Here is a 144,179-nt window from a genome sequence, read left to right as displayed (position 1 = left end):
TTAGAATTTGCGCAGCTTTGAATGAAACTGAACATTGTACAGCCATCAATGAACATGTTTAATCTTATGAAGAAGGGCAGATAATTTTTGCAGCTTTTGAAGATTGTTGGGCCGAGGACATGACCTTGAGAAACTCTTGCAGCAATGTCCTGTTGACATCCGACAACCGGAGTTATCGTGTTTTAGGTGAGGCATGACTCAAACTAATGGATGTTGTTTTCATTTAGTTCCCATTTCTGCAATTTTCTTAGTGATTCTTGATGTCATGCTCAGTCAAATATTGCCTTGACGTCAAGGGCAATTACTTTCACTTCACTTCTTGAGTTTAGCTCTTTTGTCCATATTTGACTGAAATGAGGTCAGCTGCTGAGTTGCCCTGGAGGAACTCAAATTGAGCATCAGTCAGCAAGCTATTCTGAATAAGTGCCACATGATAACAGTGTTAAGGGCATGTTCCATCAGTTTGCTGATGATCAAAGTGTGAATAATGGAGCAATAATTCACCATATAGGATTTGTCCCACTTGTTTATGAGAAGACGTACTTGAGTAATTGTTAAGTAGTTGCTAGCATTGTAATAACATACCGGAAAAGCTTGGCTAGGAGCATGACTAGTCGTGAAACACAAGTTATCATGACTGCAGCTGTGATAGTATTGAACTCCATTGCTCAAGCTGTGTTCAATGCACTCAGCTGTATCATGGTATCATGAGCAGTAATTCAAAATGGCCTAAGCTGACATCTTTGTGTAAGGTCAGGTATGTGAAATATTTTAATGCCATTTACTTCAGAGTTTATTTTAACATAGTGTCACATGTGTTTGTGTCTGAGTGGTGCATTGGTTAAATTGTAAGCCTGTAGCTGTAATGATTTCTTGAAAATAAACAGTATGAGAGAGAGGGTTCGTCGTGTGCAATAGGGTTCTGCTTTCATTGGAAAAGATTTACAAGTGAAAAAATAAACACTTGTGCATTAAGTTTACAATTGAGGCATTTAAGAGGGCAATGGATGAGTATTTAGATTTAAAAAATACAAAATTAGGGGAAAAATAGGCAATTTGCACTAGATAATGGTGGGCAGCACAGTGGCACAGCAGTTAGCACTGCTGCCACAATGCGCCAAGGCCCCAGGTTGGATTCCAGTCTTGGGTGACTATCTGCATGAAGTTTGCACATTCTCCCTGTGCCTACATGGGCTCTTGCTGGGTGCTCTGGTTTCCTTCCACTAAGTGTAAATGTACCAAGAGGACTGTATGTTAGTCGCTGCTGACAATGATGTCATGGACAGTTGCTTCCGTGACAGTAGCTTAGGCAAAATTAAATAGGTTCTCCCCATTCTGAAGAAGGGTCACTGAACCTGAAACATTAATCTTGCTTACTTCCACAGATGCTGCCATACTTGCTGTGTTTTTCCAGCAATTTCTGTTTTATTTCTGATTTCCAGCATCTGCAATTCTTTGCGGGTGTTTTTTAGGTTCTGCCCTCATGTCATATTTTCTCATTGTTTTAAAGACACTCTTCACTTAAGCCACTGTTGTGAGCTTATGTGGTACAACAGTGCATCAAGCATTCATCACTGCTGCAGTCTGCATATTGATTTAGACCTATAAATGCAGGAAAAGAAGAAAAAGTCTGGGTTTTTTTCAGGCTAAGATTGTGGTCAATTATTCTGCTGATAAGAATGTTAATATGTTACCATGGAAACAATGTAGGCATTTTAATCTGTCTAAGAGGCTATGGTAATAAGAGAGCAAAGGGCAAACATTATCTTTGGAGTCCATGAATTATTTTTGACGCGCACTTTCAAATGAAATTATGATATTTGTTTTCTCATAAAATAAGCATTAACAAAGGATTGAAGAGGAGTTTCTCATAAGTCACAAAAGCTCTGATAGTGGTTCAAAATGAGAGTTAACCATTGGAATACAAAATATTCTATTCAGTTCAGATTTAGAAAAAAGTGTTCAATATTAACCTATTACTGCATTTGTAACATTTTAAATTAATACTAAAAGAAAATGTATTTGTTTGCATAGCTCAGTAGCTGATTAATGATATTCTTTAAAAAAAAACTCAATGTTACAACATGAGCAATGCCATGGAAGATTTGAAAACAAATCTCCTTTAATGTTCCTTCTGGTCATTTGGATGTTATGCTGCTTTAAGCAAGTTTTGCTATATCTCACAATATTATGTATGAGCCAGTCAAATGTGTTAAAAGTAATGCCATGTACTCAACAAAGAGCCAGTTTCATTGAAGCCAACAAATAGTAGTTTGCATCAATACATTGTTTTTTAAAATTATACCTATTTAAGTATCCTCATTATCAAAACCTTTACAGAAGTTTTCATTCTTTGATGCTACTTTTGATGCACATAATCTTTCCTTTCAGATTTAACACCCCCACAATGAACTATCAGTATCTATTTAAATTGTAGATCTAGAGTTTGGCTACACAGTGCCTTTGTTATTGCAAATAATTCATTCATCCACTTTTGGTATTGCACAGGATTTATGGCTGAATTTTTATGGTGCAAATCTGGAATTCTCACCCCCCAGACCTAGCCCCTGCCAATTTTCATGGAACAGGCTGTGTTCTAATTTGCACATACCCTCCAAGGAGGCAAATGCAAATGTAAACATACAGCTGTCTTTGTCAGATCTGATTTTCATTCAAGGAATGTCCAAAGCATGTCCAGTGTGCTTTTATATGTGAGGAGAGAATGTCTAAACTCAACTTGAGAGAGAGAGACTAAAAGAGAAAATGCTGGAAAATCTCAGCAGGTCTGGCAGCATCTGTAAGGAGAGAAAAGAGCTGACGCTTCAAAGGGTCAGTTAGACTCGAAACGTCAGCTCTTTTCTCTCCTTACAGATGCTGCCAGACCTGCTGAGATTTTCCAGCATTTTCTCTTTTGGTTTCAGATTCCAGCATCCGTAGTAATTTGCTTTTATTGAGAGAGAGAGATACAGTCTCATTTCAGAAATAGTCCCAGGGCATCTTTGAAAGTTGCAAGGTGTCCTTTTGGAGAGATAAGGTGCACCCTTGAGATTAAAGGTGCCCTTTGGGATCGTTAAAAGTAGACATGAATGCACATAGAAAGTAGATGAACTGATTTGAGCTAACAAAGAGAGCTCTAAAAATGATACAAAGGGAGCCGCCAAAAAGAGATCTTGAGACATTTATATCTCCTTCTCCTTTAACTATTTGAGTGAAAACTGCCCACAGTTTTGAAAAGTATCAGTGCTTGTTATTTCACTTTGTCTGTTGACGAATCGTAAGGTTTTGCTTATGGATGATTGATATTTGGAAAGAGTTCAAAGAGTTCAAGACGTTCTGGGTACGGAGCAGGCAGGGTTAAAGGCTGGTTAAGTGTTTGAGTGCTTTGTGGAATCGATGAATAAAGGAATAAAACCAAACTGAATAATTTAGTCCTCACTCCTCCAACCCCTTCACACCCACCCACCCTCATCCCCCCAACACTGATTGTACATATAGAAGTAGGAAAGTAAATTGTCAAGTGGGCATGAGAAGTCTGCAAAGGGATATTGAAAGGTTAAGTAAGTGAGCCATGACTTGGCAAATTAAGTACAATACGGAAAATTGTGAACTACTCCTCTTTAGTAAGAAATGCACAACATTAACATCATACCTAAGTAGAAAGAGGCTGCAGAACTTACAGAGGGAACTGGGTGTCCTGATACAGTAATTTCAGAAAATTAATATACAGATACAGCAAGAGATTAGAAAGGTAAATGGCAGGCTTGCAATTATTGCAAGGTGAATGGAATATAAAATTCAAAAGGTTATGCCACAATAATAGAGTTTTGGCTTACATATTTAAGAAAATATTAGATTGTGTAAGAAACAGTTCAGGGAAAGTATAGTCAACTGATCCCTCTTTATGAGAAATCATTGATATTTTCCAAAGCATCCTATTTAGAGATGTTATTGTACGCTTCTGGAGCAGGTGAAACTACAACCTGGGCCTCCCAACTCAGAGATAGTGACATTACTATTGCACCACAAGAGCCTCTAAGCCTCTAAACAACCTCAGCTGTTGATTCAAAAAGTTCTGAGTAAGGAAATTGTTTCCAAAAAAAAAGACAAAAGATTAAAATCAAGTTAGCACTTGATAATGTCAGAGGTCAAAAAGTTTGCAAAGCAGAGACTTTTAAATTCTAACCAGGCTCGTGGTGAGACTCATGCACTAGAAGTTGAATTTATGCACAAAAATGGGCTTTTTTTTTTCTGTGAGGAAAGGTGTATGTTCACACATTGCAATTTTTGCACTGACACAAGGGTTATGGAGATGGCCTATTGTATCTCCATGAAAATACACTGGCCAATCAGAATCAACCTGCCTGTTTGAATTTAATCAATGAACTGAGACAGGTAGCAGTCTCTTCTTCATCTCCACAACAACCATTATTCAACCCTCCTCTCATGCTGTAAATTGTTGTTCTTTTTTTAAATTTGACTTTCTGGTGCTTCAGTCCTGATAATTGCAAAATGGAAGTATTGACATCATGTTCCTTTTCAGCAATGTTTAAGCAACCTAGCAATGAAAATTAAAACAACAAAATTGAAATTTATTGTTAGGTATTATTTAAACTCCGATAAAGTCATTACACTAGCTTACAAATATGTAAAGAATTACAGATGTTGGAACAGGGCAGCACGGTGGCTCAGTGGTTGGCACTGCTGCCTCACAGTGCTAGGGACCTAGGTTCAATTCCAGCTTCAGGCCCGTTCTCCCCGTGCCTTCATCAGTTTCCTCCCACAATCCAAAGACATGCAGGTTAGATGAATTGGCCATGCTAAATTGCCAAAAGCATTATGTGCATTAGTCAAGGGTAAACATGGGGAATGGATCTGGGTGGATTACTCTTTGGAGGGTCGGTGTGGACTTGTTGAGCCGGAGGGTCTGGTTCCATACTGTAGGGAATCTAATCTAATGTAAAATGCTGGAACTACTCGACAGTATCAAAAGCATATGTAGAGATAGGAAATACAGTTAACGTTTCAAGTCATGTTCTTTCATCAGGACTGAGATAAGTTAGAAATCTAATTGGTTTAATGTAGCTCAAATGGACAGGGTGGCTAAAAAAAAATGCCAGTGATAGTGTAGAAGTTGGGATACACTAAATGACAATAGAATTACTGGGACAGAGACAAAGGGTACTGATAGAACAAGTAAAGTAGCAAAAAATAGGTCCTGCTGAAGTCTAAACAACAGAATAATGAACAGTCTGAAAAGAGAGGAAAAAAGATTAAGACTGGACAGAAATAAAATTAGAAGGCAGAGATTATGGTCTGACATTATTAAATTCAATGGTGAGTCAAGAAAGCTGCAAAATGCCAGTCAAAGGATGAGATGCTGTTCCTCAAGTATGTGTTGAGCTTGACTGGATCAGCGCAGTGAATTGAGGACAGAGGTGGTTGTTAAAATTACAGCTGAACAGAAGTTCGGAGTCATGCTTGTGAACTGAATGGAAGTGTTCTGCAAAGCAGCTACACATCAGCATTTGGTTTCCCTGTATGGAGAAGACTACACTGTATAGAGTGGACATTTTTTATTTGAAAGAGTAAGTAAATTGCTGCTTGACTTGGAAGGAGTGATCAGACCTTTGATGGAGAAAAGAGGAGATGTACAAGGGCAGGTGCATGCATAGGTGCCTTGGAAATTAAGACGATGGGTTTGCTGAGGGTGCTGATGGAGTGGGTCACAGTGCGAATGCTAAAAGAGGAGGCGTAGATCTGTTTGGTATACATTTCGCATGTGGAGGAAATGACATCTGAGGCCTCAAACAATGCTTCCAGTTTTAATCTTGTTTTTCTTGCTTTGCTGGATGTCAGGTTGCAGGATGTAGTCTGTCTTTGTTCCAGTGTTTCTGATGAATTGTAATGTATGTCTACACGATTGCTCCAGCAAACCTGTCTCTTCCTATAAATGCAGCCTGTGAGATAACAAAAGATGTTCACTGTGTTTCCCTGGTCCTAGCAAATAACTGAGATGCTCCTATTCAGTCTTTTCATTTACCTCTGAAAGGAAAAACAGAACTCGATTCCAAAGTACAAATTATTCCAGTTAGTGAGTTGCTCCAAAACAAAATGGGTGACTGAAGTCCTGTGTTGCAAACTGTTTTCATTTTCCCCTTTTGATTCTGAAATTTTCAGGTTGACCCTTTAAACACCTTTATGTTTGAGGTGTAGATTGAACACCAACCGCCGCCTCCTTGTCCCAACTCCCACACAAAAAGAGACCTTCTCCTCCAAAATATACAAAATAACCCAATTAAATTCTCCAGATGACATTAAAGCACAGTGAAAAGGAGGAAATACTGCATCAGCTTGTAACTGGTTCCATTTCATCAATAATATCAATGTACCATTTACGTACCCACGGAAACATGCATGATTTGAATTTTTGATGGAGATAAAACACTGTTGTTTACTCCAAACCATATTTTTATTCTTTTGTGATTGATTGTCTTCAATTAAGGGATAAATAGGTACGTAAATCACTTTCGTATTCCAAATTATGACAGCGATTGTGCATTTTCATTCAGCCTGCAAGTGATATTCAGAAATCAATACAGACAAATACAAGAAATAATATAATAATTATATAAACATTACTAGAGAATGAGAAGAGGTATTAATTTTTGCCTGACATTACTAAAACATAATGTTTTATAATTAGAACTATTTCTGGGTTCTTGGCTCATGAGTTGCAGATTATCTGAATTGCAAAATTATTAGATAAAAACTGAAAAAACTGCAGATACTGCAAATCAGAAACAAAAACAGAAATTTCTGAAAAAGCTCAGCAGGTCTGGCAGCACCTGTGGAGAGATATCAGAGTTAACAATTCCAATCGAGTGACCCTTCCTCACAACTGTTCTGAAGAAGTGACACTTTACAGATTGGTTGAACAATGGTTGTTGTGGAGATGAAGCAGGAACTGCTATCTGTCTCAGTTCATTGTTTGGGGTATTGTCATAGGAATACAATAAGTTATCGCCATCGCCTTTGTGTCATAAAAAGTACAAAAAAAGTTTGTGAATAAATTCAGCTGCTAGTGCATGACTATCACCGCAAATCTTGTTAGAATTTCAAAGTCTTCATTTTGCAAACTTTCTGACCTCATACAGTATGAAGTGCTAACTCAATATTAATCTTGCATCTTTATTTGGAAGCAATTTTCTTACTCAGACCTTTTAGAATTAACTGCTGAGGTTTTCCTCCCAGGTTCATTTTAGAAAAAAAAATGTCCCTTATTACTAAATTGTGCCAGTCAGATTAGATTACAAGGAAATTAGATTAGATTACTTACAATGTGGAAACAGGCCCTTCGGCCCAACAAGTCCACACCTACCTGCCAAAGCGTAATCCACCCAGACCCATTCCCCTACATTTACCCCTTACCTAACACTATGGGCAATTTAGCATGGCCAATTTATCTAACCTGCACATTTTTTGGATTGTGGGAGGAAACCGGAGCACCCGGAGGAAACCCACGCAGACACGGGGAGAATGTGCAAACTCCACACAGTCAGTTGCCTGAGGTGGGAACTGAAGTCAGGTCTCTGGCGCTGTGAGGCAACAGTTCTAACCACTGTGCCACCGTGCTGCCCGTCAGCTTAGATGCTCTTAAGTTACAATGGTAATGTCCTTACCTCTGAGCTGGGAGGCCCAGGTTCAAATCTCACCTGCTCCAGAAGCATGTAATGCCATTTCTGAACAGGTTGGTTAGGAAAATATCAAGGATAAGAGTCCATTAATTTTAGAGGTGGGTGAACAATTGGTAGATGTGTCAAGGCATTTCAAGCTTGTGCCTTGCTCAATGATCCCTCCAAGAATGTGACACCAATCACACACAGTGAAACATTAGGCTGGATTTTCTGAGGCGGGCGCAATCTCACACAGATTACCACTTGGCTCCTTCTTTTTTATGCCATGAAACAGCTCCACATTTCTAAGAGGAGATTCCAATCTAGGCTGCTTCAGAAAGTGGAGTCCTACTTCCAATATGATAGGTTCCACGTAGTGCAGAACTGTTTGGGCAAGTTAAACCATGTCCCTTTTTTTACCGCAGTCAGTTACTGTTCTCTGAAATTTAAGGATTCAGAGTCATGGATGACCACTTGGACAGCTGCTATCAAATTGTTGGTATGTAAGTTAAATATAAGCTAAGGATGTTTGGAGGGTAGCTGCCAAATGGATGTGGGGGGATAGGGTGCCAGGTAAGAGAAGGCGTAATGGGGCAGTGGTCAGGGAGAAAGGTGCAAAGGGAGCTAGATAAGTGGCGTTTTTTGGATAATTTAGATGGGATGAACTATTGAGTTCAGGAGGCTATTGCAGAGAATGGGCATTGGCTCATGAGGGTTGGGGGGGGGGGGCAGTTGGGGCAGAAGGTGGGGGACCGTCTATGTCCACAGCATGAAAAGTGGTGTGGGTTGAATGGTAGGGGAGGAGGCTTAGATCCAAAGGAGAGGTCCCATGGTGCTTTAGTAGGGGAAGAGTCTCCAGACCCAGAATGAGAAGGAGAATTCTCATCCGTATTTGGAATCTGTAGGGATACTGGGGGAGGTGGAGTTAAGATTGTGTGAAGGGAATTGTGGATCAATTGAATACTTACTTAGGCATTGGACTAGATATTTAATGAGGTAAAAACAATGACTGCAGATGCTGGAAACCAGAGTTTAGATTAGAGTGGTGCAGGAAAAGCACAGCAGTTCAGGCAGCATCTGAGGAGCAGCAAAATCGATGTTTCGGGCAACAGCCCTTCATCAGGATTATAGGCAGAGAGCCTGAAGGGTGGAGAGATAAGTGAGGGGGGGGCGAAAGTAGCAGAGAGTACAATAGGTGAGTGGGGGAGGGGATGAAGGTAATAGGTTGGGGGCGGGGGGAGGGTGGAGTGGATAGGTGGAAAAGAAGGTAGGCAGGTAAGACAAGTCATGGGGACAGTGCTGAGCTGGAAGTTTGGAACTGGGGTGAGGTGGGGGAAGGGGAAATGAGGAAACTGTTGAAGTCCACATTGATGCCCTGGGGTTGAAGTGTTCCAAGGCGGAAGATGAGGCGTTCTTCTCCCAGGCGTCTGGTGGTGAGGGAACGGTGGTGAAGGAGGCCTAGGACCTCCATGTCCTCGGCAGAGTGGGAGGGGCAGTTGAAATGTTGGGCCACAAGGCGGTGTGGTTGATTGGTGCGGGTATCCCGGAGATGTTCCCTAAAGCTCTTTGCTAGGAAGCGTCCAGTCTCCCCAATGTAGAGGAGACTGCATCAGGAGCAATGGATACAATAAATGATATTGGTGGATGTGCAGGTAAAACTTTGATGTATGTGGAAGGCTCCTTTAGGGCCTTGGATGGAGGTGAGGGAGGAGGTGTGGGCACAGGTTTTGCAATTCCTGTGGTGGTAGGGGAAGGTGCCAGGATGGGAGGGTGGGTTGTAGGGGGGCGAGGACCTGACCAGGTAGTCACTGAGGGAATGGTCTTTGCGGAAGTCGGAAAGGGGTGGGGAGGGAAATATATCCCTGGTGGTGGGGTCTGTTTGGAGGTGGCAGAAATGTCGGTAGATAATTTGGTTTATGCGAAGGTTGGTAGGGTGGAAGATGAGCACCAGGGCGTTCTGTCCTTGTTACGGTTGGAGGGGTGGGGTCTGAGGGCGGAGGTGCGGGATGTGGACGAGATGCATTGAAGGGCATCTTTACCCATGTGGGAAGGGAAATTGCATCAATGTGGACTTCAACAGTTTCCTCATTTCTCCTTTCCCCACCTCACCCCAGTTCCTAACTTCCAGCTCAGCACTGTCCCCATGACTTGTCCTACGTGCCTATCTTCTTTTCCACCTATCCACTCCACCCTCCCCCCACCCCCGACCTATCACCTTCATCCCGTCCCCCACTTACTAGTACTCTATGCTACTTTCTCCCCACCCCCACTGTCCTCTCACTTATCTCTCCACCCTTCAGGCTCTCTGCCTGTATTCCTGATGAAGAACTTTTGCCGGAAATGTCAATTTTACTGCTCCTCAAATGCTGCCTGAACTGCTGTGCTTTTCCAGCACCACTCTAATTTAAACTCTAGATATTTAATGATCCAACTTTTCCCAACTATTTCCTTAAGTGCAGTGAAACCCTCTATGTCCTCTGATTTAATTGGAGACTTTTGGATGATTCCATTTGTCAGGGAATTACCCAGCGGAATCTTCAACTTGCTAGGAATTCCTTCAGAATCTTCTATGATAAGGATTCCGCAGGATCCCTGTATGCAACTTCCACGTTTGCTGGAGGGGATGGGTAGTACAGTGGCTCAGTGGTTATCACTGCCTCCTCACAGTGCCAGGGACCTGGGTTTGATTCTAGCCTTGGGTAGAGTCTGTGTAGAGTTTGCACATTCACCCCCTATCTCCGTTGTTTCCTCCAGGTTCTCCAGTTTCCTCCCACAGGAAGAAAATGAATGAATCTAAAGATTGATTCCTTGACTGAAAGTATGAATTGAATGCAAAGACTGTTTCACTGAACAAATGCCAAGATTGATTCATTTAATGAATGAATTAATGTGCTGAGTGCCACCAAGTTTGCATAACATTCTTCTATCAAAGCGGGTTCCTTGGAGATGGAAACAATGGTTCATTCTGAAACAATGTAGTCATTAGCACCTGGCAACCCAGTTTCAAAGGGAAGTTGATTGTCCAAAGCATTGCGACAAGAATGCTCCCACTCCAACTCTGAAGTTTGTAAGTTGCAGACTCCGTTTGGGTGTAAACCTGCCTTTTGCATTTCGAGTTTTTAATCCATGCCCATGAAAAATAATCTATATTCTTGAAGATCATGGGTCACCTGACCACGCTAGCACACAACTAATCAGGAAGGCTAATGGAATGTTGGTCCTCATTTCAAGGGGGTATAACAGTAAAGCAGAGAGTGTAGTGCTGGAAAAGCACAGCAGGTCAGGCAGCAGCTGAGGAGCAAGAGAATCGACATTTCGGGCATAAGCACTTCAGAAGGAAATGCAGGAGAATCAACATTTTGGGCATATGTCCTTCATTCTTGATGAAGGGCTTATGTCCGAACTGTTGATTCTCCTGCTCCTCGGATGCTGCCTGACCTGTTGTTCTTTTCCAGCACCACAGTGTCAACTCTGAGCACCAGCATCTGCAGTCCCCACTTTCTCATGAACAGTAAGGCAGTCTCACTGCAACTATACAAAGTGCTGGTGAGACCACATTTGGAATATTGTGAGCAGTTTTGGTCCCTTATTTAAGAAAATATATAATTTCATTGGAGACAGTTCAGAGAAGGTATGGACAGTTTATCTTATGAGCAAATTTAGAGTATTGCGTACATTCCTGGTCACCATATTATAGGAAGGATGTGGAAGCTTTGGAAAGGGTTCAGAGAAGATTTACTAGGAAGTTGCCTGGTATGGAGGGAAGGTCTTATGAGGAAAGGCTGAGGGAACTGAGACTGTTTTTGTTAGAGAGAAGAAGGTTCAGAGCGACTTAATTGAGACATACAAGATAATCAGAGATTGGACAGTGAGATCTTTTTCCTTAGTTGGCGATGGCTAGCATGAGGGGACATAGCTTCAAATGATAGATATAGGATAGATGTCAGAGGTAGTTTCTTTACTCAGAGAGTAGTAGGGGCATGGAACAATAGTAGACTCACCAACTATAAGGGCATTTAAATGGTCACTGGATAAGCATATGGACAAGAATGGAATAGTGTAGGTTAAGTGGGCTTCAGATTGGTTCCACAGGTTGGCACAACATCAAGGGTCAAACGGCCTGTACTGCACTATAATGTTCTATGTTCTAAAAATTAAACAATTTGGGACTCTATTACTGGAGTTTAGAAGAATGAGAGGTGATTCTGAAGGGACTTGACTGCAGATCCTCTTCCAGTAAACTGCAAATATCTGGGACCATCTGACATGATACCCTGGGCCTTCTGGGGCACTGATATTCCAATTTGTTCAGGAAGGGCCTCTTCTCCTGGTACACCCTACATCACTGATATTGTTTCTTGTGAGCTGCACCTCTCTGCTCCGTGAAGCAGTAAGGCTGTAAGGGAAGACTGATCCTGCTGACATTATTGATGGGTCTCCAGCTTAAGCTCTTCAGTTGCTCCTACTGTTGCTGTTGCAATTGCTGCTTCTGATCAGTGGTCCGCATCAGAGGTTCGGGCTAATACAATCTAAACAGCCACTGTACTGATCTGATAGAACACAGCTGCAAAGTTGAAATAGAATCCAAATATCCATTGCAATGAAAGTCACTTGCAAAGTAATGAAAGCCTCATTACAGAACAAGTAACTGTGAGCAAAAAATCTTTCACATAATTAGCAAAGAAAGTAACTGTGAAATTTCAGTGCTTACAGAAATACTTCCTTGTTGATTTTGCAGTCTTTTCTATAGCCAACATGTTTTCAACCTGCATCCACTGGGGAGTTCCAGGAATGCTGCAATCGTACATCCATACACCCACTGTTAAATCTAAAAAGTTCTAATAAAGTTGGTTTTAATGAGCTATTGAAATATTAAGTTTGACACCCTGCCTCTTCATAAGGAGTTGCTCACACTGACATTGCAGTTAACATTGGAAGTCAAAGGACTGAAGCTGCTTTCCTAATATATTATCAACTTCAGTGCTTTTAATTTCTGAACTGGGGCCAAAATGTGCGAGTCTGGCAAATATAGAGTTCCTTCCGCACAAACTTCAAATGTCAGAGAAATGTAAGGTTTTTTTGTCAACAAAAGATTCATGGCATATCTAATGTCAAGATGCTGATAGCCATGATTATTACTGACTTATTGTGCAGCTAAAATCATTGTATTTTATCACAATAAATAAGTTGTACAGAGATTTGAATAGGCACTGCCTTTCTTTACCATTTGTTTCACCATTTAGGAATAATTTCCCCAAGTGACGTGATGATTTAAATCCAGGGAATGGTTAACACAGCTTTCAGCATGAGTCATCGCCGACCCTGAGATACAGGACCTTTTAGTGCACAGCATCTGATATAGAATTCAGGCTGTGTAATGCTTATAATTTTCATTTACAGCAATGCTGATTGTGACCTGTCAAGTCAGTGCTAAAGTGAAATAAATCACCCACATATGTGTCAATAACACTGAAAGTTGTCCACGGAACAAAGTGTCAGCCTGATTATGTTAATTGCCTCACCAAATCTTATCAGTGGCAAACACTGCACGATGCCAGTGGGGAATGCATAAAGAAAGCTGAATTTGTCAATAGAGTTATCCATGCTGACATTAATATTTTTGATTAATCTTTTCATTATTGCCAGTGCCATGAATACATAGAGTTAAATGCTGCATTGACAACCTCACAGCACTATGACCTGTGTTCGGTTTCTGCCACAGGCAACTGTCTGTGTGGAGTTTGCACATTCTCCCCATGTCTGTGTGTTTTTCCTCTGGGTGCTCCGATTTCCTCCCACAGTCAAGTAATGTGCAGATTACGTGAATTGGTCATGCTAAATTGCCCATAGTGTTAGGTGCATTAGTCAGGGGTAAATATAAGGTAGGGTAATGCAATTGGGTAGGTTACTCTTTGAAGGGTCGGTGTGGATTTGTTGGGCTAAATGGCCTGTTTCCATACTGTCGGGAATTTAATCTAATCAAACTGCATATGTTACATATGCAGCATCATCCACTTACCCAATTTATTGTCTGCAGGGAGAGATAGAATTTTTTTAAAAAGACATAAATATATTGGCATAAAGCATTTGATGAATGGCCCAATTAATCCAATTAAAATGAATCAGCTATTTCTCATCATTTGCGTAACTCTGTCAAAAAACAAAAGTAAGATATTACGTTTTATCTTACATGTAAAAGTTATCCTTGTTGTATCTTTTGAAAATTATTTGTTCATAGAATTTCTGTATGTTTAATCATTTTGTTTAGCAGCTCTTACAAGATTTGTTAGGTGGAGCCAGCTTTAGGTAGGACAGTGGTGGGCTCACCTACAGGTTACAAAGCTCACTGCAACCCAAAGTTAAAAATCACACAACACTTGATGAAGGAGTGGTGCTCCGAAAGCTAGTGCTTCCAATCAAACCTGCTAGACTATAACCAGGTGTTGTGTGATTTTTAACTTTGTACACCCCAGTCCAACACCGGCATCTCCAAATCAGGGTAACCCAGGTCAGCTCTGACTATATTTCAGAAAATGGGATGCTGTCGGTGCTCATGTTTCTTTAAGGGATGAGACCTCAACAGTGCCCCACTGTGAGATGAATGGAGCCTTGGGTAGCCAGGGCCCACCTGACCGGCTCTGGCAATGGGAAGGGGGGACCGGGGACAAGTGATTGGTCAGGATTCTAACCACCATTGCAATGGGAGATACCAGTTATTGGGTCTGTATGTAGATTAAAGGATGCCTGATTATCAGTTCAGAACACCACCCCAAAACAATAAATCAGCAAGGATGCTGCCAGAGATCAGTGGGTGGTCTTCCTAAAAGGAGATCTCACTTACAATGCAGGAAGAAGCCTTATTCTTTGGAGACATTGCTATTAGTCCATTATCTTATTTAGATGTGTCTTAATCTCCTACATTTCCTTCCTGGAAGACACCTGCTCTGTTAAAGTAAATATTTGCTTCCTTATCTAATCCTAAATTCCAGATCAAGCAATTGCTTATTAATTGCAGAGGTAATCTCCTTCATTTTTGCAGGATTCTGACTGCTTGTACCAGGTGGTTTATGCTTCTTAACTGTGTTCTGGATCTGCACCTATGGATTTTTCTCTGATAGAACCATGTGCATCTTATCACCTTCAAGTAGTTTATTATGTTAAGCTTCATCAATTGATCACTGTGGTGGCTTGATTGATTATCTAAACTTTTTTCAGACACTTTAGTCATGCTCCTGAAAGATTGATGCTCACTCTATACTATCTCTGTCACTGCCATTGACTGTTCTATTGTCTGAATTTATTCAGTGAAAGATTCCTGAATGAACTCAAGTGGATTGTATTGCTCATTTTTGTTCCCAGCATTCACATCTTCTCGCAATGTCTTATGTTCTTATGGGCCTTATGATCGATGATGTTAAACAGCTGCTCTGAATTTCATGTCAGGATCACCAGGTTTCTCTGGTAATAAGAGGAAAATTAGGAACTGCATAGAAATGAAACAAAATCAGTTATTAATGAGATACAAATGTATGGAAATAAGATATTTGCTGGCTCAACGGTTAGCATTGCTGCCTCGTAGCGCCAGGGACCTGGGTTCGATTCCAGCCTTGGGTAATTGTCTGTGTGGAGTTTGCACATTCTCCCTGTGTCTGCGTGAGTTTCTTCCCACAATCCAAAGATATGCAGATTAGTGAATTAAGCAAAAGTGAGGACTGCAGATGCTGGAAACCGGAGTTTAGATTGGAGTAGTGCTGGAAAAGCACAGCAGATCAGGCAGCATCCGAGGAGCAGGAAAATCAACGTTTCGGGTAAATGCTCTTCATCAGGAATAGAGGTAGGGAGCCTCCAGGGTGGAGATATATAAAAAAAAGGTTAGGTGAATTGGCCATGCTAAATTGTCCATAGTGTTCAGGGATGCATAGGTTAGGTGCATTAGTCTGGGATAAATGTTGGGGAATGGGTCTGGGTAGGATACTCTTTGGAGGTTCAGTGTAAACTTGTTGGGTCAAATGGCCTGTTTCTACAGTGTTGGGATTCTAAACAAAAGATTCAGAACTTACTGTTTTAAAATCATTAGATTAATATCAGAATTCTAAGTTTTTTCATTCATGATGTATTTCCCAACATTCTCATAATTGACAACACTGCTTAAGGCAGAAAAAGATTTCACCTTATGTCTCAAACTGTTCACCTTTTGTTATTTTAAGTTTATAGTTCAGCAAAACTGAGGACTAGTGGGCATCTGTTTAAGGTTAGAGGGGAAAGAATAAAAGGGGACCTGAGGGGCAACATACTGACACAGAAGATGGTATGCATATGCCCGTCTCTTTGTCGGCTACGTAGAACAGTCCATCTTCCATAGTTACACGGGCACCACTCCCCACTTCTTCCTCCGTTACATTGATGACTGCACTGGCGCCACCTCATGTTCCCGCGACGAGGTTGAGCAATTCATCAACTTCACAAACACATTCCACCCAACCTTAAATTCACCTAGACCATCTCTGACACCTCTCTCCCCTTCCTGGACCTCTCCATCTCCATTAATGATGACCAACTTGACACTGACATTTTTTACAAACCCACTGACTCACACAGCTACCTGGATTACACCTCTTCCCATCCTACCTCTTGCAAAAATGCCATCCCGTATTCCCAATTCCTCTGCCTCTGCTGTATCTGCTCCCAGGAGGACCCGTTCCACCACAGAACACACCAGATGGTGTCCTTCTTTAGAGACCACAATTTCTCTTCCGTCGTGGTTAAAGATGCCCTCCAACGCATCTCGTCCACATCCCGCACCTCCGCCCTCAGACCCCACCCCTCCAACCGTAACAAGGACAGAACGCCCCTGGTGCTCATCTTCCACCCTGCCAACCTTCGCATAAATCAAATCATCCTCCGACATTTCCGCCACCTCCAAACGGACCCCACCACCAGGGATATATTTACCTCCCCACCCCTCTCTGCTTTCAGCAAAGACCTTTCCCTCCGTGACTACCTGGTCAGGTCCACGCCCCCCCTATAACTCACCCTCCTGTCCTGCCACCCTCCCCTGCCACCACAGAAATTGCAAAACCTGTGCCCACACCTCCTCCCTCACCTCTATCCAAGGCCCTAAAGGAGTCTATCACATCCATCAAAGTTTCACCTGCACATCCACCAATATCATTTATTGTATCCGTTGCTCCCGCTTTGGTCTCCTCTACATTGGGGAGACTGGACACCTCCTAGCAGAGCACTTTAGGGAACATCTCCGGGACACCTGCACCATTCAACCCCACCATCCTGTGGCCCAACATTTCAACTCCCCCTCCCACTCTGCCAAGGACATGGAGGTCCTGGGCATCGTCCATCGCCGCTCCCTCACCACCCGATGCCTGGAGGAAGAATGCCTCATCTTCCGCCTCAAACACTTAAATCCCAGGAAACCCCAGTTTCCTCATTTCCCCTTCCCCCCTGCACCCCAGCTCCAGCCTTCAAGCTCAGCACCACCCTCATGACCTGTCCTGCCTGCCTACCTTCCTTTCCACCTCTGCATTCCTCCCTCCTCTCTGACCTGTCACCTTCATCCCAATCCCCATTCACCCATTGTACTCTTTGCTACCTTCCCCACCCTCCTCTCTTACCTATCACCTCCATCCCCACCCCCATTCACCTATTGTACTCCAAGCTACTTTCTTCCCAACCCCACCCGCCTCTCATTTATCGCTTCACTCTGCAGGCACCCTGCCTCTATTCCTGATGAAGGGCTTTTGCACGAACCATTGATTTTCCTTCTCCTCAGATGCTGCCTGAACTGCTGTGCTTTTCCAGCACCACTCTAATCTTGACTCTGGTTTCCAGCATCTGCAGTCCTTATCTATATGGAATGAGCTGCCAGCAGAAATGATTGAGGCAGGTACATTAACAACATTTAAAAGGCATTTGGACAAATATGTGGATAGGAAAGGATTAGAAGCATATGTACCATGTGCAGGAAAATGGGATTAGTGTAGATGGACATTTTGGTCGGCATGGACCAGTTTGTGCTAAAGGGCCTGCCTCCGTGCTGTAGGTCTCCAATGCAGCAACTGTTTTCATATCTTTTTGATAACCTTCTCCTGTGGCTTTTAAGTGGCAAGTTTGGATCTGTCAATGTAGTATTGCACACAATAGAAGCGGAAATGGGGGAAGGAAATGTATTACTGCATACTTTTTAAGCGTTTCCTTTTACTGTGAGATAAACCATAACAACAGTTGTACAAAACAGGCAGATTAAGATTCAAACAGTTAGTTGAATCTTTACTGGCAACTATTCTAGTGTGAAATCAATGTCATACTAAAGATGCTGAAATCTGAAAAATCACAAAAACAATTAAAATACATACACATACTTACTTGCATGGCTTATAACATCCTGAAATATAGCATTATGATATTGTTAAATATTCACTGTACAGTCTCTAGAATAAGCCAGAAACTTGTAAAATCTTGTTATCTAGTAATGCCCTTTTTATATCCATGTTCATGGCTGTGAAGCGTACTACAAGTGTCTAAGTACAATTATGACAAATTAAGAATGAAATACTCAAAATTACAAATGACGTTTGAGATCAAATTGGTATTTTATTATGTTGCTGTGAAACAGGATTGAGAACTCAGCACATGTTTGTGAGGATTTTAATAGGAATGTAGGAATAGGATATGATTTGTGAAACTAAACAAAAGGGATTATTTAGGAAATAATTAATATGCTGAAAATTCCTGAAGAAGGGCTCATGCCCGAAACGTCGATTCTCCTGTTCCTTGGATGCTGCCTGACCTGCTGTGCTTTTCCAGCAACACATTTTCAGCTCTGATCTCCAGCATCTGCAGTCCTCACTTTCTCCTAGAAATAATTAATATGTCAGTTTCATCCCATTTATGAAAGGTTTTGGTTTATATTCAACGTCAGACCTAATTCATGAATTAACATTAAAATTAGGTATTCCTATGAATCATTATTACTGTATGTTCTTCATTCACATAATGCTAATATTCTTTAGTCTACCAAGTTTTTGTACATAGCAACTATTTCTTGATGGCTTATCTAATTTATGGGATCATTAACCTACCATCTAGTCAGCAGAATCTGAACAATATCATATAAGAGCCAGCAGGGGATTTCAGTTATTTAGTTTTCCACTCAGACTGCTGAAGCTTTGCATTGTTCAACACAAAACAACTTTCTTTTAAAGATTTCACCATAAAATCATAAATTAACTCAACTCAAACAATGTAAACAGGTTTTTATTTCATTTAAAATATGACATCAGTGTTGGAAACTTTTAAAAGTGGGTGTTGTGAACAGCACTGAAAAGAAATCAAGAAAACTTGGAAAGGTTGTTGGTATATGAAGGTGTCTAGAAGCAATCTTTATTTTGATTACTCAATGTCATCTCATCTAGCAGTTGACATTTTGCTGACTGCAAGTTAGCTTCTTTTTCTAAAGGTTACATGTGGCCCTGTCAGACCCATATAATACTCGTCAACGTGAAAATGATGCAGTTAAAATCAACACACAGCAGCCAATAACTGATAGGTGTCTTATCTCAACTCAAATCTGCTGTACATTCAATAATCGTCTATTTACAAAATGTAATTTACACTGACAAAGTGGCTTAATCTTGTAACAATGAAATTTAAAAATCAATCATTTTCAACTTAAAACCTGCACAGTTTAAATTGTGCCTTTTAAAACCATAATAAGACGATTTTATACCTATCTTTAATTGTGCTTGATTAATTTAATAGAATCATTTGAGGGCAGTAACATGCCGCATAGATAAAAGGGAATCTATAGATGTGGTATACTTTAATTTCCAAAAGGCATTTGATAAATACCATATACAAGTTCCTACACAAATTAAGAGCTCATGATGTAGGAGATAACATTTTTGAATGGTTAAAGATTTGGTTGGCCAATAGGAATCAGAGATGATGGATGAGGAAGGTAATGTTTATGTTTCAAGCTGTAATTAGTGGAGTGCCTTGGGGATCAGTGCTGGGATCTCAATTATTTACAGTCTGTACAAATGACTTGGATGAGGAGACCAAATGATTGGGAGAGAAATTTGCAAATGACACAGAAGTTACAAAGATGAAGAAAGGAATCTACATATAGATAATAGACAATTGACAATAGGTGCAGGAGTAGGCCATTCTGCCCTTCGAGCCTGCACCACCATTCAATATGATCATGGCTGATCATTCTTAATCAGTATCCTGCCTTACCTGTCTTGATTCCACTGTAGATATAGAAACAGGTTAATAATGAATAAAAACTTGAAAGATAATTTATAATGTTCAGGCTGCCCATGACAATACAGCAAAAATTGCCAACCAAAGCTCCAACAAGCTTTGTCTTGTGTTTAACAGGAATTAGAGTGTGAAAGACTTGTGTTCTCAGCACTTAGACAACAGCTGTCCGTTTAAATAAAAATGGATATGCTTTGCTAGTGTAAAGATAAGAACATCTCGTACCAAGTAGATGTTCCTCTTACGTTTTTTTGAATCAATTGGTTATAGTACTACAAGGAGGTTTTAACTAAGATTTTTCAAGATAATCATAGGTATAGTTTCCTAATACATTATAGATTTAATACACACACATATATAAGAAAAGATTAAACATCACATTAGAAAGGTTTAAAAGCTAATACAAGTAGAAGAGAGGGATCTTCTTATCTATTATCAAGGACAGTGGCTAAGAGAGTTGAAATTGTTGGAAATCTCAAAGAAGACTCTGTTACAGTCTTATGCAGAATAGCAGACACAAACGTGACAGCTAAGAGATAAAAGGTCATTTATGACCATCGAGAGTTTGGTTTCCCACATCCCAAAAGGGCCCATTCAGATCACAGCAACAAGTGATTACTAATAGAATGATGTACTGGAAACCCCATCATAGTCGAACAATCCAACACTAATTAGCCAATAGTATTCAGGGAAGGGAGTATGTGCCATCATGTTAATGTTACAAGAAAAATGTATAAAATACAATGTCCTCATATTTAAAATTAGACAGTCATTGACTTTTCTTCCAATCTGAGCTGAAGATTAAGGGGGTAATTGGACCTTCACGTCGAGGCTAGGTTTGGAGTAGTCTTTGGCCTCTCCCTGGATCGTACTGGTGGATGCATGAGTAAATTGGTTTGAATACTGCTGTCTCCTGAAAATTTATTTCCTCAGTGAACTCACTCCGATATACAATATGTGAGCATTTCCACTTTGGCAGGAAGAATAGGAAAGTGCCATATCATAGAAATGGAAAGGGAACTTGGTATAGGAAGATAAAACAAAGAACTGCAGATTCTGGAAGTCTGAAATAAAAACAGAAATTGCTGGAGAAACTCAGCAGGTCTGGCAGCATTTGTGGAGAGAAAGCAGAGTTAACATTTCAGGTCTAGTGATCCTTCTTCAGAACTGATAGCAAACCAGAACTGGTCATAGAATCTGTTCAAGAAGACCTGAGTATCTATTAACAACATAAGAACTAGGAGCAGGAATAGTCAATTCAGCTCCTTGAGTCTACTCTGCCATTTAATTAGCTGCATGGCTAATGTCAACTCAGCCTCATCTCCACTTTCCTAACCACTCCACATAACCCTTTAACTCATTACTCATTTAAACCTGTCTTACTCCTTCCTTAAATGTATTTAGTGTCCCAGTGACCACTTCAATCTAAGGTAATGAATTCCATAGATTTACAACTCTTTGAGAGAAGTAATGCTTCCTCATTTGTTTTAAATCTCCTACACCTCAGCCTATAGCTATATCCTCTCATTCTAGGTTGTCCCACAATGGAAAATAGAGCAGGTCAGGTAGCATCCGAGGAGCAGGAAAATCGACGTTTCAGGCAAAAGCCCTTCATCAGGAATGACTCATTCCTGACGAAAGGCTTTTGCCTGAAACATCGATTTTCCTGCTCCTCAGATGCTGCCTGACCTGTTGTGCTTTTCCAGCACCGTACTCCTGACTCTAATCTCCAACATCTGCAATACTTACTTGCACCACAATGGAAAATATCCACTTTCTGTCTACTTTGTCAAACATTAGCATCTTAAATACCTCAGTTAGACTTCTCGTCATCCCTCTCAAACCTTTGCATGGATCACAATGTTGTAATGCAACTACAGCATGTGATTAAGAAAAAAGATTGAATCTTGATATTTATTGCATGAGGATCAGGTATAAAAGTACAGAAGCTTTGTCACAGTTTTGTTGTTTAATCTGCACATGGAATACTTGGTAAAGTTCTGGGGCCTTTATTTTAAGAAAGAATATACTTGTAATAGAAGCTATGAAGAGAAGGTTCACTTGACTGTTTCCAGGGATATTTCATGAGAAAAGGCTGATCACATTAGGCCGATGTCCACTGGTATTTCGCAGAATGAGAGTTGATTGTTTTGAAACATATAAAATCCTGAGGGGACCTGGCAAGTGGGTACAAAAGGATCTTTCCCCTAATGGATGGTCACAGAACCAGGAGACAAAGTTTAAAATAAGTCATATCCCAATAAAGGTGGAGATGAGTAGACTAGTTTTTTTTTACTCTCAGAATGTCATTAGTCTGGAATGTTCTTTCCCAGTGAAAATTGGAGGTAGGTTCAGTAAAGATCTTAAGGTCAAGTTAGAGAGCTTCTTCATGAACAAGGGAGCCACAGATTACAGAAGGTAGGTGGATAAGTAAAGTTGAGACCACAATCATACCTAATATGATCTTACAAATTACAAAGCAGGCTAGAGGGCTCACAAGACTGACCTGTAATTTAAAGTCATGTGTTTGCATGTATATTTTCATGTTGCTTAATACTCAGCATCACATATGCCAACCACTTTGTTAGTGTAAGAATCAGAGCATATGAGTTAGGAAGCAAAAGCTTAGCAGTAGGCCACAAACAAATTAGGGGTTCTCTGTTCTATTCTATCACCATTACCTGTTGTTCAACTATCCCATTCAGTACCATTCAGTAACTCTAAGCACTGTAATATGTTTAAACCATTCATTCAGGTAAACTCATGACAGCCATTGAATGAAACATAACCTAAATCTCTGAATGATTCCAGCAATATAGAGAAATAAACTTTCTTAATTCCCTCTTTAAAACAAAATTAGAGACATATTATTTGGAAACCTACTTATGCTTTTGCTTCTAGAAACTAGCAACATAAGTCATTTCTTTTGTTTCTTTCTATTATGCAAATGGTTTGGAGCAGTTGCTGTTATTCGATCAAGTGGAATAATAAAGTAAATCACTGTAAGGTTCAAACAATTTCATCTACAAAAATATGCAAAATAAATCCAGTTTCTAAAATATGTATTAATCATTTCTAAGTTCTTGTGTACAGCATAAGTTATCCAGCTGCTTAAAGCATATCCCTGAGAAAAGCTGTCAACTCTTCTCGGGATGTATAACTTCCTTCAGCCGAGAATTGAGCATTTTTCTTAAGTTTTCACCTTCCCTCTCAAAATTACATCCCATGTATTTATCTACTAAATACTGGAACTAGTAACCGACATAAGTATTTGACGAACTGGATCAAAATCAGTTTCAGTTGATGGCTAGTAGTTGGAACCATGTTTCTATGTTATATGATGGAATAATATCTTCTAGCAATCTTAAACAAAACCCGAAGGATGTGTAATTTGAAAAAATGTAATCAGTTCAATTTACAAAAGGTTTACAAAAAAGGGAACAATGTAATTTCAGTCCAAGAGGATCCTTAAATTTGAAACAAGATGTGATGTTATTGGAGATTCATGGCCTTAAATTCTAGCATGAGTTGTGGACACGTGGGGATTTAGAGAGAGAGAAGCTAACTTGATCCATTTGGCATATCGACTGTCCAGCATCATTTAAAGCTGTGTTCCTGTAAAGAGTACTTACCCCAAGGTCAAAGAACGTGTAACTTGCTAGGTACAAGCCTGTGTTTTGCTATCAGATTTCTGAAATACGATATTTCTAGATTGGGTGGAAGTTGATTGGGAAGGTGAAGTAAATGGTCAGAAGATGCAAATAGCTGCATTGAGACCTCTCACCAGCTGACACGCCCATCCAGCTCTCTGAAGAAGGAGAACTTAACTTCTGAAGTTTAACTCACTGTCAACCATTTCCCTTTCCCTCGATTGTGTTCAACTGCCCTTCTCAGTAACTTCTTCCCATCATATCGAGGACTCAAAAAGTCCCGTTTTCATTATGATCAATCAAGTACATATCCAAACCATTCTCCAAATTGTCTTCAAATGCTATTGACAAGATAATGCATGGAAGAATTGGTCTCAAGCCTGAACATAAACTTACAGGTGGCACTGAGCTCGGCTACTTGAAATTCTTCAGCCTGCATAAAGGTAATTTGTAGCAGGAGTAGAAAGTTTAAAGATAGCTATATGAGTAACGTTTCTAACTTTGTATGATTTATATTCATTAAACATAATATAGACTTAGATAACAAAGGCATATTTGAAGATATATTTCAAAAACATTTTATATTTTTTAAAAGTTAGATTTTCACACATCTGAGAGAAATCCTAAAGGCAACAGTGGAGACTCATTTGTAGTGGTGATCCCTCAGATTCAAGGGCCATATCTGTCAGGCTGGATGCGTTTTCTAGATGAGGAGCCCAATTTTGGATTCATGTTTTGCACAAAAATGGGGGCACATTTTTTGTCTAAAACATGGGATTTGCAGCCCCAGATTGACTTCTTTCTCCTTCCCATTTCTTTTCCTCCCAGTCAGTTGTGTCAATGCCTCTGTCCTCTACCTGGAAAGTTGCATGAAAAGGCCATGACTTCCTGACTGCAGAACCAATGGGAAAGAACAGAAACAAACATTCTTTAAAAAAACTGGAAACACATTAATGTGGAAAAGCCCAATAAATAGCCAAAGAATGCAGTTTTACAAATCAACAGGTATAACAAGAAGACAATCTGGGTATTCTTAAAGTTGCAAACTAGCCAGTAATACAATTTAAAACTTTATTGGAATCTTATTGAAACAAGAAGTCAACAAGATTGACAAATGTAGAAAATACTACAACACTGTTATGAAACAAGCTCTGGCAAATTCCATTTCAACACAGCATTGGATGACTAAAAGAATACAACTCAAGGAACAGAAAGTTACAAGCAACACTGTAATAAAATGGATTTAAATTACGTTTATAATAATATGATTTATCAGCTGTTATGAAGATGTGGGTGTACCTTTAAGAGAGTGAAGGACTTGGCAAGTACACCTAGTGATGGAGAATTTACAAAGTAACATTTGATTACGAACAAACAGCGCTCACTGAGTTGCTATGAGACATAAACATAAATTTGACTTTGGCCAATTAGTTTAAATTATACACCAAAAACTATCGAACTCCAATCCAAGTTGAATTGAGTATATTGACAATTCTAAAAGCCAATGACACAATCCAATGCTTTGGGGATATAAGACTAGGAAAATTGAACAGCTGAGAGAAGTACTGACAAGCCCAGTATGTTAACAGGCAGCCTAAAAATACCTCTCTTAAAAGTACCTGTTCGATCAGTAACCTGTAACTCAGAAATTCCTCAGAAAAAGAAAAGACACAGGAAGATCCGAATGAAAGCTGCCTGGTTTTGAGATAAGAAGGGTGGTTTTGTAAATCTTGATTGGGAGTCCTATCAGACTCGTATTACAGAAGGGAAGGTAACAGATATGTGAGTGTAAGTAATAGTAAATAGGTGTTAGTTAATTATTCTCTGTTATACTTTAAGAAATAAAGTTGTTAATTTTTACTTTAAATAGTTCTTGGCCACTCCAATGTTTACAGGTTACTGCATGGGATAAATATTTGCCATGTTGCTGGTTTTAAATTAAGCAGGAGGGTTTACATCGTGTCGTAACACAGAAATTGGTGATTCTCACAATTCTCAATGGACATTCTACTGAATTTAATCTTATTAAAGTATATTCTGTAACAGGATGAGGGCATCGCTGGCTAGGTAGCATTCATTACCCATCCCTAATTGCCCAGAGGGCAGTTCAGAGTCAACCACACTGCTGTGGGTCTGGAGTCCCATGTAGGCCAGACCATGTAGGAGGGCAGTTTCCTTCAGTAAAGGCGGTTAGTGAACCAAATGGGTTTTTAATGACAATTGGCAAAGATTTTATAATAGGCATTAGATTCTTAATTCCAGATATTTATTGAATTCAAATTCCACCATCTATCATGGTGGAATTCAAACCTAGGTCCTGGAACATTACCTGGTTCTCTGGATTAACAGTCCAGCAATACTACCACCAGGCCATCACCTCCAGGCGATTACAGGTGGCAAAGTCACTATCTTAACAGACCAGTTACCAGCTGAAGAAGCAGAAATTATAGCCCACAAATGTGAGACCACACTGTGTAACTGTTGGAAGCATAGGAATGGTATAAGTTTCATGACAATGCAATGCACATAAGTTGAAAATGTGCATGATATTTACATCCAACCATCTTTACTTTCAAAACTTTATACTTACCATGACTTCAACTTCTTTAGTAGAGTAGATGGAGTTTTACTACTTTAATAAAAGCAAAATACTCTAGATGCCGTAATTCTAAAAGAAACACATAAAAGGTTGGAGAAATACAGGAGGCCTGGCAGCATCTGTGGAAAGAGAAACAGAATTAACATTTCAAAAATTCTCAGGTTTTGAAGTTAAACTGCAATGAAGCACAGTTGAGTGAACATATCACTTAATATGCTTAGTGTATGACTATCAATTGACTTTCTTGATAACCTGAAATAACTCCACAAAGGCCGGTATCCCATCACCCAATCACCTTTATTTATATTTGCATAGTACTTGACACTGGTCCACCTCCTCAGAGCCAGCTCTCAGAGTGAGAAGAACGTCTGACACTCCTGTTTATATCTGCCAGCCAGGGATCCCTGACTGGACCAGATTAACAGCCCCAGTCAAGGAACTCATTCTACAAGACACACCTACCCTATTGCATTACAATCACAAAGATATGAGAATGGACACTCAAAGAAATGGAAACAGGTTAAGAACAAAGAATCCCAGGATATTCAAAAAGCTAAGTGGGGAAGGGGAAAATACATCTTGTTAAACTGTGAAAAGATAGCTCCCATGAGTAGTATGTTTGCAAAGTGATTAATGTATTTACTCTAATTCAATTAATGCAGTCAATGATGTCAATGTATAGCCTGTGTAAGGAAAATTAATGCAAGCAAGTTTAGATTCTCTACAGTGTGAAAACAGGCCCTTTGGCCCAACAAGTCCACATCGCCCCTCCAAAGAGAAACCCATTCCGCTACCCTATATTCACCCCTGACTAATGCACCTAAAACTATGGGCAATTTAGCACAGCCAATTCACTGGCCTGTACATCTTTGGATTGTGGGAGGAAACCGGTGCACCCAGAGGAAACCCACGCAGACACTGAGAGAATGTACAAATTCCACACAAACGGGCAGGAATCAAACCCAGGACCCGTGAGTTAGCAGTGCTAACCACTGAGCTACTGTACCACCCTAAATGTGTAGAGAAAGAAATTTAAAAGAACTTTTAGAGTATACAAGAGTCAAGATTTTGTTCATTGACTCACACATTAATTAGACTGAAAAGAGTTAATGATAAATTGAAAGAAATATGATCAGATACTGCTTGGAAGGAATCTGGCCAGGACCTTGAAAAATACTAAACAACTAAACTTGAAAAAAAGAACTGCAGATACTGGAAATCACAAACAAAAACAGAAATAGCTGGGAAAACTCAGCAGGTCTGGGCAGCATCTGTGGAAAGAAAGAAGAGTTAACACTTTGAGTCCAGTGACCCATCTTCAAAACATTTCTGAAGACATTAACTCTGCTTTCTCTCCACAGATGCTGCCAGACTTGCTGAGTTTTCTCAACAATTTCTGTTTTTGTTTCTTGAAAATAGTAGCTCTTGAGTACAATCTTTCAGCAGCAAATAATCTAGAGTTTTAAATGACAGCAACATCCTGGAGTTTGGTGAGTTGGACAATAAGAAATTTCACAAGTGTTATCTTCTTGAAAGTTTCATCTGTGGCTATTTCAAGCATTTGAATGTGGTGGAGGCTTCCTGGTCAGATGGAAGGAGTGCACTTGAAAGGCTGAATGACCTTTTTCTTGATTACAGATAATGATAGCTTGCTTCTGATGGTTGGATCAATTTGTCCTTTTCCAGCTTAGAGGAACAGGTTATAACTGTTCTGTCTCCTTGCCTTTGGTTCTCTGTTTCTTTCAACCTGCTGTCAATCAGAATAAGTAAGATGCACTGAATGGATGAGTTTCAGATCCAAACCATAGAATTAGCAATTTCTGCAACATTTGGTTGCAATAAAGTCATTTCCACACATGGATCCAAGTTTGATTATAATAAAAGAAAATCAAATCCTATTTGCAGGAAGCAGCTAGTTAGTTAAATCCTGCTTTGTTACCAATTAAACTGCTGCAATCAGCCTAAGCCATCACAACAAAACATTAAAAACTATCTACAAATATTTCACTCTGAACTGTGGGGTCGTATTGAGGTTGTCAGGGAAGCTGTACAGTTCAAATGATTTCAGATGCAAGTAGACCTGATGAGAATACATAAACAGTGTGCAGTTATTACTATTTTCAGTTGTGCCCAGATCTGCCAGACTTTAATATTAATAAGAATCTTTTGTGATGGAATCATCAATGTATAATTCAAGAAAAATATAAATTGACAATACAGTATTGATCATTGGAATATTTTCATTTTTATGAATTATGGTTTTATGGTGTTTTGAATGTAAGATAAGTTTTCAACTGCTTTACACTCTGGATATTGTATTTTTATTTCTGACAGTTCTCAACTTAATGGTAAAAAAATTGTCTGGAGACTTTTTAAATTAAAAAAAATTTTGCTTACATAATAGCCTTTGAAAATACATAGGGCCACATTTTTTTTAATCAGTTCTTTTCATGCTTAATAAGAGACCAAAATGTTTCTCTGTGTCTTTGTATTCAGACAGAAGCTGAAAATTTGGCTGGAAAGATAAAAATTGCGTTTACAATTGTGAAAAAAAACACGTCCTCCCCGAGACAATCTGCTGGTGAATGTCAATGACTCATTCTGCCCAAATGCCTATGCCACTCATTTCACATAAAGCCACTATTCTACATTGTAGCTTGGGACAATTAGAAATCAAAGGAGACATCTTAACAAAGAAGTACACTTTTAGAAGCATGTGTTCCTGATTTCATTACTCATTTACCGGTGTGCAGAAACAATGTTCTTTAGTCCATCACAGACAGCGGGTATCTTTTCAATATACATTGAATCACAAAAAGTTTGCTAGTCGTGCCAGGGAGCTCATAAGTCTGCAAGGCACACATTGACTACATTTGTTTTATTACTCTGAAAAATGCCTGATATGCCTCAATTACTTTTTTCTCTTACAAGAGCTGTATCATAGAGTGGGGAACACATGAAGAAGAAAAAACAAGCTAAGCTTTCTTAGTTACAGTCAATTGAGTTTTGGAAAAAAATTGAAATCATATTATTCACTTCAAATGTTGCCATAATCTTACTGCATATCATAACAGGAACAACTCATTTGACTGTCTTTCCTAATTTATTTAGCCACTTAAGATTCTTATATATTGGACAATAAAATCCAAAAGAACTGTGGAAGGTGTAAATCAGAAGCCAAAACAGAAATTGCTGGAAAAGCTCAGCAGGTCTGATGGTATCTGTGGAGAGAAATCAAAATTAGCATTTTAGGTCAAGTGACCTTTCCTCAGAACTGTCCTCGGGTCACTCAACCTGAAATGTTAACTCTGATTTCTCTCCACAGATGCTGCCCAGACTTGCTGAGCTTTTCCAGCAATTTCTATAGTTCACCTTGACAATAGGATTCATCCAAGGATCGGGTTAAGTGGTTCAATCCAGTTCAAATTGGACTTTAATCTTCAATATGTGCTGAGTTAGTTGACCTCAGCCAGCAGGTTAGTATGTGAACAATTGATGTAGCACCCTTGGGTTAAAAAACAAAAAACGGAAATAGATTTGTGGAGCTATTTTGATCAAGATTAAAGAAAACTAGTTGATGTGCACATTGGGAAATACTGACTGACTACAACATCTGATCTTCAGATACTTTTCAGAAGGGCACATGGATTCGTAATTACTCCATGCTGTTAGAAGTAGTTGGTGCCCATTGAAATCATAGAATACATTTACTGAAGCATTGAACTCAGCATGTAGCCTCACCTGACAAAACAGCGAGGATCAGAATGCTTAACATTGAGGTCATTCTCAACTCTCAGCTCTTTTGATTTTCCAATGTTTAAAACTGAGAGCACCAACTTTGGTGCACTCACCTCCATATTTACTTCTCCTATTCACGTTCCTGTCAACTGAAGCTAATTGCTAGGAATCCTGCTTCAGAAAGTTTAATGCTGTATTGCAGCCCTGTTTACAGCAGAGGAAGAGAAGGGGAGAACATTGGCAACAAAGACATAACTTGCACCAAGTTATGTTCGTGGCAATCTTTATTCATTTCAAAATAGCAGTAAAGCTTTTCATGAGCTATCTAATATCAAAATAATTATGGTTACCATGGTAGGATATTTTGAACTCTGCATGGTATACCTTGACTTGGAGATGCTGGTGTTGGACTGGAGTGTACAAAGTTAAAAATCACACAACACCAGGTTATAGTCCAACAGTTTTAATTGGAAGCATTAGCTTTCAGAGCATACGCCTTGGAATTGTATTATTAATATGAGAAAATACAATCAGCAGCATCTTCATTTTTGAGCAATTAATATTTTAATTCCAAATTTAATTATTAAACTATATTAATTCATTTATTTTGAAGGAGCAGAGAAGAGGATTTGGTGAGCTATCTTTAAATATTTGTTTACTACTATCACTGACACTAATATTTATGACATTAATCTGAAAATCAAAACTTCTGAGTACTTGTATTGATTTGTCACACATTACAATCAGCTGATACTGTTCTGTGATTTTGATGACAATCTAGCCGATAAAATTTTCATTCTCACTGCTTTTCATCCATTCAAAATGGCATTCAGTCAATTATTAGCTTACATTTTCTAACACAGAGACTCCTCACATCATTTCAGTTTTTGTCCAAAACTTCAAGCCCGAGTACAGAATTTTACATTTGTAATCCTTCTTTCTTTCACATATATTTTAATCGAATTGAGATGTGCCCTCTTCTTCTGCAAATTTATGCAGAACCCCAATTAACATATTGAAACAATGAGCAGTAACATCTCATTTTATCATTCCTGATAACCACTTCCCCACAACAGGCTTACTCATTTTTATTAATTAAAGTTTATGGATGGAAATTCATGTTGAATATCATTTAAAATAATAGCTCAGTAATCCTTGAATCACTCACAATTTAGAAGAGCTTTGCACATTGTTGCATGCCCCTTAGTTAATAAGAAATTCTCTAGTTTTGGAGCTAATTAAGAAACCTGCCCTGTACTATGCAGTAGTGGTTTTTGTCAAGGTTCATTCTGAGCAGCTCCGTGATGCAGGGCTGTGTGCTCTACAGACTGTTTCCCAGTTTTGAAACCAAGACAAACATTGACTGACTGCACCTGAAAGACCATCAACTCTGTGAAAGATGCTCTTTGATCCCCCTGAAACTGCTTAGTCTTCTGAACAAGTGTTAAGATTAGAGTGGTGCTGGAAAAGCACAGCAGGTCAGGCAGCGTCCAAGGAGCGGGAAAATCGACGTTTTATTCCAAGGTCCAGGGACGCACTAAAGTGTGGGGCAGCTGCCACCGAGGCACAGTGGGGGAAAGATCGCTGTCGAAGATCTTTCTGCTGAAGGTAAACGGGTGTCCATTCAGTCACAGGGCCCTCCCAGTGCCTCAAATGTATATAATTATGGTATTATATAAGGAAGAAATGCCTTGGGTTTGTTTGTGAGTTTTTGTGAAAAGATTATACAGAACCAAAATGCTTTGGTGACTATGTCTGTGTATGATGATATTTATGAATAAAGTATCTTTTTGAAAAAAAAGCTACTATCCAATGATGTTAGTCATGCTGGATGGAAAGCTACATTGCTTTTAGCAGAGGAAACAATGTATGATGTAAAATGTAATGGGCATTAGGCTGCGCAAGATAGGGCATTGACCTGCTGGAATGGATTGCCTGCTCTCAACAGATCGATCACAATAGAAAAAAAGTTCAATTGAACCCTTCAAGGTATGAACCATCTGCTCAGCAGATTTATACTGGGGAGTGCAGATGAAAATATCCCTCAATGTTTTATGATCTCTTACTGTGCTGCTCACAAGATATTGGAGGAGATGCTGCACTTGTAGTTTATTTTCAATGTTTTAGAAAATGCTGGACCTACAGAGAGCTGATAAGAAACCTAGGATTCGTTGCCTACAGGTTTACTAGAAATGGCTACTATGAATGACCAAAAAAGACATTACAAAGGCACTTGACAACAATAAATTTCCAGAGCCTCTGAGTTGGTGGGGTGGAGGTGGGAGCTGGCATTGGGACTAAGAGATTGATCTGTATCAAGCTGGTATGGATTTCTTCTGTGGTATCCTGACTGTAACGAGAGTAGGACACAAAGTGTGGTTAAACAGCAGTGGTGAGGAAAAATGTATTTTCCTGATACTTAGAGTAATCCTGGAATTTCTCAAAACTCAAATCCTGCGATTTGCTAAGGAAATTGTGGTTTGACAATCACTGGGAGAGAGAATTTGGACTTGTCCAGGTTATAACACTGTTGAGCTATTGGGTTTGGCTGCTGTTGGGAATATATATTTATAGTTAAACCCATAAGGAACTGGGACATGGAACTATTTTAAAATGGATTACGATACTTAATGCTTTGATTGCTGGACATGTATGGTTTGAAAGAGATGAGGAGTTTTGTGCTGAAAGTTGCCTCAGAATACTCTTCTGGAGTTGGTTTCTGTTTACTTTCCCAAAGGACACCTGGATATGTCAATATGAGGAAAAGTCCTCCAAACATTGCAGTAAGCAAGACTTTTTTTTCTTCTCTCTCCTGAAAACGTAAGGAGAAACCTCACAGAATCATTGAATCACCATGGTAGGTGTGGTGGTTCAGTGGTTAGCACTGATGTCTCACAGCACCGGGGACCCAGGATCACTTCTATCCTCAGGTAATGCTTTTAGTGTGAAATTTGCACATTCTCCCTGTGTCTGTGTGGGTTTCCTCCTAGAGTCCAAAGACATGCAGGCTAGGTAATTGGCCATGATAAATTGCTCATAGTTTCCTGGAATGTGCAGGCTAGGTGGATTAGCCATGGGAAATGCAGAGATAGGTTAGGGAGTCGCAGGGCTGGATGGGATGTTCTTTGTAGGGTCGGCATGGGCTCCATAGGCCAAATTGCCTATTTCCACTCTATAAGGATTCTATGAAGTTAGGCTTAACAATTTCCCATTACTCGACAACTGTCGGTGTTGTGACCTTGTTGACAGGAAACTCAGGGAATTGTGGGAAGTTGCTTCAATCTGCCCCATAAGGGCCGTTTTCCATTTCCTTTCCTCCTTTAAAAAAAAATCACCTCAGGACAGCTGTATTTTCTTGTTTGTCATGTAAATGTGTATGATACAATTAAAGGGATATTGTTTAATGACAGGTTATACCTTAGTTTAAGGTAGAAATCAGGAGGAGTTTGTTTTCTTTCAGAGGTTGGTCGATATGTGGAACTCTTTACCGTAAAGGGTTGACGAGTTTGGGTCATGAAGTATACTCAAGGTTGAGGTATTTAGATTTTTTTAATCAGTAGGGGAATCAAGGGTTACAGGGAAAGGCAGTAAAATGGAGTTGAGAATAATCAAATTAACCATTGAATCCCTACATTGTTGGACAAGCCACTCTGAAACTCCAAAGGCCCACCTATCCCTGTAACTTTGCATTTCCCATGGCCAATCCACCTTTGGACTATGGGAGGATATCAGAGCACCCTGAGGAAATGCACAGGGAGAATATACAAATTCCATACAGTCATCCAAGGTTGGAATCACACTTGCATCCCGAGTGCTGTGAGACAGCAGTGCTAACCACTTAGCCATCGTGCCATTAAATGATGAGACTCAATAAGCTGAATGACCTATTATTGCTCCTAAGTCTTGTGGTCCTATAGCTGTTAACCAATTTTGCCACTTGTTTAGAGAACAAGTTTTAATTTAAATAAACAAGTCTTTTTTTTTCAGTTCATTAAAGAAATCTGGTGAAAGTGTCTTTTGATCTGAATAGCAGTAATACAGGCCATTGAATCTTGGTCATTGAATTAAAAGATTTACCTAAAGGGATGTAACTCATAGAACAGCGGGCTTGATTACTAGCATCTTCCCCAGTCAGAGTTGTAACACTGCACATCACTGAAATGAGACTCGGGGATCTGACAGCTTTTATAAACACACTTCCCTGGATTGTAAAAAGCTGTAAACAACACAGAGAAGAGAATGCAGGGAGTTCATTATTTTACTCATGGAGGTCATTGTTTAGTGTAAACACTTTCCTGCAGTGGCACATGTGCGAGCAATCCAGATGTGATTAACACTTAAATCAGCGACAATCTGAACAATGCCAAACTCCATCAAGGCCTGCATATGTGTCAATCAATGTTGTTCAGACAAGTTTCACTTTGCTGCCACAACAACACAGATTATAATGGAACTGTTGTTGATGTCGTGTGTTGATGGTAAAAAAAGAAGCCCTTTTCAATTCCAACAGCTATTTCAGGGCAAGTGCAGCCTCCTGTCAATCACCTTTTGGAAAAGTGAACACATGAAGATTATGATTGCATTTTCTCAGTTGTTGGCAAATTGTTTTTTCTGTGAGATTCACGGTGACATTTTGACTTTTCTCATGCAATGTTCTGGTCTGCATCTCACTAATCAGATAAAATACTTCTTAGGTGCTCAAATCATGCAACTGTGTGTTGGGAGAGACAAAAGTGCTCAATGCTGTCACGACTTGGTGATGTTTTTGCAGCATTATCCTGAAGAAACATTCACACCAACGCCACCATCTAAAACTAACTGTACACAACTCTGGGGATGCTCTAATCCAGGGACTGCTCCTCACATGTGGTCTGGCAGCCTTTTCTGAATGGAAATGACCCAAAAAGGAAATGTATCGTCCTGCTAAGTGGACAGGTGCTTCAAGGTACTGGTGGATGGTCAAGATGAGGACCATCCTTTGTCCTGCTGCTCACCAACAGAAGTCATACTACTGTAGGATTGAGCAAAAATCCTTGTCATTTAAAATTCTCATCACCTAAAATACTGGACAAGACCCTGCGCTTTTCCAATATCTAAAATACCAGGCAAAACCCTGGACTGGGGCTGCAACAAATACAAAACACAGCCAGCAGAGTAAGGACTTCTGCCTGAGACTGTGGTTCAGTGGTGACCGTGCACTGGGACCCCAAGGACAGGAAGCCTGATTAAATATTCTGTAATTAAAACTATTATTTTTAGATTCTAATAGTATTTAATCTAACTAATAGTATAATTCATAGTATTACTTTCCTCTGATTAGTTGATTGTGCCGATGTCCCTGTTTATTGTGATTACCTATATCTCTTGTATTATACTTAACTTTTAGAAAACATATTCTTTCTCAGGATGTGAGCATTGTTTTCAAAGGCATCATTATTTGCTCATCTCTAATGAGTCTTGGGAAGGTGATAGTGAGCTGCCTTCTTGAATCATTGCTGTCCATACACCCACACTGCTGCTAAGGAGAGAGTTCCAGGACTTTGACACCGTCTGGTAGGCTTGACAATTTGTACACTTTGACATAAAATAGAGACTGCTGTTACATCACACAGAGACAGAGGGAAAATGAAAAGGGGGAGAAAGAGAAAGACCAAAAGAGAGTGGGAAAGAGAAACAGAGAGCAAGTATAAGCCACTTCTTTGAAAAGAAAGGTGTACGGTTTCAGTATGAACAATGAAGCAGAATGGAGTTGGATTTCCAAAGGATCGGCAATCATTTCATCAATATCGTTTCCATAGGGCAGCAACTGGAAAAATGCACACAAAATTAGTGTGCACTTATTCTGATTTCTGAACACCTCTTCTTGCCAGGTTGATTGTACTCAATGTGTGAACTGCTTCCATCCATGACGAGCTTATTGTTTGCCTAGCATAGTTCACTTTGCTCTAGAGAGAGCCAACCTTTTGCAAAGCAACTCCTACACCACCCACAGCAGCATCAGTAAAAGAGGTTTGTCATATTTTACTTTCATCCTTTGCATTGTGTTTCCATGTAGTAGCAAAATCAATACACCCCCATAAGATGCAGAGACAGCCTACTCATTCTTTAACCAGAGAAACTAATTGGACTCGAGAGTTAAGCTGAGAAAGAATGTCTGCTCAGATTTCATGATTGGTCTCATTCATCCAACAGGAGTGTCCACTTCTATCTGAAAGTAGAGCATTCCAATGAAACCGTTCGTAAGTCAAAATGGCCTAAAGTGAAGAAGCAATTACCATTAATTTTTATGGAAAAAAGTTTTGAGCATTTCCAGTCCCAAAAAATGACTTACCAAATCAATACCAAATAACACACAACACCTAAACCAACACTAACATACTGTAAAGGCCATTGGAGATTAGGGTGGTGGGAGGTACAAAATGCCTCAGGACACATCTTGCTAGCCGATGCATAAAATAAATCGAAATTGGACCAAAGGGTCTGCTTCCATGCTGTACATCTCTCTGACTCTATAACTCTATAAAGCACAGATGCTCACAGACACTGTTCAAAGCTATGGTGGCTTGATGCTGAGTGTAGTTCCCGGGGAAGGCACTTGGCGGCACCACGCTCGCTGCATGCGCTTTTTCGTAAAAGCAAAAGTCCTCTCTTGGTGAGCGAAAACAGGTACTAAAGTTTCATCAAAGCGAATTGGCATAAAGTGAACGTTCGAAAAGCAGGTGATACCTGTACATGCAAAACTGCATACAATCTGCACATACTGGTCTATTGTCAGTTCCCAAGGAACAAATAAGACACGAAGTGCCCAAGATCAACAGAATAGTAAATATAATTAAATACAATCATTCATATGTTCAATAAAATTTTAAAGGTATGATCAGCTACATTGGAATGAAGAAAAAGGGTAAAAGTGGAGCAAAGTGTGAAATATACACCGGGTATTAAACTCATAAATAGTTTTGTAAACAAGTCAAATTAGTTTAGGTTGCAGAGAATTCTTGATTATCCTTCAGATTTGAAATGCACTTGAGTCATGAATGTTAAAGCTATTCATATGACAACTTTCAAAGCCAGGTTAAGCACTCCAGATGATTTCAAGGTACCTAAAACTAGTTGGATTTCCCAACTGCTCTGGCTGGTTCCTTCAACTGAGGAGAACATCTTGACTTGAATTTTTATTCATTGCTTCAATCCCAAGCCCTCCATAGAGAAAAAAAAATCTTTGTGCTTTTTCAAATACAACAATTTTAATCACAATTTTTGTAAAACATTTCAAAACAGCTATCCTGAGTTGGTTTCCCATCTATTGTTCCTCTTTCAGTTTTCTTCTACATTTTCCAAGCTACCATTCCCTTAGATCCATGACTATACCATTAAATAGCACTTTTCTCTTTCTTTGAATTGAGCTTGTATGTGCACTGATACAGAGGATGGCAAGACATTCCTATGAGGACAGATTGGGTCAACTGGGTCTTTATTCAGGAGAGTCAAGAAGGATGAAAGGGGATCTGACTGAAATGTATAAAATTCCGACAGGGATGGACAAACTAAATGCTGGGAGGATGTTTTCACTGGTTGGGGAGTTTAGCACCAGGGGTAATAGTCTCAGAATACAAGGTAGACCATTTTAAATATAGATTTTTAAAAATTCCTTACTCAGAGGTAGTGAACCAGTGAAATACACTCGCACAGAAGGCTGTGGAAGGCAGGTCATTGAATGAATTCAAGAAGTAGATAGTTTTTTTTAGATTTTAAAGGCTATGGGTAGAAAGCCAGAATATGCATTTGAGATAGAGAATCAGCCTGATCATGTTGAATGACAGAATAGGCTTGAAGGACCAAATGGTCAGTTCCCGCTACTCACTTCAATGTTTCTATGTTTCTACGTTTCTGTGCAACAAGTAATTTTTAACTGTCTTGGCTTTGTAGACTTACTGAAGTTTCTTTGCCCTAAGTTCATTTTTTTTGCAAGTTAACTTGCTGATCCCAGAGCCAGAAAGAGTGTTCCTTCTGTCTGCCTGATACTTAGCTGACATTCAGCACTCAAGAGTGAAAGAGAGAATGTACTTTCCTGCAGTACAGGGTTGACTAGGGAATAATTCTTTGACTGTGACCTTCATAACACATTTGAACTAAATTGATCCACTCAAAAGGGTTCAGTCTCTCTCGTCCATTTGAGTAGTTTTGAAACTGAGTTTTAACTCCTGTCATTTTGTTAATCTTCAAGAGACAATCAATAACAATTGTGTCTGTAGCTCAGGACATCATCCACAGGGGTTGGCTTGCTATTGAGCAGGAGGATCCATCAACCCTTTGGTATTTTCATAATGACAAGAGATCACAACCCAGTCTGCTATGACTTGTCTCTTCCTTCCTTTGAAGGGCTGATGTTCAAAGGGCCCTTTGCAGTTCTTGTTGTGAAATTCTATAGCGCTCTCTCTCACTATCTCTCTCTCTCACTTATTTCTCTCTCTCTCTCTCACTATCTCTCTCTCTCTCCTCCACCCCCACCCCCCAATTTCCCTTCCCCCTCCTTTCCCCCCCCCCCCCCCCCCCCCCCACCACCCCGCCTCTCTCTCTCTCCCTCTCTCTCCAGACAACCACAGATTTACACTTTGGTTGTACCAGGTCTTTTCCAAAGAAGAAACACATTTTAGAATTACACATCAAGAACACCCACAACACTCTGGAGTTCTGACTCGTGGTCTTGATGACTGCTTAGATTTTGTAGTCAGCATGTACTGAGCAGTGCCAACCATTCTTCGCCGTAGTCCTACCTACATGCTTTCAACTGGATCTCTGCACTGAAACGTAGTTATCCAAGTGCCCTCTATAGGACAGGCTGAACAGAACAGTAAATATTTGACTGATCAAGATTTCTTACTGAGGAACCCTATGCAAAAAATTGCATGTGTGTTTTTTGTGTGGTATAGGTACAGATAGAGAGACACATGTGGGAGGCCACATTGGGTGTCATATTGGTGAAGATATTATCTTGTATGCAGTAAAATGCAACATTAAAAAGCTATTATTATACAGTGACTTTCATGTTATGACAAGTGCATCACAGGAACATTAGAAAATGAAATATGACAATGAGACACATAAAAAACAAAAGACTGACATTGATGTAGTGTTTATAAGGCAAGAAAGAATGCTTTGGAGTGCGGTCATCTTTGTAATGTAGGAAATGCATAGTCAGGCATAATGTCCTTACTCCTTTTCTACATTCCTCAGAGTAAACATGAGGAGCCTCGATTTAGTATCTCGTCCAAAAGATGTCATCTTTGACATCCAGCACTCCCCTAATACTTGCTGAGGTGTCAGCCTTGTTTTTATAGTCGAGATCGAGAATAAAACGTGAAGCTTTAATCTTGTGATTTGAAGGCAAAGGTGCAGCCATTGAGCTACAGGTTTTCCAATGGCCAGACTGTGGTTTCCACAGTGTGGATGGCACAGTGACTCTGTGTGGAATCGCCAGCATGGCCTACTCCAAGGGAATTGCTCAGGAAATTCAAAATTTCATTCAGGAATTCTCCCAAGCCTGGAATATTCCACAAGTGGCTCTCTCTCTCCTGCACTGTCCTCACCATGTGCTGCTCTTTGTCTGCTCTTCTCCCTTTTAAACTGCTGTTGTTTTGACTTTATTTTCCAATGTTTCAAAACAATGCAACAGCATATAAAACTGTAATTGCTGCTCCTGGAATTTGAGGAAATCACCTCCAGCACCTAAAATACCTCAAAAAAAGGAGCAGCTCTTACAGCCAGAAATTTTTCCCATCCTCCATCTTGGATTACACCAAAATTGGAGGTGTAGTGGACAACGAAGAGGGTTACCTCAGATTACAACAGGATCTGGACTAGATGGGCCAATGGGCTGAGAAGTGACAGATGGAGTTTAATTCAGATAAATGCGAGGTGCTGCATTTTGGGAAAGCAAATCTTAGCAGGACTTTTAGACTTAATGGTAAGGTCCTAGGGAGTGTGGCTGAACAAAGAGACCTTGGAGTTCAGGTTCATAGCTCCTTGAAAGTGGAGTCGCAGGTAGATAGGATAGTGAAGAAGGCATTTGGTATGCTTTCCTTTATTGGTCAGAATATTGAGTACAGTAGTTGGGAGGTCATGTTGCGGCTGTACAGGACTTTGGTTAGGTCACTTTCGGAATATTGCATGAAATTCTGGTGTCCTTCCTATCGGAAAGATGTTGTGAAACTTGAAATGGTTCAGAAAAGATTTACAAGGATGTTGTCAAGGTTGGAGGATCTATGCTACAAGGAGAGGCTGAACAGGCTGGGGTTGTTTTCCCTGGAGGGTCGGAGGCTGAGGGGTGACCTTACAGAGGTTTACAAAATTATGAGGGGCATGGATAGGATAAATAGACAAAGTCTTTTCCTTGGGGTCGGGGAGTCCAGAACTAGAGGGCATAGGTTTAGGGTGAGAGGAGAAAGATATAAAAGAGACCTAAGGGGCAACATTTTCACGCAGAGGGTGGTACGTGTATGGAATGAGCTGCCAGAGGATGTGGTGGAGGCTGGTACAATTGCAACACTTAAGAGGTATATGAATAGGAAGGGTTTGGAGGGATTTGGGCCGGGTGCTGGCAGGTGGGACTAGATTTGGTTGGGATATCTGGTCGGCATGGATGGGATGGACCGAAGGGTCTGTTTCCATGCTGTACATCTCTATGACTCTATCTGGTTAACTTGGAGAATCTGGAGTGCTCTGCTGTAGTTAAGTAAATGCGTACTCAAATAAATTAGACTGTTAGTCTAACGCCAGCTAATAATTCAACTGAGGCCCCAATTTATCATTCCCTCTCCAACTACCTTTAGTAGCCTCTTCCATTAGCCCCTCCCCCCACCCCTGAGCCTCAATATATACCTTGCCACCAAAACCAACATCTCCTCTACTCCTGAGACCTAGTGACTCCTGCCACTGAACTCAATACACAACCGCCCCCTTAATTTGGACCAAACGTCATATCCCTCCCCACCTCCCAATCCTAGTACTGACGACCACCACCACCACCACCACCCCCAATCACTCCCCCAACACCTTCACTCTCTTCTTCCCCAGTGCCAAACATGACCACTCCTCCCATTACTGGCCATTACAACCCATCAGGAACCTGACACCCCCTTCCTTCACTGTCATACATAACACTCATCATGCCTCTCTGGGATCTGAGCCCCCCCACTGTCTGCCTCAAATCTGACTCCCCCTCTGTCAGAACAAATATCTCCCAGCTACAACAAACTATCCTAAACACTGCGGCATTTACCTAATACCTTTGTCATCATAATCCTTGACACCCTACTTACCAGGCATTGTGTTCACCTGGTATCCTATCCATTTGGCTCTCGACTCACCTATCATCTTACCCTGATCCTTCTGGCACCTTGCTTACCTGCACCATATTTCCCCTACTCACCTAGCACGCTAACCAGGACCCTAAACTCACACTTACACTTATGTACTTACTGTTTCTCAACAGCTGAGCAAAAGGTCTCCTGTGAGGCTGTACATTTTCATTATGGATTAGGACAAATGACTGATGTGAGAAAGGAGATGAATATTTTACCTTCCTCCAACTGTTCTGCATTAAAGTCGACCTGTCAGAGCAGAGGTATAGGTCAGTATTGTTGAAGGAGCCCTAACAAAGATCCCTTAGGTATGTGGAGCACCTTGATTTTGTAAAACAGCCAGAGGGGAACGGTAATTACCACTCATTGGAAAATTCGGCTCAACATGACTACACCTTTCGTCAGAGAAGTGAATTTTAAAGAATGTCTTCAAGAAAGAAAGTGAAGATCTGGATTGGTTTAGTGTGGAAAATATGGAGTTAGAGAAATATCTGATTGCTGAAGAGACCAGAACTGGATAAGTGCAGATATTTCAAGGAATTGTGAGGTTGGAGGAGATTACAGTGACAGGGAAAAATAAGAGTATCAAGAGATTTGAAAACAATAAAAAGAATTTTAAAATCAAGACATTGCTTATTCCAGGAACCAATGTACAGTTTAATAGGTAAACAGGAGTAGTTATGAGTTAAGGTTTGGGTAGCAGAGCTCTGTATTATAGCTCTTTGCATAAATTGTAGCAGGACATCACATAAGCAACCTGATATTTTCACAACATTGGAGTAAGTGAGTGAGGTCATGGAAAGATTGAATGGAACATACGTGTTGGACTTTGTCAAGGCCTTCAGGAGACAGACAGAGTGACAGCATCATCCTCTCCCAAGGCAACATACCTGGCGTCAAGGCATTAATCACTCCAAACCAGCTCTGCTGAGTGGTGCATGGTGTCCGCAGCCCTGACAACAAACCCATGAAGCTCTTCTCCACTCTGAACCCGGTCAGAGCAGGCGATACCAGGCACGATGGTGCAAACTCTGTACAGCTGTCTTCGAAACATGTCTGAAGAGGTTAAACAATTTCCGACGCATGTGAGTCCCTGCCTTGTGTCCAAGCAAAATGTTGTAGTTTGCCTGGGAAGGCCCCCTAAACATTGAGAAAATCAATAGGGAGAATGCAAAGGTAATTGGACAGTGTACATGATCATCTGAACTCCTCAACCCACCAACCCTTCAAACATCACTTGTCTCCTATGATGCAGAGTTTTCAGATCACGTATTGGGCCTGTCAATCTCCTACGGTGGCACATGTGGGCGGCACGGTGGCACAGTGGGCGGCACGGTGGCACAGTGGGCGGCACGGTGGCACAGTGGTTAGCACTGCTGCCTCGCAGCGCCGGAGACCCGGGTTCAATTCCCGCCTCAGGCGACTGACTGTGTGGAGTTTGCACGTTCTCCCCGTGTCTGCGTGGGTTTCCTCCGGGTGCTCCGGTTTCCTCCCACAGTCCAAAGATGTGCAGGTCAGGTGAATTGGCCATGCTAAATTGCCCGTAGTGTTAGGTAAGGGGTAGATGTAGGTGTAGATGTAGGGGTATGGGTGGGTTACGCTTCGGCGGGGCGGTGTGGACTTGTTGGGCCGGAGGGCCTGTTTCCACACTGTAAGTAATCTAATCTATTGAACTGAAGTGCAAGAAATCAGTCACAGGCATCTGCCAAAAACTGCAAGCTTATGTTGTTTAATGTGAGTTTTATTGGAAGGTCCTTTGGAAAAATGCAGAGAAATAGTTAACAACTTCCTTCTGACTTTAAATGGAGATCCATACATGGATCTATTGTCCCTTTAGTAGTACAGAATCTTATATTTTCCCCAATAGTTTTATTGCAAAATCCTGCCAAGGTATTGGGTGAGCTCATCTCGTAATTACAAAGCTGACAAAAAGTGACACATCCTTCTAACTTTTTTTTGATTGAGAATGCTGCTCACTTTTGTTGTATTGGATAGACTTTTCAGTAATGTTATTTCGTATCATGCCCGTATTGGCACTAAGCGAGGTATTTTGGAATAAAAATTGATTTTGATGCTATCTCTGGTATCCAGTGAGTTCAGAGCATTCCACTTGCATTTTCAGTTGAACATACAAGAAAAGTACTGAGGATTATAAATACTTATGAAACGCTCTCAATGAAAACTCACAGTCAAACCTTAAGAAAGAAAATAAATCTGACTTTTCTGATTGTTTACAAATGGATTTTGTTAGCCTACTCTTGAGAAAGTTAAAAATCACACAACACCAGGTTATAGTCCAACAGGTTTATTTGGAAGCACTAGCTTTGGGAGCGCTGCTCCTTCATCAGGGATTGTGGAGAATAAGATTGTAAGACACAGAATTTATAGCAAAAGTTTATCGTGTGATGTTATTGAAATTATATATTGAAAAAGACCAGAATTGCTTGTTAAGTCTCTCAGCTTTTAGAATGACCATGTCGGTTTCAGTTCTTTCATATGTAAATCACAAAACCTTTTTGAAAAGTTACATTCTCAAATGTACTTCAACAATTGGTGTCATGTCGGCCCAGATAAGGTATTGAAGGGGTAAACTCCCTGTGAGGCTGTCTGTGCCACAATGGTCAGACTGATTCTAATCTAAAAAATGGATTTACAGAAACTTACATGGATTCATGCAGTTTTTGAGCAAAGTAAAATGTAATTCTGCAAGTACAAATTCACCCCACAAACTTATATGCATTTGTGTGCATGTGGGTGAGGTGTGTGAGGGTGGGGATGGGTTATGAGTGTCTGTGAGAGGGTGTGTGTAGGAGTATATGTGTGAGTTATGAGAGAGGGTCTGAGTGTGGGTGTGTCTGTCTGTCTGTCAGTGTGTGGGTGTCTGTCTGTCTGTCTGTCTGTCTGTGTGTATATACAGGCAAAGGGGTCACCTGTAGTGTGACATGAACCCAACGTCCCGGCTGAGGCCATCCCCATTGGTACCAAACTTGGCTATCAGCCTCTGCTCGCCCACTTTGCGTTGTTGGCTGTCCCAAACTCCGCCTTGGAGGACAGTCACCCAAAGGTCCGAGGTCGAATGTTCTGGACCGCTGAAGTGTTCTCCAACTGGGAGGGAACTCTCCTGTCTGTAGATTGTTGTGCGGTGTCGTAGCCTCTGCTTGGTCTCACCACGGGGCGTCCTTGCCTGGAGTGTATGAGGTAGACAATGTTGGCTGAGTCGCATGAGTACCTGCCACGTATATGGTGGGAGTATCCCCACACATAATGGTGGTAACTGTGTTGACATTCTGACATGTCTTGCAGGGTCTACTGTGACAAGGTTGCTTGGATTGTCCTGAAAACATGTAACTTTTAAAAAAGGTTTTGCGATTTACATATGAGAGAACTGAAACCAACATGGTTATTTGAAAAGATGAGAGACTTAACAAACAATCCAGGTCTTTTTCAATATATAATTCCAGTTACATCACACTGTAAACTCTTGCTATAAATTCTGTGTCTCACAATCTTATTCTCCACAACCACCTGATGAAGGAGCAGCACTCTGAAAGCTAGTGCATCCAAATAAACCTGTTGCACTATAACCTGGTATTGTATGATTTTTAACTTTGTACACCCCAGTCCAACACCGGTGTTTCCAAATCATGACTACTCTTGAGAACATTCTTAACCATGCTGAGATCTTTCTTTTATGTAAACTAGCTTTGCATACATTTTTTTTTGCTAACTGAACAAATGAGGGTCTAAGGAAGTTAGACAGGAACCAATCCACCAATGACTCATGCAGCATAGCAAAAGGTAGCGACCCTTGAAAGACAAACACACATCTCTCAGACCCAACTGCTAATTATACAAACAGACACTGATTGGAACATCATTTACAATAGATCACACTTATTTGATGAAGTGCTCAAGCCACAGGGTGCTCGTATACTGCTTGGATGCAAGAACATATCACAGATAATGAGGCAAAGTAATTTTTGGTCCGTCTGAACCTTCCCTACAAATTGTGCCTGATTATATTTGCTTGTGTAAGTGGCCAGGCTTCAGAAGATTGTTAGATGAATTTCCAAAGCTGCAGGTTATTTTGGCAGATTTCATTTGACAAAATGTATAATAATTTTATTGCCCCACTGTTATATTAAAGCCGGCTATTATGCAATTGCATTGTAAAATGTTGTTTGCACTAGTTTATGTATTAAAAACACTTTGCTGTTGCCTGTAAGGTGGATAAGGGAGATGATGGCTCAGTGGTTAGCACTGCTGCCTCTTAATACCAGGGACATTTGAGTCCAGCCTTGGGTGACTCTCTGTGTGGAGTTTGCATGTCTGCATGGAACCCCAGTGGAAGATCTGGTTTCCCCCGACAGGTGAAAGATGTGTAGTCTAGGTGCATTGGCCATACTAAATTGCCTAGGCGCAAGTGAGGACTGCAGATGCTGGAGATCAGAGTCTAGATTAGAGTGGTGCTGGAAAAGCACAGCAGGTCAGGCAGCATCCAAGGAGCAAGAAAATCGACGTTTTGGGCAAAAGCCCTTCATCAGGATGGCTTTTGCCTGAAACATCGATTTTCTTGCTCCTCGGATGCTGCCTGACCTGCTCATGCTAAATTGCCCCATAGTGTACAGGGATGCATAGGCTATATGGGAAACAAAGGGTGAGGGCAGGGATGCCTTTTGGAGAGTGGGTACAGCCTCGATAGGCCAAATGGCATCTTTATTTACTGTATGGTTTCTATGACATAGAATTTTGTTTGATTTTATTTTTAAAAATTCTTTATTAAAGACACTAAATGAGCTTTTTTCCAAATTACCATAAGGCTTACTCTTGATCTAGATTAGAGTGGTGCTGGAAAAGCACAGCAGTTCAGGCAGCATCTGAGGAGCAGGAAAATCGACGTTTCGGGCTAAAGCCCTTCATCAGGTATAGAGCCTTTATTCCTGACGAAGGGCTTTTGCCCGAAACGTCGATTTTCCTGCTCCTCGGATGCTTACTGAACTGCTGTGCTTTTCCAGCACCATTCTAATCTAGAAACTGATTTCAGCATCTGCAGTGCTTGTTTTTACCTTACTCTCAATCTAGCTTTATCCACCTGAGAAAGGACATTACAGACGAGGATCCACATGTTTGAGATGGGCCAATGGAATCTCCTTCTTTTTCCATGTAGGATTAGCTCTCTTCTTTGAAGGTGCATCTCACAGGTCAGAATGTATCTTTTCCTGGGTCTTCGTGGATTGCTGCATGGTCTCGCACTAGGAGCTTTTGCTAAGGGGATATGTTTTTATCCCTCTCACTCTGGACCTTCTGTAATGTGAACATTCTTGGGCTCAAAACATCCAGTGAGATCATGCCAACATCCTTCATTGTTGCTATGCTGGGAGGTGTAAAGTGCATACCTTCAGGCTCTGGCTGGAAGTCAAGGTGCCAGAAAGTCTCCAATACAAAACTTTCGAGCTAGTTGTAACTGGTTCCCCCAAACCTTTGTGACCGCTTTGACCTTGGTTTTCACTATTCTCTATAGCCAATAGCTGCTGGCAGATGTTTAATTTAGTTTGGCCAATTTTCTGTCAGGCCTAATTTCAATTTAGAAAATCAGATTTTGTGCTCGTGGTCACTTGACCACAAAAATTAATCCCAACTCTACAGATTTCTTAGAAGATGAAGCCACCTAGGAGAAATAATGGTATAGCATTAATGTTGCTAGGTCAGTAATCCTAAAACTAAGATTAATATTCTGAAGATATGGGTTTAAATCCCACCATTGTGATGGGGAACTGTGAATTCAATGGAAATTGGAAATATAAAGCTAATCTATTGAATACCATGTAGCCAATGTCAATTATTGTAATCCAGCTGACTAATATTCTTTAGGGAAGGAATTTTGTTATCCTCACCTGTTCTGGCCTACATGTGACTCCACATCCACAGCAATGTGATTTACTCTTAATTGCCCTCAGGGCAATTAGGGATGAGCAATAAATGCTGGTTCAGCCACAATGCCCACAGATGTTTTAAATAGTCTAAGGTTACAATTGGCATTATCTAATAAATTTGATTGCTATCATTGTGAAGGAGATCAGATAACTATTGTGTCTCAGGAGATCACTCATGTGGCAGTAACAGTTATCATTGAAAAGCACAAGTTTCTGCTAAATTCCCCATGGCTGAGAAAAAAAAACACAAGAGAGACTGAAAGATTATTGACAATTAATGTTAATGTTTATTTAATTTACAGTTTTAAGTTCAGGAATATTAATTTCACAAGTTGATCTCCAGCATCTCCTAATAGGATGTGAACTATACATCTCTTCAAAAAAAACCCTCTTTGTAATGGCAATAAGCAATATGATTTTTATTTGTATTTGTTGCTTGGGACATGAATGATAGTATATATTTACTGTCCCTAGTTGCTTTGACAGTGTTAAAAAAAAGGAGTAGGCTAGTCAGGCTGAATAGCCAACCCTTGTTCCTTTGTTAGTGTCCACCATTAGCATACAGTATTGGCTGACAGTCACACATAGGAACATGCTGACTAGAAATGGGCTGTGTGGGTGGACATTAGTGAAGTGACTGAGATCTTACTTTAGATTGTGGGTGGCACGGTGGCACAGTGGTTAGCACTGCTGCCTCACAGCGCCAGAAACCCGGGTTCAATTCCCGCCTCAGGCAACTGACTGTGTGGAGTTCGCACATTCTACCCGTGTCTACATGGGTTTCCTCCCACAGTCCAAAAACGTGCAGGTTAGGTGAATTGCCTGTAGTGTTAGTGGCAGGGGTAAATGTAGGGGAATGGGTCTGGGTGGGTTGCGCTTCGGTGGGTCAGTGTGGACTTGTTGGGCTGAAGGGCCTGTTTCCACACTGTAAGTAATCTAATTTTTTACCTTAGATTTTTCCAATACTTTTCATGTCATATGGCTTATCATCTAAATTTTTTAATTTCTTTGAAAAAATTCTTATTAGCATCTTGTTTCATCTGCATATCAGTAAATTAGTAAATTATTCACTATTTTGATCAACCCTCTCCACCAATTTTGGTATTAATTCCACTCAAGTCTGGTGGTTGGCTCAATCATATTAGATTGGGTCCAGTGGCGTGGGTGCATTATCGGGTTACATTCAGTGGCAGTGTATCTTTAAAACAGTTACGTAACAGCGCCACATGTGATATTCCTCACCTTCTCTTAAGTAAATACAGTGCAATGAACTCAATGCAGTTTGTGATCAGTCAGTCATGAGTAGAGTTACAGTCATGTCATGTAACTGCAATATCAGAAAGCATTGAGCACTGACTATACCTAAGTCTCATATCTCATAACTGTACAAGTAGTGTCGTTAAAAAACTTCAAGGCATCTGTTGCAATAAGGAACAAAACCTCTGTTTCTGCAATTTACCAAGGGTTAGCATATAAGGAAATTTTTAAATCAGATCATACTGACAGTTGTATTTAATCGATGAAACTGCAAAATTGTACAGGATGGCTGCAAACTAATAAAAACTATGTTTGGGAAAAGCACAGGCAGAAATGCTTAAAAATAATATTTTCTATTTTACAAAGGCCTGATCTGACAGGCCTTACAGATAATGATTAATTCTTATTTTACATAAGAAAAGTAACAAAACAAAGAGGGTGTACCATCACTGCAATCTCTCCTTTTGTGCAAATGGTAGTTTCAGATCTGTTTTGATAGTCTTAATCCACAAAAACAAATGAAAAGTCAACAAAAAAACAGGAAAAGCATCAAACTGCAGATGTTTATACATTGGAAATTTAAAGATCATAAGGCAATAAAGTGAAGATGGAAAGCAAATATCTAAGCATGGATTGACACTCCACTCAAACCTTATCAGAACTTTATTCATTTAAGGAAAGCGTTGAGTTTTACCTCATTGATCAACAAATAATTGATGAGAAAGATCAAACATCAGAATTCTTGTACGTTTGGGAAATGAATGATTAAGAAGAGTAACTTCCTCAGACAGTTCTGATGACTGTAAAGATCCTTACAAGATTCGACAGGTTTTAGAAGACCAGCTTAAAGTTTGAGTCATTTTACGATGCACAGATGTGACTTCATGTCATAATGACAACAGTTAGATGAAACAATTGATTTATTTGTTGGTAATTGATGTAAAGGTATAGATGTGTTTCACTGAATGTAACTTAGCTGAATGGATTAGGGAACTGGTGATTGCCTCTATGCCTCTATACCCATCAGAAAAAAAAATTGTTAGATGAAGATTACAAAGTTGAAGCCATTGGAGCAGATCATTTCCAGTGCTTCACTCCACAGCCAGTATTGTAGACACCAATAAGGTCAGGGAAATATCCTAATCTTGTTTGACATGTGGCTTGTATCATCCTCCTGATCAGCATGCAGAATCTTATATGGCTCTGAGTGACTGCCACGAAATCTGTGTCAAAATTGGACTGTAGGTCTGGTGAGGCCCATCTTGACATTATGGGTATCTCACTCCATCTTTTACACTTTTCACAAATGATACAACAAGATTCTTGCTAAGCAGAAGCAAATTGCTGATTGACAGTGATTAAAGCTTGATTGAGTGCCTTGTTGATGGCACAATTCACTGGATTAACATTCAGCTTTAATACTTAATAAGCCGGATGCACATTGAGAATGCTCAACATGGAAGCCAGAATGGGTATATAGCAGACTCAGTTCAACTAGTGTTGAAAGGTAGCTATAAGGAGACATCTCACACAGGGACAGGCACACAGCTCCCAGACTGGACCAAGTTGCTTTGCAGGTTGCTCACTTGCTTTCTTAAAACTTGAACAATTAGTACTTGGACTGAGAGAATAAATGCTCTAATGGGATGTGAGCACTCCTGGCTGGCCAGCACGTATTAGTCATCCCTTTGTCCCCTTGAGACGGTGGTAGTAAGCCCCTTGTATCTGTGAGGGAATGTCAGCCATACCAGCTAAGTGTTTCGGACTTCATGGCTGCTGTGCCACAACACTGCCAGTAAGGAGCGACAGTAGAATATCTGCTATGTGGTGAGTTGTTCTGGGAATATTGGGTAAGGTGGGACCAGAATTGAATGATCATGAGTGCTACAAGTTTGTAAGCTACGGATAGACATCCTCCTTGCTCTGCAGTGAAAAACCCCCCAAACATTTGATGCAATTAGCCAAAAAACGTATAATGTGTAAGTAGTTCAAGTGCCTGGCAGAAAGTGCAATACAATGTCACACATCAGCATGTAGAGAACAGCCAACTGAGGAACAATGTCAAGAACATTCCCAAAGTTCCAGTGGTAGTACACATAAGCATGTCAACAAATTCTAAGGAGTGTCTGCAATAACACAGCTTATAAACCCCAGTTAAACAGCACACATGGCCAATGTAAAATACTACATGGGCACTTTCATAAACTCTGAATTCTTTATCACCAACCAAATGATATGTCCCAAGAGGAATGGACAAAATACCAAAATTGACACTGATGTAAGTCCAAATATCATCCCTTTATACATCTTATGTGGTATGTACTCAGAAAATTGTCACAACAATCATATGTGTGTAGTATGGGCAGAGAGAAAAGCTAAGGAATTCATTTGTGAATCAGTTCATTAACCTAGCACAGCAAGAATATAGATCAACTAATCAAATGATGTGATAGATGAGAATTCCATCAATGTCAATAATGGAGTAAGCCTGTCTTTCCACACAGAATTCCTTCCTTCCGTATCCAATAATGCAGATAATAGACTATACAGGTAATTCTGCTATAACGCGTGTTTGGTTAACGCCAATTTGCTGAAACGGGATTGAAGAATTGGGGAAACTGTCTAAAGTGCGAACTTTTAAAGAAAGTGCTGGCTGTAAGGTGATTACATTGCCAACATTTTAAATGCTGTTTCTGAAGTGAGATTTTTCTATAATGCGGGGTTGCACAAGAACACAGCCATCATGTTTAGAAGAACTGACAGTATCATCAAGATGCCTTTTTGAGACAAATTAGGGATTTCATGACTGCATTGATTATAGCCCACATTGTTGAAACCCCTATAACATTCAGCTCATAATATCTATTGGCAAGAGGATCAGAATCCAAAAAGACAATATTCTGCATCTTTCTCAATCACTAGATGTCTCAAAGAGTTTAGAAACCATGAAGTAATTTTAAAATACTAACAACTAAAACAAAAATTGCTGAAAAAACTCAGCATACGTGAAGAGGATCTGTCTCTCCACAGATGCTGCCAGATTTCCTGAGTTTTTCCATTAGTTTCTGTTTTTGTTTCCAATTTCCAATATCTAATTTCTTTCAGTTTTTTTGTTAAGTACTTTTAAAGTGTAGCTACAGTTGCAATAAAGAAAATTCAACCGCCAATTTGCACATAGCATTGACATGAGCGTTTACTATTCTACAATGAATTAATAAAACATTTTGGCCAGGATATGAGGGATAATTGCCCTTTTCTTCTTAGAAATAAGCCATGGAATGTTTTACATCCACCAGAAGAAGCAGATAGTTTTTAATTCATCTTGTATAGTCAGATTCACATGAATCAGTAGGAGAGAAGACATGAACTTGTGAAGAGACAGGACTTAAGTATTATACCAGAGGGCTACATTTGAGAACCTGCTGTGTACAGATGGAAATAACTGAATGTTACAGTGCATAAATAACTAAAGAGCAATATTTTTATGACAATGACAGCAATTATTCCTGGTAGCCTGGCCATTTTTTATTATACAAAATATACAAAAAAGAAAATTCATCACAATATATATTGGATGATTATATTAAGTTGAATATATTCATCCCTGAGCATCCCAGGATGATATTCCCCTTGCTCCTCCGTCATCATATCATTGACAGCTCAATATGAAATAAAACACTGATCGCATTTGTACACTCTTGCTCTCTACACTTAGCATAATATGGCGAAGAAGTATTTATTCAGACCCTGGGTTGTGTTCCATGTAATGACAAAGAGGGACTTTCACACTTTCTACCTTTGAATAGAACATGGTTCACAAAAAAGAAGAATTGATACGTATTAAAAAATACACATTGTTGGCTTTTTACCCCTTACAAGGGAAAGCCTCTGACAGGCGCTAGGAAGTAACATGAGAGCAGTCGGCCTGCTGTCCAATGTAATCTGTCAGTACAAACATTGGCAAAAAGCAATGGCCAAGCAGGTTAAACCAATTCCAGCTTATTAGCATATTACAGACATCCCTTGTCTGTCATAGCAACAAAGAGTAACAACAAACTGTACTCAATTAATGGTGCACCTCTAATCTCTCTATTTACCCTGTGCTCCCCCCACAACCTCAAATGTCGCAATTCACAGAAATATTGCCCTGTTTTTACAGCTCAAGGTCACAGAAAAATTCTTGCTCTTTAATGAATTTTTTCATTGCCCATCCCATTGATACTTTCCACCTGGTGCTGCTGCTGCATTCCAACCACATTCTGCACTGCAGTTAGGAATTATTAATGTATTGTGAGGCTAGGAATCCCCAGCTGCAGCCCATTGAACAGAATTGACTTCAACAGCAAAGCACCAGAAAGGAACTGCAGCTACAATTCACTGTGAGAAGAATGGAGCAGATGTACTTTCCTAAACGCATCTTTGGGACACATATCAGCTGTTGTATTACAACCTTGTCAATTTGTTTACCCAATGATAGAAAAATAAATGTCGAGATTTGCAGACATCACATATGCTTAGCTATGTATTTGTCACTAGCAGTTACTAAAAGCAGGATTAACTTCCTAGCAATCAGTACTGTATTTAGGAGATATCTACACTGCCGACTTTTATCTTCTTGAAATTGTATTGTGACAATATACATACCTGAGGTCAAATGAATGAAATCATGAACATCAATCAATTTATTGGTAGGTTGTACATACCTAAGAAAATGGCATTTATAGGGCTTTCTTTTTGTAAACAAGATAGTGAAGACCAATCTTGTCTGTGCCTATCATCTTATTGTGCCCATGAAAATTCATGTTTTAGTATTTAGGGAACCACAGCTAATCTTGTTGTATTCTGTCCATACTGCAAGATATTTTTCTAAATTATTTGGAAACTGAAAGCAATAGTTTGGCTTTGCTCCAAGGACTCAAGGCATAGATTACTGAAAAGATAATTCCCCAAACAACAAACTTTGAAGCTTATGGATTAACACATTAGGAAAAACTGTATTAACAACATATTTTAAAATTCAGAGGGCATGTAATTTCTTACAGACTATATGTGTCTCAGACGTAACCTTTATACTCACAACAGTTTTTAAGTGTCTCCGTTTATTTAAAATATATTTGTAGATCTATAAGAGCACATATTATGTTCTGAGGCGGGTTTCAACATAAGAAAAGAGTGTTCAATATTTAAAGCAGCTCAAATTGTTTGAGGTTATGATATCACAATGTGGGAAAATGTAAAGTCGTTCATTTTGGAAAGAAGACCAAAAGAATTGAATATTCCTTAAATGGAGGGAAACTGCAGAAAGGGACTTGGGGTACTTGAACATGAAACACAAATGTCTAGCGCACTGGTGCCACAGGTAGTCAGGAAGGCTAATGGAATGTTGGCCCTTATTTCAGGGGGGTTGGAGTATAGGAGTAGGGCAGTCGAAACAAGATGTTGGTGAGACCACATCTGGAGTACTGTGAGCAGTTTTGAATCCCTTATTTAAAGAAAGATAACATTACAATGGAAGTAGTGCAAGAAAGGTTCACTGCGATTATCCATGAAATGAACCGTTCATCTTAAGAGCAAAGATTAAATAGGTTGAAACTCTACTCACTGGAGTTCAGAAGCATGAAAGATGATCTCATTGAAACATACAGGATTCCTAAGGAGCTTGACAGGTTAAATGCTGAGAGGATGTTTCCCCTCATGAGAGAGTCTAGGATCAGAAAATATAGTCCCAGAATAAAGGAGAATCAATTTAAGACTGATATGAGGAGGAATTTCTTCTCTCAGAGTGTTGTGAGTCTTTGGAACTCCTTGTCGCTGTGGGGGCAGAGTCGTTGAGTACATTTAAGGTTGATATAGATAGATTCTTGATCAGTTCAGGAATAAAGTGTTGCAGGGAAAAATTAGGAAAATGAACGTGAGGGGTGCTGGATCAGCCATGATCCTATTGAATGGTGGAACAGGCCTGAAGAAGCCAAATGGCCTACTCCCATTCCTATTTCTTATGGCCTTATGGAAGATATGACTATAAATAATAATGCACTTAAAATAGCAGAATACACAATGCTGGAGGTCTGAAATCAAAAATACTTGAATAGTCAGGAGACTATTTGCAAACAGAATCAAAGTTTATGACCCAGCTATTGTCCATAACAGAAGATCCTCCTTGTTGTGGCAAAAATGCCAGAAATAGTTGGAAATTCCTTGCCCCCTTAACCTGGCATTTTCCATTTTGTAGGTGTTGGATGGTGGAGGGTTGGAGCAGACCATAGTTCATGCTGGTGCAGTTCACAAAGGCAATTAAATTATCATCTGCCAACTCAAGTTGGAGTCCCTTATGTCTGGAAGCCAGTGTGGAGATGAGACCAGGTAAGAGCAGGACTGTTCTCAGTCCAGTTGTTTCAGACAGGCACAGCGCTGTTACAATTACAGTACGGACAACTCAGACCTGAATAATTGTTTTTCTTTCTCTATATTACATAAAAATACAGAAGAGTTGCAAATATTTCTATGCAACTACCAGGAAAGGTTTCAAACTCACATGATTTCTTTTATTCTCGCAATATCCTTATGGACACAAAATCCTTCATGAAAATTTGCCACCATCTCCAAAACAGGTCAAATTTGCTCAAGCTGGTACAACTGCAATCTGTTTCTGTACATACACTAGATGCTCATTTTGTTTCTTTTGGTATCTCCCTCAGAGACATCTAAATCAAGCTGCAAAATAAACTTACTTTTGTTTAAACATTAGAGCAAACACATGAGGCTTGATTACTCACTCACTCACTTATAGATTTTTCTATGTCTGTGTATTACTGAACCCCTGTAGTCAGGCACCTACACAGTGTTCATAACCTGCTTTTGTAATTAGTACAATGAATTAATAACCATCACCTCTTCACTTCGATGGTTAAAAGATCTTAGTTAAAATAACAGTGAACAAGCAAGCCTCCAGAGTTCTCAGCAACAAGATCTATAATTTTAGAGATGCAAGTAAAACCATGTTGTCTCTTTCTTACCATGCGAAATACAAAATAACAATTAAAATTAACATTACATGTCATTTCTAATAGCATCCTCTGGTGAACTGAGGTATCCCTTGTGAAGTTCTAATTAAATTTGCATTTACTACCACAGGACTGTCAATAACTTAAATACCACTCTCTTTTCACAACCCAACGAGGTAGATGGGTGGGCTGTTGGTTTGCCAGACCAATCATTTGTACATCTTTTATTGTTAATTGCAGGAGGCAAGTTGACCAAAGGTTTAGCAAAGCTTCCTATTCCTCAGACATTGCTTTGTGATCTTTTCCACTCGCATGACAGGCAGACAAGCTCATTTTCCAATCTAAGAGACAGAAATCTCATTAATGGCTCAGTCTAGTGGATGGGATAAGAGGCTGAGGCAGAGCTTGAAAAGATAACAAATTGCTCAGAAATATCACTGGTTGAACTATTCAACACTACATTAAGGAGAATGTTAAAATGGACTGTTAGATATTTTGCAACAAAATAAAATGTGAAAGCTATTATACAAACAAAGTTAGAAATAAAATATTAAAAAGAAATGCTAGATATGTGTGTTTGGTTAAGTGACCTCTCACAATTTATCTTGATCAATGACAAATTCTTCTAAAATCTGATCGGTATCTTGTTTCATTAAAGTTATACTAAAAACACAACCCACAGCATTTTCCTGAGTTGGCTGACATTGAACATTAACCCCTGAGAAGTTTTTCTGTTTCTTTGATAGTTTCCATTTCCTTGTTGCAAGCAAAAGAAAATCTGTACCTTAACAGTTATGTTCTGTTTCTTCACAATTCGATGCAGAGCTAACCGAGCAGAGTAGTGAGAATAGTGATCAAGGTGAACTGATGAAGGTGTGTTCTTCACAATAGTCCCAGATGCTGTGTTTGTGGGCAACTTGGGTAAGATAGTCTTAAACCATCTAGCAAATTAAGCATTGCAGCCTAATATTAACAGCTATAATCATGTGTACTAGGCTAAGGATGAGATTTACATTTTGTCTTACAGCCTGATGAACTGTTTTATATCCATGATTTGTGGCAGCTTCTTGAAAGAGCATGTGTAGTATAATTTGGGACTGAAGTCACCTGAACAATTTTTTTTTAATATATAGAGCCCTTACAGTGTGGAAACAGGCCCTTCAGTCCAACAAGTCCACACCCACCCTCTGAAGAGTATCCCATCCACACCAATTCCCACACCCTATTATTCTATATTTACCCCTGACTTATGCACCTAACCTACACATCCCTATGGTCAATTTAGTGCAGTGAATTCACCTAACCTGCACATTTTAGGACATTTAGCCTAACAAAGCAAGCCTTCAGTTTTGCACAGATCACGGGTGTAACTGCAAACATGGTGTTTACTGTTCCCTTAATGAATAGTACTATGTTTGAAAAAAAAGCATGAAGGTTCACTTACGGAATGGTCTAGAAATTAACAAGCTGCAATCTCCTGTTTGCACTCAATATGTACAAAGATCAAAGTGATATGCTCTCAAGATGATAGTTTGTTCACACACCTGGAAGTCTTGACAACAAAGGCAAGAAAGTAACATTAATTTTAAACATACTCTGGACTGTCACTGTGAAAGACAATTTGAACTTGTGCCTTTAAGTATTCATGAATAACTATATTATTCAGTAGGGATGAGCTGTGAGCTCTTGATAATTTGCATCCCAAAGGGTCACGCTGGGAACTGTGAACCACTGAGTGTGTCTCAAGTTTCATTTCCTGCTGCAACAGGGGAAGCTGCATTCTTACAGAATGTTCTTCAATTGTATTAAAGCTTTTTAATAAGAATTTAACAGAGCTTATACCTTTGAGGCTATATTGTATGAAGTGATTGTTGATCACTTACAAAGATCTGTACATTATGGAATGCGCATGCAATTCTTTTATCCATTATCATTGATGGTTGAAAACATAGATAACACATTTGTGTAGGGAATTTCTTTAGGTTGTAAAACAACATTTAAAAGAATAAACTTACTTTATATGAATTGCAAAAATATGTTCAAAAATGCAACAAAAAGATTCAGTGGAACCGAATTTAGATCTACTGATTAACTCTTGATGATTGCTCTATTACTGTGATTGAAAATCGTATTGTCAATGTCAATGTTCAACAGGGTATTTGTATCTGATAAAGCAATACTATATTAACTCTAGAGGTAGAAGTACATATTGTAGTGCTGTAAAAGATCAATAGATTTATTTTCAGCTCATAGCACATACTAATATAATAGGATCATAGACACACCAGTATCTGAGCTAATACGAAGCCATTCTTTTACAGGCAGATGCATGGTTCTACGTCAACACGTCATACTTCAAGTGGCCTCAATTAGAATGAAGATGGAGACGTTTAAGGCCTCAAGTCACTTGCCTGACCTGCAGTGATGATATTATGAGCATGTTCCTTAACGATATGCTGTGTACTAGCTCTGAGACATAACACAACAGAAATTATTTTGCAAAAGTACAAAGATTCAGAACTTCTTACACCTTCAGCTGTAAATTTGTCATCGACTTCCATTTTGTTGTTAGTGGGAAGGTAATTATGTTAGCATTTAACAAAACAAAATGATAATAGAATAGCAGGTAATGTGTAAGGCTAAAATATTCATTTTGTTTGGGATATGAACATCTCTGGTAAGGCTGGCCTTTCCCAATTGCCCTTGAACTCGTTCCTTGTGATACAATTTCAGAGACCTGGGTGCCTATAAGTCTGGAGTCACATGCACAGACTGAGTAGGGATGCCAGACTTTCTCCCATAAAAGAGCAAATGGTTTGAATGATAATTGGGTGGTTTCATGATGATTATTAAAACATAGTAATTCATTCCACATTGAATAATAACTTAAAATGCTCTTCAATACATACTGTGGGTCTTGAATCACTATTTCAGTCCATTATGATTAAGAATGACATATTTCCAATCCAGATCACTGGATAAATCTAGAGCGTGATAAGACCATAAGACATAGGAGTGAAAGTAAGGCCATTCAGCCCATTGAGTCCACTCCACCATTTAATAATGGCTGATGGGCATTTCAACTCCACTTACCTGCACTCTCCCTATAGGCCTGAGTTCCTTGTGAGATCAAGGATTTATCAATCTCTGCCTTGAAGACATTTAATGTCCCAGCCTCCACTGCACTCCATGGCAATGAATTCCACAGGCCCACCACTCTCTGGCTGAAGAAATGTCTCCTCACTTCCAATCTAAACCGATCCCCTCTAATTCTAAGGCTGTGCCCACGGGTCCTAGTCTCCCCACCTAATGGAATCAACTTCCCAGCAACCAAACTTTCTAAGCCATGCATTATCTTGTAAGTTCCTACTAGATCTCCCCTCAACATCCTAAACTCTAATGATTACAATCCCAGAATCCTCAGCTGTTCATTGTATTCCAGGGTTTACCATTCCAGGGATCATCCATGTGAATCTCCACTGGACATGCTCCAGTGCCAATATGTCCTTCCTGAGGTGTGGGGCCCAAAATTGAACATGGTATTCTGACTGGGGCCTAACTAGAGCTTTATAAAGTCTCAGAAGCACATCACTGCTTTTATATTCCAAACCTCTTGAGATAAATGACAACATTACATTCGTTTTCTTAATCACAGACTCAACCTGCAAGTTAACCTTCAGAGAATCCTGGAGTAGCACTCCCAGATCCCTTTACACTTTGGCTTTATGAATTTTCTCACCATTTAGATAATAGTCCATGCTTGTATTCTTTTTCCAAAGTGTAAGGCCTCACATTTACTCACATTAAATTTCATCAGCCATTTCTTGGACCACACTCCTAAACTGTCTAAATCTTTCTGCAGTGACCCCACCTCCTCAATACTACTTGCTGTCTACCTAACTTTGTATCTCCAGCAAACTTTGCCAGAATGCCGCCAAGTCCCTTCATCCAGATCATTAATGTATAAAGTGAATTGCTGCAGCCCCAACACTGAACCCAGTGGGACACCACTTGTCACCAGTTGCCATTCCGTGAAAGAACCTTTTATCTCAACTCTCTGCTTTCTGTCGGACAGCCAATCCACAATCCATGCCAGTAGCTCACCTTGAACACCATGGGCCCTCGCCTTATTCAGCAGCTTCCTATGAGGCACCTTATCAAAGGCTTTTTCAAAGTCTAGATAGATAACATCCTCTGGGTTTCCCTGGTCTAACCTACTTGTTCATTCTTCAAAGAATTCTAACAGGTTTGTCAGGCACAATCTCCCCTAACTAAATCCATGCTGACTTGTTCTAATCCATCACAGAACTTCCAAGAATTTAGAAATCTCATCCTTAACGATGGATTCTAGAATTCTACCAACAACCGTGCTTAGGCTAATCGGCCTATAATTTTCCATTTTTGTCTTTATCCTTTCTGAAACAAGAGGGTTACAACAGCGATTTTCTAATCATCTGGAACTTTCCCTGACTCCAGTGACTTTTGAAACATCACAACCAACACTTCCACTATTTCCTCAGCCACCTCCCTCAGAACTCTAGATTGTAGCCCATTGGGGCCAGGAGACTTATCATTTTTTATACCTTTTAGCTTTTCTAGCACTTTCTCATTTAATGGTTACCAGACTCAACTCTGCCCCTGACTGTCCTGAATTGTTGGGATATTTCTCATTTCTTCCACTGTGAAGATTGATGCAAAGTACTTATTAAGTTCTTCAGCTATTTCTTTATCTCCCATTCCTAGGCTTCCAGCATCACTTTGAAGTTGCCCAATGTCTACTTTTGCCTCTCGTTTGTTTCTTATTTATTGAAAGAAACTTTTACTATCATTTCTAATATTACTGGCTAGCTTGCCTTCATATTTGATTCTCTCCTTCCTTAGTTCTGTCTTTGTCATCCTCTGTTTGTTTTTGTAGCCTTCCCAATCTTTTGATTTTGCAGTGCTCTTGGATACTTCACAGGCTCTCAGTTTTTCTTTGATACCTTTCCTGACTTCCTTTGTCAGCCATGGCTGTCTAATCACGACCACCACCCCCCCCCCTCCCCCACCCCCCCCCCCCCCCCCACCCCCCCCAACCCGATAATCCTTCTTTTCTTTGGGATAAACCTCTGGGATATGTCCTCAATTACATCCAGAAACTTCTGCCATTGTTGCTGTACTGCCATCCCTGCTCGGCTCTGCTTCCAGCTGATTTTCATCATGTCCTCAGTTCCTCTGATCTGCAAACTCTGCTCCCCAGTGGGAAGGCAGTGCTTAAAGACTCAACTACTATGGTTGTTTGGAAGTTTGTGTACTCTTTTGAATGTTTGGCCTTCAGCTGTGAACATGCCAGTAAGGTTTCCCGCTGTGTTTGGTGCCTTCCTGAATAAGCCTTTTGAATTTTGGTGGTTACAAACGAGGGCCTCCAATGAGTCAGTGGGGAGGCTTGATCTCAACAATGATGTTCTGAGAACATGCTTGAAGTATTTCTACTGTCCTCCTGGGACACCCATGCTATGACAGAGTTGCAAGTACTGGAGTCAGGTGTCTGGCAGGTGAACTGCATGTCCTGCTCAGTGCCCGATTGTAACTGATTCCTAATGCTGGACTTGGGAGAGAACATTGATGTTTGATCACCTTTCTTGTAAATTTGGAAGTTCTTATAAAGGCACTCTTCTTCACAGCTTTGAAGAGCCCAATTTGATCTGTTTTAGCATAGTTGCAATGTTAATGTTAATGGATTATTGGTCCGAAGACCTGGAATAATATGTGGAAAATAGGTATTCAAAACCAACAGCATATACTGAAAGGCATTTAAATTGAATCGCTGAACATGGAATGAATTGCTACTCTTTATTTTTCATCATAAAATCACCCAATGAAGATAAACATCCCTTGGTTCACTCATGTCTTTCATGAGTCAAAATCTGTCATCCTTATTCAGTCTGTGCAAGTGACTCCAGACCCACAGGCACCAGATCTCTGAAATTGTTTAGCAAGGCACTCAGTTTGAGGCCAATTGGGAAAGACTAGCCTTGCCAGAAATATTCACATCCCAAAAACTCAGATCAAGGAAATGAAAATGCTACTATCCCACTTCCTTTTGGATTTGACAGAATTTTGTGAAAATGGGATTGATAATTAAAATCTTTATCAAAGAGGTAGGTTTTAAGGCATCCCCTGAAGCAGGAATTATAGAAGACAAGCATAGAGCTGTATGGAGGAAATTCCAGAGCTTTTGGCCAAAGTCACTGAATGCAGAAGTCAGCAAAATTGGAAGGAAATAAACATTTAATTGGAAATGCTCAATTTGCTAAGATTACATGAATTAAAAATCTCAGAGATTTGAGGTTCTCGTGGAGGTTAGAGTGAGGGAGGGGCAAGATGCTCAACTGATTTGTAAACAAGGAAGAGAATTTTAATATGAATCCATTACTTGACTTGGAGCCAGCATAGGTCAGTGAGGACAAGGTGGATTTGGGATTTGGATTTGGTGTGTGCTAGGACATAGGTAAGTGTTGGAAGACTTTGACTTTAGTATGTTCAATATCAGAGACTAATTAGGAGGATAAATTAGAACAGTCAAATCTAGAGATAACAAAATCATGAATGAAACCAAAGAATCAAAAAATCAATTATCCATATTGCAGATAATGAACGTCAGCTTTTGGGGTCCTCTCCTTTCTGTTTCACCTTTTACTTCTAACCTCACATAGCAGATTATCCTTTTTTTTTTGTCTTTCTATATTTCCAGTACCACACTTTTTGACTCTGATCTCCAGCATCTGCAGTCCTCACATTCTCCAAAGATTCTGGAGTTCAACATAATCCTGTTGCCAAGATTGGTTGATTTAGGAGAAATATGAAATCTTCCAATGTCCTTTGATACAGCTCAGTGCCACTTCATGTTGAGAATTCAAACAATGAGATTTTCTTTTTAAAAATGACATTATTGCTAAATTCAATGGCTCTTTTTTTCATCTGTGACATTGATAAAGCATAAAACAACCTATGAATAAAGATTTGGATTTGTGCAGACATTAAATTTGATTCTGACATCTCCCATCTTGAAACTTTCTCTCATTGTCTCATATAAATGAACAGGTTTCAGAACATCTGCTGGAATACAATGAATGTGTCCATAGAAACCATTTGGAAAATCAGACATATGACCTATCTATAAAATACAAACTTACCATAACTCCAAAATAATGTCATCCATGATAGTGAACCGACTGTATCATTCCTCTCTAATTTCAGGCAATCAACATTTGAACCTTTGTTGTAATTAAAATATAGTTTAATAATCATCCTTATTAGTCACAACTTGCATGTAGTTCATTCTTCGTATTTTTTTACACATTATAGACTCAATAGAAAAAAAATGCATAGTTTTCAAATAATGAGACTGAATAAATTTCTAATTTGAAACAGAATTATCTGTCAGATGCTTGTAACACATACATGCTGGCTTGTGTCACTAACAAGTGGAATCTCCACTTGGTGAGAGCTTTATCTTGTTTTATCAGCCATTTTTAAATTGGCTTTCCATTTGATCATTGTTAATTTATTCTTTGTCATTCACTCTTCTTGACATGATTCTAAAGCACCAACTGCTGAAACACATTTGCTGAACATGATTCTGTAAACCTTCAGCTCTAGCAGCAATAGCTAACCAGCCACCTACTGAAAGATGCACGACTATTGCAGAACAGAAATATTGACCAGTGCATCTTTTCTCCTGGTTTTACTCATTTTATGCAACCTATAAATATTTCATATCAACTCTGCTTTGCCTTGTTCACAGTTAGCTTATCCTGCAACGTCCTCTTTGATAAATATACAGTGAAATCCTTATCTTTTGATGACCGTCTTACAACAGCAGTTGCTTAGCAAGGTGAAATATCGTGTGAAGAATTGGGAACTGTTCCATATTGGAGGAAAAATAGAAGTACCAAATATTTTTTAAAAGATGAGAGACTGTAGAAAATTGGCATTCAGGGGGAGTAAAAGGGGGGGGGGGGCACTGCACATATGCATTAGAGTTGTGTCTAAAATTTAACATCAAAGGAGAAGGTTTTGCAGACAGAATCATCAAAAACGGATATGATAACAAGATCTGACAGAGTCACTCGATTCATAAAGATCTAAATATGAGTGGCCACTGCCAGTGTTTGCAAAGGTTGAGGACATTGTAAGTGAATGCTCTGCAAATAAGATTATGTCAAGATCTGATGTTGACACATGATTAATCAGGATCTGGATGTTATCGGCCTTTGAACCAGCATTGGCGAGAGTGGGCCCTGTGTGGAATGGCAGACAAAGATGGCGGCACATGCCTGAGGAGTGGCAAGGCCAAGTAACTGACGAAGAAGAAGGAGTTCAGTGGTGGTGGCAGCAATGCCAGAACGAGGTGGACACAACTCCTCTCCAGCTTGAGATCTCCAAGCGAACAAGGAGCATGTCCCCAGCTTAATCCTCCGGCCCAGTCTCACAGACTGAGCCAAGGCTCCATGTTCACTGCTAGGCCCAGGTGCCTCACGGTGGAGGCAGTGACGGCAGCAAGCTTGGTCACAGTGCAGGGACGTGCGGCACTGGCAGCAACTGCGTTGGTGAGGTCAGCCCACCATGAACTCATGGCAGTGACAGCACTGGTAGAGGCAAGATGGCACCAGAGAGCTGTCATTCTCAGTTTCAGCAGCAGCAACAGTGTGGCAAAATACAGTAACAACAGTGCCATCTGTTTAGAAGTAGGGACATGAGGCATCAGGTGGCAGAACACAAGATCCAGGCCAACATCTGAGCTAGAAGGGTGAGCTGTTCCAAAGACACTTTATTGAGATAAGATTACAAGAAAAACTTAACTGTTTTATTTTTCTGGCTCCTGTTATGATACGATGGTGAACCTTTCTGCTAATTAAAACAAACACCCAGAAAAGCTCACCTCGCCCTGTAATCTGTTAAAACGTGAGTGACAGAGAACTCCCAACTTTCACCATTTGAAGAAAAAGTATCGATTTATTCCTTAATCCTAAGAATGAACATTAAACAATAATGTTTTACAACTCTTAAATGTTTATTATCTGCCTCCAACTCTACAATAATATACTGTTTCAATAAAAGCCCACATTAAAGTTACATCAACTTAATTTAAAAACCACACAGTGGCTGTCGTCGGTGTCTGTCTCCCTCTGGCTGAAGAACTCCCTGGGTCATCTTCAGTCCTTTGCTGCAAAGATGTTTCATATGAGAAAGGTACCTTTGATAGAAAGCATTTTGTTGACAGTTACCCTGTCGATGGCTGTTGATCTCACTCTCTAACTGTCAAAATGTCTACTTCTTTACATCCGCAGCATCAGACCGTTTCATTAGTTCGATGTTGGCAAAACAATATATTCAAAAGTGATCAGCTTTTAGTATCCTGCGGCATAATTTAAAATGATTGGTTCAATTCAAATGGTTGCCAAAATAGCAAGCAAAACTGAGTGTTTGTTTCACAGCCAAATGTTACATATTTTAAATTTTACAGTACACTCTAAGACTGCTAGTCAGTCACTTGAAAGGTGCCTGCAAGTTGTCAGTGTGAAACCGCTTTCTCTCTCTCATAAAGGTACAGTACACTCCTTCGACTTCATAACACACCATATTCTGAGTTTTGATTTATTTTCTTTGTTTTAAGATGGTGCTGGAGAGTGGCGACACTAAACAACACCTTTCACTGTATTTGTAATAAGTACATGTGACAATAAATTAAATCAAATATTATATCATAAATCACAGAAAGTTAACATGGAGGTATGGAAAGTAATTAGGAAGGCAAACTTTATGTAAGCCTTAATTGCAATGGGTAAAAAAATGTGGCACTGGATAAAGCACAGCAAGTCAGGCAGCATCCGAAGAGCAGGAGAGTCAACATTTCAGGCATAACCCCTTCATCAGGAATGTGGTAGGTTGGGGAGAGGGGGTGAAGGGGGCTGAGAGATAAATAGGAGGGTGGGGTGGGGTTGGGGGGTAGGTAGCTGAGAAGCTGATAGGTGGATGCAGGTGGGGGGTGATTGTGATAGGTCAGAGGGGAGGGTGGAGTGGATAGGTGGGAAGGAAGATGGACAGGTAGGCCAGGTCAAGAGGGTAGTGCCGAGTTGGAGGTTTGGTTCTGGAATAAGGTAAGGGGAGGGGAGATATAGAAACTAGTGAATTTGATGTTGATACCATGTGATTGAAACTGGAATAAGAGGCCTTGCATGTCCTTGGTGGAGTGGGAGGGAGAGTTGAAGTGGTCAGACACAGGGTGGGTGCGTGTGTCCCAGAAGTGTTCCCTGAACCACTCCTCGAGTTGGTATTGTATCTCCCTGATATAGAGGAGATCACATTGAGAGCAACGCCTCATCTTCCTTCCCACCCATCCATTCCACCCCACTGACCAATCACAATCACCACCTATCACCTTCTCAGCTGTCTCCCCTCCAGCCCCACCCCCACCATCCTATTTATCTCTCAGCCCCCTTCCCCACCCCACATGCCTGATGAAGGGCTTATGCATGAAATGTCAACTCTCCTGCTCCTTGGCTGCTGACTGACCGGCTGTGCATTTCCAGCATCACACCTTTTGACTCTGACACTCCAACATCCGCAGTCCTCACTTTCTCTTTATTGCAATGGGATTCGATGAGAATTAACAGGAATGTTTGGAAGGCAGACCACACAGAGATTGGAAAATAGACAAAAAATAATGAGTCTGCTGGCGCTTAATGAGATATGTCTAAGTACAAGGAGTATAACAAATAAGGCAGATGTGTTGAGAGCACAGCTTGATATGTGAAAGCATGACTTTTTGCTGTTATTGAAACATGGTTTAAAAAGGAACAGAAATTGCAGATCAACATTTCAAGTTACAGGGTTTTCAAAAGAGGTAGAGAATGAAATAAAAATGCTGAGAGGCTAGCAGTGATTAGAGAAACCATTACAGCCCATGAGAAAGGATGATATAGTTGAGGCTATATGCGTTTAGCTAAGGAACTAAAAAGGGGCAGTTACACTACAGATAATTTATGAAGGAGGTAAGGAGCAAATTTATCAGTAAATGTTTGACTAATGCAAATATAATACTGCAGTAGTAGTGGGTGATTTTGATTACTTTAATAGTAACAGAGAACATAGCATTCTTAAACTTCATTTTATTGACAAGTTTGTGGCATGCACAACAAAATTGGACAAGCGGGGTAGAAGTATAGGTTTTGCTTAATGGAAGAATACTGACAGCATCAGTGAAAGAACAATGTGTGATATTACATATATGGTTTTTCATTTAATTCATAATTGGGATGGGAATATCACTGGCTGGGCCAGCATTTATTGCCCTTCCCTGGTTGTGCTTGAGAAGGTGATTAGATTAGCTTCCCTACAGTATGGAAACAGTCTCTTTGCCCCAACAAGTCCACACCGACACCCCGAGGAGTAATCAAACCAGACCCATTCTGCTACCCTATATTTACGCCTGACTATTGCACCTAACACTATGGGCAATTTAGTATGGCCAATTCACCTCACCTGCAAATCTTTGGATTGTGGGAGGAAACTGGAGCACCTGGAGGAAACCCACGCAGACACGGGGAGAATGTGCAAACTCCACACAGACAGTCGCCCGAGGCTGGAATCGAACCCAAGTCACTGGCGCTGTAAGGCAGCAGTGCTAACTCACTGAGTCACCGTGCCACCCCAATAGTGAGCTCTCTTCTTGAACCACTGTAGTTGTAGGTTGACCCACAATACCCTTAAGAAGGGAATTGCTTATTTTTACCCCCAAAGCACGGAAGGAACGACAATATATTTCTAAGTCAGGGTGGTGAGTGTCTTGGAGGGTAACTTGCAGGGCGTGGTATATGTACCTCATGTAACTGCTGTCTTGTCATTCTAGATGGATGAGGTCATGGGTTTAGAAGATGCTATCTAAGGATCTTTGATGAGTTTCTCAGTGCATCTTGGAGATGGTACACACTGTTGCTACTGAACGTCAATGATGGAGGGAATGAATGTTTCTCGATATGGTGCCAGTTAAGCAGGCTGCCTTGTCCTGGATAGTGTCAAGGTTCTTGGCTCTTGTTGAAACTGCATTAAGCCAGGCAAAGGGAGAGTATTCCATTGCACTCTTGACTTGAGCCTTGTAGATGGTGGACAGACTTTGGGAAGTCAGGAAGTCAGTTACTCGCTACAGTGCTCTGAGCCTCTGACTTTCTCTTGCAGCTACTATGTTAATATGGCTAGTGCAGCTGAGTTTCTGGTCAGTGGTAATCCCCAGAATATTCATAGTGGAGGATTCAGTGATTTTAACACCATTGAATGTCAAGGGGCAATGGTTAGATCGTTTCTTATTCAAGATGGTCATCATCTGGCATTTGTGTAGCACTAATGTTGCTTGCCACTTGTCAGCCCAAGTCTGAATATTGTCCAGATACTGTTGCAATGAACATAGACTGCTTAAGTATTTGAGATGTTGTGAATGTTGCTGAACATGGTGCCAACGTCAGCGAGCATCCTCATTTCAGAGCTAAAAAATGTGTTGCTGGAAAAGCGCAGCAGGTCAGGCAGCATCCAAGGAGCAGGAGAATCGATGCTTCGGGCATAAGCCCTTCTTCAGGAATCCTCATTTCAGGCCTTATGATGGAGGGAGCGTTATTGATGAAGCAGCTGAAGGTGGTTGGGCCTAGGACACTACCCTGAGGAACTCGTGCAGAGATGTTCTGGAGCTGAGATGCCTGACCCCCAACAACCACAACCATCTTCCTACATGCCAGACATGACTCCAAGTGTTAGTGAGTTTGCCCCCGATACCCATTGATTTCAATTTCACGAGGACTCCTTGATGCCACACTCGGTTGAATGCAGCATTGATGTTAATCGCTGTCACTCTCATCTCACCTCTGGAATTTTGCTCTTTTGTCCACATTTGAACCAAGGCTGTAACGAGGTCAGGAGCTTAGTGGCCCTGTCAGAACTCAGACTGAGCGTCACTGAGCAGGTTATTGTTGAGCAGGTACTGCTTGATAGCACTGTTAATGGCACCTTCCATCACTTTACTAATGATTGAGAGTAGACTGATGAGGTTGGATTTACCCTGCTTTTTATGCACAGGGCATAACTGGGCAATTGTCCATATTGTTAAATAGATGCCAGTGCTGTAATTGATGTACTGAAAGAATTTGGCTAAAGGACTGGCAGATTCTGGAGTACAAGTCTTCAGTACTATTGCCAGAATATTTTCAGGGCCCATGGCTTTTGCACAACCCAGTGTCTCCAACCATTTCTTGATATCACGTGGAGTGAATTGAATTGGCTGAAAACTGTTTTTTGTGATCATGGGGACCACTGGAGGAGGCCAAGATGGATCATCCGTTCGGCACTCCTGGCTGAAGATTGTTGAGAATGCCTCAGGCTTCTCTTCTGTGCTGATGAGCTGGGCTCCACCGTCATTGTGGATGGGGATATTTGTGGAGCTTTCTGCTCCATTGAATTATTTAAGTGTCCACCACTAGTACGACTGCATGTGGCAAGACCGCAGAGCTGAGATCTGATTGTTGGTTATGGGAAGGCTGTAGAATCAAGCAAAAATCCTCAATATCTAAAATACTGGACAGTCAGAAATCACATGACTCCAAGTTATAGTCCAACGGTTTATTCAAAATCACAAGCTTTTGGAGCGCTGCTCCTTAATCAGGTGACACGCTGGCACCTACACATCATAAAATACTGGACAAAACCCGAGACTTTTCAAAACTTTTAAAACTTAAGTGGACTGATTTCTGTGGAGGTTTCTTAAGTGCATAAAGAACAAAAGCATAACTAAGGAAAGAGTAGGATCTATTAAGGTCCCCAAAAATAGCCTATATGTTTAGATGGAGGATGTTAACCTATGATACAAATTGTTTGTGTGGCTGACAATGAGTGGGAAATCTTTAAACCATAGCAGAATGTAGATTGTTTGCGCAATTGGGCATAAAAGTAGAAAACAATTCAATTCAGAGAGGTGTGAAGTACTTCGTTTTTTTTCATAGAATCCCCACAGTGTGGAAACAGGCCATTATGCCCAAAAAGTCAACACCCCCTAACCCTCTGAAGAGTAACTACCCAGACCCATCTCCTTACCCTATTACTCTGCATTTACCCCTGACTAATGCACCTAACCTACACATCCCTGAACACTATGGGAAATTTAGCATGCACATCTTTGGACTTTGGGAGGAAACCGGAGCACCCAGAGGAAACCCACACAGATGTGGGGAGAATCTACAAACTCCACACAGACAGCATCCCGAGGCTGGAATCGAATCCGGGTCCCCTTGTATGCTGCAACAATGGAAGGGAATATGCAATAAATAGGAGAATACTGAATGATGTGGAGGAACAGGGGATCTTTGGAGTATAGTCCACTGATCATTAAATAAAGCAGGACAATAAAGTGGTTTCAAGGCATATGGTTGTTGTCCTTGGAGTAGAGAAGACTGAGGAGGGGGGGTCATGATTGCGATCAGCCAAGGCATAGAATAGAATTTTGTGAACACTGTGTACAGTTCTGGTCATCACTTAGAGGGAAGTTCAGATTACACCAGAGGGTGTGCAAAGGGTTTATACAAGCATGTTGCCAAGACTGGAACATTTTAGCTTGGAGGGAAGATTGAATAGGCTGGTGTTGTTTTCTCTGAAATAGAGGAGGCTGAGGGGTGACCTAATTGCAGTGTATAAATTGTGAGTGACTTATATAGAGTAAATGGGAACAACGCCTCTACACAAGCAGAAATCAGAAAGGCATAAATTTAAAGAAATTGGTAAAAGGAAATGAAAACATATATTTTCACCAGTGGGTGGCAGTATCCCAGAACTCACAGCCTAAAAGAGTGGTAGAGGTAGAAATTCTCTCCACATTTAAAAGGTGCTTGAATGTCTTCCTGAGGAGCTGTTACCTGGGGGCTAATTTGGGATGTGGGATCAAACAGGTAGCTCTTCATTAATAGGCACATACCTGAAAGACTGAATGGACTCCTTCCATGCCATACATTTTTTATGATTTCTATGAGTAAGATGTCCTTCCATAATTTTACGGTGAGATGGCAGCTGGAGAATTATGCATGGTTTTGGTCTCCTTATCCAAGAAACAATACACTTGCCTTTAAGGGAGTGCAGCAAAGACTGGCTTGGGGATGAAAACATTGTCCTTGAAGGAGACCGGGTCTATATTCCGCACAGAAAGGAAGGACTGCAGATGCTGGAGATCAGAATCGAGAGTATGGCGCTGCAATGAGATTTGTGAGCCGGGTTGGGAGGGTGGGGGAGGTGTGTGGTTAGAGAGATAAATGGGAGGAGGGTGGGGATGGGGGGAAGGTAGCTGAGAGTGCAATAGGTGGATGGAGGTGGGGGTAATGGTGTTGGGTGCAGGTCTTAGGCCTCCTCCATCACCACACCCGATGCCAGGAGGAAGAACACCTCATCTTACACCTTGGGATCCTCTATCCATGCAGCATCAATGTGGACTTCACTCATTTCCTCATTTCCCTTTCCTTCACCTTATCTCAGTTCCAACCTTTCAACTCGGCACCGGCCTCATGACCTGTCCCACCTGTCCATCTTCCTTCCCTCCTATCCACTCCACCCTCCTCTCTGACCTATCACCATTACCCCCATCTCCATCCATCTACTGCACTCTCAGCTACCTTCTCCCCAGCCCCACCCCCTTCCATTTATCTCGTTACCCCACCCCTAGGCTCATGAGCCTCATTGCTGATGAAGAGTTCTTGCCCAAAACATCTATTTTTCCTGCTCCTCAGATGCTGCCTGACTTGTGCTTTTCTAGCACCACACTCTCAGCTATGTTCCACAGAGCCAAGGGTGAATGTCATGAAGTATACAGGACAGCTCCAGACTGCCAGGACTTATTCTGGCGCTCAATGGCCTTTAAAGGTGGCACTGGCACTTAGTGATCTCTTGACGCCCTGACAATCCTGAGTACCTCCGCCAAAAGCGAGTGGAAGAATTTGGATGAGATTGAATGTACAGGGGCACGACAGGGGCTTGGTACACAGTTAATGAGGTACATTTGAGATGATCATGCCAGAAAATTGTGAAGGGAAACTCATTATAAAATGTTACAAAAATGACCGAAATATGGGAAAGTCATATTGCAGTTATTCTGCAGTTATTCTGCTCGCAAATCAGGTTTATCATCTGGACAATGTTACATGCCTTTACGTGTGGGTTATTTTTCATAACATTGGAAAATTTAAATGGAGGATTGTGGTTTCGATTATGAAAAATTAAGTTTCATGTTTTGTTCTCTTGTGCCATTATGTTTTAAATATGGGATTTCCATAACCACATACAGCAAAATCTTTTGCATCTTTATTCATTAGGCTTTGACTCTAAATTCAACTAATGCTGTATAATAACTAAAGGTGAAATTGTTGTCTGATCTCTTAGATGACACTAATTGTAAGTCTCGAACCTTTTGTTTGAGTGGAGTGGAACCTGCACAGTGCATTTGGGATCTTCCCAGTCTGTGCCTGATATATAATGCCATCAAGTACATTTGTTAATGGAAGATAGATTCACAAATGACCTGAAAGTTGGAAATTAATGCTCCATCATTTGAATTTTTCATCGTCCATAGAAAATTTAAAAGAATGTGCCTAATGATGGACACAGCCTTAGAATTAGAGGGGGTCATTTCAGAACAGAAATGCGGAGACATTTCTTCAGCCAGAGAGTGGTGGGCCTGTGGAATTCATTGCCACAGAGTGCAGTGGAAGCCGGGACGCTAAATGTCTTCAAGGCCGAGATTGATAGGTTCTTGTTGTCTAGAGGGATTAAGGGCTACGGGGAGAATGCGGGCAAGTGGAGCTGAAATGCGCATCAGCCATGATTGAATGACGGAGTGGACTCGATGGGCCGAATGGCCTTACTTCCACTCCTATGTCTTATGGTCTTATGGTCTTAAGTATCATATAACTATGGTTTATTTCTGGTTGACTGTCAATTGTAGAAAATTACTCCTCTTACACAAGCCAATACATGATGCTTCGAAGCAACCTCTGCTTTGAAATGAAGATTTCACATGCAAAGTATCTCTTTTTTGGGAGTATGTTTATGGTAAAATGCTAAATAAAGATATCAGCTGCTCTCTGCAATTTTTTTTTCCATATCCTCTCATTTTAAAAGCGTAGTTTAGAATAGAGTTTTGTAACTGAAAGGAATTGGAAGTTTCACCTAATAACAATCTAAAATCTCCTTGATTTAGAGATGCCAGTGTTGGACTGGGGTGTACAAAGTTAAAAATCACACAACACCAGGTTATAGTCCAACAGGTTTAATTGGAAGCTAGTGTGCTTCCAATTAAACCTGTTGGACTATAACCTGGTGTTATGTGATTTCTAACGAAAATCTCCTTGTCAGTGGTACAGGATCCGGGATGACCTTTGTTCCCCTATGAAATTACCATCAAATGATCATACCATAAAAATGGTAACAAAGGCAGGAGATATACTTTTTTAAAGGGTTATGTCAAATTAGAAGTATGTGTGTTCATTGGAAATCATGTGCCATTTATTGAGGTTTAGCTGATTTTTCAAACCTTTATTTAAAAATAACTTCTCTTGATTATGGTTACCTACTCGTTCCCCTCTGTCACAGGAATTACAAAGAATCAGCATTTCCAATAGTGTCAGAGATCAAATCCTAAAAACAATCAAAATACTCATACATTTGATGAAAATAATTTAATTTTCAATTAGATCTGTAACTTATGTACCATCTCACTGATTGCTCACCAGCATTTACCTCTGCTGTTTTCGTGTGTGTAGTCATTAATACCATAAGTTACAAAACACTAAATCAGGCTTTTACCTTGAGTCAAGTTCTAAAATCAATGCAAGTAAGGAGGAAACGAGGCACAGTCAATGAATGAAGACTGATTGCATTGTGCAGATAAGTGCTCAAATCACAAAGAAAAATAACTACAAATTCAATACTGTAATGTTTATTTCCTCAATCATCATATGTATTAAGGTTCTATCAACACATGAAGAATAATTTTAGGGGTTTGTTCCAGGCTTGGAGATTTGCCTGCAAGAAAATCAATGGTGAGTGTCGACTCAGCCATCTAATATATGGTCCTTGTAACAAATTACACTGTTTCTAAAACTTTGCTTCAGCATCACACAATCTATTTGATTTCTACCCACATTGCTTGGATTTCTCCAAGAGCTTTCTTTCTGCTTGGTTAAAGAAGGTGATTGTGACCATCAGATCATTCTCCTAGCAAAACTGTATTAGTCATTGACCTCTTTATTTTTCAGTCCAAGACAAATTAACTAACATATATTCTTGATGTTTCTTCAATGACTTCAGTATTATAGTTTTTCATTATATGATTCTATGATTATAATTTTCATTTTAGTTGACTTGACTTGTTTATAACACTTCAGAATATCACTATAAAATGCTTCTAATTCTTCCTCACTGTTATCTTGCACTGAGGCATAAACCTGAATGACAACCAGATTAATAGGCTATCTTCTGTTCTTAATCATGAGTACTGCTGCTTGACATTAAGTATAAGTATGTCAGTTAGGTCGCTGAGCTGGAAGATTTGTTTTCAGACATTTCGTCACCATGGCTAGAGACTCTCCCTGATGATGTTACCTAGCCATAGTGATGAAACGTCTGAAAACAAACTTTCCAGCTCAGTGAGCTAACTTACATACATACCATCAACCTGAGCTGCAAATCTTCTCAAGAATTGCTGACATAAACTATGTATATTTCCTGTTCCATTTCCCAAGCACCTCTTCTGTTTATGAGTATGTACCTATCTACCTATCCATCTATCTATCCCTGTATTCATCTGTATCACTGTCTGCTCTCTGTAGACAGTAACAGGCTTAAGTGCTAACCTCTGCTCTGAGCCTTTGTCAAAATTATAATATGTTTGCTGATTACTTTGTTGGGTCAGGGATTCTCCTTCTCTGTTACTGTTTACAACAGAATTGGGTACAGGGGCCCAATATCTTCTGTATCTCTGACTATGACTTTCCATGGATAACTATAGCAGTTAAACCATGTGATGTCCCAGACTCTTCACAGATAACTGACCACATTGCCTTACTAAACATCATGATTGTACTGTTGCTTGAGTCACTCACCTTGAGGTCTCACCTTCTGATCCTAACTGGTTAGGATCATCTGCCTTTTCCACCATTTTAAGGTAAGGCATATTCATAGTTGGTCCAGCATAAAGATCACTGTTTCCTTGTGGGAAAAATCAAGAAAGTACCAAAAAATAAGAAGAAGAGCTACCATTTGGTGTTGACATGCTGAAGAATGAGGAAACCTGAGAGCCATTCAGTCTTAAAGTCTTTTAAAAAATCTTGTAATTGAGGAAACATGACAAATCAAGGTGTCAAAATAAGAGATGGAAAGCAAATGTAAAATGAGTTGCAATGGAAATATAACTAAAACAGAAAGTAAAGAGAGAAAGAGTGGATAGCAGATGAGAAATTAGCAAAGGTGATAAAATGTATTGTTGGCTTAAAGTGTAATAATCAGTCACTGGAGACTGGGTACAGGTTTGCAATCATTTTATTCAAACTACACAGGGAGAGTTCCACTCCAGTTAAACCAAAATGAAACTAAAAGATGCATAAAAATGTAATCTCTGATACAATTCTTTTGGCCACATTATCTAAATTCCCGTCTTGCTCAAGACCTGTGCTAATCTATTGGTTAATATGGAACATTGATTTGACTGTTTCAATGGAAGCCATTTTTAAGTTTTGAACCTATAGCCTGGCTGTGAACAAACATTTTGTGCAGAGATCTGAGGAGAATCAACCAAACAACAGGGAGATCAGAACAGTGTGTCCAGATTGCACACGATTGATTTCAGTTTCTAAAGTAACTTAAAAAATAATGAATGTCTCACATCACTTTGAACAAATCCTTTGGTTCATATTTGATCAGTAACTTCAGGCTACCAAGAGTCACTAAATGTAATGACATAAAAGAGAAACTGAAGATTTTCCACATACTCTTAGGATCAGTTCTGCCTGTGGGAGTAACTTCCATCCATATGGCTACAGAAGCCACTGCAGCTGCTGAGTTTGACTTTAAATTTTCAATCGTTTCTCTTCAGAAAGAGAATTTTCAAGCAACAGCAAAATAAACTGAACTCATTTTCACCTTCATACAGAACATTTTCTTGAAATCTTTGCATTTGTATTTTAGCTAATAGATTTATTAATTTTTACTTAAATAACTTTCAGCAATAGTTGTGTCATCAGTTAGTTTTTTTTTAATCGCAAAGCTGAGCCGCTCATGATTTTAAAATTGAAAACAATCAGAAATGACAAACGGGAGCCATAAATAAGTTTATCCAAATTCTTACTTCACAGATTACTTTGAGGACATGTCTGGTCCATGATCATGACAGGGATGCAGTGGCAAAAAGATGGAACAAATACATGAATTGTTGAACAATTCAAGTCAAGAAGGTCCCCACGCTAGAAAGGTAAATGAAGGACCAAACATTATGATCAAACATTAAACATTATTTCAAAATTGACAAGTACAGGGAAAGTTAAAGGCACAACTAAACTAACAACTGAAAGACCTTGGAAAAGCAGAAAAGCAGTGATAACAAAAATTAGTGATCAAATGTGAACCAAAAGATTCGTTCAAAGGGTTATGACACATTCATTATTTTCTGTTACCTAAGAAACCTAAAGCAGTTGTACACAAGAATTGTATAACTATAATCTTCATGAATCATCTTAATGGAGTGATATTTTAAAAAAACATAATAGAAAGAAATAAGGACATAATTAATGCAGACATCAGTGAAATACAGTTTGGATTTGTCCATCTTGTCACTTTTGTCACCAAACAATTTTCTTGTCTGGAAGTCCATTGATTTTATCTATGGATAAAAATGATCTTTTGCTATTAATTCTGTGTCTTATGGTCCTGCTCCACATCTACCTGATGAAGGAGCAACGCTCCAAAAGCTAGTGCTTCCAACTAAACCTGATGACTATAACCTGGTGTTGTATGATTGTTAACTTTGTCCACCCAGTCCAACACTGAGTCCTCCACATCTTCAATTTTATAAAGTCGCCTGACCCTTGACAATCATCTTAGCAATATGTTTGGTGTTGGTCTTTAATGGAGAGACAGGTTCAGAAAATCATATGCTAAATAGAGTCTAACCTAAAATTTATAATTAACACGCGCCTTCACTCGGCAAGGCAATGTCTCCTCAAAGATGCTGTTCCTTTACCAGGGAACCTTAAGTAAATGTGCAGCTTCTGTAGATTTCAATTTCTGATCTGGTAAATGAACATTACCTCCTCCTTTATTATCTAATTCCAGAGTTCAAACCATTCTGGACAGGCTAAAATTCTCTTCATTATTCTGTTAATTAACTGATAATTATATGCCATTGTATTGATCCTTTCAATTTTATTCAATACTCACATGCACCATTCTACATAACTCCCCAAACCCTTCATATCACTCCTCCTCCTGCTAATTAGAAGGTGGGTCTGTCCCATAATTATGTCTGTCCCATATGCTGGGGTGATCACCCCTGCCAGGAGAAAGTGAGGACTGCAGATGCTGAAGATCAGAGTTGAAAGGTCTGGAGCTAAAAAAAGCACAGCAGGCCAGGCAGCATCCGAGGAGTAGTAGAGTTGATGTTTTAGGCATAAGCCCTTCATCAGGATTGTGGCTGTCCTAGAAAGTCACTGTCTGTCCCAACTTTATCGCGTCAGCCAAAGTAGCTCCCACACCTGGTCAGCCTTCAGTCCTGACATTTAGTGACAAGAAGACAGATTATATGTAACTGAAACTTCTCATGAGTTGTTCAACATGGAGGTTTCACCCCTTACACTGTCAGCACGTAACTGTTATGACACGGGATAAACTCCTGCCATTAATTTTAAACCAGCAACACAGAAAAGATTTATCCCATGCAGTAATCTGTGAAAATTGGAGATGCCAAGAACTTGATAAAGTAAAAAGTAATAACTTATTTCTTAAAGTATAACAGAGAATAATTAACTAACAACTATTTACAACTCCTTCTTCTAATATATCTTTTATTTTGCCTTCCATAATACAAGTCCAATAAAACCCCTGATTAAGATTTACCAAAAATTCAAATTTCAAAACCAACCAGCTTCTCTTTGTATCTTATTCTGTAGATTTGCTTCTTTTAGGGATTTCTGTTTCACAGGTCACTGATCGAGAACAGTATCTTTAAGAGAGCTAATTTTCTGGACCGTATGCATATTTTGTTTGCTTGGCAGTTCTCCCTCAACTGCTCAAGTTTTCCCCAGTCTTATACCCCCAAGCATCGGATTGTGTCATTGGTTTTTAATATTGTCAATATACTAAATTCAAACTTGATTGGAGTTTGTTTTTTTGCTGGGGTATAACTTAAATTGATTGGCCTAATTCAAATTTGTTTTTGTCTCCAGGCAACCAGCTACTCTACCTGCTGGACCAACAGTTTACACTGTATCTTGTTCAAAACACTTGGTGCTGTCAGGTAGTTCTGCTAGCTTTTAACTTTCTTCAAGGTACTTCTACACCTTCTTAACATAATTGAAAAAAGATAGACTGCATCTGACTGATATTTTCCATGATTGCCCAGGAATGTGCAGGTTAGGTACTTTAGCCATTGGAAATAAAGGGTTACAGGAATAGGGTAGGGGTGGGGGAGATGGGGTTGGGTCTTGGCGGGAAATCCTTCAAAGGACCATTGTGTACTCAATGGGCTGAATGGCCTGTTTCCACACTGCAGGGATTCAATGATTCACTGAGATGGCTGGTCCTATCAGGTTTCATTCCTAACAAGCATTTCTGCAAGAAATAACTAGTTTGTGAAGGAAGCAATTTCGTGAAGAAGTTTGTACTCACTGGGGCTTGGAGGAAGCAGTCTACTCCATCAGGTATATGCCTGTTAACATTCAGTTGGGTTTGAGTTTCCCATTTTTGGTCAACAAGATTGCATCTGTGAATATAACTCCAGCAGACTGGAGTATGCATGAATCGTTATGACATTCAGTCAAAGTTGGATCTGGATAATGATCAAATGGAAAACTGACCTGCCCGAATGATTTTGAGAACTTAATTACAAAACTCCAACCCACTGTCTGAAAAGTGAATTCTTGCCTTCCACCCAATTAAGCTGTCTGAGACCCACCCACCCCGTCTGATAAGTGAACAATACCTTCCACTTTATTATCTAATTCCAGAGTTCAAATCTTTCTGGGCAAGCTAAAATTCTGTTAATTATTCTGTTAATTAACTGATAATTGTACAACATTATTACATTAATCCTTTCAATTTTAATCAATACCCACAGACAGGTTTAAAAATTTACCCCATTGTCTTCTTAATCACTTGCTATACCTGCATAGTAACTTCTTATGTGTCATATTTCTCTCTAGAAAAAAGGGGATAATACAAGCAAAACTCATTCGTTCAAGACTATTGATATTTTTAATTTCTTTATCTAAGGAAAGGAAATATCAAAGAAGTAGTTTTTCAAAGTCTGATCTGGATGCAGAATGTAACCTCTGCTACTTTACCAGTTTGAGAGAACTTAAATATTATATGTTTTAATTCCTATTTTGCTATTCCTAGTATCTAATGATCTGCCTCAGAAATGCAGATTTGTAAAATTATCCCTCATATATGAGGGGATGAAGTTCTGGCTTCCTGATTCTTTCCAGAAACTTCCAACCTGTTCTTTGTAAATGTTGGCTTAATTAACTAAAAAGGTCAGCTCTGAACCTTTGATTATTCTTGTTCTCATGTATGTTTAAACACTTTTAATATTAAAGGTATCATCAAGTCATTCAACATGGTCATTTAATTGTTCAATGAAATTAGTCTGTAAATGCGATTTCCCCCCCCCCCCCCTAAGCATCTACCTCAGTCAGGCTGTGTGCGAACAGTGCATCTAGGTTTGCAACTAAACTTCCATGATAGCTGATGACAAGTTGATTCCCCTCTCCACAATGTCAAAAAATGACTTCTGATAACATACAACTCAGATCTGATGGGCTTTATTGTCTATTTAGCCAGCATTTATTATCCATCCCTAATTGCCCCAGAGAAGTTGGTGGTAAGCTGCCATCTTGAATTACTACAGTCCTTGGAGTGTAGATGCCCTCAGCTAATAAGAAGGCAATTAGAAACGTTGACACATCAACAGAGATCTAACTGCCTGCAATGCTTCTATATGTATTCTGCATTGCCCAAGAGGTCGATAAAACATTGAACAATTTCCCTCCACTGGTAAAATAACTTTGATTAGGATACATTTCTAAAAAAATGTATCTCAGACAACAGGGCTTTGATAAAGCATTTTCATTCATTTCTTAACTTTTATATCTCAAACTTTCATTTTCAGGAATCCATCATAGACCTTAAACAATGGCTCAGAATTATTTTGGAATTGTGGAGTCACTGCAGAGCTTTGGAAGTGGAGGGCTAGGCAAGATTCCTGCACCCATCCCCAATGTGCCTGGTTTGTATTAGTGTAAGAACAAGTTGCAAGTAGCAAGCCCATACCCTCCACCCTTGACCTGGCCATCTCTATCATTGGAGGTAAGATTATCAGGGAATTGGGCTGGCTTCTCAGAGACTCAGATTTCAAGGTTCTGCAGAGCCGTTTTGAATCACAGTCTGGAAGCAGCAAAATAACTCCAAAAGGTTCAGCCTACCCATACGGCCATGGTCGATCTGTGCCAACTGTGATGATGCTGTGGCTTTCAGAGGTTATTTTGTTTTTTTTTTGTTGAAGAGTAGTTTTAAGGCAGGGGTGATGATTAGTCTTCCAGAACTATGAGAAGAAACAGCTTGTGAAGCCATGGGGGATTTTAATGTCGGAATATTAAAAGCAGCCTGAATGGGTGTGGTCAAACTCCCACAGAACCAGGTTCTTTAGTTTTGCTTTCAGCAGAAGCTGCTGGGGTTGGGAAAAGCTGCCACATCTCTCTACTGAAAGTGAGATTTCTCTCTCTTTCTCTCTCTCTCTCAGAATTGACTTTTGATATTCTTTCCTCCTGGATTAGAGAACTGTGTATGAGATAATGCATTTTCTGAATTTGTCTTTTGCCAAGGATGTGTTTATGGGATGCTGTTAAATTGGAGCAGTTAATTAGTAATAGTCACTGTTAAGTTTTCTAATAGAGTTAAGTTATTTCAATTCCTTTTTTTCCTTTTGTTGTATTTTAACTATAGTGGCTGAATAAAGTGTCTTTTGCTTTAAATCTAGTAGTTTGACCAATCGAGTTGCATCTGGAATGTTACACGTTACATTTGCATTTAAAATAAGAAAACGTTAAGGTTTAGACTATCTTATAAATAGTTTGAGGGGGTTTGGGCTTGTCCATAACATAATGCATGTTCACCTGCCCAACCTTCCAAGGCCCTTTGTTTTACTCATCCTAACATAGATCCCCCACTCACTCCATTGATGCCTTATACACTCTGGGCCAACTTGTGTCATGTCTACAGAAATCCAATCAGTATGCAGTCTGTACAGATCCATTGAGCCCTATGTCAATTATGCGATATGTGAAATTGCTTAAAAAAAACTAACGTAATTTTTGAAAGTATCTGCTGTTGTTGTAAAAGATTTGCGGATGTTAAAGAGTCAACAACTGAAACTATGAACAGTTGTACTTCACAAGGGCATGGTCAAACAAGATTTGATTTTGTTTGAGTCACATAAAGAGCTTTTCAGCAGCTGAGCAACAGTTTGTCAATAGGTAGGTTTTAGAGAGTGCCATAAATGAGAAAAGAGAGTTGGAGAAGGGACGTGTATAGTCAGGCAATTCCTGAGCTCAGGAACTTTGCAGCTGAAGACATAAACATGAATGATAGGGCTAAAAGAATCAGAGGGTATGAGGAGAAAGCAGGAACAGGGCAATGAGTAGGGTGATCAGACATGATCAGGTTGAATGGTGAAGCAGGCTTGAAGGGCTGAATGGCCTGTGACTGTTCCTATTTTCGAGGGTTCTATCTTTCTCTGAAGGTGAATTTTTTTTTAAAAAGGTGCTTGAGAGACCAAAATTAAAAGAGTGCAGACATCTTGGAGAGCTATGAGCTGAGGACAAGGCAAAGCAGATGAGAATGTTGAAATAATGCATAGTGAAACTAGGAACCAATGTCACAGGGGTAAGACTAAATAGAACTTGGTGTGAGCTAGGGCAGGGACAGCATGAATTTTGGATAGTTCCAAGTTTATCAAAGGTAGACTGCGAGAGACTAACCAGGAGAGCATGGGAATAGTCAGGCCTAGAGGTGATAGGAATGAATGAAAGCTTCATTAGTAGATGTCCATAGAGAATGAGGCTCAGTTCATTGCTGCTTGTGTAATTAATCATTTTAAAATTAGAAAATAAGGGGAAAGAAAGCTGTTCAACTGTGCTGACAATGCAAAACTGAGGTGCTGGGTTGAATGAAAAGTGAACTGATTAGTAGAAAAAACAATCTGCAGTGGGAAAATACAGCAAGTCTGGGGAAGCAAAAACAGCACTGAATCCAAAGCACACCATGCACAATATTAGTTCACTAAAGCTAAAGGACACAGTCGAGTTTTCTGGTATTATTGGTATATAGTTCATGAAATGAGGCTGAAAATGTTCCAAATTTGATCCTAATGTGTCTTTGAAATTTGGTCAGAAATGCAACTACACACATAAGCTCAGTGGTTAGCACTGCTGCCTCACAGCACCAAGGTTCCAGGTTTGATTCCAACCTCGGGTGACTGTCTGTGTGGAGTTTGCACATTCTCCCCGTGTCTTCATGGGTTTCCTCCGGGTGCTCTGGTTTCCTCCCACGATCCAAAGATGTGCAAGTCAGGTGAATTGGTCATGCTAAATTGCCCATTGTGTTAGGAGGGAAATGGTTCTGGGTGGGTTACTCTTGAGAGGGTCGGTGTGGACTGGTTGGGACAAAGGGCCTGTTTCCACACTGTAAGGAATCTAATCTAATCTAAGTGGGAATGAGTACCAGGAGATTCCTAACTTAATAGAGCAATGCACTATAAAGGAAGGTAACTAGATCTTGCAAAGTTAAAAATCACACAACACCAGGTTATAGTCTCACAGGTTTATTTGGAAGTACAAGCTTTCAGAATTGTGTGATTTTTAACTTTGTCCACCCCAGTCCAACACTGTCACCTCCACATCATAGATCTTGAAATGCACAGGCAGAAAGATATAACACAAAATTGCTGGAGTGGAGAATAAAAAAATTGAACTTTAACTTGGCCAGCCAGAGAGCAGACACCTGATCTCCCCAGTGACCTGTTTACAGGGATGGACATTAATATTGCCATTAAAGTGTATATTTTTAGTTCATTTGTGGGATGTGTTTGTTGCTCGCTTGGCCAGAGATTGTTGCTTATTCCTAATTTCCTGTGAAAGGGTTGCAGTAGTTAGTTTCTTGTCCTGTCACAACCCTTGCAACATAAGCACACCATCAATGTTTGAAGGAAGTTCCAGGATTATTACCCAGCAAGATCAGTGAAGGAATGGTGGTATTGGGTGGAAACTTATGAGCCCATGATGGTGTTACAAAGATATGTGAGACATCAGACCGGGCAAATTATGAGCAAATCGCTGCATCTTTTAAGCAAGTTCTGGACATTGAAGTGAGATTGAGATGTGCTTATTAAGGAGATTATTGCTTGTTAACAACTTTATTAACTGCTTTTCTCACTTCATTAATATTCAACTTTCCATCCTACCACCCAACATGCACAAACTAGACTCTGCCATTTTTGACATAGATGTACCTGGCTCTTTGCTTGCTTCAACATGCCTCCATGTCAGACACTGGCATCAGCATCTCAAGTCATAGTCCACGCGCACCAACCAAATGCCACCTACATCCACAGACGTTTGCATCTGACCTTTTCAAACTCTCGGCAGATCTCCAATCAACTTACATAACACTTTTGAACTTTGATGCTGCACATCAGGGTGTAACAACAACTGTCATGGTAATGCTGCAGCAGGGCACTTTGGACTCAAGCACTTGCACCTAACTCAGGGACTGGACTAGGCTGCATCTTCAACCTGTTCACTTGCTCTCATCACACTCGTGCAATGTGAGCCTAATGCTCCCTGAATCCTTGTCTTGCCTTTTCATTTGCTTTGCCCATCAGCCAGATAGACCAGGCTCCTAGTTCTGCTGTACTGCCTTGTTGTTTAGTGCGAACACTAAGCCAAGGAGCTTGTCACTGTTTTCTTCAGTGATTAGTCAAATAAAGAGGGATAGCTTTTGGACAGGGATTTCTGGCACAATAAGTCAAAGACAGCCTCTGGCACCAGTTCGGGAGTTTGGACACAATCAGTCAGCTGCTCAGTGTGGTCTGAATCAGGATTGTCCCCACGTAAGGGAAGAGGAGCCTAACATCAAGCAACTCACCATTCATCTTCAGTCTTACTGCCCTGCATCCTGACTGATCAACAAAGGCAGCTCGGTTCCTTTCGACATCATGTTCTTCGCAGCCTGCAAATATTATCAATGAGGATGAGCACCTCGCCAAGACCTTCCCCACACCTCCACTTCTCACCTTTAAACAATCACCAAACCTCAAACAGATCATTGTTCGTAGCAAACTGCCTGGCAGTTAAGAATCAACCACATTGCTGTCGGCTGGAGTCACATGTAGAACAGACCAGGTAAGGATGGCAGTTTCCTTCCAGATGGGTTTTCCCTGACAATTGACAGTGGATTTGTGGTCAGTAGATTGTCTAATTCCAGATTTTCATTGCATTCAAATTCTACCATCTGCCATGGCAGAATTCAAACTCAGAACTCCAGGATATTACTTGGGTCTCTGTATTAACAGTCCAGCGATTATACCACTAGACTCCCCTCTATGTGTGCCTTGAAGTCTTCCCCCTGATTGTGTGTGCAGCACGTATTCAGCGAGAATGCTCTTAACTTGTTATTTATATATTATCCCACTTTCTGATCCTATTTGCTGCATGTTTTGTATGCCTTCTAATTTTGTTCATTTTACCAACTTGAAGCCACTCCGATCTGAGCTTCCCTTCAGGTTTATATCCCATTGTCAATCTGGTTTAAACCCTTCCCAAAAGCATGATTGACTCTCCCTAAAAGTCTTAGTCCTGCTAAGATGCAACCCATCTGCCTTGTACAGGTTGTGCTGGCCCCAGAACTGGCCCCAATCTATGAGATATCGGATTCCATTCTTTCTGCACAGTTTTCCAGATTTACATTCAATCATTCAATCTTCTTATTCCTTTTTATTGTTCATGGGATGTGGGCATTCCTGGCTGGGCCAGCTTTTATTGCCCATCCTTGATTACCCAGAAGGCAATTAAGAATTAACCACAATGCAGTGGGTCTGGAGTCACATATACTTCAGCCAACAGAAGATTTTCCTTCTCTAAAGGATATTAATGAACCAGATGAGTTTTACCCGTCAATGAGCAGTGGTGATATGGTCACCATTAGATCAGCTCAATATTCCAAATTTGTTGGATTGAAATGTCAACATCTATCATAGTGGGATTCAAGTCCATGCCCCTAGAACATTGGTTTAGGATCTGGGTCATCAGTCCACTTCCCTTTCTCACTCAGACTGGAACTGGGAGTAGGCCTGAGATTATAGCTTTTGAGGTCCTCTTTTTTTCTGATTTCTTTCTTAACTCTTAACAATCTACTTTCAGTATCTCATCTCTCTTCTGGTATCAACGTGGACCATGACTTCTGGTTGGTTAGCCTTGCTGGGAAGAAGGCCCTCCAATCACATGGACCATGGAACCAGCACCACAGCATACCATTCTGGAGTCACATCGACACATAGGTATTTCAAATCGCATCAAATCTCTATGAATTTGAAAAAAAGAACCCTAAAATTCAAATTAAGGAATCATTCTCACAAGGCACAAATTAAAATGGGAGCAGGAATGGGCCAGTAAATTATCTAGAGTGAGGTGCTAGAAAAGCAAAGCGGGTCATTTTAGGAATGATGAAGGGCTCTTGCCCAAAACGTTGATTTTGCTGCTCCTCAGATGCTGCCTGTCCTGCTGTGCTTTTCCAGCACCACACATTGACTCTAATCTCCAACTTCTGCAGTCCTCACTTTTGCCTAGTAAATTATCCAACTCAATTCTAACACTGCAGAGACTCTCATTTGTTCAGGTACGGGGACTTAAACTGGATCTTAAATTAGTCTGTGTACGCATTGACAAAAGCAAAGCCTAAAAGTTGTGTGCAGTGCTGAATGTCCCCCTAGGATATCTAATTGACAGCAATACAGGTCATTCTGCTATAACACAACAGTTGTGTTTCTCTGAGACTGCATGCTATAGGAAATCATGCTATGGAAGACTGCTATTGAAAATCACATTCCTGAAGATTGCTAAAAGAAAATTGCTCGACCATTCAGGAGAAAGTTCGCATTATCCAAACTACATCCACAATCGTGCTGTAGCCAATTCATGCTAACAAAGCATGCTTTATAGCAGAACGACCTGTGCAGATAAAGAAAAGCAAATTAATCTCTTGTGTAAAGTATCAGATTTTGGAAGAAAGATTGATTAAGCTTGGATTATTTATTTTGATGAGAAGGCTCAGGGGAAACATTAATCATGTGTTGCAGATTCTTAACAAAATTGTTAAATGGAATTCTGAGAACAGATTATTGACAACATCTTTCAGTTGTTGCAATATCCAAAACAAGAGAAAATCAACTCAAGCTAAGGAGGAGAAAATTATTTAATTTAATTAATTTAATTTAATGTCATTACATTGAATGGAGTTGGGTGAATGCACAAAACAGATGAAGAACAGTGGGAAAACGTCAGAAATGTGGTAAACCACAAGAAGTTGCAGATTTCAGGATCATGGAGAGTTGAGAGAAAACATAGATAACACTTCTTGACGAGGAGCATAATATAATGTATCCTGGAATGCAAATTGAGAAGAGGCAATCGAAACAAAATGGTACAATTTTAAAATAGTGTTGATACCAAAAGACCCACACATACACAAACTTTAAGTAGGTTCTAATCTTTAAAAATTGAAACCTATAGTGCAAAACCTTTTGCAAATTCTTGTCTGTAGCTCAGCTACAGCATTGTCAAATACAGGGCACAGCACTTCAGAAAAGGTCTCACATCCTTGGAGAGAGGGCGGAGGAGATTTGCCAGAATGGTGCCGGGGACAAAGCATTTCATGTGCAGAGAGACGAAAAAAAACTTGGAACTGTTCCCATTGAAGCAGAGAACATTCAGGATGGATTTAATAGAAGCATTTGAAATTCTGAAGGATTTTGATAGAGTTGATAGGAAGAAAGTCTTTCCATGGCAGAAAGGTCAGTAAGAATAGGACATAGCTTTAAGTTAATTGCTAAACAGCCAGGGGAGATGAGAATCTGTCGTCCAGTGGGCTGCCTGAAAAGGTAGTAGAAGGAAACAAAATAGTAATTTTAAAAGGAAATTGGACACACATTTGAAAAAGGGAAATGTTTGCAAGGCTACAGGGAATGAGCTGAAGAATGGAACTAATTAGATCGCTGTTTCTGAAAACCAGCACAAATGCCATGGGTCAGATTCTCCATTGAGTGATTCTATATTTGAGTAATAGAGAGATTTTAGATTTCTGAACTGATTTACATACACTGTGTTGTTTTTTCTATGTCCAATTCATTCTGACCTTCCCAACTTGATGAAAAGTCAGTGGATGAGGCAGTGTGAAGTTGCTATATTTCATTGCTATACATGTAAAGGCTGATTCCATGCTTCTAGGTATAATTGCTATCACTCGGTGTGATTTATGACTGTAGATAGGAGATGAGGCTGAGATTCGTCTGTTATACAAGATGATGACTGCAGGAGGGAAGGATAAAAAACTCTCATTTCGATTATGGCTGATCATATCATCAAAGCACCCAAGGCTTTCACATCCAATGGATTACTTTTGAACTGATATCATTTTTATAAACACAAGATGACTAAATATATGCACAGCATCATAAACTAAATAGCAACCAAAATAAATGACTAGTTAAGGTATTTTATTATTCCTGTTAGCTATAAACCAAACTTGTTTCAATGTCAAACACCGTAGTCAGATTTTCAATAGGCCGCGGAACTGTGGGCAGGAGTTAAAGCAAGGGGAGGGAATCAGCAGTGTGGGGTCTGTAACATTTAAATACCCATTGCAGTGTGCCATGTTTACCATGTACTCACACCCCCATCTACCTCTGCTGTAACTTAGCAGCAAACAGGAGGTGTCAGACAGTCTGTGCATTCATATAAATGACCAATGGCCTCCATTCAAATAAGATTTTGGAGTCCTTTTATCTAGAATCTGGAGTATGAAGATTAGACCAGGTGAGAAAAAGCCTATTATCAGCAAATTTATTAATATAGCTAGAGACCCCCAGTGGAGAACTGAGGTACCTGTAAATATGTTCCCAGGCCAACGTGAGGATAAGAGCCAGGGATCATTTGGAGCACTGTGTCAGATATCTTTTGAGGTTAGGGTCAGGGATCTTTTTGGTGTACTGGTCAGAATGCTCTTGCTATTGTTAACTGTGGGGGAAAAAAACTGCTGTGTATAAAACATACATAAACCTCTTGGAACTGTCATTTTTTCTAGACCTTCAGGAACTGTCCAGAGTACCTGAAAGTATCAACATATGTCGACCTTTCAAGAACTGTTAAGAAATGTCAAACTATGTTTTTATAAATGGAGGCTTTTCTCAATAAAGTATTGTCTACAACAGAGAACTTGAAGTATCAGAGCTATTTTTTTTCTCTTTGCACATGTGTATTATTGGTACTCAATGTGCTCACATGATAGATGAAAAATAATGCTTTCAGCAGTGTAGCATTCAATATTTATGCTCAGACTAGGAACCTTTTGGTCTTAAGGATCTAATACCACAATTTCAAGAAGACCAAGGTGATTTTGTGTTCTCTCAGTTAACTGTTATACCTCAACAACTATTCTCAAATTAATTATCTGGCCTTATTTCTCACTGCTTCTAGTGTGATCTTGCATGTACTTTTCTACATTACAATAATCACAAATTGAAACTGTTTGTGAACTTCTGAAGTTATTTTGACATATTCTCTTGCTTATTTACATGGTATGGATTGCAAGGTGGCTCAGTGGTTAGCACTGCTTACCTCACAGCACCTGGGGCCCGGGTTTAATTCCAGCCTCGGGTGACTATCTGTGTGGAGTTTGCACATTCTCCCTGTGTCAGTGTGGGTTTCCTCCAGGTGCTCTGGTTTCCTCCCACAGTCCATGAACTGACTATGCTAAATTGCCCATAGTATGGGGGTTAGGTGCATTAGTCAGGGGAAATGTAGAGTAATAGGGTAAGGGAATAGGTCTGGGTTGGTTATTCTTCACAGGGTCGGTTTGGACGTTTTGCTCCAAATGGCCTGTTCCCATACTGGAGGGATTCTATGATATCTCTTCATGATATCGTCATGCTAATTTTTAAATGTAAATGAAATTTAGTCAACTTCAAATTAGTTTTGCATGGCTCTTCCTTTGATGGTCTCACTTTTTCTATCTTCTGTAAACTTTAGCTTATTTCAAACTTACTGTGATTTCATATTCTTGTACACAATTTGCTAATCATCCCTGTGTTCACTGGATTAATAGGCTCATGATAGGCAACAACTCAATTTTAAAATACTCATGCTTCTTTTCAATTCCCTTTCTGGCTTACCTTTCTGGGTTATTGTAATTTTTTCCAACCACACAGCATCCCTCATGCCCCCTCATCTATCCCCTGAGGACCCTTGAGATCACTACAGTTCTCTAACTCTGGCTTCTTAAACATCTCTAACTTTAACTGTACCATTGTTGACTGCTGTATCTTAAGCTGCCATGACCCTAATACAGGTGTTCCTTCATTAACTTCTCTATCTCTCGCTCTCTCTCCTCCTTTAACATGCTCCTAAAAATCTATATCTTTCAGCAAGACTTTGATCACTGTTCTGAATACCTCCTTAGGTGGATCAATTTGTTGTTTGATAAAGTTCCTCTCTGGCACTTTGGGTCTTTTACATCATTTCCTAAATAAAAGCTGTTACCGTTGACATTTGTTACATTGCATATCCAACACTGAGTCTCTGATAACCAAATTTCCTCATTGCTCTTAATAAAAGCCAATGTTTCCATTCCATGCCACAAACTCCCCTGTGACTAGTTTACATCCCCTCTTTGGCAACTACCTCAGGCTGCAAGCAATTGCTCCTAAGCTTAGGTTCAAATGCCATAAAGTCCATGGACCTTTACCATTTATTCATCTGTGGCCCAGAAATATGCACAGGGAGCAATGACCAGCAAGCTGTCTCCGTATACTGTAGCATTGCATGAAAGGAAATTGAGCTAATTGTGTTTGAAATTTAATTTAATTTAATTTAATTCCATGTCCACTTAGTATGGTTCAACAGTTCAAAAACTTAATTAGTTATGTAACCTATATTAGAAGTCTGTGACTGACACTTATTCAAAGCTTTGTCACTGCTGCAGATAGTCGCTCTTTATCACTTCAATAGCTTGAAAGCAGTTTTAAATCTAGGTATTACAGCCTCTTCCAACATCAGAGGGGCTCGAGAGATTAACATTAATCCATTTTCACAAAAATGAAAAATTAATTTAAAATAATACTGTAACCTCTTGACGTCCCATTGAGGATGAGTGTATGCTTTCAAAGTGTTGGTAATGCCCAGACTGTAATTACAGGGCCACTTATTCATTGCGATTCCACTTAAAATTCATGACTCTTTCTTCTGAAGCCTTAATAAGTTGTTTAGGAAATTTATTTAGAGAGATTTTGTTGAGTAACTAGTTTGGAATGGCTCAAAGATGATAGAAAATCAGAAGGTTACGTGCCCTGTTCAAACATTATGATACTTATCAAAAGTAAACCATAATAGTATGAGTTCCATTCTTTCTCATTGGTAAGAAGAAGTCGATTTAACATGAATGAATTGTTAATCCAGTTGTCCCTCTTTCTAGTCAGTCAAAGACGAGGGAGGCAATGACCTAGTGGTGTTATCGCTGGACTGTTAATCCAGAGACCCAGGTAATGTTTTGGGGGCCAGATTAGAGTCTCACCATGGTAGAGAGTGAAGTTTGAATTCAATAAAAGTCTGGAATTAAGACTCTAACAATGACCATGAATCAAATGCCAATTGTCAGAAAAACCCATCTAATTCATGAATGTTATTGAGGGAGGACACTGCCATCCTTACCTGATCCAGCTTACCAGTGACTCCAGACCCACAGCAATGTTTTTGACTCTTAACTGTACATAAATGAAGGCCCAGCCAAGAAAGGGCAGGACATAAGTATTGGCCACTAGTGGTGTATTATTTCATTCTGGAGCCCGGAGGAGCATATCAGTTTCTCTTTGCTCCAATCAGAACTGCATCATTTTAAAAAAATGTTACATTTTGTGGCAGACTCCATAAATTCCTTGAATCAAAAGTTTATAGTCACATTAGCCTATGCCTCAAGGGAGTTGGAAGATGTGATTCTTCCCTTACACACAATTTTGGGCAGACCTTGCCTGCAATTCATTGTATGGATTTGGGCACTAAACCTCAGGAATAATATATCACCTTTGGTGGAGCAAACTTCATTGGAGTTACACTAAGACAAAAAGAAGAGTTCAGAGAAGATTTACAATGATGTTGCCAGGGTTTAAGGATTTGAGCTGCAGGGAGATGCTGAATAGGTTGGGATTGTTTTCCCTGGAGTGTCAGAGGCTGAGGGGTGAATTTATAGAGGTTTATAAAATCATGAGGGACATGGATAGGGTAAATGGACAAGTTCTTTTTTTGGGGTGGGTGATTCCAGAACTAGAGAGCGTAGGTTTGTGCTGAGAGGGGAAAAATTTAAAAGGGATCTCAGGAGCAACTTTTTCACACAGAAGTAGGTGCGTGTATGGAATGAGTTGCCACAGGAAGTGATGGAGGCTGGCACATTTACAACATTTAAAAGGTAGGAGAAAGTGAGGACTGCAGACGCTGGAGATCAGAGCTTAAAAATGTGTTGCTGGAAAAGCGCAGCAGGTCAGGCAGCATCAAAGGAACAGGAGAATCAACGTTTCGGGTATTAGCCCTTCTTCAGGAATGAGGAGGGTGTGCCAATAGGCTAAGATAAAAGATAGGGAGGAGGGACTTGGGGGAGGGGCATTGGGAATACGATAGGTGGAAGGAGGTTAAGGTGAAGGTGATAGGCTGGAAAGGGGGTGGGGGTGGAGAGGTCAGGAAGAAGATTGCTGGTGGTGAGTCTGAGGGTTGGGACTGAGAAAAGGTGGGGGGAGGGGAAATGAGAAAGCTGGAGAAATCTGCATTCGTCCCTTGTGGTTGGAGGGTTCTTAGGCGGAAGATGAGGCGCTCTTCCTCCAGGCGTCGTGTTGCCATGGTCTGACGATGGAGGAGGCCAAGGACCTGCATGTCCTTGGTGGAGTGGGAGGGGGAGTTAGTGTTCAGCCACGGGGTGGTTGGGTTGGTTGGTGCGGGTGTCCCAGAGGTGTTCTCCAAAACGTTCCGCAAGTAGGCGGCCTGTCTCCCTAATGTATAGGAGGCCACATCGGGTGCAGCGGATGCAGTAAATGATGTGTGTGGAGGTGCAGGAGAATTTCTGATGGATATGGAAGAATCCCTTGGGGCCTGGGAGGGAAGTGAGGGGGGAGGTGTGGGCGCAAGTTTTGCATTTCTTGCAGTTGCAGGGGAAGGTGCCGGGAGTGGAGGTTGGGTTGGTGGGGGGTGTGGACCCGACGAAGGAGTCACGGAGGGAGTGGTCTTTCTGGAATGCTGATAGGGGTGGGGAGGGAAATATATCCTTGGTGGAGGGGTCTCTTTGGAGGTGGTGGAAATGACGAAGGATGATACGATGTATCTGGAGGTTGGTGGGGTGGTAGATGAGGACCAGTGGGGTTCTGTCCTGGTGGTGATTGGAGGGGTGGGGCTCAAGGGCAGAGGAGCGGGAATTGGAGGAGATGCGGTGGAGAGCTTCATCAACCACGTCTGATGGGAAATTGCAGTCTTTGAAGAAGGAGGCCATCTGGGTTGTTCAGTATTGGAATTGGTCCTCCTGGGAGCAGATGTGTCAAAGGCAAAGGAATTGGGAATATGGGATGGCATTTTTACAGGGGGCAGGGTGGGAGGAGGTGTTATCTAGGTAGCTGTGGGAGTCAGTCGGTTTATAGTAAACATCCTTCTCCTGCAACCACTCCCCAGCTTTACCTCATAGTCTGGCATATTTTTCCTTTTCAAATGATGATCTAATTTGCATTTGGATCTTTCAGTTGAACCTGCCTCCCACACTCCCAGTCATAGTATTTCAGACCCAAACCACTCATGCATAAAAAGAATTGCTTATGTGTCTACTGCTATTTTTGATTATCACCACAAATCCATTCTGGCTGGTTTTCATTCTTCCATTAATGACACAGTTTCTCCCTATCTACTTTAGAACCATAGAGTCATAAATATGTATAGCACAGAAACAGATCTTTTGGTCCAACTTGTCCATGCTGACTAGATATCCTAAATTAATCTAGTCCTAATTGCCAGCCTTTGGCCCATATCCCTCCAAACCTTCTTATTCATATATCTATCCAGATGCCTTTTAAATGTTACAATTGTACCAGCCTCCATCACTTTCTCTGGCAGCTCATTCTATACACGCACCACCCCCTACACTAAAAAACTTCACTTTAGGTCCCTTTTATATCTTTTCCCCCCTCACCTAAACCTATGGCCTTTAGTTTTGTACTCATCTACCCTGGGAAAAAGACATAGGCTGTTAACCCCATTCATGCTCTTCATGATTTTATAAACCTCTATAAGGTCACCCCTCTGCCTCTGACATTCCAGGGAAAACAGTCCTAGCCTATTCAACCTCTCCCCATAGCTCAAATGCCTGGCAACATCCTTGTAAATCATTTCTACACCTTTTCAAGTTCAACAACATCATTTTGATAGCAGGGAGACCAAAACTGAAAGCAACTTTCCAAAAGTGACTTGACTAATGTCCTGTATAGCCACACCACGACCTCCCAACTCCTATTCTCAATGCACTGACCAATAAAGGTCACCACCCTGTCTACCTGGGACTCCACTTTCATGAAACTGTGAGCGTGTGCAGACCTTCATGGTTTTGAATACCTCTCTCAAATATCTTATCAGCCTTCTCTTCGCCAAGGAAGACAAACCCAACTCCTACAATCCACCTGCACAACTGGAGTTGCTGAAGTCACCACAGGACATGGAGAATCTACTTTCTCTGGAAGCTGAGAACTTAAAATTCAAGCTATACCACTGTGGAGTAAAATTGTGAGCAATGTGTTTTCTCACAAAGGTACCTGGAAATCTTGATCTATTTCCCTCAAACACTGTGGTTACAGTGTTAAGTAAAAAATTGATGCCTCTCATTGATAAAAGGCTTATAAGATACAGAGCAAATGTGTATAAATAGGATTAAGGTGCAAATGAGCAATGAGCTAATTAAATGGTGAAAGTCTTATATTGCTGCATCACCCAAATATGTTTATTTGTTCTGACATTTTAATGACAGATATGAATAAATCTCCTAGTCCTGATCAAATATATCCAAGAACACTGCAAGAGGCTGGAGAAGAAAGTGTAGGAGCAATTGCTGATACTTTTGCATCATCATTAGCCATGGGTGAGGTCCCAGCAACTGGACGGTAGCAAATGTTGTGTCACTATTCAAGAAGGGCTGTAAAGAAAAGCCTGGGAACTATAAACCAGTAAGCTTCACATCTGTGGTGGGTAAATCACTTGAGAAGATTCTGAGATTCATGATTTCTATGCATATGGAAAGACAGGGTTTGATTAGGAGCAGTTAGCATGACTTGGTGTGTGGGACATCATGCCTCACAAATTTGTTAGAGTTCTTTGATGAAGTGACCAGGAAGGTTGATAAGGGCACAACGGTAGGCATAGTGTATATGGATTTCAATAAGGCCTTCAATAAGGCTCCAGATGATAGACTGCTCTGGAAGGTTAGATTGCATGAAATCCAGAGTAAGCTGGCAAATTGGATACACAGTTGGCTTAGTGGCAGGAAGCAGAGGGTAATAGTGGAAGGATGCTTGTTGTACAGGAGGCCTGTGACTAGTGGAGTGCCTCATGGTTTGGTGGGCCCATTGTTTGTTACCTATATCAATGATTTAGGTGTGAATGTACAAGGCATGATTAGTAGGTTTGCTGATGACACTAAAATAGTCAGTATCATGGACAGTGAGGAAGGTTATCAGAAATTGCAGCAGGACTTTGATCAGCTGGAGAAGTGGGCCAAGAAATGGCAAATGGAGTATAATATAGATAAGTGTGAGGACATGTATTTTAGAAAATCAAATCAAGGTAGGAGTTTCATGGTGAATGGTAGGACTTTATGGAGTATAGTGGAACAGAGGGATCTTGGAGTTCTGGTTCATAGTTCTCTGAAAGTGGAGTCACAGGTTGTCAGGGCAGCAAAGAAGGCTTTTGTTGCACTGGCCTTCATCAGTCAGGGCATTGAATATAGAAGTGGGAAAGTTAAGTTGCAGTTGTATAGGATGTTGAAGCCACACTTTTTGTTTAGATTAGATTACTTACAGTGTGGAAACAGGCCCTTCGGCCCAACAAGCCCACATCGACCCGCCGAAGCGCAACCCACCCATACCCCTACATTTACCCCTTACCTAACACTACGGGCAATTTAGCATGGCTAATTCACCCTACCTACACATCTTTGGACTGTGGGAGGAAACCGGAGCACACAGAGGAAACCCACGCAGACACGGGGAGAACGTGCAAACTCCACACAGTCAGTCGCCTGAGACGGGAATTGAACCCAGGTCTCTGGCACTGTGAGGCAGCAGTGCTAACCACTATGCCACCGTGCTGCCCACTCGGAGTATTATGTTCAGTTTTGGTCACCTTGTTTTAGGAAGAATGTTATTAAACTGGAAAGAGTGCAGACGAAATTTACCAGGATGTTGCCTGGACTCAATGGTCTGAGTTACAGGGAGAAGTTGAACAAGCCAGGACTTTTTTTCTTTAGAGCGTAGGAGACTGAGAGGAGAACTTACAGAGGTGTATAACATCATGAGAAGCATGGACAGGGTAAACACACTGAGTCTTTGTCCCAGTATTGGGGAATCAAGGACTAGAGGGCATCAGTTTAAAGTTAGTGGGGAAAGAATAAAAGGGAATCTATGGGGCAACCTTTTTACACAGAGGGTGGAGTGACCATATGGAATGAGCTACCAGCGGAAGTGGTTGAGGCGGGTACATTAGCATTTAAAAGTCATTTGGACAAATACATGGATAGGAAAGGATTAGAAGGATATGGACAAAGTGCTGGGAAATGGGGTTAGAGCAGATGGACATTTTGGTCGTCATGGACCAGTTTGGGCCAAAGGACATGTCTCCGTGCTGTAGGACTCTATGATTCTATGACCCTACACAGCATTGAATCAATTGGATCAAGTCATGATTTCAATGAATGTTTGAATAATAAGGAAAAAATTATTTTGTTTACATTTTACTTTAAAAGAAATTAAACCAATATAAAAATCAATATTTTACATATTTGCCACCTCAATATCTTCATCGAAGACAGTAGCCCATACAACATGAACCATAAAATCCCGACAGTGTAGAAACAGGCCATTTAGCCCAACAAGTCCACACCGACCCTCCAAAGCGCATCCCACCTTATCCCTGCAACCTTGCACCTCCCATGGCTAATCCACCTAGCCTACATATCCCTGGACACTAAGGGTAATTTAGCATGGCCAATCAACCTAACCTGCACATCTTTGGACTGTGGGAGGAAACCGGAGCACCCAGAGTAAATCCACACAGACACGGGGAGATTGTGTAAATTCCACACAGTCACTCAAGGCTGGAATTGAACCCAGGTCCCTGGTGCTCTGAGGCAACAGTGCTAACCACAATAAAGTGAAATACTTCCTTGACTCCAAATTAAAAATTCTGATGAGCATCTAATAGATCATCAAATATAAGCCAGCATTTTATGAATGACTTTATTGCATTATTGTCTTCGTTCCAAAAAGAGATGTAAGAAGAGTTAAAGAAAGTTTATTTTTCAATTCATCTCACCTCTATTAATACACAACTATGAGTAGGGCAACTTTAAACACTCAAAGAAAAGTGTTTAATCTTGAATAATATGAGTGAATGAATATTTAATGATGAGAAGCCCACAAAATTCAGTTTTATTCAGCTTCTGTTGCTGATACCACAGAAATTTGAGATCAACAGGACTGTGGATGCAACTTTTAGGCCACCTCTAGTTTAGACCACAAAGTGTTCAATGTTTGAAACTTTGTTAGCACTGACATCTCAGCAACATTCACATTGAGCAACCTCTCAGGCTGAGGGCCGAAGGGCCTGTACTGCACTGTAATGGTCTATGATCTGACGCATGTTCTGTTGATATTGACACTGTGTGTCCAGTTAACGCCCTTTCCTCAACACTCACTGCTGGTAAATCTGCTCGACTGTATGATGGAGCCTTCCTAAGTGGTATTTAAACCCAGTCATCCAACTGGCAGGTTGAGTTACTGTCTATTCATTTTGCTCAAACGGCTTTTGTGGAAGTGCCTTGGTGGGTTCTTGGAGGGGTTTAAGTGATTTGTTCCTTTTGGAGGTTGTGATGCTGCAGCCTGGTTGGGAGGTTCTGTAACCTAGCAACAGAAAGGTCACCATGATTATGGAGGTTGTAGATCCATTCCCTCTTTGTCTGTGAGGTGACAGAAAGGTGGAGAAATGTTGCAGAGAAACAAAGATGGATTCAGATGGGGGAGGTGCAAACTTCTTCACAGAAGGTATCACCACCATGAATCTCCACCTCATCTAGGATCAATGTCTGAGGCACAAGCACCATATTAGGATCCTGCCAATGCCATTACTACTCACCATTTCTGCACAGTCAAATACTTCAAAGTGGAACCAGGTAACACTGTCAACATTTTGCTGTTCGCTATCCATTGCTGCATCCAACAGATGATGAACACAATCTATGGAGAAGAGATTTCATGATTTTTCTCTTTGACTGGAGAGAAGCAGGAGAAATTGGCAAATTGCTAATTGCGTGAGGAGCCATCAACTACACAAGTGCCCAGAGGACATAGGCTACCCCCTCATTATGAGAGCCCAACTTAAGGATCACCGTGTGTCAGGTGAGGGTGCCCTCATGATGACCTCAGCTGGTACAGAAGTTGGACCTGTGCTTGTGGCATCACTCTGTATTTTAAACTAGCCATCCAGCCAAGTGAGTGAACCAACCTCCATTGTATATGTGGTTCTATGAGCCTCTATTGTAAACAGAGAGAGGTACTATTACATCATTATTTGGAAAGTGTTAGGAATGAATTGTTCTTTGGAGTTCTCAGGGATTTGTCATATTTATTCTTGCATTGAAGTTAAGTGCTGAGCAAAAATGCATCAATGTTCCAGCCACATAGAGAGCCATAAGAAAACCACTCGATGAAGCTTTAACATTTTGAGTCTAATAGTGTGATTATTATGAACTCATAGGAACAAGAAGACATAACAGACACGAAAGCCAAGTGTTCTACTCCATCAACGCAGCTGATGTGCTGTCATATCCAACCTACCATGTTTGTTGAATGCCCACTGTCCTAGTGGCAATCTTTATTCCAAGCAGCCTGTCAGTTCTTCCATTTACAGTCCTCAAAGAAGATTTGTCCTTGCATGTCAATAGATCCAAGCTGGCATCTAAAGACAATTCAAGATGATAAAGGTCCAGAGGTTAGTAGAGAAAGCACAACAGATCCAATAGTATGCTGACAGTAATGACACATGTTAATGTCACCAGGACTGTCTATATAGCAAGGTCAAATGGACAAAATTCCCTTCACTCACAGGACAAAGTCTCTATTCTTGAGGATGACAAGCCATCTATAAACACTGGAAATAACAGTAGAAGCTGATGCTCTCTAGTTGTTCCCTGTGATTTAATCTATAGGTGAATCACCATCAATGGTAGAGCTGCAATAAGCAGCTAATCCCTTGGCCCCAGTGCTATTCTAGCTGAAGACATCAAAGCTCAGAGACATCTGATCACATCAAGACTCTATACATTCATACTACAGACTTAGAATGAAAAGTAACTCACACTCTCAATTTTGTTCCTGTACTCCAGTCCCTTCAGTAAAACAACAATTGTAGCGATTAGTGAGAAAGGAGTTCAATCATGCTGTTCAAATTATGCAAATTATGAAGGTATTTCTCTGTTGTCCATAGCAAAGAAACTGTTGGCACACGTTCTCCTGAACCATCTAATCACTATGGTTGAAAAAGTCATTCCAAAGCCACAACTTTGCTTTAGACTCTCTAAAAGAACTTCTGATATTGTCTCAATTGCCAGATATATCAAAGACAAATGATGAGAACTAGCTTGGTCTGAAATTCAATGACAGCACTGAGGCACCAGGGACCTCCTGCCTGCCCTGCAGAGGACGTTGAGCCAACAGGTATTTTATGCTACATCATTGCTGGGTTCGGAAATGCTACATGTAGAGTTGGTCATTACAGGACAGCCTGACGACCACTATGTGCAAACCATGGCATCTGCCATCTCTGACAGCGAGTGGTATAGGGGAAGGGTAGTTTGCTGCCACCAGTCTGTCTTTGCTAATAATGAGTCAGAGACTGTCTAATTTTCAGTGGAAAAGGATGGACCACTGGTGAGTCTAAAAAGAAAAGGCATTCTCTTAATTAACAAGGTACTATATTACATGTTAGAAATAAGTACAATTTACATTACTAGTGAGGCATAATTACCAAGGACTCTTATGAGCTGGACAAAATATATCTGCACCATATCAATGCTAATCTACAACTCATTATCTCCACCCAAGATTGTGTGTGGTATTTTTGTTTCATGAAATCAGGGGATGTGGTCTTTGCTGGTTGTGCCAGCATTTATCACTGCAGTTAATTGCTTTTGAGAAGTTGATAGTGAGCTACCTTTTTGAACCACAGTCCCTTTAGTGCAGGGAGAGAGTTTGTCTGGGAGAGAGGGAGGGAGAGAGTTTGGGATTTTAACCCAATAATATTGAAGGAATAGTGATATATTTCGAAGTCAGTTTGATGCATGGTTTGACGTGGAAATTGTGGGAGAAAGTGTTCCCAAGTATCTGCTGTCATTGTCCTGGAAATGGAAGTAGCTGTAGGTTTGGAAGGTGCTGTCTGAGGAGTTTAGTGAACCTTTGCAGTGCACCTTGCAGATGCTACACCTGCTGCTATTGTATGTTGGTGGTGGAGGGACTGAATGCATGTGGATATGGTTCCAGACTGCTTAGCCTGGGATGGTGTCAGCTTCTTGACTGCTGTTGGAGCTGTCCTCACACAGGCAAGTGGGGAGTATTTCATCAAGATCCCACTTGTGCCCTGTAGATGGTGGACAGACTTTGAGGAATTAGGAAATGAGCTAATCTCTGCAAGATTCCTAGACTCTGACCTGCTCTTGTAGCTATGTATTTACATTTACAATGAAGTCATTATAGCAATCTGGAGGAACTTGCTCATAAAAATTGACAAGAGAGCGCAGAGTTAAATTAATTTGAAATAAAATCAAATAAGATGTAAGGGAAGACTTTTTTCACATAGTGTGTAGTTAGGGCCTGGAATGCATTGCCTGGAAGCCTGGCAGAGGAAAGTTCAATTGAGATATTCAAGAGGGTATTAGAAGATTATTGAAATTGAAATGATGGAAAAGATAGAAAAATGGCATTAAGTCATAAAGATCATGTGAAGAGTGTATGCAGACAGGATGTTCTAAGTGGCCTATTTCTGCACCATAATAGTTGGGTGATTGTGTGAATCAGGCAAGAGAAACAATTCAAACTTTAACCGAATATTTCCTTGCTAGATTTTATTGGAAGTAACTCTCAGAAAGAGCTTTTTCTGATAGTGGTACCATTTGCTCAGAAACTCATGTATATTTATTTTTTCATAAATTATTTTTCATAATAGGGACATGTTGACTGCGCAGAATTCAGAAATGGGAAATCTTTAAAACATCAAAGGAAATGGTTAGACTCTCTTGCAGGAGATGACTGGCACTGGTGTGATATGAATGATAGATATCACTTCTCAGCACAAGTCTGAATATCAACCAGAAACCGAACTAGGTCATCCTCAGAAAGAATGAGGCTAAAAGCACAGGTCAGCAGTAGGGAACTTCGTAGCAATTAACGCATCTCTCGATTCCTGAATATCTATCTACAACCGAAATTTGCTGGGTCAAAATTCTGGAAGGGTCTTCTTAGCAATGTTGTGGGTGTATCAACTCACCATGGACTGCTACAATCCAAGTTGGAGCATTCCTGATGAAGGGCTTATGCCCAAGACGTTGACTCTCCTGCTCCTCAGGTGCAGCCTGACCTGCTGTGCTGTTCCACTTTTCGACTCTCACACTCCAGCATCTGCAATCCTCACTTTCTCCTAGCATACAATCAGCACCTTCTCAAGGGCAATTAGGGATGTTAGTCAAATATTGCCCTTGCTAAAAATGCTCACATCATAAAAGGAAATGTTTTAAGAAGTATTTATTAAATAATTTAATTTAATCGATCGGATGACATGTTTATTTTAAATAATGAGTGCTCTCCATGCTTTGGACACTTGAACCAGTTTATGCACTAAATACATTATAAAAGTCTACTTGTCAGTGAGGCGGACAAAGGGACACAGATTTTAGTTTGCAGTTTAAGTAGATTTTATTAACAAAATATTCCTTATTAAAAACACTATGTGAGCATTTCCCAAAATCTCACAATATTTACTCTTAATCTAGCTCCATCTATCTGAGAAGGAATACTACACACAACAATCCACAAGCTTGAACTGAGCCATTGGAATCTCCATCCTCTCTGATGTAGGTCAGGCTGTCTTCCATGAAGGTTGAGGTCACAGGTTCAGGTGGATCTGAACCTGGCTCTTCTTGGGTTGTCACATAGTCCTCCTTACCACAAGTCTTCCTAGTGTGTCTTTGCCATGAGTTTTTACTGCATCTTCATTGAATCTTAGTTCGGGAGTGGCTTTCAGAGGTGTGCTCTTATCCCTCCTCACCCAGACTGTCTGGAATGTTCTGTGGCCTTTGGCCAATGGGATCATGAGCTGAGTTCAAATCATCCAATGGGGTCATGCCAACACATTTCACTGTTGCCATGCCAGGGAGGTATAAAGTGCACCTACCCAGGCAGTCAAGATGCGAGAATGTCTAACTGACACTCTTTCAATTCACAACCCTCAGGCTGGTTGTAATTGGTTCCCCCCAAACCTTTGTAACCTCTGACATTGATTTCCACTGTTTTCTGTAAAATGCCAATTTAGTTTGGCCAATTTTCTGTCAGGTCTGAGTTCTCTGGTTATCGGTCAATTTAGAGTATCCAATTTTGGGCCTGTGGTCACTTGACCATCTGAGCTTTTCATCACTAGGCATATTTAATTTTGACAGGAACAGTGGTTGCTGGTCAATTCCTTGTGTAACTTGACAATAGTCCTTGGCACTAGCCCAGCTCCCTCAGAGCCAACTCTCAGAGTATCAGGATTCTGGCACTCCTGTTTTTGTCTGTCCCCAGAGCTCCCTGATTGGACCAGATTAACAGCCCAATTAGGGAACTCATATTATACAAGATCCACCTGGTTGATCTTACACAATCACGACAGAAACAATCTAAAACTGTATTAGAAATGTAGCAGTGTGTTTGACTACCATACAGTTCATTAAACGAGATATGATGTTTGCATATTTTTGCCAACATGTATTTCAGACTTTGAATGTTTTGGAAATAATCCCTTAGTTTCAATAATGAATACTTTGACCTTAGAAAACGTGTGTGTCTGGTTGAGAAGATCATGAAAGAGACATTGAAGCCTTAGTTTGGTCAAAAAGACACAATCACTCCTCAAAATAGCAGCAGTCACCCATGACATCTTGTCTTAAGAAGCTAACACCCTGTAATAACATTAGAGTTCCTAATAATTTTTATATATCCAGGTGATTCTAGCATAAAGCACAATAACAAATCACGTATTGAGCCTTATTTCTCAAGTAAGCATTCTTCGTTGATGAAAGGTTGCAATCTGCTTGGGTCAGCAAAGTGAAGGGCCAGTTTTATCATCCTTAAAGATGCCTTTGAGCTTATATTCAGATAAAATGTCAAACGTTTTATCATGTCCCACAATTCGCAGTGTTTGCTGAGGGAATGCTGTTTGCCTCCACATGTGTGAGCTTCATCTTGATTACCTGATACAAAATGAAGAAAAACAGGCAATTCTAAATGCTGTGGCAAACCCATATGATTTTTCCAGCAAGGCCACTTTAGATAATCCTGGAAAGATGCTTCATGACCTACTAGAAAAATAAAGGAAGCATTTTTTTCAAGTTGTATTTGAAGCAGTTAAAATTAATAATAATTTATTTTGAATAAAATGAATATGGATTCTACTTTTTTTTTAGTATAATGATGTTAGCCACCGTTAGGATTAAGAACAGTAACCTGTAGTCTATTAAGAGTACAGTAGCTTATACTCTTAATACTACATTAAGAGTACAAACAAGCTAATAAAAAGTGGCTGTTTTCAGCCCAAACTGAGTTTATTGTAATGTAACAACATTTGACTAGATTCCCTACAATGTAGAAACAGGCCCTTTGGCCCAACAAGTCCACACCTACCCTCCAAAGAACAACCCACCCAGACCCAGTCCCCTCATTTACCCCTGACTAATGCTCCTAAAACTATGGGCAAATTTAGCATGGCCAATTCACCTGGCCTGTGGGAGGAGCACCCACAGGGTATGCATGCAAACACAGGGAGAATGTGCGAACTCCACATCGACAGTTGCCCAAGGTGGGAATTGAACCCAAGTCCCTGGCACTCTGAGGTAACTGTGCTAACCACTGAGCCACCACACTGCTATCTAAATATTTGACTAATCTATGAGTCAGTTTTCAAAAGCAACACTGAAGCAAATTGATGTTAAATAGGTTTGAACGTCAGGAAAAAGTGTTGTAACATCACATGAAGAATGTGTTTTCATTTTTCTTTTGCACCCTATTATAGCAGAATTTATTAACACTAATTCCCTGCCATTATTTTATCACCCAGGTCTTAATAATGCCAATTAAGGGCTTATTAATAGATCATTGGTGTTGATTGCTAATGTTTTCCATTTAGCACAAGAGAATCTTTGCTCGTGTTCACACAAGTCAGTGTGTTTATTTCTGGCTAATGAAAATATGCTGGCGAACATGTAAGCTGCAAGATACCCATGAAGTCTAAGACAGATAGCAGCCATTGTAATACAACAAGATCATAACTGGATCCAGGAAAGGAAGGAATTTAATTCTGATCATGAAAGTTAAAGCTGGTTGGGTTTTATCAAACGTTCACTGGCAAGCTGCCCAACCAAAACAAACATCCATAAATTGGGCTTGAGAAAACTGATCCCTATCAACCAGATTCCATGCTGGAGGTAAGGAGCTTTCTCAGGATCAAAATTGGAGAAGCATGAGGCAGATTAATCAAAACTGCACTGTGGGCATGTAGTAGCTTTCCTTCTGGTTCCCCAGTGAGAATTTTCAAACTTATCTTCCAATGCCTCATTGTAAGTCATTATTCCTTACTGCCCCATGCCTCTTTAATATGCATGCCCCTCAGCAGGACGTAAAAATTGAGTTGCATTCACTTTGTGAGGCCTGATATCTAAGTCAGCCAAACATCTTTGTGGGCGGCACGGTGGCACAGTGGTTAGCACTGCTGCCTCACAGCGCCAGAGACCCGGGTTCAATTCCCGCCTCAGGCGACTGACTGTGTGGAGTTTGCACATTCTCCCCGTGTCTGCGTGGGTTTCCTCCGGGTGCTCCGGTTTCCTCCCACAGTCCAAAAGATGTGCAGGTCAGGTGAATTGGCCATGCTAAATTGCCCGTAGTGTTAGGTAAGGGGTAGATGTAGATGTAGGGGTATGGGTGGGTTACGCTTCGGCGGGGCGGTGTGGACTTGTTGGGCCGAAGGGCCTGTTTCCACGCTGTAAGTAATCTAATCTAATCTCGGCTGCCAGGACAACAGCAAAGTTGAAGTCATGGGGTACCAAATGATGAAGGAATGAAGCAAATATCCATGGCTGCATGTACGCTGCTCTTTTTTTTTCATCTTTGAGAGCCAGCATAGGAGGCTAATTTTCAGTGTGGATGGAGGGAGGAGGAGGCCTCCGTAGAACATCAGTACTGCCTAGTTTCTGTAGGTGGTGAGAGCCAACAGTATCTACCAATCAATTCTCATTTCAGTGGAAGTGATGGAATGTCAGCATTAATTTTACTCCTGACAGGCAATTTGTCAAATGGACCCACCTGGTAATTTGACTGGTCAGCTACAGACAAAAGACTTAAATAGTGGGTGCATTTTCAATGGCGGTTGATGGAAGGCATTTTCATCTGGAGGTCCTAGCTTCTGATTGGCTTGTACAAAAAGTCAACAAGAAGCTAGAAAGAGCAGTCTTCGTTCCACTCTCAATGTGATATTCATCATGCTACTTTTCAAGGGTCAAAATATAGCTCTGGGTGCAGTCATATTTGGATGTATCTGAATGACAGGAGATCCTTTTTGTCTGAGCAGTGAACCCAGGAATTTCCCATCATCCTGTTGCTTCCACTCTACATATTCCAATGACTCTCATGTTGGTATTGATGTCCATGGACCAGTATTGCCATCCAGGAATAATTATACATATCCTCAACCTACACTGAGTGCCACAAAGTGAACTGATCCTTTAGAGCTCAGAGTGATGAACCATTAAAATTGGCATACCCTCTCATTTTTCTATTTTTTGAAATACATGGTGATAAATTTAAATGCATGTTATCTTTTCAATGTTTACATGGCCCTACATATTGGGGCCAGCTTGTCCATGGCCTGTCTGGGGACTTCTACCTTTCTGCACAACCTGGAAGTTTGCAGAGAGCATCCACTACAATCCTCTCTCTGGGCTGCTCTATGGGCATGATGCTAATGAGACAAAGCTGCTTTCACAGCTCCCTGCAATTTGCAAACCAAGACCTTCAATGTGAGGATCTGTGTGAGATTGGAGCACAATTATTATTGACACAGTCAAGTAATAAATGCTCAGGAAATATTTAAACATATGCAAAACAGTTATAACTGCCTTGCATTGCTTACATTAAGATGATAACAACAAGAGAACATCAAGAGACTGAAGCCAAACAAAATCAACAATTAAGCTTTGGCTCAGTTTCAAACAGTACATCCAATATCCCCATTTGCTCAGCATTTACATAGCAATAAACTTGTTTTTCAGTATCTGGCAGATTGTTCTCTAATGCATCAAAAAATCCATCTCAGTATTCCACATGGAAATGAGTTTACTGATGTGCTCATGATTTGCCTTATAGTCATTTTACAGCCAGTTCATGTTCAAAACCACTTCAACCAAAAGAGTACTGTATCAATAATTTCTCAGTGTTCTGAATCTACTGCATGTCAGTTACAGAATAGATTCCTCCATGATTCCATGCTTGGGGCACAACAATCCCATGGCACCTGACATCCCCTTCTCTCTTTATGGACTAAATGTAGCTGCCTTGATGCCAAACCCAACAAACTCCGTCATCCCACTCCAGATTTGACTTCCTCCTTCCCTTACTCTGGATCTGACATCCTGACCCTATGCTACCCTGCCACTGGAACCAATGCACTCTACTCCAGATCCAACACTTCTAACCCCACTCCAGAAGCCCATGTTGCCTCAAGCACTCCTTCAAATGGCATGGGTTTCTTTAGGATTCTTCTGAATTCCTCCCACAATACAAATATGTGCAGGTTAAATGGATTGACCAGCAAAATATCTCATAGTGCAGGTTAGGTGGATTAGCCATGGTTATGGAGATGGCGAGTCTAGACGGGACACTCCTCAGGGGAGTCACTGTAAACACAGTGGGTCGAATGGCTTCTGTCTGAACTGGAGAGATTCTATGATTCTATAATAAACCCCACCCCTGGGGACTCATGGTTACGTACTAGGTCCATATGTCATCCTCAACCAACTAGCATAAACTCATCATCACTTATCTGACCAACTGGCACTTTGATACCCTAACCACCTGATGCTTACCCCACCCCTGCCCCAGTACTCTTCCCCCTACCTACTTGTCACCTGGCACTTCAGCCCCTACCTACTTGGCACCCTATGTAACTGGCACCTTATCTGACGGTCACCCTACTTCTGGCAGCTTACTCTCTGAGCATCCATACCTTCCTTCCATTTGGACAGTGGTGAGAAATAGGATGCAGTTTGTCTTCCCCAGACAGTTCTGCAGTATGAGAGTGTGTTGCTGGAACAGCACAGCAGGTCAGGAGGCATTCGAGTAGCAGGAGAATCGACGATTGGAGCCGGAGCCCTTCATTAGGAATTCTTTCCTGAAACGTCGATTCTTCTGCTCCTTGGATGCTCCCTGACCTGCTGTGCTTTTCCAGCAACACACTCTCAACTCTGATCCTCCAGATTCTGCAGTCCTCATTACCTCCTAATTTGGAAGTACAAGGCAATTTTCAGAATGGAGTCAGACCTCTGGCTCTCTCCAGACCTCTCTTCATCTCCTCGCAGAAATCCAGAGCTTTTTCATTTCACAGAATAAGGAGCAGAAGATTTGATCATGATTTGTTTTGCAGTTAACTGATCCTTTCTGCATGTTTGGAGCCTTGATGTTTGTTTATTGGAAACCATGAGGAGAAACAAACTCAACAGTAAAGTTTTCAAAACTGAAGGTTTTGCCAGCCCGCTTATGTTTGCCGTTGTATTGAAGAGTGGGACAAAGCTAAACCTGTGGGAAAGCGTCATAGGATATCTGGATCTTTGTCCCATTTTTGAGTTACTGAGATTCTTTCTTTAGCCTGGCAATCACACTGTCCAGATGGGTGAACTGCACCACAGGCGCTAATCTGCTATCTCTGATATCCTTCATGCTTCCGGTCACATCTTCATCAGATAGCAGGCTGACATGACAGCACTGTGAGCTGTTTATTTTGTACTTCCTGCCTTTTCATGTAATGCACCACAAGAGATTGTTTTCAAAAAAGGTTTATTAATTCATTGTACCCACCTGCCAATAATCCAGGAGGATGAAACTCAAAATACGACTTCTAAACACACCAGCTGTCACTGCTCCTTCTCACACTCCACCGAGACACTTCATATTATTGCATTACATTGTTTTACTGTGCTGTGGTAATTGTAGGCTGTATCATGAACAGACCCCATGCAGGGGTCTCCAGTCTGTTACCATTCCAGTCTCTGACGTTTGTTTAGCTAATATTGTTTTGGCTCAATACGTTACTGCTAAATCCTTTCAAATTCCAGGTACGTCCAATAAACTAATTTCCTGAGTGTACGGAATTTTGATGGTACACCTCCAACAACACCTGGCATGCACTTAAGACAGTCATTTTTACTGTATCATAATCAGCAGTACTTGCTTTTGGGTGAGAGGGAGTAAAGCTTAAGGGCTTTCCTCAAGAGTTTGCTTGCAGGAATACATATCAGTTTTGGATTGGCTACTTTCACTGCTGTGCCACCTACACAAAAGAGGTAAAAAAATGCTCTGCCTCTGTTTCCTCAAGCAATAACCATCTCCCATAACAGGCAATCTAACTACTGCCCCTTGACATTCAATGGTGTTACCATCACTAAATCCCCAATTATGAACATCTTTGGGGTTACCAGTGACCAGAAGCTCACTGGACTCACCGCATAAACAGAGTGGCTACGAAAGCAGGTGAGAGGCTAGGAATATTGCAGCGAGTCATTCAGCTCCTGCATCCCCAAAGCCTGTCCATCATCTGCAAGGCGCAAGTCAGAAATATGATGAAATACTTGATACTTACCTAGATGAGTGTCGCTCCAACAACACTCACAAAACTTGACACCATCCAGAACAAAGCATCCATTCCCCCTGCCACCAACACTCAATAGCAGCAGTGTGTACTGTCTGCAGGTGCACTTTGAAATTCGACCAAGGTCCTCAGACAGCAACTTCCAAGCCCATGACTACTTCCACTGAGAAAGACAGATACCTGGGACCACCACCTGCTAGTTCCCCTCCAAACCACTCACCATCCTGACTTGGAAATATGTCACTATTCCTTCAATGTTGCTGAGTCAAAGTTCTTAGAATTCCCTCCCTAAGGGCATTATGGGTCAATTTACAACATGTGGACTTGCAGGAGTTCAAGAAGGCAACTCATCACCATCTTATCAAAAGCAATGAAGGACGGGCAATTAATGCTGACCCAGCTAGTGATGCCCATGTCCCAGGAATGATAAAAGAAAAGCTTCAGAATAAACGAAGCAAACTGAATTGGTTCCACCATCATGTTTGAGTCAGTCATGTCTTCACAGATACAGGGATCCCACTCCTCAGCTGGAGTTCTCTTAGTTCAAAAACAACTTGCTGAAAATTTTCTTCAAATTCTCTCCCTTTTGTACTTGATCTTTCCTCAGTATTCCATCTCTTTCTCTCTCTCTCTATTTTTCCTTCCTTCTCTTTTTCATGAATTTCTCATTTCCATAACTTGAATTTAAAATTTCTCTTACACTATCTGTTTCATCTCCCTTATTCTCCACCAATAAACCTTTCCCCATTCCTTTTAAAATTTCAGGTTTCTGACTTTCAAGGAAAATTCTATTCCAAAGTGTCTTGTGAAATTTTTCAATTGTTTGAGAATCATAGCGTTTAAATATTTAAAATTAACTTCCCCTAATTCTGCTAGAAGCAATCTGGCATTGCATGAAGACATTTCTATACTGTAGCAATGTAAACACACTCCTTTTATAGGTATTTCCTTTAAAATTGTTTTTGATGTGTCAATTTACCTCATTCTTTTATTTTGACTATGGATTCATTTCGTCACACGAGCCAGCAACTTGTTATGAACGGAGGTTTGGGTTACGCAAATGGTTGCTCCAAATCATTGAACACTTGAAAGGTAAGGAACAAAGATTAGGGCAGTACAGTTATTCAGTGGTTAGCACTGCTGCCTCACAGCACCAGGGTCCCGAGTTCCATTTCAGCCTCGGGTGACTGTCTGTGTGGAGTTTGCACATTCTCCCTGTGTCTGCATGATATTCCTCTGGGTACTCCGGTTTCCTCCCACAGTCCAAAGATGTGCAGTTCAGGTGAATTGGCCATGCTGAATTGCCCATACTGTTAGGTGCATTAGTCAGAGGGGAATGGGTCTGGGTGGGTTATTCTTTAGAGGGTCGGTGTGGTTTGGTTGGCCGTAGGGAATCTTATCTAATCAAACCTTCCCTCTCTGATTAGTTGGAATAAATTCAATTTAAAAATTGATTCTTTCCCTTCTGCATACAATTTCCCAAACCCAAATGAGCTTCAGAGGGTCAGTGTGGACTTGTTGGGCCAAAGAGCCCATTTCCATTCTGTAGGGAATCTAATCTAAATTTTATGTTTGATAAGAGCCAATTTAACAGGACTTTCTTAAGTTATCAAAATGATTGTTGAGATTCTGTAGTTCTTACTCCTTTTGATTCTATTCAATTCCAAAATTCAGGTGAGAGCCCTTTTGTTGCCCTGTTTTATCTGACTGCCAACTAGTAGACTTCTTTAAAGACAAAAAAATCTGCAGACGCTGGAATCCAAAGTAGACAGGCAGGAGGCTGGAAGAACTCAGTGAACCAGGCAGCATCAGGACGAGGAGAAGTCGACATTTCGCGTGTAACCCTCCTTCAGACTGGAGGGTTGGGTGTAGGGGGAGCTGCAGATAAAGGGGGTGGCAGGGGCAGGGTGATGAAGTGGGGATAGGTGAAAACAGGTAGAGGGTACGACCTGGTTGGTCAATGGGAGAAATGAATCTGGTAGGTGGCTGGGACTGCAGCTCGCCCTACACCCACCCCCCAGTCTGAGGAAGGTTCCACTCGAAATGTCGACTTCTCCTAGTCCTGCTCCTGCCTGGCTTGCTAGGTTCTTCCAGTAACCTGCCTGTCTACTACAGCTTGGTGACTTCTAGAAATCAGTAAGAAGACTTTCGTTCCTGAAATACACGAGTGACTTCAGGATAGTTCTTCAATTTCAACCTTCACATATGCTAATGCTCAAACCCAGGCTGCTACATAATGGAACAATCATGACAGTGTCAAGCTCCTGGGAGTGGTCATCCACAACAAGCTTTCTTGGACTTTTCATGTGGACGCACTGGTTACAAAGGCCCAACAACATCTCTTCTTCCTCAGGCAGCTGAGGAAATTTGGCATGATGGCAAATACTCTTGCCAACCTTTATAGGTGTGCCATTGAGAGCATTCTGTCTGGATGTATCACTACCAGGAGTGGCAACTGTACCATTCAAGATCGGAGACAGTTACAGAGAGTGTTGAACTCAGCCCAGACAATCACAAAGGCCAAGCTCCCATCTATAGAATCCATCTACCAGGCCCACTGTCAAGGAAAGGCCGCCAGCATTCTCAAAGCTCCCTTCCACCTTGGCAATGCTTTTCTACAATCTCTACCATCGGGGAGAAGGTACAGAAGCCTGAACACATGCACAGGCTGGTTTCATAACAGTTTCTATTCTACTGTTGTTAGAATACTGAATGGACTCACAAACTCTTAACATTTGCCTGTACCTGTGTTTTTGTTTTTGTTTTTGCCGCTGTTTACCTATTATTTACAGTAGCGCCTCAACATACAAATGACCCCATTGACAAACAAATCGGTTTATGAACAGGATTGTACGTAAAATTTTGCTTCAATTCTTACGAAATTCAAGGTATGAACGAAGGCATGAACGAAGGTACGAACGCAAAAAGCCCGTGTGCGACCACGTGTTTTCATTGTTCTGCTTTGCTACACGCGCTTTGAACGCAAAAGCTCTCGGGCCCCGTGTGATCTCATACAGTTCATCTTTGGCGTGCGCGCTGTGAACATCGTTCGTTGCTACGTCCAAGCATTCTTACGCCTTTTTTTTTGTTTTTTGCATTAAATTAGCCCTCATCATGGCTCCCAAGAAAGTGAAAAGTGGTCGTGATAGTGGTGTTAAGAAGCCTAAACATATTACTGTGGAAGAAGGAAATAATAGCTAAACATGAGAATGGTGCTCGTGTATCTGATCTCGCTAAGCAGTACGACATGGCGAAACGGATCAATTGGAATTAGATTAATTCAAACGAGAAAAATTGATTCAGTTCGCAAACTTTTCGGTTCGCGAACCGGGTCCCGGAACGGATTAAGTTCGTAAGTCGAGGTGCTACTGTACTTATCTATGCTACTTAACTCTGATCTGCCTGCATTGCTCACAAGACAAAACTTTTTACTGTGCCTCAGTACATGTGACAATAAGTTCAATTCAATTCAATGCAATTCACCGGTACAGTCAAAATTGGCTTTTTAACCTTTTAATGTATTTGCTGCTTGCAATGTGGTCTCCGCTACACGAGGGAGACAAAATACAGACTGGGAGGCTGCTTTGTGGAACACCTATGTTCTGACTGTAAAAATGATCCTGACCTTCCACTTGCCTCAGATGTCAACAAATCACCATGTTCCCAGGCTAACGTTGCTCTATTAGGTTTGTTGCAGCGTTCCAGCAAGGCTCAGTGCAGCATCTCATTTTCTGCTTGAGGTCCCTGCAGCCTCCAAGATTCATAACTGCGTTCAATAATTTTACAGCCTGAAAACCTTTATCTATGTCCTTGTTCCAGCCCCATACCTCAGGCTTCATCATGACATGGGCTGTTTTCAGCATAGCCAACCCATTTTCACCTACTCGTGGTCCCCATTATCAGCTTTTCTCTTCCCTAGCTTACCATCATCCATGAGAAAGTGAGGACTGCAGATGCTGGAGATCAGAGCTGAAAATGTGTTGCTGGAAAAGCGCAGCAGGTCAGGCAGCATCCAAGGAGCAGGAGAATCGACGTTTGCCCGAAACGTCCATTCTCCTGTTCCTTGGATGCTGCCTGACCTGCTGCGCTTTTCCAGCAACACATTTTCAGCAGTTACCATCATCCATCCTTTTCTCAGCCTAATTTTCTTCCCCTTCCTCTGGCCTCCATCTCTACATTTCTCTTTACCCCTAACCCCCCAACCTTTATCATCAACAGAAGTCCCATTTTCTCTTCGCTGCTATTAGTTCTGCAGAAGAGTGTGGACTCAAAACATTAGCTCTACTTTCCCTCTACAGATGTTGCCAGACCTAAGGGGAGACAATAGCCTGGTGGTATTATTGCTAGACTATTAATTCAGAAACTCAGCCAATGTCCTGGGGTCCTGGATTCAAATTGCACCAAGGTGTATTTTGAATTTAATAAAAGAATCTGAAATTAAGGGTCTAATGATGACAATTAGACCATTGTTAATTGTCAGGAAAAAAAATCTGGTTCATTACTGCCCTTTAGGGAAGAAAATCTGTCATCCTTACCTGGTCTGGCCGGCTTGTGGCTCCATACCCACAACATGAGGTCGATTCTTAACTGCCATCTGAACAATGAGGGATGGCCAATAAATGCTGGCCTAACCAGAGATGCCCACTTTCCATGAGTGAAATAAAAAAAAGCAGAGCTTCCCCAACAATTTCTGTTTTTATTGGCTTTTTAACCCTTGTTTTTCATTGGGGGAAAAAAGTACACAAAATGTGTCTATAGTTTGGGACATAAATCACGGAGAGGCAGTGTGCTGTTGGTTAGGGGACTGCCAGCACATCATGTTCCAGTCTGGTTAGAGTTGCCTCTTCCCGCCGCTTTGCATGTTGCTTGGAGTTCCCTTCATGTCCGTGGGTGTAACATTTGGTGGTTCTCTCTTTCTGTCTCCAAACAGTCACATGAGTTATATCCACAGCCATTTTTTGGCTGTATCAGCCTCTTTTAACAAATTGTTAAAATTACAAGTTAAAAATATCTAGAGTACTTTGGGGTTCTGACCCCTTGCCGTGACAAGAGTAGTTGCAGTCACCAACCTCCAATCCATTTCTTGGCACTGTTAATATTTTCAGTAATTACTGGGATGATGCTTATCAGAAATTATGCTTTTCATCAAAAAAGCTTGAAGGAACCAATGGGGCTCCTCTTGCTCCATTAATAATGAGAAGAATGTATTCGTGGCCAAGTAATCTCAAGGTCTCATGCTCCGATCAATTTCCTAGTAACTTGATCAATATCGCTGTGAACTATGCTAGAAGGCAGTGTCCTTGGCTCATGGTCTTTGAAATATTTCCCTGCCTTGTGCCATTCATTTTATTTTTCAATAAGTTTCCCCAATTATCAAGCCATCTAACAAATATTCTCTTCCTTCCTCTTTTCTACTTGAAACCTTTCCTTCATAATGTCACACAGTCCATTTTTTTCTTAGAATCCCTACAGTGTGGAAACAGGTCATTTGGCCCTCCGGATAGCATCCCATTCAGACCTATCTCCCTACCCCCTTTTCCTTTTAACCCTGCATTTCCCATGGCTAACATACTTAACCTGTACATCCCTGGACACTATGGGCAATCTATCATGGCCAATTCACCAAACCTGCACATCTTTGGACAGTGGGAGGAAACCAGAGCACACAGAGGAAGCCCTCGCAGACACTGGGAGAATGTGCAAACTCCACACAGACAGTTGCCCAAGGGTGGAATCAAACCCGGGTCCCTGACGCTGTGAGGCAGCAGTGCTAACCACTGAGCCACCATGCTGCCTTTTTCCCTTAAGATGTGCCTGACTCAAACATTCTGTTCCTAATTACATTCAACAGATTTCATCAGTTGTACATTCTCTACAGCAGCTTATCATTCATCTTACTCTCTAGTTGATCCTTTCCGTTCTCCTCCAAACCCACAATTCAAAACTGATTATCTGGTTGGCCAGGTTGGTTATGTGAGGTTTTCTACTGTTGGTTGTATTGTAGCTCAGTGGAACCTGCCATATTGGTTGGTTAGTTTGAGAAGAACCTGGCACCACAGTAGAAGGCAATGACAAACTACCACTGAAAACAGCCAGGAAAATAGTTCACTTCATTTGAATTTCCTAACCAGACAATCATGTCATTATTATACCACCATCTAATGGATGCTTTACATCTTTCATAGATATTTGGAAATGCTCCTTAGATATGAAGCAGAGACAGTATGTTTAATAAAACATAGATTTAATAAAGATGAGGGTTGCAATATAATAACATTGTGAGACTGTCTCAGGGAATATTATCTATTGTACTGAATCAAAACTGATGCTTCACAGAAATATTTAAAATCCAACTAACAGAAGTTTGGTGTTATGCACCAAGCATAATTTCCTTCCACAGGAGTACAGCATTGAAGGCATTACTAATGAAAAAAAATAAAAGACAAGCTGCAGAGAAAAGGAAATGAAATTCAGCCTCAAGAGAAAGTGATGATTGAAATAGGTGTGTGTGATAACTCCAATACTTTTATGACCCAACTGATGGTGATATTCACTTTGTCAAAAATCAGTTTGGATAGAGTGAATATGCAGAGGGCGTTTCCACTAGAGAGAGACCATGATCTGAGGACACAGCCTCTGAGTAAAGAAACAACTCTTTCGAACTGAGGTGAGAAACAATTTCTTCAGCCAGATGTTGGTGAATCTGTGGAACTCATTGTTACAGAAGGCTGTGGAGGCCAAATCACTGAGTGCATTTAAGACAGAAATAAATAGTTTCTTGATTAGTAAGGAATCAAGGGGAGTCAGGGGAATGGATTTCAGAAACATTAGCCATCATCAAATGGTAGAACAGACTTGATAGACTGAATGATCTAATTATGCTCCCATATCTTTTGGTATTATAGTCAGTTACACTCTGCTGTACACCCGAACCAATCTCAGGGAACATCTTTGAGACACCCGCACCAATCAACCCCACAGCCCTGTGACTGAACATGCCAACTCCCCCTCCCACTCTGCCGAGGACATGATGGTCCTGGGCGTCCTCCAGTGCTACTCCCTTCCCACCTGACACCTGGAGGAAGGATGCCTCATCTTCCACCTCAGGATCCTCTAACCCCATGGCGTCAATGTGGATTTCACCAGTTTCCTAATTTCTCCACCTTACCCCAGTTCTAACCTTCCAGCTCAGCACCGTCCTCATGACCTGCCCCAATAGTCAATCCTCTTTCCCACCTATCCACTGCACCCCACTCTCTGACTTATCACCTTTACTCCACCTCCACTCACCTATTGCACTCTCAGCTACCTTCTCACCAGCCCCACCCCCTCCCATTTATCTCTCCCCCCTGAGGCTCCCACCCTCATTCCTAATGAAGAGCTTTTGCCCAAAATATCGATTCTCCTGCTCATAAGATGCTGCCTGACCTGCTGTGCTTTTCCAGCACTACTCTAATTTTGACTCTAGTCTTCAGCATCTGCAGTACCCACTGTTGCCTGCGCTCTGCTGTCTGTCAGCACTAAATACCATTTGGATAGAAAACTCTTTAACCTGAGTCATCTCCATGCCAAAATTAAACTGACCTCCATAAACATAATTATCTAGTTTGTGGATAAGTGCAGTGTCATTGTCCACTCTGCTCCAGGTTTTCAAGATAGCCTCAAACTCTTCAATTCTCCACGAAAGAAACTTAGCCTGTCCATAGAAATTGGTGAAACAAAATTCATAAATCTGTTGAGACCTGGTCAAATCCCATACCTCCCATACATGTCGAAGAAATGACTCAGGAATAAGTTGAGTACTAAAATAGGTTGGCCTGGCCAGTGCTTTGTCATGTCCAATGAACATATAAATTTAAGGAGAGAAACATAGCAAATAAGAGCAGGAGTAGCCCCTCTGCCATTCAATATGATCATGGTTGATCATCCAGTTCAGTACCCTGTTCCTACTTTCTCTCCATACATGTAAATCCTTTAGCCCAAAGAATTGCATCTAACTCTTTCTTGAAAACATTCAATATTTTGGCCCCAACTGCTTTCTGAAGCTCACCACTTTCTAGCTGAAGATATTTCTTCTCATCTCAGTTCTAAATGGGCAATGCTATATCCTTAAACTATAAGCCCTGGTTCTGGACTTCCATGTCATCGAGAACATGCTTCCTCCATTTACGCTCTCTAGTCCTGTTAGAACTTTATAGGTTTCTATGAGATGCCCCTTCATTCTTCTAAACTCCACTAATAAAGTCCTAACTGGTCAATTTAATCTTCATACATCTGTCCTGCCAGCCCAGGAATCAATTGGGTAAAACTGAACACCCATACCTTGATAGTCACTTCTCTTAAAAGATCACCATTGATGAGGAAATCCAACAATGGATAACCCATGCCAGTTTAGCCTTCTATTAACTGTAACATTGAGTATTGACAACAAAGATCAGTGCAAGTCAATATAAGTGCTAGTGTACAGAGCAGTTGTCGTCATCACACGCCTATATTGCAGTGAGACCTGGAATGTGCCTAAGTAACACGTAAGAGAACAAGAGAGATTTTGTCAACAACAGCTCCACCATTTTCTCTGGATTAAATAGTCCAATAACTGAGCAAATGCATATGTCCTTCACAAAGTCGGCTCCACAAACATTCAGAAAAAAATGTCCTGTCAAACCAAGTGCAATGGATTGGATACCATTGACACTAATGAGTGGGATGAACTTGCTACTAATTGTTCAGGATATGGCTATGTGTTCATCAAGTTGTATCCTTCATTAGCTCACAACATCTTAATAATGAAGCAGAGCAGAGGAAGAGATGAAAAGTAAAGGAAACAAATCCTGCCTTCTAGATCCCACTACATCATGGCACCTACTGCTCCATGCACTAAAAGGTCATTAGATGGAGAATTGAATTTTTCAGTCACATGAAGCCCCATGGGAGAAATGTTTAACTGTGAGTAGACATTATCATTGAAATGGGGGACAGTCAATGATTTTTAACATTAATTTTGAACATTTCACTGCTTTTTTGCGGACAGTTCTCAACATTGTATTAATTTGAAACATTAACATTGAATTAAATATTCACAGATCTACAAATAGTCCAGTATCAATTTTTTCACAATCAACTTCATTCTATTTTCATTGTCATATTATTTGTAATAACAATTCCTGGTATAATAAGCATATTTCATTTTGAACTTGTGTCCAGACATAACCTCCAAGTCAGACAGATAATTACGTATATTTATTTAATTGAAATAGATTTTTAAACTGTGCCTACAAGGTTAAAATTTTCATATATAACTGTAGATATGCTTTAACAACAAAATAAAATTTATTACATGCTGGTAAAAATAAAAGTGGAATCTAAATATGGCAGATAATTAAAACAATCTTAAACTCAGAGTAAAGCAAAGTTTCGATCTGTTTTTCAATTTTATTATCACAGAGACCATGGTCCAGAGAGCTCACTCCCATATCTCAATTATTTTATTTTCTATTTCCCTGACTCCTCTCAGTTTCCTTGCCATGGACAATGAACACAGATTGTTGAGTACTCTCTCCCCACCCCCACCCTCCTCTAGCTTATCTCTCCATGCTTCAGGCTCACTGCCTTTATTCCTGATGAAGGGCTTTTGCCCGAAACGTTGATTTCGCTGCTCGTTGGATGCTGCCTGAACTGCTGTGCTCTTCCAGCACCACTAAACCAGTATTTCCTTTCCACATCTGCCTACAATGAGCATTTCTCAAATCTGCGAGCCTAATCATCCTCAGTTCAAATAACCTGCAGATTTCCAGCTACACACTCTATTGGTTTGAAGTTTTTACAAAGGATACCTTTCAATTCAAGTAATTGTTTCCCAACTGTGTTGAATCCTTCTTCTGGGATAGACACTAAATTTGCTTCTAATCTCAATACTGGTGTCCACTGAACTGAACAGAAACATTTTTTCTAAACTGAGTTAAGAACAAATTCTGAACTGAAAACCAAATAAAACAAAGTCTTACATGTTTACTCTACCAGTCATAAACCTAAAAGTATAAACATCTTCCTGTTAAACCACATGTTACCTGCAAATTACAAAATGCTGGATTTATTCACTTTTCCAATGGGCATTTGAATCTTGTTTATTTTACAAGAAAACTCTTCACAGAAGTAACCAACAGCTACGTGCATTTATGCTGAGATCCAAATTCCAAAAATGATGTTTACATATAAATTATACACCTTTCACTCCATAACAAAACCACCAAGAGAGAGTGCCTAATACAAATATTTTTGCAACATCTTTGAGTGTGGAGTTGCAGGTATACAGGGTAATGAAGAAAGCATTTGGTACACATGCCTTTATTGGTCAGTGCATTGGGTATAGGAGTTGGAAGGTCATGTTGCAGCTGTGCAGGACATTGGTTAGGTCACGTTTGGAATATTGCATTCAAGTTTGTTCTCCCTGCTATAGCAAAGATGTTGTTGAACTTGGCATAGGTGTAGGTGAGAGGAGAATGATTTAAAAGGGACTGAGGAGCAACTTTTTCATGCAGAGGATGGTATGTATATGGAATGAGTATGGAACTCTCTACACTAGCACTTATTTTGACTTGCACTAATCTTTGTTGTCAAATACTCAATGTCAAAGTTCATAGAAGGCTGAACTGGCATGGGTTATCCATTGTTGGATCTCCTCATCAATAGTGACGTTTTAAGAGAGTTGACTATCAAGGTATGGGTGCAGAAATGATTGACAAGGTTGTTGCCAGGGTTGGAGGGTTTGAGTTGTAGGGAGAGGCTGAATAGGCTGGAACATATTTTTTCCCTGGAGTTTTGGATGCCAAGGGGTGATCTTGAGAGGTTTATAAAATTATGAGAGGCGTGGATAAGGTGAATAGCCGCTGTCTTTTGCTCAGGTTGGGAGAGTCCAAAACTAGAGTGCAGAGGTTTAGGTGAGAGGGGAAAGATTTAAAAGGGACCGAGCAGCAACTTTTTTATACAGAGGGTGGTATGTGGATGGAATGAGCTGCCAGAGCAAGTCATGGAGGCTGGTACAATTACAGCATTCATAAGGCATCTGAATGGATATATGAATAGGAACGGTTCAGTGGGATATAGACCAAATACTGTCAAATGGAACACGATTAAATTAGGATATCTGGTTGCTGTGGATGAGCTGGACCAAAGGGTCTGCTTCCATGCTGTACAACTCTGTGATGCTATAGCAAAAGATCATGGCCACAATACATGCAATAATATTGGAGCAGCTGGACCTTTTTAATCATTCATGGGATTTGGGGATCGCTGGCTGTCTCAGCATTTATTACCCAACCCTAGTTGCCCGGGAGAAGGTCGGGGGAGCTGTATTCTCGAACTACTGCAGTCCATGTGCTGCAGGTATTGTCCCCAAATTTTGACCAAGAACTAATGATCACTAACTTAATTGAGCAATTTAGAAGAGCTGATAAAAGAAAACTACAAAAGTGAAATGAATGTTTAGGGATGGGCATCAAATGCTGACCAGCTAGCCACACCAACACCCCACAAATGAATTTTGTTTTAAAAATTTGTAATCTTCGGCCAGCAAGTTTGTTTAAGAAAAGAGTTGGAAAGTTTGTGTACCTTTGATCAGGAAATCCACTGCAACTCCAGCGAAAAACAATGGAATTTATCAGAAAAGGGCAAAGGTCAGTCGTGTTGGAACTCTTGCCTCTTACAAGACAAGTATCAAGGGAGGGACATGGAGGATCAGGATCTGTTCTCCTCAGAGCAGAGGAGCCTAAAGGTGACAAACATAGAAACTCAAAGAAAGAAAGGGCTTTGTAGGGAAGCTGTTTGCTCTGGCTAGTGCATTACATACCATACATCATATGCTTAAATAATTGGGAAATGAAACAGAGGCATTTTGATCAGAAAGTTTACCACATTGATATTCATTAAGATCTGCAATACACCACTTACAAGGGTGTGGATTTATATTCCATGTGGATTGTAAAATGCAATTGTATTTGCAATTGAGGAGGATCATTTTCAGGAATATGGAGAACAATCTGGATGATAGGATGAAGTTGGACATCTCTATCAAAGAAGTAGCATAGCCATGATGGGTCAAATAGACCTCAGTAATGAATTTCAAACCTTTGAAGCTCATATCTTTGCTCGCAAGAAATTGAGACTCTGTGCAATGAAAATTAACCTTATCAGAATCAGTGTTCCTTGTTACAAGCCGACATCAAAGGACAAATTTAATTTGGCAACTCTTGTGCTGTCTGATCCTCTGACACAGAAGTTCCAAAGGCCAGACAGTCATTCCAGTAGTGTAGAGTGGAGTTGTACATTGCCTTCAGGGGAATACCAATGTAGCAGACTCTGAGGCAATATACAGGAAATTGAAAATTCTGATGGACACGTGGGGGGGAAGATTTTTCACAAAATCCTTTAAATTTAGAGAACTTGAACGCAACTGACTCATTCAAGCTTAAGAATGACTCAGAAATTATCAGAGGATTTAAAATTGAGCCTAATTCTTAGGTAACTATTAAACTGACACTACAAGCACATTGTCTGATCTCTGCCACCCCATGCATCTGAAGGACCTAACCCAATATGACCCATACAGACATGACTTGATCTCCTAACCCAACAACAACCCCACTGTAATCACCAACCCTCCAATTCCCCATACTGCACTCAAAACTTTCAGAACTGACATCTCATCTCACCAACCCACATTCTTGTCCAAATTACCCTTCCTGGACCTAAGCCAGCCAAAACTAACACTCACCCACTACAACACCAAACCTCCTGGTCCCACTGTCCAAACCCAACTCCCAGCATGATGCTGTCGCTCCGTTCTGACCCAACCTGAGAGTAACCACACCCCCATGTCCAGGCAATGGACCCAACATACCCTCGATCTGAGTTTCCCTGACCTGAACCCCAAACTTACCTTCAGCACATATCTATTTGCCCTACCTGGTACATGTGCCCTCACCCATCTGGAGCCCTAGTATCCCATCTCCATTCGTATACCTAGAATCTTACCCCCACTGCTACCTAGCACTCCAACACCTGCCCCAACTACCACCTTAACCCCTAGCCCACCTGACAGACTACACCTTCACAATTTGCCGCTTTATCTGCCTCACCCATCTGTCACCCAACTGGCATCTTGCTGTCTAACTCATCAGGCAAATTCCTCCATTACCTACTCCACCTGCCAACCTTACCCCCTCACTTACATTACACTCTAATCTGTCCTTGTTGCCATCAATGTGGCTTTGGGCCTATAAGTAATCTGACTGCTGAAATTTGGCAGCATTGACATAATCGGAAGGGGCATGCCTTGGCCGGCAGAAATGCTCCTGCACTGAATGGCTTTCTCCTGTTGCCTCACATTTCCATTCGGGACAGGACAGGTTGAGAATTCTAACTGAAACAATCATCTACACATAAGTGGTAATCTCAAAAGATAATTACTACTGATTCAGACTGGTTCCAACTATAATTCAAAAATATCCTCAGAGTCAGAGTTAAGAACAAGACTTTCCCATGCTGGAGCAGTGCTGGCTGCTAGTAGAATCATGTTAGTATCTAACTAAAATGGGATTCTCTCAGGGACTTCAGATCAGGCAGACAATTGACAATATGGCATGATTTCCCTTTAAAACTTTGATTGGTTCTCTTAAGCCAACGGGCTGTGAGGGATACAGTTTGCATTTAAAGAGCACTTGATTAATCAGCCTACTTGTATTCAATGTCCTCAAGACTGTTCTTAAGTAATAAAGTCAAAGAAGTTTACAGCATAGAAACCTTTGGTCAAGTTGGGCCCAGCACTGTGGCCCAACTTGAACATGCCACCCAGTTTTCACAATTTGAACTAGTCCCATTTGCCTGTGTTTGCTCCATATCCTCCATACCTATCCCATCCATGTACCTGTCTAAATGTTTCTTAAATGACACAATTGTATTCACCTCCACCACTACCTCTGGCATTCATCACCCTCTGTATGATGTCCCTCTGGGCTCTTTTGTATCTCTCCCTTGTCACCCTAAGCCTACGCTCACTAGTTTTGGACTCCCCTTTCATGGATAAAGCTGTTCACTATCTATCTACCTTATTTATGTCCCTACGATTTTATAGACCTCTATAAAGTCACCTCGCAGTCTCCTATGCTCTAGGGAAAAAAACCCGAGCTTATTCAGCCATACCTTTTAACTCAAACTTCCCAGACTGGGTAGCATCTTAGTAAATATTTTCTGCCTTTTTTCGAGTTCAATAATATCCTTTTTATAGTATTGTGAGCAGAACTGCATGCTGTATTCCAAATGTAACCTTACCAAGATCTTGTCCAGCTCTCAACTCCTTAACTCTGACTGATGAAAGCAAGCAAGCCAACAACCTTCTTCACCTGTGACTCCACTTTCAAGGAGCTATGAACATGAACCCCTTGATCTCTTTGTTCTATAACACTCCCCAGGCCCTACCATTGACTGTGTAAATTCTGTCCTAGTCTGACCTACCATAATGCAACACCTTGCAATTATCAAAATTAAACTGTATCTGCCATTCTTCAGCCTACTGGCCCACTTGTTGAAGAATCCGCTGTATTCCCAGAAAACCTCCATCACTATCGACTATACCACCAATCTTGGTGTCATCCACAAACTTACTAACCATACCTCCTCAATTCTCATCCACATAATTTACATAAGCGATGAATAACAGTGTACCCAACACCAATCCCTGAGGCACACAGCTGGTGACAGCCTTCTAGTTTGAAAACAACCTTCTACCACCACCCTCTTTCTTCGAACTTAAAGCCAATTTTGTAATCAATTGGCTACCTCTCAGTGAATAACCTTACTCAACAACCCACCATGCAGTATCTTGTCAAATGCCTTGCTACAGTCCATGTGGACAATGTCTACTGCACTGACCACATCTACTTTCTTGGTCATCCTTTCAAACAACGAGTAGACAACTAGGCCAATCTGCAGTGTAGATCCAGGAGTGAGCTAAGACTTTAGTTTGATTCTGTGTGTGCTTCTAAGCACAATGTTCAATGTGCTTAGAACTGTTGTTCAGAAAGTTTCAGAATTTAATGGGTTATAGTTAATCCTTTGGGAATTAAGCACTTTGAGCAGGGGTCTGAACAAAGAATTTTGATCTGAAGTGAGAACGTGTTCTCTTAATACAGAAAATGAAACCATTAACTTAGGTGGATGCAAATACTGTGCATTAATTTACAAAATATTGCATTTGTCTGGGGGTTGGTTAGCTCAGTTGGCAGGACAGCTAGTTTGTGGTACAGTGTGGTCCCTACAGCATAGATTCAACTCCTCCAGTGGAAACCAGTCCCCTCACCTGAGATGTGATGACTCTCAGGTAAAGACCTGTACCACTCATCTTTCTCAAATGAAAGAGCAGCCTAATGGTCCAGTAAGTCTTTGGGGACTGTAATGCATTTACCGCTTTCAATTGCATGTAGATTTCTTTTCTCAGGCCAACTCTGTTCTTTCTTTCTTTCCCAAAAGCTAGTTGCTCATACTTTGAACAGAAAAATAACAATCAGAGTATGTGAGACCTGGTTCCAAAGAGCTTAAGCCATTAAAAGCCTGTACACCTGTGGGTGGATGCAAAAACTATGTGAGGGTTTATTGTATTGTTGTGTGCATTCTTATTCATTGCTACATTATGTTGTATGACAAAATTGTAAAATATGGACAGTGCGTACCTCAGTAACATTCCTATGTTGATCAGATTTCCTCTTCAGCCTTTCGCAGGCACAGCTGAGATTGCACCTCTGCATTTTTCTGCAATTTCTTTCCAAGATGTTCTGAACGCTCAAGTACTTTTCGTCATCAAAAGGACACACTTTCTGTCCATTTCTCATTCCTCCCCCAGAAAGCAGTAAGTACAAATAATAGCTCTATAGAAGCTTTTACACTGCTCGCGGGTGTGTTTCCACTTTGTCAACGACTGACAGCCACACATGCTGTCAGTGATCTGCCTTTACATTATAGCACACGGTCAGCTCAGTGCATTTCAGACACTTTAAACAATGTTCCACTCAGACCATGTTACTGGTCCTTGTATATGCAGCAGCTTCAGAGAATGACAAAGAGAGAGGATATCAGGTTTGAAATAAGATTGATGAATTCACAATCAAACTTGGCTTGAAATTAACATTGATCTCATGAGCAGCAACATGAGTTATATTCCAATTACACAACAAATGCCATAACTTGAAAGTTAACTTCAAGGTGATTCATTTTGAAAAATTATTATTGAATTTTAAAATCTACCATAATGAGAACAGAAGAAGTTTTAAAATTCATATGATGGTAGTTTCTTAGAGTGATCCAACTTGGATCGAAGTGTTTGAATAAAGCATGTAGGAATGGACATTGCACTTTGTATTATGGACAGCCTGATCCTTATGAAATTTCATAGAGATTTTGGTCCATCCTTGTCATGGTATTGGGCTTCGGGGTACCACTGCTGCCTGGTGCTACAAAGACACTGAACACAAGCAAATGGCTCTCCGCTGCTGACTTATTCTCTCACAATTCTCCTGCTGCTGGGAGTTTGAGATGCAGCCTCCCATTTGCCCACCATCACTCCCAGCCAAATGGAACACAATCATTGTCCAGATTAACTGAATGGGTACACAAATTTATCATTTGACTTTTATTCTAGTGTTTGGACAGTAAACGTATGGTATTGGTAACTGAAAGGAAACTGAGGATTTTATGGCGATAACAACTGTGTTACTATTTTGAATTGTTATAACAGATCATACTGTCAATTTCATGTTCAATTTCAGGGGCAAACATTCATCATCCTTTCAGCATGAGACTAAGCACTCCCTTTTTCAGGTTTCCAATTACGTACATAGTAATATAAGAAAATGAAATGTTAATGTGGTAAGTCAGCCACTGTATGCATCATTTTCCTGAATACAGCATAATTTGATGTAGTTCCATGTCTCTGACTAAAGTTACCTTTTATAGTCTCACCTTGAGCTACAAGGAAGACATGTGAGAGAGATAAAGCCTTGAATGGAGGAGCAGCTCCTCATAGATTTTGATAGCACTTAAGAGGGTGACTTGCTCTGATTACAAAATGAATTTTCCAGGGTATTTTGGGGATGAAGTGATCCTGTGCCCCAAGTAATTTGAGTGCTGTTCTTAACTATGGTCACTATTTTTTTGCCATCCTGCTTTCACCCCTTCCCAAAACAACATTTTTTGTTTGAACATTCGGTTCCAAAATTCTTCACCTTCAATGACCACACTGCACCATTTTTGTTTCTTGCAACAGGAAACCCCCAGAAACATCTTCCTTTTCCCTCCACTTTCAATACTCTGACAGGAACATTCCGTCCAAAACATCCTGATCCTCCTTCTTTTAGATACCTCTCCTGCCACTGGGCCTTCTTAAAACCTGATACATATTCAGTGTTTTCCAGCATGGATGAATGGCAACCAATATGAAACGTAAGCTCTGATTTTCATTCAGATGAGGTCAGGTGAGCAGAGGCAGTAGAAACCCTGGTTCCACAAATCATTTAAAATAATGGTTGTCTGCATGCTCTCTGTTTGGTCTCAAGGCAGAATGGGCCACCTCACATATCGTAAGAGGTTAAAGATGACCCCAATGTTTTGGTTGACTTGGACACATATATAGTGCCCCATCTTAGAGGTTTGTAGCATTGGCTACATTGTTTTAGTTACCGAGCTTTGGAGGAGATGTTGCCCTGTAACAGGTTGAGGTGAAAATGTTGTTGAACTATTAGATTATCCTCGAACAGATGGTCCATCCTGGGTGTCCCCCACGGGAGAAATGTCACTGCATCTGGCTCATGCAGAGTGCCTGATTGGAGCAGACTTTCAGATACGGCATTAGGGATGGCTTCATCCTGCCACCACTGCCCGTGGAAAATAAAATGCTGTGATTTGGCAAACTAGTGAGTGAGAGATGTGCCAACCTCACTCTCCCATCTACCTGGCCTCTTACCACTCTGAATGTAGCCGTACTATGATCCATCTTATCAGTACAATGTTACAGCATAGCAGTGAACAACAAAAAGAAAGTCAATGGACCTGTCAGCTGCCATTGAGAACGAGCAGATCCCCCTGGAGTTACAGCCATAACGTATGTGGCCTCTAAGCATTTGTGCAGAGCATTTAACTCAATCATATTGTAAGCAGCAGTAATTTATGAATGAGGGAGTGTTTGCAAGCACTGCAGAATTGAACAGAGCAACTATTCTCATGAGCCATTTTTGCTCTCATTAATAGGCTGTTGCAATGAGGAGCTGATGGGCAAAAGAATGGGGCAAGTTGCCCTCATTTCTCAGCACAGGGCTAGTAGGTCTTGATAGAGAGGTCTACAAGGGAAAGAGAATTCATTTACCCTGATGATCAGGGGAAGCTGCCTGTCACAACAAGGGAGACTGGGATAGAGCTTGCAGCATGGTAAAGGCTGCAGGAGACCAGCATAGATCCAGTGCTGCAAAAGATTCAGTGACCTGCTGCGTTCCCTCAAGTATGGGTCATAGACACCAAGTTCATAGACTCCAAGTTTCAAGACAAGAGCCATATCTGCATGTTATTCATGTGGTGTGAGATATAGCGTATACTATCCTTCAGCATTGAGGCTTTTATGTGTTAGCAGGTCATGTAGTTGCACACAAATAGTTAAGAGCAGGCAGAGACTAGAGGTTAAGATCTGTATTTGTGCTATGTATAGAGTCATACAAGGCGGAAACAGACTCTTTGGTCCAACTCATCATGCCGACTAGATTTCCTAAACTGAACTAGATACATTTGTCTGCATTTGGCCCACATCACTCCAAACCTTTCCTATTCATGTACCTCTTCAATGTCTTTTAAATGTTGTAATTGTACCAGCCACCACCAGTTCCACTGGCAGCTCGCTGTGTATGTGCACCACCCTCTATGTGAACAATTGCCTCTCAGGTCCCTTTTAAATCTTTTCCCTCTTGCCTTAAACCTATGCTCTCTAGTTTGGTCTCCCTTGCTCTGGGGAAAAGACCTTGTCTATTCACCTTATCTATGCCCCTCATGATTTATAAGCCTCTTTATAAGGTCACCCCTGAGCCTCGTATGCTCTAGGGAAAAAAGTCCCAGCCTCTCCAGCCTCTCTCTGTGACTCAATCCCTCCAATCCTGGCAACATCCTTGTAAATCTTCTCTGTATCCATGTAGAGCAAAAGGGTGAAGAGCAACAAAGAGAAGATTGGAAGTGAGTCAGCCGGCTTGAGACTGAATGGAATAGATGGCCATCATGGAGATTGCCACAGTGCCTGAGGAACAGTCTGATAGATGTAGTGAATTGACACTAACCAGTGGTAACGGTAATGTGGAGACCACAGTAACAGTTGGTGGTAATCATGGAGTACATGCTGTCATTTCACAGAACACAATGGGACATTGCAATGAAATGGAGTGTGGTATTACTGCATAAGGGTAGTGCAAGCATGATTAAAAGCAATAGCATGTATTGGAATTTGCCTCCATTGTAAAAAGGGCTGTACCAAAATTTCTCCTTTCATTTCTCACAGAGATCCCAGCAGTAAGCTCTCATCTCACTCCCATCCCAACCCCACTCTACCCCCACCTCAGGGTAGGTCATTCTTTACACATTAAGAGCGCCAAGTGGCGTGCGAAGATGCAACATCACATCATCTTAATAAACTCAGATAGAAATACATCGGAGAGGATGTAGCACACTCGTAATGTTGATGGTATAGGGTGAAGGGCACTGTACCATGCTGCAGGCAAAGATATCAGGGTCAGAGGTACCTGTGCTCAGTGCCCTGGTGAAGACAGGAGAGTGACAATAAGGCTCCATGGGCAGGAACACAAACATTCAGGAGACCCCTTTAAGGGGCAGTATTTGTACAATCAGAAGTGGGCGTGCAGACATTAGTGGGGTTCCCTGAAGCTCTGGGACTGTGAGTAGAGGAGTCCATCACCCCATGATACATTGCCTCAAAGGCTCAACCCTATGAGTTTGGACTATGAGAGATCGACCAATCTCATGGAGTGACAAATGACCAGCTCTCAGAATGGATGCAGTGTCTCAGCCAAGTCTCACTCTGTAACCTGAGTCAGTCTACTCAGAATATAAGCACTGACATCCTCAGAATACACAAGGAGCTGTGTATTCTGAACAGGATGGCTGCACTGTTGGCACAGTGATTGCTGGAATGGACAACTGGTGCCCTCCAGTGGCCAACTATATCAGCCCTACCTGAATCCCAACCCAAGGCTACACAGGTCTCTGAGGAGGGCAAAAAAGCCAAGACCTTTGCAGCACTTTTCCACCTTCTGTGGCTCTCTGTCAGAGGCCTCACCTGCCCCATGGCTGCTCATCGAGAATGCAGAGGCTGTATTCTGAAGGAGGTCTCAGTGGGTGCCTGCACACACATCGCAAACACCGAAGTGAGCAACTTGCCTCCAGCCCCTCCATGTCAACACAAGGGCACTTTGCACAAGTGTGTGGAGGCCCAGGACTCTGTCTTTCTTCCACTTACATGTTTACTGAAGTGACATGTCACATAAATATAACATTTAAACAATTGTAAATATAGATCATTCCACACCTATGTGACCCATGATTTGATTGGACAGTGCACAGTTCCAAAGATGCTAAAATATGAAAGCTCTTGTTGCGCACAATTGAGAGTGGCATGCAGAGTTACAGCTTGGCATACCTTCAACCATTACATGATTGGTGAGGTGCATGAAGAATTTGTCCTTCTTTGTTGGTTCACATACACTCAGAGGACAAAGACCAAGCACTAAGGTGCTCCTTACATTGTTCTTTTCCCATCTTGGCAACCTATACAAGACACTGGTAAGACTTCACCTGGAGAAGGTGCACAGTTTTGGTCCCCTTATTTGATGATAGATGGAGTGGCATTGGAAGCAGTTCAGAAGAGGTTTCACTAGATTGATCCTACAGACGAGAGGTTGGTCGTATGAAGTGAGATTGAACAGTTTAGGGCGATACTGTCTGGAATTTAGAAGAATGAGGGAGATCAAATTGAGATGATAAAAGGTTATAAAAGCGATAATAAAGGAAGACTCCTCTTGTGGGGCATTCAAGGATGAGAGGTCATAGTCTTAAAATAAGGTGTAGAAAATTTAAAGCAGAGTTGAAGAGGAATTACTTCTCCCAAAAGGTTGTGAATCTGTGGAATTCACCACCCCAAAGTACGATGGATGCTGGGACAGTGAGTAAATTTAAGGAGGAATTAGACAGACTTTTAATTGGTAATGGGTTGAAGGGATATTGTGAGAAGGCAGGAAAAAGGGGATGAGAATCATATCAGCCATGATCAAATGGAGGAGAAGACTCGATAGGCCGAATGGCCTAATTCTGTTCCTATATCTTATGAACTTATGAACTTTAAGGGATAAGTAATGAACAGACGATATGACCAGATGTTTCTCAGTAAATGGACCTTGAAGACAGCTGAGTAAAAGACATTTGACAACAGTGCAGTGCTATTCCTGCTTTGGCTCAACCATCTCAGCTCAGTAGGTCATGGAAGTCCAGGGGATACTGGTCATTTGAGGGTGGGATTCATTGACAATCCTGGTATCGCATGAAGTGCTTTTTCCAGTTTGCAGAAGAATAGAGGAGTGAGGAATGATGCACACACGAGCCCAGTTCCTGAACATGATCATTGACCATAATGGATGTGTTCTGAGTTCCTTCAAGGAGGTGCAGCAGCTGTAACATGACCATGCATAATGATCCATATCTACTTCTGTAATTCAATAGCTTCTCAATGCTGCATGATTTGGATTTTGTCTTAAGTTGCATCAATTGCTGCATTTTGGGCACAGTTTTCTATTGGACAAGTTGGTAACCCCCAAAGCTCCATATGCCTGACCACAGAGCCTCATTGTCATTTGACCTGCCTTCCCAGGGGCACTGTGCTCAGTGCTCTGACCCTGATACCGTTTCCTGCATGCTGCACAGCGCCTATCACTCTCATTTACAGTCAATGGTTCACTAATGCCCTTCAGAGAAGAAAACTACCACTGTCACCTGGTCTGGCCTCCATGTGATGTAGCAATGTGGCTAACTCTCAGTTGCCCTCGGAAATGGCCTAGCAAGCCATTCAGTTGTATCAGTTATTACAAAGTCCTTTCAAGGGCAACTGGAGTTCGGTGATGAATGCCAGTGACGCCCATATCCCACAAATCAATAAAAAAAACACATTAATCCGGATGGGCACATGAATAGGAAAGGTTTGCAGGGATATGGGCCAAATGTTGGCAGATGAGACTAGATTGATTTAGGATGTTTGGTCAGCATGGCCAAGTTGGATCGAAGGGTTTGTTTCTGTGCTCTACAACTCTGTGACTCTATATGAGTACACCAGATTGTGATAGTGCATCCACTGCACAATGTTGTGCAGCATGCTCAACAGGCATTCATCAACCCATATTGGAGAGTTCACCTGAATGGTTCATGTATCTGAACCTCTGGTGGCTGCTGTTGCATCCTGCCATGGATTGTAGGTTTCGAAAGTGTGTCATCAGCCAAGATCTTAACAAGTAGCTCTTATCCCCTAAAAGCCAACCCCAGATTGGTGTCAGTGGCTGAAACTTATAGGGTACTTGGAAATAACTTCACAGAGGGGGGGGTAACCTGCCCTTGATTTACATGTGCACTGTACTTGACACTAGTCCAGCTCCCTCAGAGCCAGCTCTCAGAGTGGGAAGAACCTGTGACACTCCTGTTTATGTCTGTCAGCCAGGGCTCCCTGATTAGACTAGGTTAACAGCCCCAATCAGGGAACTCATGTTCTATGAGTTCCACCTGGCTGACCCCGTTACAATCATTATATTCCTCCCCATCTCAGTCTGGGGGTATAGGCCTGTTCTTTTTCTTGCAGAATCTCCTGGAGCATTTTCACACCAGATCCGGTCCCTCTGACTGAACCTCAGGTATGGGTGGCGCGTACCAGACCATCGCCTGCCTCTTGCACCCGGAGTGATTCGGAAGTAATGTATTTTCTTCTTCTTCAGGCAGTAAAGGCATCAGCACTGTGCCATCCTCCGTATCCATCTCAGACTCCAAGGTTCTTTAGATACTAGTCAGAGGGGGGAGAACCCATGGGTTCTGACAGTCATTCCAGCTGTTTTGAGAGGCTGGTTGTGTTTTACTTCCGCTCCGTTTGTGAGTTTGCAGTTTTCATATGCTCCACACACTTGTTCAGAACTGCCTCACCTACCTGAGCTTTGTGCATCCCAGGACCCGATTTACTGGGCCATTTCTGTGTTTTCAGCACCAAACCTCATCTCCTGAAGTGAACGGTCTCTCTCACTTAGAGGAGCCTTGTGTCTGGCATTGGCGTTCCTGCTGCCATTTCAACTTCACCCCCAAGGTCTGAGAAGATCAGATTCAACCTGGTGTGGAGTCTCCTCCCCATTAGCAACTGTGCTGGAGCTCTCCCTGTAGTTGCATGAGGGGTGGTCCAATAATCACACAGGAACTGGGACAGTTTGGTATCTAGTGAAGCTGTAGCCCATTTCTTTCAGCCTACCTTCAAAGTTTGGAATGCCCTTCCTGACAGGCTATTGGACGATGGATGGTATGGAGCTGTCCTCACATGATGATTGCCAATCAGCTTCAGGAAATACTCGAATTCTCTGCTGGTAAATGATGGCCTGTTGTTTGTGACTAACACCTCTGGGAGCCTCTATATTGCAACAGATGCTTGCAGTTTTTCTATCATCATCTCTGTATTTGACGAATGAACTCTATGCACATCCCACCACTGTGAGCAAGCTTCCGCAGTGATTAAGAACATTGAGCCCACGAAAGGGTCAAAATACAATCAATGTGTAACCAAGTCCTTGGTTTACTTAGCTGTTCCCATGGTCATGGGGCAGCTGCTTGTCCATGTTAGCACTTTGGGAACTGCCCCACCAATGCAGCTATTTCTTCATTCAATTCTGGCCACCAGACACAACTTCTCGCCAATGTTTTCATTGGACACGAGGAAAGGAGAAATCATCACTAGCTCAGCATCTACAATTGCCAGAAATGCAACAGAATCATTGGCTAAAATTCAAACACAAATGAAGCAGCTCGAATTTGGGACAAAAGCAAAAGAATTAAAGCAGTTTGAGTAAAGGAAAAGAAATGAAACAGTTTGAATTACGTTTAAAAGCAAAGGAAAGGGATAATGAGAGAGCTTTTAAACTTCAGGAATTGGAACTGAAAGGTGAAAGTCAACTTAAAATGGTGGAGATACAGGTAAAAGATAGGAGTGGTGATGAGGTTAGTGATGAAGAGTACACCCAACGCAGTGAAAAGCCTGGTGACAATTGGTTTAAATAATTCCAAGCATTGCCAAGGTTCAACAAGGATGTAAAAGCCCTTTTCATTTCATTTGAGAAAGTGGCTAAACTAATGAAGTGGGTACTGAGCATGTGGATATTGTTTCAAACAAAGATTGTAGGTAGAGCTAGTGAGGTATTTGCAACACTATCAGAGGAAATATCTGGAGAATATGATGAGGTGAAAAAAGACATCTTAAGTGCATTTGAACTAGTGCCAAAAACCTACAGACAACAAGTTAGGAATCTAAGGAGGAACCTTGTGAAATGTACATAGAATTTGAAAAGATCAAACAAAGTAGCTCTGATAGGTGGAAGAGGGCATTAAACGCTCTTATGACGCTCTTAGAGAGACTGTTCTTTTGGAACAATTCAAAAATTTACTTTCTGAAGTAATGAGAACTCATGTGGAAGAGCAGAGAGTTAAAACTACAAGATTAGCAACAGAAATGGCAAATGATTATGAATTAGTTCATTGAACAAAGTAGGGCTTCCGATATCAATTTTAATCTCTGAGCGATGGAGATTAGGGAAAAGAGAAATCCCCAGGTATTAAGGTAAAAGAAGATCTCACTGAAGATAGTAAAGATAGATTTCCACATGGTTATATGTCTGATATAGCTGGCTCACGGCTGGGAGCGATGGCTACTGTGATGGAAAAGCCAGTGGAAAGTCAAGCAACTGAGGTATTACACAAAGTATATTCTGCGATTTTTCCTGACTGTGGGGCAACAAGGTCACAAAGCCACAGGTTGAGACATGAGGAGAAATCAAAGAGTTAAAATAGGAAGCTGAGCTTCAATTACCAGAGACTAATTTTTATTAAATGGTTGAGAAATAAACAAGAACAGGTGGAGCACAAAGTGGATATTTTTACTGGAGGGAAGTTAGCTGAATTACAACAGCAAAATGGGAACATACAGCAATTGTGTCAAAAAGCATACACAGAAGATGAACCCGAGCCCAGAATGTTAATATCTTAAAAATGAAGTTTTGACAAGCAAATGGAGACTGTTACACATTCAGGCAGATGAAAAATGGACAGAAATTAATCAAATTATATGACCGGTGGGTTTTTTAAAGGAGACGTTGTGGTTAGCTTAGCAGTGGACTAATCAAATCATATCTGGAACACAATGTCTTACACTTGTCTTTTAAAAATATACAAGTTAGGGTCTAGGCTATGTCAAAATATATTTTGGGAGTTTGGTCTGGTTCATGACACCATTTAGTACAATTATCAGTTTACCAATGTGCTCATTATTACCTTCTAACAAATGAACTCTGCCACTGAAAATTAACATTTTGACTGTTCTACATCTTATTTCTTCAGTCTTTGGTCTCTAATGGAGAAATAAAAAGCTAACATCTAAAATAAATTACATTGCTTCCTTTTGCTATTTTTTCTCTTCTCATTTTTCCCTCTCTCCATTTCACTTTCTGCATTACGTTGATATTAAATTCATCTACTCTCATACTTCCTGCTCAGCCCTTGCACCATTCTTCAGGCTAACAAGAAAATCCACAGTGTTTCACTTTTTCGCCAAAGTTCCCAATGCCCTGTTTCTCATCATTATATTAACAGTTCATATTTTAAGCATTTTATAGCAAATCATGTTAGTAAAAAGCATCTCAAAAATCAGAAACCGCCATGTAGGAAATTGTGACACAATGACTATTCATTTCTTTCTTTGAGATCTCATTTTATTATTTGTCTATAAACTGTGATTGCAATTTAAGGGTCGTAAGGATAAAAGCTACCCAGATCAGAATCAGACTGGAGTTTGTGGTATGTGGGGAGGATAGTTGGTTATGTAGCTCAGTGCATCTCCAGTTTGTGCCTGTTGGAAATTAATACAGGCCCAAAGTTTTAGGAAGGTTGGAAGGCAGTGGTCATTTGATGTTGCATAGAGCCACACTGTATATACAGCACTGAAACAGTCCATGCCAGCTGTCAGAACCCCACAGAGAGACTCAATAACTTTCAAAATGATTTTGGAATTTTTCGTGAACAAATGGGAAGAACAGTTAACTAGATTCCAAGTTTTAAAATGTTTACTGCAATTAGCAAACTACTGGCAACATTGTCTAACCTCAATTCAGTATCGTCTATAAACTACAGAAAGGATCCCTATATCTTAGACCATAGGCATGATGTGAGAAAAGACAGAAGCCTGGGCATGAGACCAGGGTCTTCCATCTTAAGAATACACATGAACAGGGGCTAAATCCCATCTCAACCCTGGTCTGTGTTTGCTAGTGAAAGGAGCTATGTTAGTGAGCTGAGATGCTTTTGGTGTGGCAGTAGGATGAGATACTCATGTGTGCTAGCCTGGTATTCCACCTGGAACCAAAAGTTAACTCGAGGAACCTTGCCCGATGGGCTGAGAAGTGGCAGATGGAGTTTAATTTAGATAAATGTGAGGTGCTGCATTTTGGGAAAACAAATCTTAACAGAACTTATACACCTAATGATAAAATCCTAGGGAGTGTTGCTGAACAAAAAGATCTTTGAGTGCAGGTTCATAGCTCCTTGAAATTGGAGTCACAGGTAGATAGGATAGTGAAGAAGGCATTTGGTATGCTTTCCTTTATTGGTCAGTGTATTGAGTACAGGAGTTGGGAGGTCATGTTGCGACTGTACAGGACATTGGTTAGGCCACTGTTGAAATATTGCGTGCAATTCTGGTCTCCTTCCGATCAGAAGGATGTTGTGAAACTTGAAAGGGTCAGAATATATTTCCAAGGATGTTGGCAGGGTTGGAGGATGTGAGCTACAGGGAGAGGTTAAATAGGCTGGGGCTGTTTTCCCTGGAGCATCGGAGGCTGGAGAGTTTGATAAAATCATGAGGGGCATGGATAGGATAAATAGACAAAATCTTTCCCCTGGGGTGGGGGAGTCCAGAACTAGAGGGCACAGGTTTAGGGTGAGAGGGGAAAGATATAAAAGAGACCTAAGGGGCAACTTTTTCATGCAGAGTGTGGTACATGTATGGAATGAGCTGCCAGAGGAAGTGGTGGATGCTGGTACAATTACAACATTTAAAAGACATCTGGATGGGTATATGAATGGGAAGGATTTGGAGGGATATGGGCTAGGTGCTGGGAAGTGGGACTAGATTGGTCTTGGGATATCTGGTCGACATGGACTAGATGGACCGAAAGGTCTGTTTCCGTGCTGTACATCTCTATGAGTCTCTATGACTCTATGACTCCATATGAGCTCCTTATTTTTCTTAACAAAATGCAAAACCTCACACAAATCAGAGGACTGTGGAACACAAATGTGTTCCATTGGCTTAAAGTCAAGTAATTAAAAATCAAATATATTCTTACATCTGACATGCAATTTAATTTGCATCACATTTTGGTGATATAATTATAGACAAGTGACTCACAGCTAACCAGTCCCTATATAAATTTCTGTTACAATGTTTCTTAATAAAGAGATGGAAGAGTATTATTTGAAATGTTTGGAATTTTAAGAGACATTCATAAAAGTATCATATAATATGTGTCAGATTATCTTTACTTCATAATTGACAAAAGCAGTGATTACATTTCAAAAAGAGGAAGCCAGCTAAAAATATTTCCCAAGCTTTTGACTTGTTAGCTGAAGAATAATTAAACTCTCATTGATCTTGCCAGCAACAGTTGCCTCATCAAACAATTAAAATTGAATTAACCTGAGGCTCTATTTATTTAACAATTAGAGTCTGTGTCGTTAAAAGACACATCTTGTCACTTGTCAGCATTTTGAGCACATTGTCCCAGAAACTAGTTCCAATCGCATTTATACCTTCAGTAGCTCAAGCTGTTTTGTTTTTGAAACATCTTTATCAGGTATGTTTCAGAAATTACTTGTAATGCAGTGGCAATGTACCTATCTCTGAGCCTAGAGGCTCAGGTTCAAGTACCATCTGCTCTAGATGTGTGATTAGGGAAAATATGTAAGATGCGTTTCAAAAGACTAGTTAATTCGGATGCTCACGAAACGCAGACTTCAAATGTGCAATAGAATTGAGGTATTTGGGGAGGTATGCAGTTTATTTTACATACAAAAAAATTCATTACAAAGGTCAATGGATATTTTGTGGATAAGGGTCTAAAACTTAAGGGACAAGGGTCAAGGGACAAGGGTCTTACTTGAGGAAGCAAAGATCTGGCACAGCTTTAGAGGGATACAGAATCTGCTGACCAAAAGAAGACAGTGAGTGGCAGTAGAATAAAAGTATTCCACCTGGAGGTCGGTGACCAGTGGTGTCCTGCAGGGATCTGTTCTTGGGCCTTTGCTCTTCATGTTTTTTTTAATAAATGACTGAGAGAAAGAAGTGGAGGGGTGGGTTAGTAAGTTTGCTGATGATACAAAGGACGCAAAGGTCAGTGGTGTTGGAAATAGTGTTGAGGGCTGTTGCAGGCTACAACAAGACATCGATGGGATGCAGAGCTGGTCTGAGATGTGGCAGATGGAGTTCAATCTGGATAAATGTGAAGTGATTCATTTTGTAAGGTCAAGTTTGAATGCTGAATACAAAGTTAAAGATAGGATTCTTGACAGAGTAGAGGAACAGCGGGATCTTGGGGTCCATGTACACAGATCCCTCAAAGTTGCCTCCCAAGTTGATAGGATTGTTAAGAAGGTGTATGATGTTTTGGCTTTCATTAACAGGGAGTTTAAGAGCCGTGAGGTGTTGCTGCAGTTCTATAAAACCCAGGTTAAACCACACTTGGAATATTGCATGCCTCATTATCAAAAGGATGCGGAAGCTTTAGAGAGGATGCAGAGGAGATTTACCAGGAAGCTGCCTGGATTGGAGGGGTTGTCTTATGAAGTATTGTTGAGTGTGATAGGGCTTTTCACACTGGAGAGATGAAGGAAAAGAGGTGACTTGATGGAGGTGTATGAGGTAATGCGGAAAGTATGGGGAGATGTCAGAGGTAGGTTCTTTATACAGAGAATGGTGGGTGCGTGGAATTCACTGTCAATGGTGGTAGTGGAGTCAGAGACATTGGGGATATTTAAATGACCGCTGGACAAGAACATGATGGGTGTGTAGGTCAGGTTGATCTTAGGTTAAGATAAATGCTCAGCACAACATTGTGGGTCAAAGGGCCTATACTGTGCTGTACTGCTCTATATTCTATGTCCTATGTTCCATATTCTATGTTCTAAAACAATTTGGAGTCAAGGCAGGAGGATAGAGTCAAGGTATAGTTCAGCTGTAATCTTGGTTTGTGATAGAACAGATTCATGGGGCTGAATAGCCTTTTCCTGTTCCTGTATTTCTTGGAGAAAACAACTCTGATGTTGATCTGTTTAAGGATTTTTCATTCAAACATTCTCACTAAAGAAAATAAACTGAAACTTTAAGTAACCAGCTGTCATGTGGTTTTAATATGGTGGATTGGCTTATATTCAGAATAAATGGTTCTTGTGGTGAAATGGTAATGCCCCCCCTCCCCTCTGAATTCAGGAAGCTGGGTTCAAGTCCCACCTGCTCCAAAAGTATGTAATAATGCACCTAGAAAGTTTGATTAAAAATGCTTCTGTTCAGAGAAACACCTACAGGGATCTGAGATATCCAGGAATATAAAAGGATGAAGGAAACTATCATCTTCAAATAGAAAGCATCTGCTTGCGGTTGAATGTATTTTGAGGCCAGATTGTACTATTTATGTTGTGAACAACAGTCCAGTATTGTTTGTCAATCAGGCAAATACAATAACAGAAGGAGGATATATTTACTTTCTTCAGGTTCCTTCTATGTTGGTCTCATCCTGTGGTATTTCAGAATGAAGATCTGCCACACATTTTTTAAAATAAAACATCTCTTTACACTTCATTATGAGTGAAGACGTGCAGAATAATTAAGTACACAAATGTGGGGAGAATAGTTGCACATAAACTCTCCAAAAACACAGTCACTGCTGGACTGTAGTGGTGCATTATATTGCACGTTAGACAGATTGAGAAACTCACACTGAATCTCACTGCCTATAACCCACTCTCTCAAATCATAACACTTCTGGTGCAGGCCTTCCTGGCATTGCTGACAGCAGATGCTACACAAAACATAATGTTATTTGGGCCTGTCTAACTGGAAGCTTTTAAGCACAAAACAAGGGAGTTCTGCAGAGCAACAGTAAGCTATGCACCAGTAATGTTGTGACATGGGTGGATGAGTTATGAGCTACTGTTTCAGTATGCGAAATCCGCACTCTGTGTTAATGCATTAGTCACTGCATTGATTCATAAACAGTGCTCTGTGGTGATGTTTGTTTGGATGTTATTTTCTTGCATGGCCTGAGCACATTTCTGTTTTTAAAATATGCAGAAATGATGAGTCTATTACATCTTGAATTATGTTATGATATAATTTTACAGGAAATCTTTAAAATAAAAAAAAATGTCAAAATGAATAGTTGCATGTCCACAAACATCAGATGGAGAGAATTGTTGAGAATTTGATAACATTATTATTTCACTGGCAAAACAGCAAAATCTAAATAAATACATTTGTTTTTATTTAGTTACATCAACAGACATCAGTAAGCCTGTGGTACAGAATGACTGGCTGGAATATATGTGCGCACATTTTACTGAAACTACCTGGAATCGTGACAATTTGTCGAATGCATAATTTATTGTTCTAACACTTATTCATCACTTGCATTGAAACAAATCAGCATGGTTCTCAATTAGCTAAAATATTTACCTCTCTCTAAGAATATTCAGTTACATATATAGCTTCGTGTGCTAAAGAGACAATTCACTGTGCTCTCCTCTTGTGATATAAATCTCACCTATTCTGCAATGCTGACTTAGTGACACCATCTGCTATCTTCTTTGCACCAGAGGAACAGGACTCGAAATAAAAAAAAACGAACGGTGCATTTGGTAGCAAATAACCTGCAGATTTTTGTTTTTTTCCAAAAGACAGCAGTTTGGGAATAATGTGAAGTTTTTCTTCAAAAATAAGTAACTCAAATTATACTGTAGCTCTATAAAATACAAATAACAGAATATTATATTTTAAAACTCATATATTGTTATGAAGTTTGCATGCTACTCATTTTTGGCTGTGCAATATGAAAATCAATATGCTATTTTGCTTTATTGTAAAGAGAAATCATCGGTACTGCATGTTCAATTGGCACTATTAATTCAAGTAACTGTGCTAAAAGGAATAAAGACTGTGAGACACCAGAATGAATCCCTACCATAAGCTGCAAATAAAGCAAACTAAGTCAACAGAGCCCCCAATTAATTAACTCGAGATAAATTTGCTGTATTTCTGATTTCATAGATGGGAGGCTGTACTTTGTTGGCAGACAAGGGAGCGTTGGATAATACTGCCTTGAGTGACAAATTCATTAACCTATTCCCAACTATTTTTTATTGCACCAAGTTGAAAGATGTGAATTGGTACTGCAAAGAGGCAAAAGCCTCGATAAAAATGTGAAGACAGCTTCTGAAAAGCAGCTGAAACGAAGTAAGGAATCATTGGATCAGGTTCTCTGATTTCAGCTTAACTGAGACAACAAACTTTGGCTCTCAGTTTTGCATCTCTGCCCAGCAGGATGGGATCTAAACTCTATTGAAAGGAACTAGTTAGAATGGGAATGGGAATGCATTAAGAGTTGTTTAGGACAGTTGCACTGAGAGGAAGACAGCAGTCAGAATCATTGCTGCATTCCTGAAAGTACTGCTGGATGCAGTCGGGAACAGGAGAGACAGTCATTTCCTCTGGAGGATAATGGAGGAAGAATCCAATGGCTGTCACCAAGAAGATGTGGTTAGAGTTAGCCTAGAAGCAGGAAGGTCACATCCTGATCTTGGGTGCAATACAGCAGATGGTTTAACAGGTTACCTAAAGTGAAAATATTCAAATAAAAACGAAATACTGCAGGTGCTGGAAATCTGAAAGTATTTGTGAAAGTGAAAATATTTGTTAATTCCCCTGTTTGCTGTTGTTAAAGCAGCTATACCAACCACAGGCCAACTTCCCACTATTTCTTGCAAAATGTACTCCATCATGTAACTCTTCACAACAAATTTCAGAGTCCATTCTTTACTTCCTATGCACTTGGTCACTTCCCTTAGCTATCCACTGTGGTGATTTAACCCAACACACTTACCTACTTATTACCATTCCTGAAAGCACATTTGTTGAATGCCTCATCTTTATTTAGTCAAAGGTCTGTTTTTTTTCTACATTTTGTGACAAAAAGGGTATGAAATATAGGAGACAAAGACTCAAGGTTTATCAATTGTGATGAAGCTGCTCCTTTAACAGGATTATGCTGTTCCTTGGCCTTTTTTTTTCATAGAGGTCGTAAATGACACAGACTCCAAAAAATCTGTGGTTGAAGGGTTTTAGGGCTAATTTGGTGATGCTGCCTCGGATACAGATACTGCCTCGGGCAGAGGACTTTCAGGTTTTCAAAGAAAAACACTTGTACAATGAAAAGGGTGTGGCCAGTTCTCCCAGCTAGGATTTTCTCTGGTTTGGTTTGGTTTTAAACAGTAATGTGAAAAAAAGCTGCTGGACCCATAGAAGCAGGTCCAGGCTGGTAGTCTCTCTCTCTCTCTCTCTCTCTCTGACTTCTCTCCTATAAGAATTTGTGTTTGATTTTACCTTTTGTGCCAAGGGGTGTTTATAAGGATTGTTGCAAGTATATGGAACAGCATCATTAAATTGGGATGATGTGTTAGGTTTTCAGAGAGCTTACATTAATCAGTATTCTGTTTTCTGTTGTTTGTGTCTCATTTGATAATCTTGTAAATAAATTCTGTTATTTTTAAAACTAAGTGACTTGACCAGTGGCATCTCTCCTGGAATATCCACTCTACACCTGCTTAAAACAACCAGCAAAGTTAGTCTGGGCTACGTTCTTGAAATGTTTTGAGGGGTCTGGCCTAGTCCATAACACAATACAAAGAGTCACCTCTCAGTTTCAGAGAGGGCTCAATGAAGTACATATGACATCCATATTCTTATAATCAGACATAGCTGATAGATACATTCCTGTTAATGGGAGCATGAAGGATTATCAAACGGAGGAATGGATGTGTGTTTGAGGTTACAATGTCCTACTCAATGGTAGAACAGACCCGAATGGGCTGACTGACTTGTTTCTAATTTGTATTTTCACTATGTATTTTGCCAGGTCAGTTAGACACTTTGTTGGGTTTTCACCTGGCGATTCATATCTCACAAGTGAATGCGTGTAAGATCTAGTGGCAGCGACAGCTATGGAGTCTTGTCATCAAGGAAATTAATATTGTTCAAACTCTGCTAAGGAGGATCTAAATCCTGAGGCGATCAGTAGTAAGGAGATTCTGGAGCTACATCAGTAACTGAACAAGGTGCTGAGTGAAATGCTCAACACATTCTCCACCAAAACAGAAAATGGAGCAGTCCAACTTCATAACTGGTTAGTTGGTGGTCTCAGGAATTGAAAGATTGTGTGCTATGGAGAGTGTCAGAGCATCCAAAGAGCATCAATCTTGATTCTTATTAGTGCATGCAAGCGGTAAGGTCAGCCATGTAGACTTCAGATGCAAAAATGTCTGCTAACTTTAAGTGGATAACATATCGTCTGCATGGATTTACAATGAATCATTAATTTCCATGAAATTGGTAGCAGGGCATTAGTAGTGATATGCTGCTGGCCTAAGGTTAGGATGATGGTTAAAGTGAATATGAGTGGATACTTCAATTACTTTATACCTGTTGTCTTCTCTTCAGTTCCAATTCTGTCTCATCGCCCAGGGTGTATGCTCCCACGTCGGTTTAGATGCTGCCAGTGGCTTTGAAACTCAGACATCAATAACATTCCCAGAATATTCTGCACATAAACAGGCCATAGAGTCAAAGTACAATGCAGCATAGAAACAGACCCTCAGTCCAACTCGTCCACACTGACCAGGTTTCTGAAACTGGACCAGTCCCTGCTTTTGGCCCTCTAAACCTTTCCTTTCACATACCTGTCCAAATATCTTTTAAATGTTGTAATTGTACCTGCCTCTACAACTTCCCCTGGCTGTTCATTGTCTATACACAACACCCTCTCTGTGAAAACGCTGCTCCTTTTAAATCTTTCTCCTCTCACTTTAAACCTATGTCATTTGTTTGGACTCCCCTACCCTGGGCAAAAGACTTTGTTCACCTTATCTATGCCTCTCATGATTTTATAAACCTCTATAAGATTACCCCGAGCCCATTATGCTCCTGGGTAAAAAGAGTCCCAGCCTATCCAGCCTCGTCTTATAATTCAAACCCTTCAGTGTCAGCAATATCCTTGTAAATCCTTTGTGCACCCTTTCCAGTTTAATAACATTTTTCTTGTACCAAGGTAATCCATACTGTATGCATATACAGTAGATGTTTAGATTGATTCTAATCTAAAAAGTGAGATAACAGAGTTTTACATAAATTCATGCAATTTTTGAGCTCAGAGTTCTACATGAATGCATGCAGTTTTTGAGCAAAGTACAATGTAACAATGTAACATCATGGCATAGACAGAGAACACAGGGGGCCAACACCTTCAACATATTGTCTAGCTATCACCATTGTTAACAGCTAACCCGAGAATGCAACTTTAAAAAAAAGGTTTTGTGATTTACACATGAAAGAAGTGAAACTATCACTGTATTCTAACAGATGAAAGGCTTAACAGACAATCAATTTTTCAATGTATAATTTCAGTTACATCACACTGTAAATTTTTGCTATAAATTCTGTGTTACGATCGAGGCCTCCACTATCACCTGATGAAGGAGCGTCGCTCCGAAAGCTAGTGTGCTTCCAATTAAATCTGTTGGACTATAACCTGGTGTTGTGTGATTTTTAACTTTGTACACCCCAGTCCAACACCGGCATCTCCGAATCATGACTAATTTTGGTGGCATCCACAAACCTTTTAGGCCAATCCAGCTCATTGCAATCAAGTTCCAATCAAGTCTCCTTCTATCCTTCATCAACTAAATTTATCAATGTAATCCTTACTTCCCTCTCTTTTGAAAGGTTATCTACTAGTTTTTCTTTAAATCAATCAATCAATTTTATTTGCATCAACTACTCCCTATGGTAACAAGTTCTCACCACGCTTCATTACTGAACTTGTAGTTACCGTCTAGTATTGACAGTCTCAAGCTTTGCTCTCCCCAGAAATTGCCCTCACATGAGTTCACAACTTGCTCCACTGTCTGGCAAATAATCCATCCATCACCTGCTTTAGATTCATTGGACTGTGAGATC

General features: G+C 40.6%; 1 long non-coding RNA gene across 1 annotated transcript; it reads right to left on the bottom strand.

Moving 5' to 3' along the window:
- Positions 1 to 26,262: 26,262 nt before the first annotated feature.
- Positions 26,263 to 124,420, bottom strand: LOC140493378 (uncharacterized). The gene is made up of 3 exons (XR_011963657.1): positions 124,255 to 124,420; positions 98,212 to 98,332; positions 26,263 to 26,320 (listed from the first exon to the last, which is right to left on the bottom strand). It is a non-coding gene; the product is annotated as an uncharacterized lncRNA (long non-coding RNA).
- Positions 124,421 to 144,179: the final 19,759 nt, after the last annotated feature.

This window comes from Chiloscyllium punctatum, chromosome 22 (genome assembly GCF_047496795.1).
Source record: "Chiloscyllium punctatum isolate Juve2018m chromosome 22, sChiPun1.3, whole genome shotgun sequence".
NCBI classification, from domain to species: Eukaryota; Metazoa; Chordata; class Chondrichthyes; order Orectolobiformes; family Hemiscylliidae; genus Chiloscyllium; species Chiloscyllium punctatum.
This window is presented reverse-complemented; position numbering and strand designations above follow the sequence as displayed.